The following is a 124,652-nucleotide window of genomic DNA, read 5'->3' as shown; positions in this document are numbered from 1 at the left end:
GATGGCGCCGTCAGCTGCCTCCTTGGATGGAAGAGTTCAGCGCAGCACTTGTAGCCTGGCTGGTAGTTCATAACTTGAGTTGCTTTGTGGTAAGAGTCCCCGACTGCAAGCTGTTGGAGGATGGGGCACTGGTTTTCTGACAATGGTGTGCTATGTTCTTAGAGAGAGGATGCTTTACCTTCATTGCACAGTATAACCTGTCTTTTAAGAGCTGAGGGGAGATGGCTTGGGTTTTCTCTTGGAGACTGCTGCTCTTTATTACATTTGCCCACGTTTTCAAACTATCAGGCTGTACCGTGGCCCCGCTGAGCTTTACATAAGGCCAAATCTGCTGTCTAGTTAATTCTTATCCCGAGTTTGAGGTCCACCAGACCTTGAATCCAGACGTGCATGGACTTGCTTAATTTGTTACCCATTGGCTAGCAGGGATTAAGGGAGTCCTCGATGGTCACTCTTTATTCCTTTGTAAACTAATAATGGGATGGTTTGGACCATATAGGTGACATTGTATACTTGTCTGAGTTCATCTTCGTGGTTATCAAGCACAATTTAAAATATAATTGTGTATGATACTTGTTAAAGACTGTTCACTATGTTTTGGAGTCAGTTTGTACTGGTGAGGGATCTTGGGCAAAAGAGTGGCAATGAACTTGCCTGTCCAAATGCTGGGTTGGTTTTTTTTTTGCTTTTCCTTTGCATTCCTTTTCTGGTGCTTACTGTCAAAAAGGTGTTTGGCCTACACTGGATGCTAAGTATTTGATGAATGAACAGACAGCAGTAGTCAGCCTGTCCTGAAAGCGTAAGGGTTTTTCTGATGATGGGGAGAATATTCGAAGCTTGCTTCTGTCCTCCACTCTGATCACCTGATGTCCCACTGACAGCTGGTTTGTTTAGTTGACTCACTGCTCCTGAAATACACAAAGGTGGCTGACCTGTGAATTCAGGATATCTAAGAAACCCAATAGATGTGATGGACCCAGAGTCAAGCTACAGAGGCTAAGAATCCTCTTAGACATTATTTAGCATCTAATTGGCAGTTGTATTAATAATGGCTGGTAACTTTTATCCTTCTAAATTTATTTTTAAAGTATTTAAAGAACTAGTTATAACTACTTACATTTTCCCAAGGCTTTATCAGACTTACGGCTTTTGCAGGTTTCCCCAAATTTTCTTTACTCTTCTTGCTTTGGCACTCGGGCAGGTGTTTAGGCTCTCCAGATTCAACTTATATTACCCAATGACCAGAAATATTTTGGTAGTCTGTTTCTGCACTTGGTTGAAATTTCATAAGAACATTTTTTCCCACTCGGGGAGACAAAACAGTAACTACTTCATGTTTGCAGAACATAAAAATATTATTTCTTAGTAGGTTATCACTTATTATCGGAAAGGTGACACTTAGTTGAAAGTCCTTACTCCCTAAAATCTAAAAACCTAAAATCTGACCCTGAACCAAACCCCTTCTTTGTCTTATTTATACTTTAGTTGGCAGAGCCAACAAAACAAATACATATGTATGCACATACATACTATAATAATCTACAGTAAAGACTTTAGGTGTTTTGTCAATGTAAAGTCCAATTTGTGTCAGGAAACACTGTCTAAAGCACTTGACTTGATAACCATAGTGCCCAGGATAGCCTAGAAACGAATACAGTCATGTTTTAACAGAATAAAACCTCCACATTATTTCTCGCAGAAATTAAAATTTAAAGATAATTGGCTTTTATATTTATTAGGTTGAATCATGTGAAACTCCTGACCAGGAAAAATGGCTAGTTTTTGGGTGCCCTCTTTTATCATGGTCAATTAAGCAAGGAATAGCTTCACTGTTTTTAAAGATTTGATGTGGTTGTGGGAGGTTTTAACTATGGCATTTTGTCATGACTGGACTGAGGAGACCACCACCTCTGATGAGTTTCTTGCTTCTGAGTTTTTATGCAACGGGAGGGAGGGGTCTGTGGCTTTGCTGATCAATCAGCATCTCAGGATAGTTGGGGGAGGGGGGTCTTTAGGTACCTGGGAAAGTTATTTTGTCTTACTACAGAATTAGAATTCCAGGTCACTGAGGCAATGTAACTGGTGTTTTGGGTATTAATGAAGACTGGCCATTTTATATTTCTATTATACTAGGCTTAGGGACAGACTTGGCCACAATGAATCACTTCTATTTGCCTTCTAGTCATTAGGATGCAACTTTTTGTCTTCAAAATAATTTAGCACCAAGAAGTTACCCAGGAGACAGGCAGCAGACAAAGGTACATCTAGGTAAGGTAGGTGGACAAAAGTGGCACTCTAGAATCTGTGATTTATTGGATATAAATCTGTATCAAGGTAGGATTCCTCTTTGTACCTTAATACTTTCCAATGTTCCTGGCATTTATGTTCCTTCATACCAAGGTACTACATAGTATGGGGAAGAGAAGCAGTCCTTGTTAACTGCTGTGCTTCATTTGATAATTCTGGCCTATGAGGTCTGCCAAGTATTTTAGGAGATAACACTTTATCCTTGAACTTGTCAGGGTCTAATCCACATTAGAGGAGCAGATTTCAGAACATTAGCAAAACTGGGCTTTCTGAAATTATTTCTCTGCTGGTTGCCATGCTATTACTTGGAAGCTAGTAAAGAGGTAGAGTCACTTTTATAATGTGGACAACAGCATATATGTGTAAATATACACACTTTTTCCTTATATATATACCCCCCCACCAGCCCTGGTACACCAGACTAAACGTTTTTAATCACACTTTTTGTTTTTAATTTCGAGTCAATATAAACTGTGTTCAAAATTATATGAAAAAAATGTACAGTCTTTACTGCAGATTAAATTGTATTATGTGTGTATGTGTATGTGTGTGCATCAACCAAACCAATCATACTTTTAAAAGTAATTGAGTCAGACTTAGTCCAATGAGAAGGTAACTTCACAAGGTTGAGGGCCCCTGCCATCCACTGGCTTTTAATAATGCACGTTTCAAACATCTTCATGTGTTTGGAGTGATACATGTTCCTACAGACACACTAGACTTGATTGTTGAAACAGGGTCAGTAGAAACCATTGAAGTTTATTGGCGGTCACAATGCTTACACTGTATGCAGCAAACACCCTTACAAGTCTATCTGCAACCTGATCACGCAAGAAAGGATTCACCAAACAGTCGCCAGAGGAGAAGAAAAAATTAATAGGTTTGTTTCTGGGGGTAGAGGAGAGAAATAAAAATAAAACCTACTTGATGAGTGTCCCATGGGCAAGAGCTGAACTAGAGATGTGTACAACTAGCAGCAACAATTGTGGAAAAAGTACAAGGCAAATAGCTTTCTCCATTCATTTTCCTCTGTAGGTTAATTTTTTTAAATATTCAAAACATTTATTATGGTTTTCATTTTATAAAAATGTATATTTTTAAGGAAACGGGAGAATGTTAAATACTTCATGCTAGGCAGACCTTGTTATTAAGAACTCCTCCACTGTAGTAGCTTCCTCCAGTTCATACATTCACGAGTGCAGGGTACATATATAAATATCCACACGCACACATCCACACACACTGCCTCAAGGGCTGGGGAAGACTAAAAGTTATTGGCCACACGCAGATGGGCCATCTGGTGGACTCATCCAAATTGCTCCATAGCAAAGCAACTGGCTCAATCCCTTCTCTCAGGTCTCTGCCTTTACAGAGACCAAGAACCCCAAATCACAGACTCACATCTGACTTTTAAAAGCAAGAGGCCTCTGTCTGAGGATGAGGGTAGGCCAAGTGGGAAGAAGGGTGAAGCTAAGAACAGCAAACACTTTTAGCTGGAGGTGTATCACTGTAAGAGGCCGAGGGGCCCAGGGCAGCATCTACGGGTGAAGGGGGAGGGGTGCTCCGCATGGCTTAGAGTTCCTAATAACAAGGGTAACAGGAAGTGATAATTTGGGGGGCAAGGAAAGGGCAATAAGAAAAAATATACATTTGGAATTTTTACCTTTTTTGCCTCTACACTGTGTCACTAAATATATCTCTGCATGTTCACACATCCTCACCCAGTAAAGCTTCAGGCCACCAGAATACACATTTTTTCCTCACTCGCATACACAACCCCTCACATCAGCATTGGTGCACTAGACTCTGTAAAAATTTTTCAGTCACACTTTTTTTTTTAAACTTGAGTCAATATAAACCTTGTTCAAAATGTTATGAAAAAATGTACATGTTTTTACAAGGCAGGTTGTGGCAGGACACTGGGGGTTCTTCGCCTTTGGGTGGCCCCAGGAGAGGGGGCTGGAGTCTCACATATTTGTGTCTCTTTCTCCTCCCACCACCCTTCCCACCCCATCCCCCAAGAACCAGCAGCACCCTGCCCCCTAGTGAGTGCACTCACACCCCTATTCCCTGGGGAATCAGCTAGCTGATCTTTGCCATTTTCCCCACATCCCTGGAGGAGGGAGCCAGGATCAGCCAGGCCCTCTCCCATGTAACTGTTTGCCCCTCTGGGCCAGACCAAAAGGACGCTGCTCTGTATAGGGAGAGTCCAAGGAGATGTCAGCTCATCATATCATTGCTATTCACGCCGTAAGTGGAATTCTTCATCGAGTCGTTGACTTCTCGACGGAATGCTGACAGGTTCTGGGTGAACCTACGAGAGGATGCATGTAGGTTGGGGGAGTAAAGTGAAAGGGAAAGGTCTTCGCCTAAAACATTTCTAGCAGACAAGTGGCTACCGAGAGGCAAAACGTAGGAGTTGATTGATGGGCTCTGTTTCTAAGGTCGGTAAATACCAGTCTTAAGACTAAGGCACAGTTGGGCTAGTTTTGTGCCCCCTTCTACCTGCAACTTCATGGCAGGCCTCGGGAGCTGGTCATATGGGGGCTGAGGGCCACCTTGGGTTGACGGCAGCACAAAAGGAATCTCAGAGGCAGGAAGTGACCTTCACAAGGCAAGAGGAGGAGGCTATTTCCTTTCCTGGTGCCTGAGGCACCTATGGCACCGAGCTATGCTCTGCGGCAGGGCGGCCACTAGCCACATGTGGATGCTGTCTGAGTTATGCCCAGTGCAACTGAGGAACCGATTCAAATGAAATTAAAATGCTATATTTTAAATTAACTAAAGTAAAATTAAATTTAAATATTAATTTAGAAAAATCTCATTTAATTCGGTTACTGAAGAATTTCTAAGCGTGTCTGGAACAACTTCAGTATGGGAATCTACTTTGTCATCTGTAAATTTTATGAAATCTAAATACAAATCAAATATTTTTGATGAAAATTTAGCATCAGAATTGAGATGCCCAATAAGTACAAAATACACAGGATCTTGAAATTAGTACAATAGAAAGAATGTTAAAATACTCAATTTTAAAATACTGATTACACACTGACAACACTTTTGATACAATGGGTTAAATAAAATGTATTAAAAGAAATTTTGTTTCTTTGTATCCGTTTTCAAATGTGACTACTAGAAAATTTAAAACTACTCATGTGCCTTGCTTTTCTATTGGACAGTGCTGCTTAAATGGCCTCTGAAAGACGAGGGATCTCCCTTGTTTCAATAATGTGAAACATCACCTAGAAGTCGACTTCTTGGCAGGGCCTCCACACTCACCTGTCTCTGTTCTTCGTTAGAAGGTTTCGTTCTATGCCTTCCATCAGGTTTTCAAAACACAGATGCATTGCCTGCTGCTTTTCTGGAGGCTGGCTGTTCACGATACTGTTCCTTAGGTCAGAAAAATACTGGGGGCCAGGAGTGAGACAGCAAGGAGAGAAGGCAGGGAAAGGCAGATTAGCCCTCCATCATCTGCAAGGTCGAAAGGAGTGTACCTCTCCAACACAAATGGAGTATCTACTAAAATTGGGTGTCTTTTTTTTTTTTTTTAATTCAAGCAAGCACTTGCAGGATAATGTATTTTTATCTCACTTAAACATCAAGAATTTAAGCTTTGTAAACACTCTAAGTGTCCTATGATCCAGATTCTTTTTTTATGGGATTCTTGACTGGTGCTTTGATTTCCAAGTATATTCTCTCCCTGTAACACTTCCTCTTCCTTTACCTCTGTCTGACCTGCCACTCATGCTGACTTCAACCAGGTAAGTGATTATGTGTTGTTCAAAGTATGAGTATCATCGTGGGACATTTCTGTGTTTCTCAGTGTTCTGAACATGCACACCTACCCCCCTGCTTCTGGCTCTGGGCGTCAGTGAGCTGGCTCACTTACCTTTTCATTAAGTAGTATCAAGCCAAGTAGGGGTCTGGACATAGACCACTGGTTCCTACAATCTTCAAAGATAATGATGTTCAGCACTGTTGACAACATCTGGAAATGGAGAATCTGAGGCAGTGACCAAGTGGTGGCTACCCAAGATAATTACAGATTCCAAACAGAGTAGTATATTAGGGTGGAAGCCTTTTCTGTCTAGGGTAAACCAGACAAATATGCTATGCAGCTTCATTTTAATTTCCTATTACAAGGTAAGTTTTTCTTCTAAGACATTTTCTTTCTTGTTTTTTAAATTGGTTTGATAATTCACTTAAAAATGAGTCTTCCCAGGTCACCCTGATTTGTGGGAAATGGGATCAGTCAAGTAAATGATTATAGTGCAAAATCACTTCGCACTATAGCTCCTTGCACGTACCTCAGAGGAGACAGCTTTATAATACTTTGGGGATGTGATGGGAAAGTGAGTTATTTCACTGCTTCCTTAGAGAATAATGCAGACAAAGATGAGATATGGGAGTAACAAGCTCTATGACTGGATACTGCTAACTCATGCTCCATTTACAGCCACAGGGGAGCAAAGTCATTTCATGGAAGGACAATAGTGCTCATGGGATAAGCCGAAAGCACAGGGGTTGTTGTGACACTCAGAATTTCTATATACAATGATTACTCAGCACACTCAAAATCTAGCCCAACTTTAAGGTATAAACTTCATCTAGGCAGTATAGTCCGGTGAGATATCAGTTAGACTCATTATCTTGCTTGGTCTCCCTGCTCTCTCTCTTTTTTTAAATCCTCATCTAAGGATATCCTTTCCATTGCTTTTTCAGAGAGAGTGAAAAGGGGGAGAGAGAGAGAGAGAAAAAGAGAAACTGATGTGAGAGAGAGAGACATCGATTGGTTGCCTTCTGTGTACACCATGGGCTGGGGATCGAGCCTGCAACCGACGTATGTGCCCTTGACTGGAATCAAACCGGAGCCCCTTCAGTCTGACGGCCGACTCTCTAATCAGAGCCAAACTGGCTAGGGCGGCCTCCTCTCTCTTGAAGAGAGGTTCTTCCTCTGCAGGGCACCCCACACTGCCTGCTAACTCTCCTGTTCCTTACCTGCTGGATCATCTCTGGATGTTGCTGCATGATATGCAGGAAGCGGTCACTCTCCTGGTTCAGAGGTGTGGTCCTCTTCTTGGTGCTACGTGACAGCTGCTTGAAGAGGTATGTCACAATGTGGTCCAGGCAAGAGCAGCAGCCTGTGCATACCATGGTGTCTGAAGAAAGAAGGGTCCGGGTGGAATAGAGCAGGGATACTGAGCTGCTGATGGTGACTTGGGCAAACACGACTGACCTGAGCTAAGACCCAGAGGTACCAGTCAGACTGGGAACCATGACCAGTTCAGCCAAGGCCACTGTTCAGGATGCTTTCTGTTAACCTCTCACCCTTAACATAGGTCAAATTCTAAGTTTGAAAGTGAGTGTGTGATAATAGTATAAGTAAATATTATTGAAATTATTGACGCAATGTAGCGTGGATGTATGTCTTCTGCTTCATAAAAAATAAATGGCTCACATGTAGCAAGTACTTCTATGGTGCTAGATACTGTGCTAAGGACTTTAGATGTTGTCTCTAATTTACCCTCTCGAGAACTCCAGGAGGCAGGCATTCTGTTTTACAAACGAGTAAACTGAAGTTTGGAGATAACAATGCTAGTGATTAGAATCCAAGAAGTCTGAGTCGTGAGAGTGACTTGAGGATGGCACTAAACTCAGCTTAGTACAGTGTCTGCAGTTTGTCAGTGGGCTGCCATATCATGTTTGTCTCTGAAGCATCTCAGAGGACTGTGGTGGTGGGGGCTGAATTTCACAAAGATGACCCTGCAGCACAGCTTGTGGACAGAGCTCTGGCCTGGTGAGGCTCAGGCCAGAGGACTAAGGGATGAACCCTTAAAAGAGTAAACCATTCTGTTTCTGTTTGTGCAGAGGTCCCTCCATTTTTAAGAAGCTATAAAGCAGCCTTCAAAGCAGGGTCTGCTACCCAGCTGGACTGTCCTAGATATGGCTGTGCACCCAGCTGACAACCCAAAAGTCATTCTATGCTTTTGCAGTGTATCATGATTACTTTGCAGTTGATTTAATCTTCCTATTTATGTTTTGCTCAGCCTAATATAAAAATGTATTTTATTCTCTGAACACGTACTAAGATTGCTGAAAGGCATCCTGGAGACAAAGTGGTCGACAGGAACCAGCTGGAGCAGGATGGAAAAACTTATGGAGCTAGTTGTGTAAAGCTCTCTCATAGCTTCACTGCCTCAGGACAGAATCCAAATACTCTGATATGGCTGAAGAGCCCCCCTGTGATCTCGAAATGTGCCCCTGCCTGCCTCTCTCTCCAGCTTCATTCCTCTTCATTCTCTTGTGCATGGGTGTGCAGACATCTGGATTTCTGTTTCTTTCTTGCCACTAGGTGCTAGTACTTGTGGTTCCTGCTGCTAGGAAGCCTCCCCCGCTAACCTGGTAACACCTGTTCAGCTTTTAGGTTTACGCTTTCATACCAGTTCTTTCATCAGCTTTCCTTGACCCCATTTCTGAAATCCAGGAGTTTAGGGGTGCTTCCTGAGAGCTCCCATAGCACTCATACTTCCCACTACTGTCCTGGGTAAGTGAATACGCAGCTGTCTGTTTACGTGTGTTTCGTCCACAGATAAAAACCTCCTAATGGACAGGGAGTATGTGTTATTAATTATTGTATCCTCAGTGCCTAGCACGTGCCTGGTCCTTAGGAGGGGATCAGTAAGTATTTGCTGGATGAGAATGTGTCCATGGGTTATGTGCTCTGTTGATGGGCCAACTCCTTAAAGCAGTAATCCTTTGGATACTGGGGCAAGATTCTCTCTTTCTGTTAAGTGGTAAAAACAAACCTACCATCCCTGGTGCTTACCAAGTGCAGTAAGTCCTTCAGATATGGAAGAGAGAATGTACATGATGACATGAGGCTCCAGGCTTGCAATAAAGTTCATGTGGTCCTGCGTCAGGACTTCCAGTAGTGAATAGTAAGACTGGCTGAGCTTGGGGTAATCCTGTGGGAGAAAAGGAAAACGAAAGTCAGCTTAGGCATTGTGTACCTCAGCACGCAGGGAGCAAGATCTTACATAAAACAGCCCAGTCCCTTCAGATGGGAAAACAAAGACCTAGTTGGACTTGGCTTATAGTTCTCCAGAGAACTGTTCAATCATGGTCTCGGGCCAAGAGAAGACTGCCATGAGGGGTTGGGGCCTGCCCATGAAGCTTAAGGCTTACCAGGAGATCACTGTGGGGAATAGAGAGGAGCAGCTTGATGAAGGTCTGGAGAGCATTGTCCAGGGCATCGTCTCCATAGAGACGAAAGACTCCAAAGTTGACATAACTCCCGCTGAGAGCAGCTTTCAGCATGGAGAAGCAGATGGAGATGCCCTTGAGCTTCAGTGCATAGACCTGATCCTTTGGGACCTCTCCTAGTGTCAGGATGCGATTGCCTGAGTAGACATGTGATATAGATATGTTTATTTAACCATGTTACAATTGATAGTTTATATACCAACTCAATCCTCCTACTCCAAAGGCCCCTGATGCCAGCTGACAGTGTAATACAAACGTATGAGCGACACAGCATGCCTTGGCAGTGCTGTCCTGGCTACTGCCAGAGCTAGCCTGAGGCCACATGCATCGAGTTTGGGGATGGAGCTGGAATTCAATTCCAGGGCTATGCTCCTCTCAAGTACTTACCATACATTGTGATCATCTTGCTAGTTTCTCTGAAGAGTAAGATGCCATTGGGGGAAGACACATCAAACTGGAGTCGCTGGGATCTGAGCAGGGAACACAGGAGAGAAAGTCAGAGGATGCTGCTGAGGATGGGGTACTCTAGGCTCTCAGCTGAGTACCTTGGGTGATTCTTTGTGCACTAAGATGTGCAGATTTCCTAACCTAGTGTGAAATAAACAAGTTGACTGAAGATATTTAACCGGTGATACAGCTTTTATCTTGAAGACAAACATGCTAGATTCAAGTTCTGCTGCTCAAATTGGAAACATTTAAAGGAAACAAAAAAAAAAAATGAGGCAGTAGATAAAACTACTCTCTTAAAATTCAGTTTTGTTTGATGAAAGCAGAGCTTCAACCACTATCACTTCTTGGTGGGACTAATTCACAGCCTTTAGACATTAATCTACATTTACCTTTACAGCTTCGGTGGCAACTAAGGGAGGTGCCACTCATCGTTACTGCTTTATAAGGAGAGAAGATGGGAAGAGCCTGGGAATGCCCTAACACCAGTCAGGCAGGGAAGGCAAACATTTTAAAACCACCCGAGTTTTGAGTTCCTGACTGTTCCCTAGGCCAGAGCAACTCTTCTTTGGTTTGCTCTACAGTTTAATGAGCTTCACTGACTCTAGCTGTAAGGCCTCACGCCCAGGAGTCCTCCTTAGTTCTTCTCCCCCCCCCTCCCCCAATATGCTGATTCCATCAAGGTCTAGCTCTACAATACGCCCTGAATCCTTCCACTTTCTCTACGATCCTCTGCTGCCACTCTTGCCCCCCTACAGTCCTATTGTTCAAGTGTAGCTCAAACTGTACCTTTAAATAATGTAAATAAGATCACTTTAATTCCTTGCTTAAAATACTTCAGCAGCTTCCCACTGTAATGAGAATACACGTCCATTCTTCACTGCTGCAGTGCCAAGTCCTGTAGGATCTGGCCTCTGCCAGCCTGGCCTGCTTGACTCCACCTACCAGGGCCTCCCCCATTCACCATGCTCCCTCCAGTGGCATTTTTCTATCTCAAGGCCCAGCAAGCTCATCATTCTCAGGATTTCTGCAGTTGGTTTCTCTGTTTAGAATGCTCTTGCCATCTTTCTGCAGGGTATCCAGAATTTTTGTCATTGAGATCCTAGCTTAAATATCAACTTCTCTGATAGGCCTCCTCTGACCCCCCTCTGCTTCAATTAGACAATAATGTCTAAAGGCTGTGAATTAGTCCTTCAATTCCTTTTAGTGCCGTATTTTTTTCCTAGCCTTTTCCACTGTCTGAAATGACTGTCCATCCTTGTTTTACTGTCTGTCGTTCCCCCAGAGTGTAACATCTAAGGTCTGGCTGGCACAATAGTTTAGGAAATTGCCTGGCAAAAAGTAAATGCTCTCAAATATCTATTTTATAAGTGAATAACTCTTGACTATAAGCCCCATGGGAGGCAACATCCTCTCTGAATATCACCCACTCCCACACCAAGGTAGTTTTAAAAATTATTCTCTCAGGAGTGCCACAAGAGGCTGATAAAGATCTGGAATTCTAGTTAAGTCAGAGTGCTAGATTTTTCTTTTTCTCCATCCTGAAATTATTAGGCAAATCTAACAGTTTGGTATTTTGGAATTTGTCCTCTTTCTTTTAAAGTAAATCTTTACTGATCCAGCTGTAATTTGCCTAACAAATACCTTTCTTAAGAAAGGGTGTTCTAATGTGTCCCACATCACTCTCAGTTGTCTCCAGGAAACATGATGGGCACAGCATCATCAACAAATGTTAACGTGTATGTGTGGGCAGGGAAGTCAGAGTCCTGGCTGCCAAATTCACTTCTCATAAGAATGTATACCATGAAACTTTGTTTAAAACTCATTTCCTGCAAGTAGCCATGGCTTTGTGTGGCTGAAACACCTTTCTTTCAAACAAACAAAAATATATACACATAAACTTTTAGAGGTTTTCAAATTTTGATGGCAGCGAACCACATCATCTTCCACAATATGCCCGAAACACAAGATAAAGCAAATTCTCCTAAGGCTGTTCCAGATATAAGGGCAGTTGTGCCCTTTAAAAAATCTTCCTCCTCTTTACCTGTTATGGACTAATTCAGCCATCAGCTTGAGCACAGGTGTGGTACAGGCTGGATCATGGTACCATAGCTCAATTGCCCGCTGAAGAATTGGCATGTAGGATGGGTATCTGTAAATGAAAAGCTAAGGAAGAATTCTGAATCCAGAAAGGTACAGAATTTAAAATAATTTCTCAGCTCTGGCCAAGCACAAACTGTCAGATTACAGTTTTCTAACTTCCTGTCTCTTGCTGTGCTAATCTTGGAGTCTTTCTCACCAGAAGGTGCTAAAGTGATTGTGTGTCCTTTAACCCGATAATACATTGTCATTTACGTAATGCCTTTCTTCCTAAGAGCACAATGTATTTCGTATTGTTATTTATTCTCTTTCCACTTGTATGACAAGGAATCAGCTATTTCTGTTACATAACTTTGGAGAAATAGAGGCACTCAGATTGGAAATGATTTGTTCAAATTATGAAGTCAGTAAGGTTACACTTTATGATTCTTAGTAAAGCTGCCTTTTAAAAGTAGATTGAAATATCTCTCTTTCCTAAGTGTAGCAAAATTCATGTGCAAAAATTCCACAGTGGGATAGTTCCACAGGAATTTAAATCTGGGACTCAAAGAGAAACTGGGAAACCATGTCATTCATTTTCCAATCTCAATGGCCAGAGCAGACGGCATTATGTCATTACACCACTATGGAACGGCAGCCTGTAAGACATATATATGGGAGGTCTTCTTTGCCTCACCCCTCCCGCCCCGTCTCCTTCCCCGATGACCCCATCACTCATTCAAACTTCAGTTAAGGCTAGCTGTGATATATGCATTAGGATACATCCATTCAAACAGCATCATGAAGCTGGTCTTGGCATTGAAGGCAAAAGCTATCCCTCTCAGGTCTCTCACCAGGCCAACTAGAGTTCGCTGTAGTAGAAGGCAAAAATATGTTAAAAACAGAAGAAAAAGCAAACCTATAACCACCTAATGGGGACTTCACATATCTGTAATCAAATTCTTCCTCCTATCTTTCACCAAATACTCCTTCCCAGAAATCTTATCTTTGTGACAACATGAATGAACCTAGAGAGTATTATGTTAAGTGAAATAAGCCAGTCAGAGAAAGACAAATACCATGTGATTTCACTCATATGTGGAATCTAATGAACAAAATAGAAACAGAGGCATGGATACATGCAACAGACTGACAGCTATCAGAGGGGAGTGGGGAGTGGGACTGGATGAAAGAAGGTGAAGGGATTAACCAAAAAACAGACATACATAAAGAAAGGGGAGTGGGGACTAGGTGAGGGTGGTCGAGGGGAGGGAAACAGGGATGGAAAGAAATCTTGCTTGGGGTGGTGGGCACACGATGCAGTGTGCAGATATCTTGTTCAGTTGTACACTTGACACCTTGTGTCAAGTTTGATTTTGTGAACCAATGTCACCCCAATAAATTCAATTAAAACAAACAAACAAGCAAATATTTCTTCCCAAATATTCAGAATCAATCTCTTCCACACTAGAATGAAATATTTTCCCTTGGAAAAGTAGTTTTAGAACCTTGTTATACTATGAAAAAGGGATGGTCCCTAAAGATATTAATGTGATAAATCATGGGGGAAAAAAAGGAAAAAAAGAGATGGAAGAGCCATATATCCTGAAGGTCTGGTACCACACTTAGTGACACGATAATGCCAACAGCGCCACTGCCCCTCAAATGCAGACCCTACCAGAAGACAAAGGAGTCGACTTGGTTCCTGGACATAAGACTGATGTGTCGAATCTTGGAGCTGGAAAGTACTATAGCACACTTTTTCAGAAAAAGAGACTGAGGCCCAGAGAGGTCAAATAACTTGCCCACGTTCACACTGCTAGATGGCAAGAGGGCCAAGATTAGGACTCACAGCAACAAGACTCCAAATTCAATGCTTTCTTTTTCAATGGAACCTTTACTTGTGGTCCCTGAACAGCAATAAGACAGCTCTTAAAAGCTAAGAGAGTCATCAGTAGGCTCAAGGAGGTAACACATCTGTGTATCTTGACTCACTTGTTAAAAATGACTGTACTTCTGCTAACAGTCTGCTTTAAGCAAACAGTTCTATTCCTAAACTGAAAGCATGAGCTCAATTTTCAAGTGTAAGACACGGCCAATCTAAAAGACTTGTTACATTAGGCATAATGAAGATACGGAATAGTTGTAGTTCGTGGCCACGATGGTTCTTTTCATTACAGGCTTTGTACAGAACTAATGTGAAAGGGAAAAGGCTGATAGTCGTTGATATCCTTTAGTTATCCTTGATGCTGGCTGTCACTCCAGCCTACATTACTGAAATGTTACACACTAACTTAGCTTTGAATGATAGCCATTTCAGACCCTAAAACACTGACGTAAAGAGGAAAGACAGGTGAACCAGGTGGTGTTGCTCTCCGACTTCCCTGATGACTTGCAGATAGAAATGAAGAGGTTTTCTAAAGATGAAAAGGGAGAATTTTAGACTGTCATGTAAAACCTGGCATTTGGAGGGGCAATGCCCCTGGCCACTTGGTAGCTCTAGAATTCAGCCTCAGTGTCATTATGGATACTAAGAAACACCATACACATAGAAATAGCACAGTGTCTTCTGGTTTTGGTACAGAGATCTATCAGTAAGGAGAGCTGATGTACATGAAGTTAAAACACGAGAAAAGCAAAAATCTAAAATGACAATTCTGCCCTGGTTGGTGTGGCTCGGTTGGTTGGAGTGTCGTATCATACACCGAAAGGTCACGGGTTTGGTCCCTGGTTGGGGCCTGTACAAGAGGCAACTAATCTATGTTTCTCTTACATCAATGTTTCCCTCCCCCATTTCTTCTCTCTAAAAGTTAATGAACATATCCTGGGGTGAGAATTAAAAAAGAATAAATAAATCAAAATGTCAATTTTGAGAGCCAGGAATCAATAACTAAGGGTAACTTTAAAATTCAATATATATGGAAATTCATAAACCCTTCTAAATGACTCATGTATCAAAGAAATCTTAAAGGAAATGAGAAAATACAAAAAAACTTAATGATAATAAAAATGTTACAAAACTTGTGGATTTGGAGACCTGTTTCACAACAATGTGAACATACTTAATGTGAATAAACTATACATGTAAATTTTATATTATGTGTTTTTATACAACATAATATACCTAGAGTAAAATACCTATAGGGACATTTATAGTGTTAAATGGTTACATTAGAAAATAAGGGCTGAAAAGTTAAGTAGTTAGAACAGAATAACCCCAACAGAAATATATGAAAATAAAGATTAAAAGTAAAATGAATGAAATATAAAACACAGATAAAATAGAGCTAAAACAAAGTAAAAAAAATACAAAGACTCATGAAACTAAGCTATCTCTGGCAGGACTGATATAGAAAAAAGAGAGGAAGCACTCATAAGGAGTATTAAAAATGAAAAGGAGACATAAAGATACAATAGAGATTTATAAGGCAATACAAAAACGTAACTTTATGCTCACAGACTTAAAAACCTAGACAAAAAATCCTAGAGGCTGCTTAAGAACACACTTTAACGTAAATATAGAATTTATAAATCTATACTGGCTCTTCTATTTCAAAATCCCAGAAATCCAGATTAAATAAAAAGCTAACTTGGTGGAAAATTGATGGATCAGCGCTATTTTCTGTATTACTAGCTAACTGTGTCTCTATCATGGACTGCCCTCAACCAGAAGCTGACCAATCAGTGCTGAAGGACTCACCTTTGCCTCTTGCTCATTGAAACTATTGGTGCTAAACATCTGGGCCACAGCCTCAAATGCTGCTGTGAGTGGCAGCATGAACTGCTCATACTGATCTTCATCTTCTCCTGCAAGGGAAATAAGCAGGATGTGACCCCAGTATACACAACTCAAAGCTGTGTGTGCATGGAAAATACGACAGCATGGAAAATGAGCAGATCCGAGGGTAAATCAAAGGGCCCTTTATTACCCAAATTAGGAGTAATTTCAGAATAAAATGTATATACAGAAACAATTTTTAAACTAGAAAATGGCCGAAATCATCTTGTCCAAGAATGTTCAACATTTTTTCCACACCGAGTTATAATATCAGAGATTCATATGTATGTGAAGGTACTCTGGTATTTATTTATTTTTCCTTAAGTGAGAACTATAGTCAGCTGAGAAAGAACTGAAGCTAGTGTGTAAGCAACTAGATGAAACTCAAGGTTGAAACAGGTGCACGCAGAGGCTTTATTCACATTTTTCTTTTCCCAGTAACCTTTCACAAACCTAAAAAAAATCTTTAATGTCATTGTAGTAGAATTACATTTAAATAGCTCAAAATTATGATGATGCCATTCTGCTTCCATTATTAGTTGACCCCAAATTGCTAATATCACAGCTAGACTAGAAAGGTGCGTACACCCTCCAGGTTCATATGTGCTAATGAACTGGGAAGTAAAAGGTTTTGTTGACTGTCTTGGGTGAGTTGCACCCCTATGTGGGGTGGAGGGGTTATATGAGCAACAAGATTTATTTAGGAATCTCAGTTCCCAATTCCCTTATTTTACAGATGAAAAATAAGGATACTTTTAAAACCACTGCACATCAGCTGAAAACTTTAGGCACATACTGCTATTCTCTTCCAGTTACAGGGACCATGGTAGTGTGATATACTCTCGGTGAAATCAGACTGTTATTTCAGATAGTTTTGTTACTGTTGAAACAACAGAAAACTTCTCCCCCACACCTAGTTTTCTATCCTCAAGCAAAAATTTAGAACGACAGAAGCTTTTAGGATTTATTGCAGTACCTAAATCCACCATGAGGAGACGCCCAAGTGCTGTGTAGAAGGTAGTCCGACACCGCATGTCTGTCAGGTTGGACTGATTGTTAATACCCAAAAATGAAAAGTGCTCGCTCTATTGAAAAAGAGAAAACAAGTTAAAATGATAAAAACATGGATTAGAGGCAGAATGCAAGCCAGTAATTTTAGAACCACTGGGTTCTGTCAAGCTAATGGATACATCATCATTCCTTAAGGGTATGAGAGGGATTAAAAAAATAATTTTTTGATTTGTTATTGTTACCTACAACTTATTTATCTTAGTATGAATAACAGAAGAAGCCTTCACCATAACTCAGGCCATCTGGAGCCGAGCAGCTCTGATGACAGTTAAATGTAAGCCGGCAGTGAGGTGGGCGCCAGGACCAGTCTTTGGCTGGAGAGTAGAAGCAGAAGAGGGGCCACGATCACTCACCGTGTGATTGTTCAGCATGAACTGTACCGCACTCAGCTTCACTAGTTTCCTTACGCTACTGTATGTGAGGACAAAGGAAGAGGGTCAAGGAAAGTGTGATGCGAACCAAGAATCTTTACTGTGGAATGAAACTGTACTTTATCCTAAGTACAGCTTCTTTACTATGAATCCCATACCCAGATCATCTTATTTTTCTTAACCACTTGAGTATAACACTGTCAAGAGGGAAAAAATATATTCTCTTCTAAGCAGTATTTAACTGAGCAATGAACAGAATACCTGCACCCAACTCCACTCTGTAAGAACAATAATAAAACCCAGCAGTTTCCCCCAAGAATCATAAATACTTTAGAGCAGCTTTTCTCAATGAGGCTTCTAAGGAGAATTAAGCCCTACAGCCCTGCCTAAGTCATCCATTGTGTGTGGTGAATTAATTTTCTCTCCTATGCATTTAGGATGGTACTAGCTATAAGTAATCTTTGGGAGAACTGAGAAAAAAGTCACTCAATATTGTTACGGTTTACTTCTCTTGCAGACCCCTGGCTATGAAAGGCTGTCTTAGAGCAATTCTAACTTTACAGCAGACCCAGTCCAAGTCAGGAGGAAGCAGAGCCACTTCTATTGCAAAGCTTGTAACCAGGTTGCTTCTAGAGATAGCCAGGGATAAATCTGTAGTAAACTATTAGCTTGTGGGCTGGCTCATTTTTGGGGTGTGGAATTATTCCTGGATTCTGTGTGGGCATTGCTTTTGGCTCCTAGGAGAATGGAAGAGACTAAGTACACATAAAGCTAAATTAAAGTGGAAACAGCAGGTGGCCGTGATTTCTAGGAGGGCAGCACACGTGCACAGAAGCTGGCTTAGGAAAGGATATCCGATGGAGAGGTCATTGAGAAGCTGCAGTGTCTTGGAGGTGATTGGTTCACAGCGGCCCCAGTACTTGAGGTTGGTGATGCTGGAGGACAAAAAGAAAAAACAACACAGGAGACACTTTTGATTTGCCTGGTTTCCTTGAGGGTTGGGATTAGAAAATCACCCATCACAAATCATCACACATCTGCAGCACCAATTCACAGACATCACAACCACAAAAAATGGGTATAAAATCTCCGTACTTACATTTGGTTGACTAGAAAAATTATCCTTCAGATAATCTTCACTACTTGGTTCCAAAGCTACACTGGCCCATACCCAGGCCCTTGGAATTCTGGGGCACTCCAGGGCTGATTTCTGCAGCAAGGGTAAGAGATTTCTGCGGCAGTGATAACATGCAGACGTATGCAATTCTGCACCTGCACCATCCACTGTCAGCTGCAGAATTCTAGTAGCCCTTGCTTCTGGATTCTTGGCTGGCAGAGTCCTTTAGACCCCCTTTGCTTTTTTCATCTTAAATTATTAACCAGCTCATGGATATGAGTGTTTAGGATTGGGATGGTTGGAAGGAGGTAAAATGTCACTTTGCACACAGCCCTGGGTAATTTGGCTCCTAGTGTGTGCTTTGATAAATTGAGCTCCTAAAAAGGGAAAAATGTAAACAAAGGGGCACAACTTAAAAAAAAAACAAAAAAAGGGCCAATTAGGAGCTTCCTTCCTTCCAACTTTGAAGACAAGTCAAACAATAGCACTAGATTTTGGAGATTCAAGACTCAAAGGGTATGATGCTCCTTGAGAGGAATAAGCCTGTTTCAAAGTGGGGCTTTCCTCCCGGGGGGGCACGCCTAGTGAAAATCAGCACCAGAAGGTGAGTGCCCACTCTGGGCACCCCTGGCAGCAGGGTGATCAAGCGAGAGGCTGAGCACCAATCACTGGGAGGGAGGGCCGTTTTGCTAATGCCATGACAGGGTTTCACCTGTGATTCCAGAGGCTTTGGATGAGATTCCACATGAACAAAATTAAATCCTTGCCTGTACAAGCCTGGAATGCTCTGGGGCCGGGCCATATCTCTAAGCACAGCTTGTCACACACTCAAAATGCACAATTTTCTGACGCAAACGATCAATGCTGGAATACCAAGGCACTGGCAGCACAATGCCAAGATCACATTTTACAGTTGCAACAGGATTGCAAGGGACTCTTGCTGATGGCAAGCCAAAACACTTACATTTTCCCTATGAAGACGCTTAGGACCATGGTCTCATCATTCAAGCCCAGAACTTCTGAGAGTCGGCGGTATAGCTGGTGGTGTGTTTAGAGAAGAGAAAGTAACCGGAAAATATGGATTAGAAAAATCACATCCCTGTACTGTTTCTGTCCTCATTCAGGGGGTAAGATGTGGGAAGAAAACGGACAATGATGCTGAGAAAGTCTTTATGGAAGTGATAAGCTAGTCTCTAACTATTTACTACACACTAGACAGAGGTTGAACTATCTTACAGTCCCCCTCAACCCTGAATTTACAGAGAGATTGTCAAAACCTTCTGCTGCTCTGAACATCAATTCATGAACAGAGACTGGGTGATGACAATTCTGGGAACATCAACAGGTATTTTGATTGGCCACTTGTTAAGTACATGGAGCACTGGAGAAATGGGCCCACTCTTTTGACGAGTCTCCCCAAATTCTAGACTATGAAGAGACAGTTGGACTATTCTGATACGTAAAATCTGGAGAGTGTATCTGAACTGTTACTAGCAATTTCCCTTGAACAGCAATTCCACAAGCAGAAGGGAGAACCAATGGAGCCAACAGAGAGTCTGTTACCTTAGAGGATTTTTGCACCTGGTCCCCAATGTAGATCTTACGAAACTGTTCAAAAAAGCTCAGCATGGCCAGTTCTAGCTTCTCATTGCCCGCCTGAGCCAAGCGAGAATCTGTTAGGTTCATCAACTGGAGCACCCTAGAGGAAGAAGAGCAATGGTTCTCTCAACAGCAGGATATCCCAGTCATTCTAGAAATAGTCAGACATGTCTCCTCTCCTTCCCATCCTATCTGAAAGGCATTCTCTGCACACTGTAAGTGCTGTGCAGGGAACAAAGTCTCCATTTCTGCCCCACAGGAACCACAGCTAAGGAATAAAGAGGAATGACTAGTTAGATGTTTAAAACTTCCAGTCCACTGAGACTGTAGAATGAGGCAGAGCTTTTAATCAGCTTAAAGACAGTGGGGGGAAAAACACACCTGGTACTACAGTAACTGTCTTCCCTGAAACTTCTGTGAGAACTTGAGTAAAGCAATTTACTTTCTGAGTCCCTGTTCCTCATCTATAAAATGAGGATTGGATGAAATCAGTGGTTCTCAATCTTTTTTCTCACAAAGCCATGAAAGAAATGAAGACACATGAAGGACGATGGTCACAGGTGGTGACACTTCCAGGGACCAAGAGCACATATGCTACCCGTGACTGCATCCCTTTCCCTGCACCCCCCCAAAAGAAAGCATACTGGAATGCAAGTGTGTGCATGCTGAATGCATAAGAATAATGTTATTACAAGTGAGTCATCTGACATTTTGATATTGTGAGAACAGGTAAACTATGTGTGACATGTCATGAGTGAATTGTACTCAGCTATTGTGCTGTAACCCTCAACTTAAGAACTGGTATAGAAGACACTGTCTAAACTCAGTTTACATTGTGACACACACAGTGTCACACCAGGCTGCAAATTCAAAGAAGCATTAGATGTCATCTTTAGCAAATCTTTGTTCAACTCTCCAAAAAATGCCAGTGTGACATGCTGTGAAGACTTCTGTCAGGATTAAGGAAACTAAGGTGCAGTGGGCATCTGACAAACAAAATGGAGGCAGAAAGAGACAAATGAGGATTTTCAGAATATGAGTAAGGATTATGCATTAAAATATTTGGCGACGAATAAATTCTAAGGCACCCTGCTATAGTGTGTTTATCTCTCTGAGAGCATCAGAAAGTTTAGAACCCTTCAGGGTAGCAGTTCTCTGAAAGGCCACAAAACCATTTTCATAAAAATGCTAAAACATTATTTGCCCTTTCACTGACTTCTCACATGAGGGTGCAATGTGGTTTCCTCGAGGCTACAAGATGCATGCTATCACAACAGACTGAATGAAGAAGCAGGTCTGAGAATCCAGCTGGCTTCTCTGCCAGACATTAGAACAAAGCCACTTCTCATTAGTTTTTTTAAAAAATAGTTATTAAAAATATTTTTTATGTTGAGATGTAATTGGGCTTACTGTTATTTTAAAACGAATCATAAAAAAATTTCTCAGTTTTATTTCTAATACAATAAACATTGACAAATGTATCTCACATTAAATGAAGGCTCTTTGAAGTCCTCGAGGTTTGAGAACCTTTGCTGTAGGGTATTAAAATAGTCTATCTTTTTATTTCTAGGTTTGGTAAATGTTTATAAATTACTAAATGCTTATTTATAGGTTTTAATAATACAAGAATCGCACAGATACAAAATAACTTGAAACCCTGTAGGTGGAAAATTATATGGTCAAGAGATCTGAAAGGTTGTAGAAACTGTAATTCTGTCTTTGGGGGTGTTGGAAGAACCACAGCTTCCTATTAGACTTACTCTGGTATGGCAAAAGCAGTCCATATTTTATTAGGTGTGAGGTATTGTCCTTAAACAGAACTAAAAGCTACCCCTCAGTCCAGTTTTCCTAATTCTGCATCCATCAATTCTTTGCTGGATTATTACAGGTTTTTTTAAAGTAAGGATGGTAGGCAGAGTTCTTGTACGTATAAAAGATTTGAGTTGGACCTGTAACAGTCTTTCATCCTCATGGGCAATCAGCTTCATGAGATATATTCTATAAATGGGGAGAAAAGCATTAACAGAAGCATGTCAAGTTCCTGTGGTCTCAGAATCCAGGAGGGGGTGTGGGTGAGGGCGGGGTCACAGCAGTGAAACTGGAAGTCCCTGCGGGAGCACTTACCGACAGACAAGCTCGCCATCCATAGCATCTTGCTCATCGGTGCTGGCAAAAGAGACCCGACCACCAATCACTGCACCAATGATGTAAACAAGCCATGTCAGCCTTCCTGTAACAGGAAGAAGATCCATTAGTGTCACCTCCAGTGATAATTTCATGAAGAAATCCCTCACTGTAAGGATCATTTCTTATTAGGAGCTTCCTTTAACTTAACAACACTATGGAGAAGCCATAAAGTCTTACTTTTTTTAGAGTATAGCTACTACTCTGCTCTGGTAAGGGTGATGCCAAGGGGAAAATGTATCAGATAACCACGGTTCCCCTATCAGATAAGGCCATGATTTTTAGAGTACAGTATCTTCTTAAAGGTAAACACAACCACTGCAGATGATTTCAGTTACTCTTCCTAGTCCCCTGTGGCATTTAACAAATACTCCTTTATGTATACAGAGGTAACTGATGATGGAAGAATCCTTTTGAGGGGAAGGTAGGATAGAGGTGGCAATGAGTGAAAGGGTACTGAGATTATCTCCTTAAAGGCCCAGTCCACTGTCCACTCACCCTCCTGCACTGCAATGTCCATTGGGCTTGCGCTGGCACTCTGCAGAAGCTCCTGATAGGACTGGGCCGACTGGTCAAACAACTGCACAAGGAGCGCACACGTCTTCTCATATTCACAACGCCCGATTGTAGATAGCTGATCCAACTGCTGCTGGACCAGACCCGTATCCTCCAGAGGATCTTCCAGTCCATCTCTACTCCCAAGGGAAGAAATATGCCTATTGATTTCCCTATCTGAGCAGTTCTTTCTTTTTTATTTTACCCACTGTTTCCAACAGTACAGGCCCATATCTCAATACTACTTCTAACCAAGGAAGGAATATAAAAAAAATTGGAAGGCAGACATCTTCAACCTAAGCACCAGTTTCCCTTAGGAATATTTTGCTTGTTGGTGTCCAATCTTTCAATCTGAATTTCCAGTCCTTAACATTTGTTGGCCTTGATCCCCTCATTCCTATGTTTCTCCACCCCAGAGCTCTGGCTTCTTAGCCTCTCACTTGTTCTCGACCATAGTAAACTTTGGGATGACATGTATCCTGTCTCCTAAGTGAGGTCATTGTGACCACACTCAGAAATCTTCAGGTTTTAAGGAGGCAATATGGTGCTTCAGCTATGTGATATGAACCCTAAATGGGCTGAGTGGTATGTCAAATAAAATATTCCCATAGCAAAATGTATAAATATTATGAATAGTCATACCAAGTTGAATTTAAAAAGACTACCAAGAGTCTCATATCAGTGCATATCAAGTTTTGATGCCAAACGAATTTTGGTGCCAAACTTAGGAGAAAATTTAGTTGTTACATCTTGGATTTCAGAATTACAGATGGGGTCCTATGGGTTTATACCAGGTCTTGCCTTATCTAATGGTTTGTAAATTTGAAAATCTTGTCATATTACAAGCTCTCTGTCTACTGTTACATCCCAGTATGATAATCCAGCAGCAGCACTAGCACCACCACAACTAGCAGTTCATAGTTGCGTGTCTACTGTGGTCCACACAGTGGGCCAGGACATAGTAATATCCTTGCCCAAGAGTATACAGCTATTAACTAGCTTTCTGGGCCCAGAGCCAACAAATGTAACCACTCCCCAACATGGTCTCACTGAAACCAGCTGACTCCTCAGAAACAGAAACTATGCAGCTAATAAAACAATGCCTCCCAGTGGACTTCAGAAATACTCAAATTTTGAAATGATTCAAGTCATAAACAGCTGAGACAATGAACTGTTATGACAATTAAATGCACTCTAAGCAAATTAAAAATCCAACTTAAAAAACAACCCCGATCTTCAGAGTCCAAGTAAATTCTCCTGAGAAATAGCTGAATGTAAAAATATACAAGAGTAGTCTTAAAAGTTCTCACTACAAGAAAAAAAAAAGTAACTATGTATAGTGATGGATGTTAACCGGACTTATTATGATCATCTTGCAATATGTACAAATACTGAATCACTATGTTGTACATTTGAAAGTAACAGAATGCTATGTCAATTATACCTTGATCAAAAAAAAGGTTAAATGAGGTCTTAAGGGTGGGGGCTCTAATCCAATAGGACTGGAGTTCTTAGAAGAAGAAACAACACAGATATATCTGTGTGCACACATAGAGAAAAGGCCATGTAGAAGGTGGCCATCTGCAAGCCAAGAAGAAAGGCCTCACCAGAAACCAGCCCTGTTGGCACCTTGATTTCAGACTTCTAGCCTCCAAAACTGTGTGAAAAATAAATGTTTGCTGTTTAAGCCTCCCCACCTCCAAAAACAACCCCCCCAAAAACCCAAACAAGAAAGGTACCTAAAACAAAGAATAACTTAACTTCACATAGGTCATTTTTGAAAGGGTCTGACGTTTCTTTAACTATAGGTTTCTGGTACAGTTAACAGTTAGGGTAGACAGAAAATTGTGTTAATGTAATGCAATCAGTGATCAGTTGCCTTTGGTGACTTCAGGCAGGTATCTTCTAGTACACTCTGAATTGTGTAATCCCTTTTGTCTACTTAATATTTTAGTAGTTCACATTAAGGACCTATAACTTACACGTTATAATTCTTATCATCTATAGTCTATAAATGTTTCTCTCTTGTTTAAGGAAAATCAGTTGCAAGGACAAACATCGTACTTTGTATTCAAAGATACTGCTACCGATGGCAATAGGACATGAATAGGATGTTAAAGACTGTTCTTTCAGATTTTATGCTATTCTGCTGACATAAAAAATGACTATTAACAGTATTAGCTCCAATAAGACTCATATCAAATACATTTTTAACATATCTTAACACCAGGCTACTGGGAGAAGGCTGTCCCAATGCTCTTACCTCAGTATGATGTGCACAGATTCCAAACGGGATGTGATGTAGGCTTTGGTGACTTCAGGTGTGTAAGTTTCCAGCATGTGGGGCTCTGTAGCTTTCACATATGGCACAGAGGCTGCCAGCCGCTGCCATAGGCTCAGGAGATAGTGCACACTATTTGGGGCAAATTCCCAGTGCTAAGGAAAATCAAAAGAACAGGAGGCATATTTCTTGTTTTTGTACACAATACACTAGTCCCATGTCACTTGACACAAAGGATAAAGACTTTTTCTGTGTATGGCAACTAGTCTAATGTGTTTATTTGTATTTCAGAGATTAAGCATCTAATAAGAGCTGTTCTATGTTAGATGAGTAAACCTTACCACAAGGAAAACCTTGCATAAGTGGTTCTCAAACATTGTATGCATGAGACTCACTTAGAGAACATGTTAGAAATAGAGATGCCAGGGCTCCACCCTGAACCTAGTGAACCAGAAATTATGGAGGTAATAACCAAGCACTGGTCTTTTTCATCAAGCTCCCTAGGTGATTTTGATGCAAGCCATAAAGTTTGAGAACCAGTGCCCTATATTACATGACTAAGAAAGAGAGGGCGCTGACTCTCTCTTTACTCTTCTGTCTGGCTCCCTGTTCCAATCTTTTGCGGGGAGGTGGGGGGGGGGGGGGGGTTTGATTCTGAGGGGATTCTCTCTGCCTTGCATCTAAGTATTATCCTGGTAATTCCCACATGTTCTTCTCCCAATATTCCTTGCACTTTTGTAATACACATGAGTAGACTATAATAGTAACTGCTCTGCAAGGTTACCCTACATGTACTTATATTCGCTTTTGCCAAGAAAAAAAAAATCTTAGAAGGGTAAAACCAGTGAGCAAGAGAAGAGGTTCCAATGTTTAGGAAGAAAGAGCCAAGCTATCAAAGACAAACCTGTAGGCTGGTCACTGTGAAGTTAGCTATCAATCGGATGACCTCAGGGTAGTTTTCCACCTTTACTAATTCTCCCAGTTGATAGTTACTCTTCAGTCGGGCCAGTAGTCTGCAAAACTCATGGTAATTGTTTGGGTCTGATAAACTCTGGTGATGGCACAGGAGGAAAATAAAATGTAAAATGTGATTCACTATACTTCCGAATGACATTTGGAATGGCAATGAGGGGAGAGGGGAATCGACTTTAATTTCTGAGATGCAAGTCATCATTCAGAAGGACACAACTGTATGTTTAAAAACAGTTTTTTAAAAAGCATGGTCACATCGCTTATCTCATGTGTTCATAATAATCACCTTGTGGCATTAGCCTGAACTGAAAGAGCCTGAAATGGAAGCCCAGAAGGCTCACACTATAGGCCTAGGGTTGTAAAGCTGATAAATGAATGGCACATAAGGTGCACAATCTAAGATGTAACTGGTCTGTTTGCTTCCATCAATTAAAGGAAAGATAATGAAATTTTCATCTTCACATCTGTCAAATTTATCAGGTATATAATTAAACCATAGCAGCAAAGTTATATAAATATTTTATATATTTTGTATCATCATGGCTATAATAAATTTAGCTATTCCTATATTTATATATTTTATTAAATTCTTATGTCAAATGTTTGATTTGTTTGCATGTTCTACCAGCACATTTGTTTCCTTATATATGTCTTCCGCTATTAGCATGAGAGGGCAGACTTTGTTTTATGCACCACCGTATCCCTGGCACACAGTAGGTATTTCGTAAAATTTGTTGAATGAATGGATTACGAACTGATTTTATGATATTTCTTAGTGTAGAGAAGTGATACTTTTAAAAAAGTAGGTGTTTACAACATCTTTGGGACAGAAAAAGACAAAAAGGACAACTGAGTTATGGAATGAATATTTGAATGAGAAATCTCTCCTTTCCCACCTAAAAGCAGTTCTATACACTTAAATAAACAATGTACATTCAAAAAAATGGAAACAAACAAAAACAAATTTAAAATTTTAATTTCTTGGGGAAAAATAACTATAGCTTTATCCTTATTTTCCTGTACAAAGTGATCCTTTCCATGACTTGTGCATTACTGAAGCTAGAGGATACAAGCTCCTCTTTTAGGCAAACCTTCTCAAGAATTTTCTACAAATACAGATTCACTTAAATCTTTTGAACAGACTGAGCTGTTTTCTGGGATTTCCTCTAGGTGTGGCCTCTAGATGCTTTTCCTTCTGACTCATAACAGGTGCATGGTGCATGCGCACACACACACTCATATATATATCATATATATTCAAGTAAAAACAAATCCTCAAATCTTACCTGTGGATTTTCCAGTATTCGTTTAACACCATCGACAAGATGAGAGAGGAACTTGGCCCTCTCTGCATTGTTAAACAGAGATCTTCTAACTGAGGCAATCTGTACTAAGCAGGATAATACCTAAAAACAGGGGACAACCAAAACACAACTGATTTTTAAAAGACTGTACAGCTATGTTCATGATCCTTTCTGCTCCTATAATATTCTTCTTTACATATGCATCTAATTCTGTTCTTTCAACCCTTGCTACAATTATAATAATACAGAAAGATCAAGGAGGATATGACTTAGGATATCTGAAACAACTTTATTAAAAATAAAAAAGCATTACATCCAATTTGATCATAACAACTACTTAAATTCACACTTTGGAAACTCCTAACTTAGGCATTATTCTTTTACCACCCCAACGGCTTCCTTGATTTTTGTTAAGATATATATTTAAGGCTTGAAAATACCAAGCAATTCATAGTTTAAATAAAGCTTTAGATTTAGTTTTTTTTTCTGATTTATTAAGACCTTTCGGCTAATCAGGCTTTGTGACGAAGTGCTACAATGAAACAACCAAGTCATATCTGGGCCATGAAAAAACCAGCTTTTACGCTGAAAACATTTTACCCTTTTCCTACTGTGCTAGATATTTATACTCTCTGCCCTACCAGATCTATTTTCTACCCTTCTCCACCTTGCTCTGTTCCCTGGGAGGCTGACCTCTGTGACTAACAGCCAAGCTCGCTTGCCTTCTTGCTTCTAGTTGGTTTCACCCATTGGAAAGTACCAGCAAGGAGATCAGGGCAGGGGGAAAGAAGTGCCACCCCCCAGCTGGGAGCATCTCTCTACCTCTATTGTACAGCGTTCCCCTAGGCCACAGCTTCAGCTTTCTCTAGAGCTCCCTACCTTGCCCCTTGAAACTTCCCACAATTGCTTGCCCCAGGGGGTACAGTCATCAACTCTAGCTGGATTCCCTTCATTTTGTCCACATCTTTATAGTCTTTTCATTAATTATCCTTCTTGAGTACATTACCTTTTTCTACAAGTAAACTTGATACAAACAACACTGAATTCATGTTTCACTAAAGCAAAGATCTACATTAATTTGGAAAAGTACTACAATGACTGGGAAAGTAGACCACTGTAGAAACACTATGCAAAACACACATTACTTTACTGTGTTTTCTTTGTATGTTTTTCACAACAGTTATTTTACTCCAACAATTTGAAATATCAGACCAACATCTTTAAGGACTTGAATGAATTCTGTGATTGAGGAGTTCATTGCTTTAAAGAAGAAATGCATCATTCCCAAGAGCTTTCAAGTGTTATTTAGAAATAAGTATGCAAATCTGCTTTCCTATTACAGCTTCCATTTATCACTTATGTCTGAGAGATTTTCAAAACTTTTTTCATTTAGGACAACCTTCAGCTCAACAATTTGAGGTTTAAAGTCAAGATGAGACCCAAAGGGCTTGACATCTGCAGCAGTTTGTCATTAGATAGGAATAACTTTAAAAGAATTAAGCCTTTATTGCAAGAACTTTTAAGCTATAAGCTTCACCTTGGCTAGATAACCAATTCTAGTATTTCCATGCTTTAGCTCTATGTTTTTGGTGTTTTTTCCCCACTTTATTAAATTTATTGGGGTGACAATGGTTAATATGAACATATAGGCTTCAGGTGTGGGTTTCTGTTACAAGATCTGTATATTGCTCTGTGTACCCACTAGCCAGTCATACCTTCTCCCATCACCATATATTTTAGTTCTATGATTTTGTACAACAAAATGAACATAAGGCTCATTCACCATTGCCACTTTCCAAAAATAGGTTTGCTTTAGAAACTGACTCACCAGAGGTGAAAATGAAGGAGGGATGGAATGATACAGGTCAAAAAACAGCTGCAGAGTTGAAGAATCTAAGAATGCTGAAAGAAAAACACAAAAGCACTTTACTGAGCATGGCTGCACATTGCTACTGGCAGACTGCTGGAGCTGTATGTTAGGGAACATATCTTTCCTCTTTCTTATCTTGTACAGTTGCTTATGTCCTTTGACAGTGATAAGTTAATAGGGGCTTTTTGTTTTCCTTTTTAAAGCATTAGTTTTTAGCTCTTCTGAGAAACAGATTCATTCTTCTGCTTCTCGGAGAACTTAAGACAATCAGGGCTCTGTTCATAGCAAGAACTTTTATCCTGAGGAACACACAAACATAAGCACATGCTCTTCTGCTGGATTTTGTTTTTAAAGCTAGAAATTACCTCAAATGAATAACTAACAGAAGTCTCTAGGTGGTTAACGTAAGAAGGTCAAAGTCACATCAGTCAGTAAAGAGTTCTTCCAGGCTGGGGGATCTATAAGGTCCCCAAGAACCTCTCCCTCACTTTTATAAAGACAGATGCTGAAATTCTAAATGTTCTTGTACAGCAAGCAAGGGACTGCCAGGAGTTCTTTAGATCATCCTGCAGACACTACACAGAGCTGAGAAGCAGCTTGTTTCAGGCGGTGCGATGCTCTTACCTGATCTCCAGCTGGTGGGAATCTGTACTGTGCACAGGTCATCTGAGGACTCATCAGTAGACGTGCCGATGAAATCAAAGTTTAGGCAGTTATGAGTGAGTTTGAGCAGTTGCATGAGCAAACCATGCTGACTTTCATCATTCAAGTTTAGATTCTTTCCAGAAGCCTGTAAAAATCACCACATAATGAGCCCTAAACAACCACTCCTTTCTTCCAAGCTTGCAACGAGACTCACAAGCAGGCTGTTGAGCCAGAAAAGGAGGGCTATATTTCAACACAGAAAAGTGATGTTTCCCCTTCCACAAGACGCAGCACTTCTATTACCTTAATGTCACTATGAGAACCCTAGCTCCTTACTTATTATTATAACACATTTACCATAACACATGAAGCCGGTATTTAAAGAAACCCTCTTTTGACACTGATTCTTTCCATGTAGACATTGGTCACAGGGAATCTGAAGCAATATGTGTGGTTACTTCATTTGCATGTGTAATTCTAGCTATTTCTAGGCAGGGCTAGCATTAAATTCTGGGAGGGAGTACTAGTAAGTTTTATACCCTGTCCTACCTTCCTTCTTCTTTTTAATATTACCATCACCAAACCTAAAACAAAATCACCACTTAATTTTACTTATTCACTGGCAGTTTACCTGCCTATAGCTCAATACTGGTCCATAGCTACTGGGACTCTCATATTCAAAGTTCATACCAGCTATGAACTCGGTGACTGGCTGGCTGTTTTTGATAGTACCAGTGAGGAAGATTCAAATCTTAGTTTTCTCAAAAGCTTTTCCCCTCTAGGGGGTACAACCCTTTTTCAGAGGTAGCTTGCCCAACCTGAGGACTGTCTGGGAATTCTGAGGTAAGTGGGTAATTGAGGGAAAAGATGGACATGGTTAAGTGGAAACAAAGAATCCAAACTTGTTTCTAAAACTAAAACTGGGACATACTGGAAAATGAGAATAAGAACAAAAAACCCCCAAATCCCCCAAAAGAACAAAGAGCCAGAGGCTAATCCCATTTAGCTTTCTATAGGGAAAAAGCAGCCAAACGTTGTTATAAATGTGCAGAACACGTAAGATAACATTTCTTAGTTCAGCTCTATCAATAAATGAACCAAAACACCAACTATTCTATTTTAAAACAGGTAATTTCCTTATGTGATACTGTTTACCCCTTCAGGTTACAAAATCTAAATGGATGTTGAAATTTCAAAATCTGCTTCTCCTTACAGATGTTGCTTGTTTATTTGCTGCTTTTAGCTCAGCAGGGAATGGGGACTCAGATGAGTTTTAATGTGCTAACAATGTCATCTGAGCCTGCTTTCAGAGCACTAAAGTTAACATGCCTTTACTCAGTACAGGAAGACTTTATGTGGGTATAAAAAGAGCAAACAACAGAATCTCAAACTTTATGGTAAAGAAGATTCCTTTAAGATAGGAGCATAATAGGTAATATTCCCTCAGTGCTCTTACGCAGGAAAGTAGGTCTGAAATAGGGAAATCACAATCCTTTCTCCAGCACCTGTGGTTAGCCTGGCACATTTCTTCAGCATCTTGGAGACAGGTATTATGTGAGAGATGATGACAATGATGATAATTAAAGAGATGCATAAATGCCATGGGATCCATTAAGAACTGATATCTACCAAGTGTCCACTCATTGTCGTCCTTTCAAAATGAACTGGGAAGCAGTCTCACCTGTTTTAGTAAATTGCAGGAAAGTGTGAAGATATCAAATAACGATGAATCTCGGAAAGAAGAGGCTATTTTTCTGTGCTTGGTTAAAGGATGGGTGGTGTCTGCCTGTGGAGAAAAATAAACCAATGCAAGTTTTAGAATTAACTGCAAAGAAAAATTTTTTTCATGCAGACTTCAAATAAAGTAGAAAGATTTCCAATAAAAGCAACATAAATACAAAATACCTATTTAACACTTAAATTACTATTAAATCATATAAGTGAGAGGATGCAAAGGACAATAAGCTGCTAATAGCTAGGAAATCATGTCTCCAGGGCTTACAGAGGGAAGATAGAAGAAGAAATGAGTATCTCCACTGCAAAGTTTTAATTTCCTCTGCACTCAGGTAAAATTTAACAAAGTTTTGGTAGATACTGCTAACATTTACTATTATGCTGCACTGTGGTTTAGTTTCAAAAAACAGACAGTAGCATGGCTTGGGTTTTGGTAAACAATCCACTGGGCTGAAGTTACCGCACAATTTCCAAAACATTCATTAACCAACAGCCATGAACTTAAGATAAATGACAATAGCCTGTAAATACCCTCCTCCTCCTCTAACCTATTTATTCCTACATGGAGTTCAGGCAGAGGAGTGAACATTTTAATCAAATGACTGTATTGGTCACTTATCCTTCTTTCTCATCTTTTCAGCCACATTTTAAGGGTTTTTGTGGTTAAGGACTAACTCTTTTACTTCTTTAGTATGTCCTCTATTCCTGCCACATAGTAGGTGCTCAATAAGTGGGATAAAAAGAGTCAAAGTTGTCAAGGATATTTTTTCCAACCGAATGCTTAAATCTCTTCCATATACTGACCAGTTCATCCAAGAGGAAGCTCATTCTGCTTCTGGCACATTAAAGAATAGCGAGGCAAGATTTCTGACAGACAACCGAGTCATGGGCCTCCTGACCTTATTTCGAGGCTCAAACAGGAATGGTAACAGAAATACACTTTCTGATTTGAATCTGACAACCCCTTAAAACCCCCCACAGAAAATTAAGTTATACAGAGGTTCAAAATATTCCTCAATTCTAGCTTCAGTGCCACTGTGTTATCATAAATGTCCTAGATAAATAAGCTACTGCTAGATTGTGCTTTATATACCACATATAATCTATTATGCTAATCATAACACTGAGAATAATTACATGTTAAGTATGCCGCACACATTTCTATTGTTCTCTTAAGAAGGACAAGTAAAATTTTGAAATTTTTTTTATACCAACACTGCTGTATTTTGTGAGGCCAAGCTTCACAGGAGAGAACATGAATCCCACAACCTCTGTACTAAGCTAATGCATGCTCTCTGACTACAAAGCTAACAGCAGTTAAATAAGAAGTTAGTTATTAAAAGCATAGGCTCTGGAATAAGACTATGTGGATTTGAATTCAGATACTGCTACCTGCTAACTGTCACACCTTAGACAAATTATTTAGCCTTTATGTACCTCAGTTTCCTTCTCTAGAAAATGGGATTAACCACAGTACCTACCTGGGACTACTGTGAGAATGAAATTAGTTAATATAAGTGTTTAGAACAGCGCTTGCTACAGAGTAATCACTCAAACGTCTAAGCTACTATTATTTTGATAATTACCAACAACAATGGGGATTGCATGTGAGAGAGAACACATACGGGCTCCAGATTTTAATAGGCTAAGCAAGTGTATTTAAAATAGTATCAATTTAGTTAAAATTTCTCAAGGGTTAATAAAAATGTCTGCATAAATATGAGCAACAGCAACAGTGATACCAATGTGATTATTAGCTGACAACTGAAGGGTGAGATATTACAACTAATATTAATACTGGCCTGTTCAATAATTATAAATTTTAGCTGGATACCAAAGTAAATAACTGAAAAAATAACAGCCAGAGCAAAAGAAAGCCACTGGTGTTTCCTCTGTAGTGATCTGTATCATCAATGACTATTTAAAACATTACTTTGCATTTAGTAGAATGTTTTATGCATCTGAAAGGATCACCAACAAAATCTTTAATATTAGGACATGGTAATTAATTTTTAAATGATTATAAACATGTATTAATGTATGCAGCAGAAGGGGCACACAAATGATGCTGGTTCCACTTTTGTCATTCCTTTTTCAGGACTCATTCTTTCTCAATAGCAAAGAAATTATTTCATTAAGGTTTTGACTTAAGGCCATTGCTTGCATCTCTAATAATGAACATTAACAACGAAGAAAGCTGAAATGGGGATAAAATATTCTGGAGACAGAAGGAGACCAGGACAAAAAGAGTGAGGTAGGTTGTACTTACAGAGGAAAACCCAATGCAATTATTTTGTTTCAAAAGGGCATTAATCACTTACCGCGAAAGCACACAACTGCCAAAAACGATCATCCCACACAGAGCAGAAAAGACCAATACTAAGAAAAATATGGCACTTACTTCAATGAGGAAGGCTGTAGCACTTACTTGATTAATTTCATTGGTTAGCTGAGATAAAATCGTAACGCCAATGATGCAGTATTCAACACTATCCTGGTAAAAAAAAAAAAAAAAAGTAAGGCAGAAAGAGGTGGTGTGTGCAGCTTGATTTCAGCATTGGAAATGTAGTCATACTTCAGAAATGACAGAATCATGTGTTGCTATTAAACTGCCTAGACAAGGTAGCAGGGAATTGTAGTTCAAAACTGCTGCTTTGCAGGACATAAAAGCTAACTGCCATAAAGGAAGACTGCTGAATCTGACTTCATCAAAATGGAAACCTTTCATATTTTAAAAATAACCATAAGCATTATACCATGCACATTATAAAAAGAGAAAGTGGCAAAAACACACTTAAGATAAATTACAAATGAATGTGTAACAATTTACAAAGAAACTGCATACAAAAAGAAAAAAGTAAAGAAACCGATTAAAAATATACATAAGATATAAATAGGAAGTTCATAGAAAAACAAAAATTAAGTAGTAAATTAACATGAAAAATTGTTCCGTCCCATTCATATCTCAAATGCTGAGATACCCATTCTTTTTACCTATTAAACTGGAAAAATAAAAAAGTTGAGCTCCCAGGGTGGAGGCACAGGGAAATAGGTACATACCTTCTAATTGTTGGAGGAAGCAACTTTTTTTGAGGGTGATTTGGAAATATCTTTAAAAGCCAAAAATACACATATCCTTTTGTTTGAATAATTCCAATAATCTCTATACTTATTCAAAGTATGACAAGATAGATATATATGTAGATCTATCTATCTAGTCGCTGAAATAGTTATTTAACAGTCAAAATATAGAAACAAACTAAAAGCCTACCCATAAGAGATTAGTTAATTAAATTACAGCATTTTATTTTATTTTTTAAAATATATCTTTATTGATTTCAGAGAGAGGAAGGGAGAGGGAGAGAGAGAGATAGAAACATCAATGATGGGAGTGTCGTCATTGATAGGCTCCTTCCTGCATGCCCCCCACTGGGGATAGAGCCCGAAACCTGGGGATAGAGCCCGCAACCTGGGCATGTGCCCTGACCAGGAATCGAACCTCCATCTCCTGGATCCTAGGTCGATGCTCAACTGCTGAGCCAGGCCTGGCCAGGCAAATTATGGTATTTTAGATCAGAATAGTATACAGCCATTAGAAAGAATGAAGGAGGGTTTGTTTGTGCTGACATGTAAACATACAAAGCCAAGGCACATTAGGGTAAAAAAGACACAGAAGAGAATGTATCAAGTAATTCTATTTTGTGTACTTTTTAGAGGGTAGAACAGTATATAAGTAAGTATATGCATGTTGCCTCTCCCATTCTTATTACATTAAATATATGCATCATACCTGTAAAAACCTTGTGACGTCTGTGATTGCATTTCTGAAGACATAGTCGTCCTTCTGACAGTCAAACCAGCCCAGCTTTGTGATTCTGGCATATAACTGAATAAGTGCTTGTGTCACAAAAGTAGCCAACTTTGGCCGAGTGGCAAGGTAGTTAAGCACATAGTTTCCTATAAAACAAAAACAATCCACATGATATAAAGCTCTGCCAGCGAAGGGCATACATCTTTAAATGTACTAAATGTCCAAGAAATGGTAAATTTTATACTGTTGACTCCAAACTCCCTTAATTCTTCATGCTACTGAGAAATGTGACTTTGAATTTAAGATTAGTAGGCTTTCCAACTGAGAACGTTCTACTTGTCACAATGAAGAATCTGAAGTATGGCAGCCCTGAATCTATCCCTAGATGGTTAAATAACATGGTCTGCACAGAATTAAAAATCCTTAACAATGTTTTTCTTAGTTATTAGTGGCAGTAAAGACTGAATTAAAGAAACCTTCTGACAACAAAAGGGGTTACTTAGGCTTCATCTAGAAGTAATTATTCTGGGCACTCTTCACTTTGATAAGCTCAAAATTCTCCAGGGGGAAACCTGGATTCCAGATATTCTGTATGCTTAGCAATTTCAGAACATTACCAAACAAGCAACAATAATTTATTCCAGCACATCACTAAGCAAACTAATTTCTTTAAGAGAGAATTCTCTACTTACGAATATCTATTCGTTGTTCCAATGGTAGAGGGTTGTTTGTGCGTGATACAAGCTTTGTAAGGCATGTAGCTGCCAGTAACTGGGAGTAAGATGACTGTGAAAAGAGGGAGGAAAAGACTTAGAATTCAATTTTATCGAGTGAGTCAGTTATAGTTTTTTTATTTGGAGATCTGTGCTCACATTCAAGAAAAAATAGTTTTGCTATATTCAATCTTCCAGATTTTAGAGGGCCTATCATTCTAAGAAAAAGAGGCCTATCTAGTATGTGTGCTCAATTTAGCTGGTTTCAATCGTGAACAAGGGGCAGAAGCAAGTGAACGGCTTGACTGAACTGAATCCAATATCTTCATCACTCCAAGGGGACAGAAGGTAGAGGGGATCTTTTCAGAAAGATATTAAGAGTTTTAGAAGACAAATCTCTTCTTTCATTTAGAACAAGAAATTTTCTCCCATCAATAATAGCCCTGTTAAAGTGATCTTTCAAAAAGTTTCATCTCAAAAATATTCCCAAAGTCACCTCAAAATATTCCTTTAGTATTGTAGAAAGAAAGAGAGAAAGAAAGAAAAAAAGAAAGAAATATAAGTATTAGAGGGAAGCACCACATTATGCTGTACAGTTAATCCCCAAATTATGTTTTTTCACCAGCACAGCTATCAATCAGCTATAGTTTTGGAGAATATATATGCTAGTTTTAAAATAACTTCATAACAAACACATATGAGAAAGAAAAATTATGGCCACAGCAATGGAGTAGCATTATCATATTCTCAGGTGTGGATTTAATGAATTTTAACCTTATGAAGTATCAGAATTATCTATCTGATCATAATGTGCAAGAAGGAGCCATGTGCCAATTTCTCCATGCAGCTATAGTACATAAAGTCCTAGAACAGAATCAGACTCAGAACCATTAAAAAAATTTAATCAAGGGTCAAGGATAATTGTCTATGAAACAACAAGACCTTAAGACAGTAGGCTATCCACAGGCATTACATAATACCACCAGTTGTAAAAAAAATTTAAGCTTAAGAAAAAAATCTATAAAAGTGATTTTGACATGTGACTTTCATTCAACACACCCCTGAACATGGTTTAAACTGATTAGAACGGGTGTGTCAAATCACTGATAATGTAAGAAAGGATACTAGAACTACATAATATGGTGTATAGTAATTATACACTATAAAACATGCAAATGGTCTTTACACATAATTCCAATAAATCTGGTAAGTCATTAAGAAGTCAGTAGAGGTTGAAAGGAAGAATCCACTATAATGAAGTGTTTTTATTACTGCACAGATCCTATTTTATTCCAGCCTGCTCACTGTCAGCAGGAGGATCTCCAGTTAACATAGTGTCAGATGATACTATGGGCTCCAGTGGGAGTCAACTGGAAAAGTTAGTTGTGCATCTTCCACATTACAAATCTAAGTGGGTCAATCCTAAGATGGAGTGATTGAAAGGAAATGTATAAAATACTACATGTGAAAACAGAACAGAGCACCATACAATCTCTGACCATGACTCTGTAACCTTCAGATACTTGGAAAAAGAGTTAGTTTCTCCACCTACTAAAGGATAATTTTTAGACAACTGTAATTTGTTCTATTAACTGCATAATACTTAACACTACTACTGAAAATTAAAAAATGGAGTCGCCTAGAATTCTACCCTCTCAACAAATTAGTTGCTTTGGTTCTTTTCACATTTTCTTCCAGTCTTAAATACTAGCTGCCAGTATGGATGGGATTCTGACTCTCTCAATGCCCTTTCATATGCTGGTTGGATTCGTACCCTTCCTAAAACCCCCATCTTGCCAAAAATATTAATCAAACTATGTCTCATTAAAGAAAGGCATTACTTTGAGCCCTGGCTGGTATGGCTCAGTTGGTTGAATGTTGTCCCATGCACCAAAAGGTTGCTGGTTCAATTCCTGGTCAGGGCACATGCCTGGGTTTCAGGCTCTATCCTCAGTAGGGGGCATGCAGGAGGCAGCTGATCCATGTTTCTCTCTCACATCAATATTTCTCTCTCTCTTAAATCAGTAAAAACATATTTTTACAAAAAAGCATTATTTTGCTCACTGCACTGCTATTTTTAGCTGGAAGATGCTCTAATTCATTTTAAAAACTGCAACTTCCAGTAATTTTCATTGTCAAGGCCATTTTCCCCCTATACTTCTACGGCAGTAAGCGGCAGCTATAGTACAGAGGAGGAAAACTAGAGAAGACTGGGGAGCTTCTAAGGTGACATGGACTTTGTTGATAAGAAAAGTCCTTTATACACAGTCCTTTCTTCTTTGCAAAGAGGTAGTACTTAAGAGTAAACAGAAGATGAGTCCCAGAAATTAGACTCAAGATGAAAAATGACAGGACAAAATACATGTCCAATATGTTCAATGACATTTTACTGATGAGACTATATGGCCTTCTTTTTGCTAACCTGGCAGGTATGATGCTTTTTAAAAGTGAAATTAAGAAGGCGGAGGCACCTAGAAGAATCGAACAGTAGAAGCTATCCCAATCCACCCCTGAGCCAGAGTATATTTTCTTAAATCTGTTATCCTTTGGGATTTTTCAAATCTTACGTACACTTCCTCTTTCAAGGAGTAGCTGGCACTTGCTCAGGCAATCCGGGCTGTTGGTAAATTCAACCAAGGCTTTCTCTGCCTGGAGTCGAGTGGTTGTATCTGTGGTTTCATACAGCTGTTTGCACAGATTCTCTAACTGGGCCAGGCTCTGGAAAAGATCAGTCAAGAAAGAAATCAGTACAGCCTACTATATAAGCAAGGCACTGTGCTCAAAATTACTGAACAAAGATAAATAATAATCAATGAAGAGAGACTTGCTTCTCAACTCTGAGGAGAAGCCGGGTGACCTTTATCTATCTAATAATATCCATTTAGAGCTTTCTTTATTTGATGCTTTAGAAGACAAAATGATTGATTAGGCATTCTATCTATAAATTTTTTCAGTCACTCCCTTAAAGATCAATCACGAATTATATCTTTTTTCCTTGAAAACACCCATTCCCCTAAGCTTTTCCAGAAAGTTTTCAAATAAAAATTCAGAATGTACTTGTTTGCCAAAATTATGAATACCAGAGGCACTGCTGTAAAATTAAGCACATAAACACATACTACAGGTGTCATATATATCTTTACATAGTTTTAAATATTTTCCCTTTGCCAAATAGTTATTAGCTTACAATATGTGTATGCATACAGATGGCCAACCTCCCTGAGAAAGCTTCAGAATGTATGTACGCACCTTCCTCCCTGGGTCCCTCATGGCTAAAGTCCGCAAACTCTCTTCTGCTGTACTTTAAACTCTTGCTTTGGTTCCAAATTTAAAATGGCTGGGTCAAAATAAATTCAACCCTAGCATATGCTCACACAGAGATAAGACAACGGAACCGCCCCCAAACAAACCCTTCTCTCAAAATCTTGAACCAGTTCCAAATAGGCAGGAAGGGGATGGGTGTGTGCTTTGGTCAAACCCCAGAGGGACACAAATCTACTTCAGCTTACTGCAGTGTTTAAAAGCAAAGAGGAAAGAACTAATAAGAGTTGACTTAACATCACCTTTCCCTAACTGGAGAGGAGGGAAAACATCTGTTAGTGTTTAAAGAAATGGTTTGGACTTTAAGAAGGAATCTGTGCCTATTTCCTACAGTAGCATGATGTGGTTTAAATAGTTCAAAGAATCCTACTATTAGAAACGACAATTCTGTTAAAAGTAATAATAATAATAATAATTAAACAAACCAACCTGGGCGAATAGCCTAAAATATATTACATAGCCAGTCTGCCCAAGGCTTTTATCACTTTATTTCACTAGGCTGTTACTATAAATCACAGCTTTCCCACTAAGCAGGAAAGCCCTTAGGGCAGGATACCTATTTTACTCAACATGAATAATAAATTTAAAACATTAACCTAAAGGAAACAAGAAAGACAAATACTGACCCTCTAAGATCATCAGTCTCACTTCAGAGGCCCCCCCCAAACACAGAAACCCTTACTCTACAAAACAAACAAACAAACAAACAAACCTTCACATCATCTCGGACTCTGATTAGGCTTGTGTTTAATTGGTTCCTCAATTAAACACAAGCCTTCTTCAATTCAACAGCACAGAGAAAACCACTTGCAAAGACGATCTCAAGGAATAAAGCTCTATAAGCAGGGCCTGGATTTTTTCATAGCTTATAAACACAAGGAATTAATTACATATATTCCATAAAATACATGTGAAAGTCAGTGATCTGCTTGTCAATACTGGCCCAAGACCCTACTGACAAATAAATCAGTTTAATTATAAATTCCCACATCTAAGCAAGGGATTAAATCTCCCTCACAAGGTTTTTGTTCCAACCTAGCAGGAAAGTTTCTTCCCCTCCATCTATAAAATGGTTCACATAAAAGAAAGGGAAAAATTATTTTAAAGATAGGTAACACAGAAGACATCAAAAGAAAGACACCCCAACTAAATGGAAAAATAGCTATAAAATCTGGTATTGGGTCTTAGGGAACAGCAATAGCCTCATAACCTCCACAGCCACCACACACTCTGAACTTTCCAACACCCTGAGCAGATTCCCTAAACAGTCAAGCTGCTTAAGGTATAATATCTCCTTAAAGTCTGATCAATCAGTTCCTGGTAGCACCTCCAGTGCAACTCTTGTTTACGTTTATTACAACCAAGTTGTTCACATGACAATGGCTAAGCATCTGTCACCAGTAGTTTCTTACAGCTAAAAACAGACATGCAGGTTATGGTGGGCATTTTGTTGTTGTTTTGTTTTGCTTTAATTTAGCAGAGAAAAACACACTGCAGGGTAAGGCTGGTAATGAGTTTTCAGCTCAGAAAACAAGACTGTTTAAAAAAAAAACAGTAATTTGACCATTTACACAAACAGTTTGAAGAACGAGAGCTCTTATTTGTTTCCAGAAGAACAAATAGAAAACAATTTTGTTTTCCCAAACAATTAGTAGAAACATCTAAAATCCACAGGGTTAGGAGTCATTATATTTGCCCATACTCCCCATGGAAGGAGAGGGGTTGAGACATTTACATTATTTTGTTTTGGATCCTCATGTTCCCAACGCAAATCTAATAGTAAGATTATTCTGAATCGCCTTTTTCTGGATCCAGAATAAAATAATTTATCCTATTTGATTAGCTATTAAGACTAGTACTTTACATTTAGGGTAGCAACAGCACACCCCAGCATCTTCCCCCTTTGCTTGGTCACACCTGTATGAAACCTCCCACTCACCAGTTCCTATTAAGGATGGCTATCACATGATGTCAGTTCAGTTACACAGAACCCCCCAGAGAAAAATGTCTATTTTCTATTCCTGAGACTACCAAATCTATAATCCACAGAGAAGCTTCCAATTGGTCCCACAGCAACAGAAAAGCCCGTTTGAGTGAAATACTTCACAGAATTGGAAGGAGATCTTCAACGACAACACACTGCTCTAGTGAAAACCTCAAGGCCATCAAACCCCCCCAGCCTAGACCACAATGCTTTCACCAGCAACAGTTACAGGAAGGTATTAAAAGAATGCATCTTCTTCAATGTTTAGCAATATTATTTTATATAGTCTTTTAAACCTGGATAGAGAAAATGTAGCTCAATTATTCTCTTTTCAATATAAGGTGCTACCAGGTGAGACTATGAACCTCAGAATATAATGATTTATCTGAAGAGTTGCCTCTAGATTAGAAGAAAATGAAAATTTTGTTTGTATATTAGATGCTATACTATTCCACAAAGTAGAATACCTTGGAACTTATTTTTATTAATTTGTAAAATATGCTTTTAAAAAAGCCTAACAGTATATGTTTTTAAATTAGTCTCACTGCCTTTTTTTTTTTTTTTTTAAATATGTCTTTATTGACTTCAGAGAGAGCAAAGGCGAGGGAGAGAGAGAGATAGAAACATCAATGATGAGAGAGTCATTGATCGAGCCCACAACCCGGGCATATGCCCTGACCAGGAATCCAATCCTGATTGCCTGGATCCTGGGTCAATGCTCAACCGCTGAGCCATGCCCGGCCGGGCAGTCTCACTGCTTTAAAAAAAAAAAAGTTCACTTAGAGTTTCACAATCAGAGACTAGGATACTCTCTTTGAAGAAGGATTTGATGACATTCCCAGTAACACCAACTACTGAACTAGACAACAATCATAACCCTTGGATGGCTAGTGAGATCTGCAGGTGCTCTATTCTAACAGCTTCCTGAATCACCTGAAATGATCAAAAGCCACCATCCTATTACAAAGTATAAAGGCAGGCTCAACCCAGAGAAGTTCCCATGAAGAGTATAGAGTAGAATTACCAATTTAATAGCTAAATTTTCATGATTAGGATGCTTTATATATAAAAAGAATTGCTAGGGGGAAAAAAAAAATCAAGCCATTTTCAACCTGTTTATAAACTCCATCAATTTAGATCTTCCTTAGTTGGACTTTTTCTGCGTACTAGAACATTGTGTTAAGTAAATTAAAAGATGCATACTGAACCTGCCAGAAAACGAACCATTTTAAAGACCTTTAAGTAAGGTTTAAAAGGTGATATATTAATTACATTTTATTTTTATCTATTCAGTAAGGCATTCTTATTGTCAATGAGTAACCAATTAACATAGATAATATTTTTAAAACTTCTAAAATTCAGTAAGAATAATTTTTGAGAGGTTAAAAAAAAAAAACAAGTGGCAAAACAGTATGTAGAGTATAATACCATGTGTGATATATGTCAGCAAATTCATAGAAGAAAATCTGGATGAATATAAACCAAACAATTATCTCTGGAGGTAAGATTATGGGAGTTTCAATTTCTATATTATATGTATTTCCTTAACTTTTGAATTTTTGACCACAACCACATACTACTTGTAAGCAGGAAACCCCCCCCCCCAACTATATATAGATAAGGTAAATTTAAGCTACACTCTTTTTCTAAATTAATTCTTCTAATTAGTAACATATTACTAATTAACAGCTGATTGTTTCTAATCAGAATAAAACAAATTCATAAAACCAAAAAGACAAAAGGCTAAATTTTTAAAAAGTATGTCTGTGTTTATTGCCACTTTTGTTCTTTCTTACCATTAATAAATGTTGATGGTTTAAATGGCCTGAAAAGAACAATCCATGCAAGGTTTCCTCTTGTTTATAAAGTAATATAGAAGGCAATCTTGTAGGCCAAAGCTATTTTGGTTTTACATATATATTAGCAGATCTCTAGGATGTTACTTACTGCAGTGGGGTCAATGGGGGGAAAGTAGATGCTCTCTGAGAGAATGTTTACATATGCAAACTATTTATTTTTAAAAGTTAAAGAAAATAGTTTACAAAGCCAGTGCACAAAACTTGAATCTATACAAGAGGACATCCAAATGGCCAATAACAAATGAAAAGTACTTCAGCTCAACAATCATCAGGAAATGGAAACTCAAACCACAGTGAGATATCCATTAGAAGGGCTAAAATGAAAATGCCAAGATCAAGTGTTGGTTAGGACATGAAACAACTGGAACTCATACACTATTAGTGGAGTATGAATTGGTTCAAACACATTGGAAAACTGGCAGTATCTATGAAAGCTAAACATATGGACACCCTATGACCCAGCCATTCCACTCCTACTTATACACGTGGCAGATATGTGTGCCAAATGCACCAAAAAACATGTACAAGAATGTTCATGGCAGCACTAAATGTAATAGTTCCCAAACAGAAAGCCATAATAGTAGCATGAATAAATGTTTCATTTCTTAATCTGTGTGCTGGTTTCACAGGCAAGCTCATTTTGAGAAAATTCACTGAATTGCACATTTATAATTAGTGTATTTTTCTGTATGTTATACTTCAATAAGAAGCTTTAAAAATGGATGGATGAATGAATGCCAGTTTTCTCCAAATTCTCCAGGTATTTACTCTCATCTATTTCTTTCTGGTACTACAGAAAAGAAGTACATCAATAACCAACAACTGCACTTCAGATTTAGAAAGTTTTAATTTTACATCAATTCATCCTTTTAGGATGACAACTCCCATTATTTTCAGTAAATAAGGTAAGACTTTTGGATGCACTTAGGGACATTCTATTTCTGAGAGTACTAAGAGGGTGAGTAAACCTTTTTGGTTGCAGATGCTGTGTAATATGAATTGCTGTAAAACAAGATAAAACACATATTTTTGGCAAGTGATAACGTTATGCCAGAGCCTTGCATGCATTAGATAAGGATGGCAAGTCTGCTAACATATGAGACTGCAAAATTCTACACTTCAAAATACTAATCAATTCTAACTTCTAATAAACACATGATTTTACACTGTGGGTAACAGGCAACCAAAACACATGTAAACAAATATTTCATGACATAAACAGCCAGACTAACTATGCCTGGCCACTTAATGGTTTACTGACTTACAAATTTAACTCAACAGTTTCACTTAACATGTCCCTAGAAACTGGTTTTGGTTCCTTCTCATAGTCACTAATGGTGTAGAGAAATGAAAGCTGCAGTATAAGCTGAATTTTCTGAAGTACTGGTTTCAAACTGGTGGCCTCAAACTGGACCATGTGTTTGTTTTTCATCTGGTTTAAAACTTTGGTTTTAAAGTTTGACATAGTTACCAATATTTCATAGTACTTGTTTTTCTAGCTTCCCATTAAAAATGAGAAGAACTGATAGTGTTGGACCTGCATTTTCAAGTGTCACTAATCAGACGACACTAAGAAGGCAGTGTTCTGGGTAGGCTGTCTCTAGGTCACCACAGTCCCTAAGCACTGGGCCTTGTAGGCATCTGAGTTTCCTCCCCTCACTCTAATGTAATTTTGTCTCATGCCAGTGGTTCACTACTTCAGGATGTCAAAGTTAAATAGTGACATATGGTAGTACAACAGGCTCTGGCTTAAGTTTGGGTACTTTTTGCCAAATGTGAACTTTTGAGTGTAAGGGGCTACATAAACTTTAGGCAGAGGAAAGAATTAGATTGGGAGTTAAGCAATTTGGATACTGGTCTTAGTAATTAACTGGGCGACTTTGGGCAAGTCAATTTCCTTGAACTTGTTTTCTCATGTGTAACATAAAGGGTTTTTATTTTATTTTATTGTTTGTAAAAGACACTCCCAATTCTAAAATGCTGATTGTAATATACTGTTCTTCCTATTTTAATTATATAAGTAAATCAGATTTAAAAGTAAACAAATATTAAAATGAACATGATCATGAAAATAATAGGGCAAATTTTTAAAGAGAGAATTACACTTAAACAATAAATCAGGTAATACTACCACACATTCCCTCTCACTGTAGCCTAGGGGCTTTCTCACAACTTAAGTGACCTAGCAGCAGGAACAGGATCCTTCTGGAGTGGAGGGTCAGTATAGTATAAGAGTTAAGAGCTCAGATGTCAGACAAATCTCTACTCCTCTATTTACTAGCTATGAGAATATGATTAATTCACTCAAATCTTTCAAACTAGCATTCGTTTCTTTTAAATAGAAATAACACCTCCTTCACAAGGTTGTAAAAGTCAGTGGGGTAATGGATGTCAAGTGTTAATTACTGACTGTTATCGATTACACTGGTTACTAAAACTCCGGAGAACAGCAGCTTTAGTAAGTGCATGCATAAATGTGTACAAATCACACTGTTTCTCCCTGTAGGGCTAGAGAGTTGGGGATGCAATACACAATTCATCCTTATTCTTCGTGGATTCCATATCTGTAAATTTACCTACTTGCTAAAATTTATTTGTAACCCCAAAATCAGTAGAGCAATTTTGTGGTCACTTGTGGACATACACGGAATGGCAAAAAATGTAAGGAGCCTGACACACATTCCCAGCTGTGGTACAAGGCACAGCTTTGCCTTCTTGTTTTTGCTCTCACACCATAAACTAGTGTAAGTGTCCTTCTGTGTTTTATTTAGTGCCGTGTTTTTTACTGTTTTGCGCTTTTTGTTGCCAATTTCGCTGTTTAAAATGGCCTCCAAGCAAAGTGCTGTCTAGTGTTCCTAAGAGCAAGAAGGCTGTGTGAAAGTACATTAGATGAGCTTCATTCAGGCATATTAAATAAGGTGTCTTTATACAGAAACACAAATAAAACAAAGTTGTAGTTTGGGTGATGAACATGTGACCAGAGGGCAGCAGGAACCCAACCCCATACATCCCTGGGCAACGGTTCAGTATTTGCTAATTCAGTGTTCCTTGGCAACTTTCCAGAACACAATACCATGAATAATGAGGATCAATTGTATTTCTGGCATCACTGGGGGGTAGTCAGTACATTTTCCCCACAGAAATTCATTATATTGCCACTGTTATAGGCATTTGTTCAAACAGAGTTCTAACTTTCATATAAATGTCCATGATACTCAAATTCTTTTTTCTTTTTTTCCAGTTAAGCTTCGCTGAGGATATTTTTTCCATTGATTTTTTTTTTTCAAGAGAGAGAGAGTGGGGGGGGATGGGGAGACAGAAACATCGATGTGAGAGAGACATCAATTAGTTGCCTCCCACACGTACCCCGACTGGGACTGTGCATCGAACCTGCAACCCTTCGGTGCACTGAGCCACACCAGCCAAAGCTAGAATACTCGAATTCCTGCACAACTGACTCAAATGTCTGTTTAAATTGTAATTTATGTTAATAATGCATTGTGATTTTAGTTAATGAGCACTAATGCACACATACTTGTAAAGGACAAAAGTGTGCCTAGGTATCTGGCACACAGGAAGAGCTGCATAAAGATGTTCTGCAAAAATAGGTAAGTCTAACTCTTAAGCTTCTAAAGGGACTTTGCATTAAAATGACACACTGACCACACATCTAATTTTGTTCCCTCCCAAACCCAACTGAAACAACATTAAAGGATTTTTTAAAAAAGTCATAAACCTACAAGGTTTATGACAAGAGAGGGGTCGATAGCAATGAAATTTTAGAATCCAGAAAAATCAGTAGAAACTGACTTAACTGACTCAAGGAAGCCAAATCCCTTGCCAGTGGTGAGGATAGCCAACCTGACTTACACCCCATGTTCGTGTTAAGGTGAAATGGGGTGGCCAAAGGAAAGGGGTGAAAGTATTTTTGAGAAGTCAGATTCCCAGATATCTTACCTTACTCCATGCCTCTGAATGACTACCCCACTTTCCTCTGGACTGGGATTCACCACGGCAGCCAAAAGCACACTTGACGATGTGGGCATCATATAAGCTAACAGGTTGATTAAGCGACCATATGCACATCAAATGCTGCTGAGTCTCCCCTTACTCAGTTCCTTCTACCCAGAAATGCCAGTGTCCAGACTATACTATCTAGGGAGGAGTTTGGAATATTTTCCCCTGAAAATCTTATTAGTCATAAAGGAAATACCTAAAGATACGCTGATATAGGGGTTACCCAATAAATGACACAATCTGATTATCCTGTTGTGATGCCTCAAGCAGATAAGCTTCACCCCCACTTAGAGCTTCTAATCAGCTTCGTAGTCCCTTAATCTTGATTTTAAGCAAATAATCAAGGATTACCAGAAATCTGAAGAAAGCCTTTAATCTGGAAGATAGCATTAAAAACAACAGACCCAAAATGAAGTTGCTTATGCCAAGCCCCATGTCACCAAACTGAGACAATTAGAGTTTCAGCTCTCCCAGAAATGGAATCCTAAACCAGTCAACCAGGAAAGTAACTTTGCACTAACCAACCTGCCTTTTTGCCTAGTATGACTTCCTTGTTCCTGCTCTCTTCTGCCTGCAAGTCTCATTTTATACAGCTCCGTAGAGCTTCTTTCTATCTGCTAGAATGGATGCTGCCCAACTGAAATAGATATTTGCTCAAATAAACTTTAAAAAGTTTTAATACATTTCAGTTTATCTTTCAACAATTTGAATATAAACAAACACTAAAAGCAACCTACTGGGAACAAAGAAAAATTGCAGGGAGAAGGAAACTTGAAAAAATGAAAAAATAAAGGTGTGGGGGGAAAATATTAACCTCACAAAAGATACGAAAACACTGCAAATGTGGAGTAACAAGAAGCTATTTAAAAAACATAAAAGAGATCTTAGAAATTAAAAATACAATAGCAGAGACAAAATATTCTATCAGAGGGTTGGAAAAGAAAGTTCAAGTTTCTCAGAAAGTAGAGAAAAAGGACAGAGATGAAAAATAAGGAAGCAAAGATAAAATCAGAGCCTGGTTCCACAGGTCCAACATCCAATTAACAGGAGTTCCAGACAGAGAGAACAGAGAACAGTGGAGAGGAAATTATCAACAAAATAATCCAAGAAAACTTCTTAGAACTGAAGACTTCAGTTACCAAAATGAAAGGGTCTACTGCAATGCCTAGCACAACAGATTAAAATCAAGTCATACCCAAGGCTCTTACTGTGAAACCTCAGAAACCTGAGGGACAAAAAGAAGATTCTATAAGCTGTGCTGGGGGTTGGGACAAAAAACCCCAAGCCAGGTACACATAAATAATGAAGGATCAGATGGCTCTGAACAGCACAAAAGCAACACTAAAAATAAGCCAATAGAACAATGTCTGCAAGATTCTGAAGGAAAATGATCGACATAGAATGCTATATGAAGGCCAAGACCTATCAAGTGTGAGGGAAAAACCAAGCTATTTCAGGCACGGAAAGCCACAAGAATCTACCATCCGTGCTTCTATTAAAGAATGTGCTTCACACCAAAACAGGAGCAACCTCATAAAAAGGTAAGCATGGAATGCAGGAAAGGAACTACAATACAAGAGGGACATCAAGGGAGGGTGGGGAAGGGAGATCCTAGCATAACAACTGTGCACTACCCATCCAGAGCAACCAGGCCTTATCCAAGCAAAGCTGCTTGAGGGACAAGTTGTGTTCAGAAGGGCATCACCAAGATGCCTGCTGCCATCCAGGGCAGAATACCTGGGTGAGAGTTCTTATGTTAAGAAGTTTGCACCTTAATACAAGTTGAAGTTCACAGAAAAACTCTCAACCGACAATGTAACCACTCTCCATTAAACTTTGGAAAGTTTCTCTATAGATCTGTGTAATCATTTAAAACTAACATTCCAAGGAGAAAGGCAGTTGTGCAACATTCAAGGATGGCTTTGAAATACTGCATTTAAAGGCTGTAATGGGCTTTAGGTTTAGGCATAACATTTTTGTATCCTATGATTTATAAATGGAGTTCCAATTAGAAAAAAATAAAAGAACAATACACTTGGCTTTTGTCACCTTCACTTTCTTGGTAAAAAAGATTGTCTTTCCAATGCCTTTTATGAAACCAGATTCTGTAATGTTGACAGTATTAAAAGACCAAGACAAAATGGCTGAGTAAGAGAGTAGATCATGTAGGCCAAGCAGATTACCTTAGGAAAGGAAGCCAACACCCAGACATTTGGGAACACAAATTTGCAGTTTGAAACAATCACGTGTAAATAAACTTTTCTGCTATATTACTATTTCCCTAAAACCTTGTTTTTAAAAGCAGATCTATACAGGAAGAACAATCCTATAATCGTTCAATACTCCTGTTAAAAGTGTTAAACTACATCCCTAACAATTTAAATTGGAATATATTGTCTACTGTTATTATCAGATTATTTCCTTACAAATTTAATAATGATTTCTACCACAGAGGAAGCATGATCAAACAACTGACTTCTAAAGGTCAGAAAGTGATAGCCTATTGGTTAAGTATTAAAGGAGCCAAAATGTGAGAGTTGTATAAACTTTCACCTCATTTAGAACCAGTTTCCAAGAACCATTTGCTTTTGAGTTCTTTATTATTTGTTACACTGCAGAGAGATACTGTTGGGCTAGTGTGCATTTATCACCTTAATTTTATGTTCTTAATATCAGTTTGGTACAAGATTCAAAATTTAGAGTATGGAGGATATTCTGGGCAGAATCATATTAAAATATTAAAAGTGCCACTTGAACACTGACATGTATATAAGAAAGCCAAGGAAGCTATCCAACACACGATCACCAGTTATCTGAGGCCACCAACCATTATACAAGTTTCATATTATGTTTTAAAATGATTAAATAAAGCATTTATACTTAACTTAGTTTTAGTAATAGGCTAGCCAAATAAATGCAACTGGCCTGGTAAATATTCAAGGAACATTAGGAATCTTAGGGTTCCCCCCCTTCTTCATATGTTACTAGTTCTTACAATTTCCACTGCTGACAGAAATTGCATGTACAAACAGAAACTAGTTTTTTTAAGAGAATGAAAGGACCAGCCACAGACTGGGAGAAAAGTTTATAAAACATGTATCTGAGAAAACACTGGTATCCAGAATATACAAAGAACCCATAAAACTTGACAACAATCCAATAAAAAATTTGGCAAAAGCTCTGAACAGAAACCTCACCAAAGAAGATATACAGATGGGGAGAAGCATAAGAAAAGATGCCTAATAATGTATATTATCAGAGAAATGCAAAACAATAGTAAGATATTACTATACACTTATCAGAATGGCTAAAATCCAAAACATCGAAAACACCAAATGTTGGTGTGGATGTGGAGCAACAGGAACTCTCAATCATTGCTGATGGGAATGCAAAACCGTACAGCATGTCCCCTGAACGGGAATCGAACCCAAGACTTTCCTGGGCATGGGAGGACGCTCCAACCCAGGCACACAGGCCAGGACAAGTTCTAATTCTTGACAAGCCTGGGAAAACGTCATTGTGTGCCAATTCCTTAAAAACATAAGAAATTATTTTCCTATCTTTCTCAAAAAGTAACCAAGTTGAGTGCTGAATATAACAGCCCGTAAGACTCCCCAAAGTTCAAAGTATGGCCCATGGACCCCTCGGTGTTACTAAGACTCTTTCAGAAGGTCTATAAAATCCAAGCTATGTTCATAATAATACTAAGACATTATTTACCTTTTTCACTGTATGGACATTTGCACAAATGGTACACCAACGGCATCAAGAGTATAATAGCAGTCATTGAATTTTTCACTGCCACACACTCATTTAAAAAAAATCAAAAGAAAATAAAAAGCCAGTTTCATTTAAGAATGTCTTTGATGAAGGTAATGAAAAACTACACACACACACACACACACACACACACACACACACACACACACACATATTTGTAATCCTCACCTCACCCAAGGATATTTTTTCCATTGCTTTTCAGAAAGTGTGTGTGTGCGGGGGAAGAGATAGAAAGAAACATCAATGTGAAAGAGACACATCAATTGGTTGCCTTTACAAGCAGGGCGCCCCAACCAGGGATTGAGCCTGTAACCTAGGTGCATGCTCTTGACCGGAATCAAACCCGAGACCCTTTAGTCCATGGGCCGACACTCTAACTACTGAGCAAACCGGCTAGGGCTGAAAAACTATTATTGTTAAACCTCAACCTTGAGGACACTTTTTTTTCCCCCTCAATTTATCTTTATTGTTGAAAGTATTACAGATGTCCCTGACACATCTTTTTAATATTCTATGTGACACATGGGAAGTATGCATAAAACGCTTCTGCTGCATACCAATGGGTTTTCATTTAGCAGAATAAAAAAAGTTCAGATGTGGTTTCAGATTCCATATTGCAACTAATCATGAAACTACTACTTGCCAAAGAAGTATTGAAGAATATCCACAATTATCTGAAAAGGCTATTAAAATATTCCTCCGTTTTCCAATTACATATCTGTGTGAGGATGAATTTTATTCATACATTTCAACCAAAATAATATATGGTAATGGATTGAATATAGAAGTACAGTGTGTCCCCCAGATCCTCAGGTTTTGAATTAGCAGATTCCATCAACTGTGGACTGAAAATATTCAGAAAAAAATGCTATGTTGTTACTGACATGTACTATGCAGTTAGGTCTACAATGGCTGCCTCTATACTGATCATATACAGACTTTTTTCTTGTCATTATTCCCTAAACAATACAGTATAACAATTAACTATAATACTTAACTATAATACTTAACTATTATTAAGTATTTGCATTGTATTAGGTTTCATAAGTAATCTAGAGATCATTTAAAGTACACAGGTTATATGCAAATACTATGCCATTTTATATAAGGGACTTTAGCATTCCCTGATACCATCCTCTGAAAGTGACCAATCATTCTTCTTATTTTTAAAATATTATTGAGTTAATTAATTTAAACATAGCTGATTAACCTCTCTGCCCAATTTTAAAACAGCAGAAAACTACTGTTAGATTTAGCTGTGTAACAATCAGTTATACACCTTTAAAGGTAACATCTCCATAAGTAAAGACATTTTTAGTTACGGAAAAGGTGGGTAACTAATTAGTTCTTAAATATATGACAAAATATTAAAAATATGATTTTCTTAACACCTATGTTAAGACAAATTCACATATTTTTAAAAGTTGTCTGTTTTGGTGATGCTGTTTTTCTGATACAATATTAAAAAATTATCCATAAAAATCTAAGGACAGTTCATATTATAATTTTTTTAAAGAATCTGATTCAATTAACTTTGGCTTTAAAAAAAAAAAACCATGACTCACCCTGGCCGGTGTGGCTCAGTTGGTTGAGCGTCATCCCATGCATGGAGAAGTCGCAGTTTTGATTTCTGGTCAGGGCACATGTCCTGGTTGTGGGCTAGGTGCCCAGTAGGGGGCCTGCAGGAGGCAGCCATTCAATATTTTTCTCTCATCGATGTTTCTCTCTCTCTCCCCCTTCCTCTCTCTCTAAAACCAATAAAAACATTTTTTTTTTTAAAAAAAGCATCACTCAACTGTTGAAACTAACTAAAGTAACTTTAAAAATCCAAAAAAAGTTACTGCTTGAAAATCAGGGGCACATTCTATAGGCAATGCGTACATTCATCTATTTTTAAGTTATAAAGAATATATAAGAAAACAAAAATAAAAGGGCTAAAAATAAAATTATTTCATTTTATTATCTTCAAGTTTCCAAAACAAAAGTATTTTCATGTTTCCAGTCACAAAAATTATGTAGATAAAAATTTTGTTTTTACTGAAATGAGGTAGGAATGAGACTTTCCCAAAAGATATTTTCCATACCGCAGGGCAATTATTCTAAAAAATTTTAAGTATAACAAGAGATTTAAATGCCCATACTTCTCATTCTCAATAAATACACACAAGACCTCAATAATTACAGATAACAATGTTTTGAATATGGGATCCTTCTTTGTAGATTACTCCAAGACCTTTGAAGATTCTCATTTACTCACATTTCTACTTGTAAAAACTGAATACCACTTTGAACATAGTAGCTGCTCAACAGATCTAGTCTCAGAGTTCCATGAGTTCTCTATATGAATTTTATAATGATGTTTCCATATTTATGAATTTAAAAAATAATACAAACATACTTTGGATTATCTGGCTAATCATCTTAATATCAAGTACTGCCTCATGGTTTTGGTGCTCACATACGTGTTTAGGGACATATTAGTAGCAAGCATGCTTTAATAATTGAGGTCTAATAAAAAAAGAGCAGAGGTGGATTTAGTTTCCTAGTCTTGCAGAAAAATGGTGGGAGAATTGGGTCATTGCATGGCACACACAGCAGCACTAGCATGCTGAACTCAAAAAAGAATTTACAGAAACATTTTAATGGGTGTGGGGATTCTTACTGCGGTGATGAAAGCCCCTGAATTATATACTTTAAAATGCTAAATTTTATGTTATGTGAATTTTAATAGAAAAGAAAGAACTTGGAGCACAGCAGTCACTATTGTAGATATCATTATCTAGCATATTAAATATATGTTGCCAATATGAATGTTATTAGTTTTGTGGTTTAAATTTGTAGCTTTGTTTATAGTTACATAAGAATGACAACCCTGTGGAAATTATGCCTAGTTTTATGTTTGTTAATATCTGTTCCATTAAAACCAAAACAATTCAAATAAATACTGGGGGGATCTGTGAGACACCATTTTCAACTTTAAAATGGGTTATTTATTAAGAAAATTTGAGAAAAACTGATATGAAAGACTCAAAAATACTCTCCACATCTTATTTCTCTGAAGCTACATAGTAATAAAAATGGGAACTTAATAGAAATTTTCTATCTTCTTTATAAATTACTCCAAGACCTTTGAAGATTTTCATTTACTCATATAATATTTCTACTTGTAAAAACTGAATACCAATTTGAACACAGTATCTGCTCAACAAATATATATTGCTTTGAAAGGTACCAAGAATCAGGCACTGAGAAATAGAAATGCAGGTTCCGTATTGGTCCCAGGATACTTCAGCTTCTGCTTGATCCTCTACAATTAACGTTACCAGTCAATAACTGCGAGTGGTTCTAGTGAGCCTTTTAGCAATTAACAAACTCAAACAAGGAATACCCTTCTTGATATGACAACAGGTAAGCTGTTATAGATAGGGACACTGCAGAGACAGAACAGGCAACAGGAAGGAAATAGCTAAGAGCTACTTCAGAACCCTAAGGAACTAGACAAGCATAGTCTGAAAAGTATACTAAGCTCAGCTCTTGTGGAGTCAGCCAGCAAAACATTAGTTGCAAGTCTTCCCTACTATATTTCAGTACTAAGAGGTTTAACCTTTAAAAGATGGCATTTAAAAGACAGCATCATAGAAACTCCATATATTTTTCAGGATCAACTGTACAAATAACGGTTTCTTTCCTTTTGCCTGTAAAAAAGAACGTATATGCTTAGGTTTCTGAGTATTCAACCTTTAAAAGACGGCATTTAATTCCGTCAGCATTTAAATTCGGCCAGTGGGACCCACTCCTTGCCGGGAGCTAAAGTTCCCTTTCATCGGATAAAGGTTAATCTTTTTGGTAGTAGAGAAATCAAGTGTTTCTGTCTGAAACATATAAAAATGTTTTAAAAAGCAAATAAATCTACAAATTAAAAATAAGCAAATAGTTTTATGACTGAACTCAACTATGTTTTTAAATACATTTAATAAAACCAAATAAGATTCATTCATTCTAACAATACAAATTTGTATACACTTTATGGTGGTGATTTATAATCTGCCAATGATGTAAATTACAGATGTTACTATAATATTTTTCTAGCCATGTTGAAAATTTCAGAGGAAAGGCAAGTTTGAAAATTTTTGAGTTCTTATTATGCTAGGCATTTAAAAATACAGTACAACTTTTGCCCAGCCGGGTGTGGCTCGGCGGTTGAGTGTTGACCTAGGATCCAGGAGATCGGGGTTCGATTCCCGGTCAGGGCACATGCCCAGGTTGCGGGCTGCAGCCGATCAATGACTCTCTCATCATTGATGTTTCTATCTCTCTCTTCCTCTCCCTTCCTCTCTCTGAAATCAATAAAGATATATTTAAAAATAAATAAATAAATAAAAATACAGTACAATTTTGGAACTCATAGGTCTGATTAGTCAAAGTGTGAGTCTATCAAGAGTGACTCAAAGGTTGATGACAGAGTAAGTTATTATTTTGCTGAGGCTGTTATGTAGTAACAAGGCACTTATGTAGGTAGTGAGTAGCCTAGTTAAGCACTCAACATTTATCTCAACTCCCATTTCATCCTCAAAACCACCCAATGTGAAGTAGATGCTATTCCCCATTTTTAGATGAAAAAAACCAGAAAATTCTATCTATAGAGCAGCGAATGTTTCCCGTCAACTACTAATAGAATTACATGAATAAAAGAAATGCCAGTTTGGAATGCCAAATTAAACAAAGCAAAAATCATTTTTAAACTAAAGAACTTCTAAGAGTCCTTCAGTATGCTAATGTACACATGAATTTCTGACAGAGATACAATATGTAGTTTCCCAACTTCTAAGACCAAACAATCCTTTTTTGCGTGTGGAACAGGTGACAGACCAATGAGCCATGAAATATTTAAGAAATGCTGCCATTGTAGTCTCACAAAATTTGAAGATTCATAAAAGTTTGGGGATTAATCTTTGAGACTATCACAGAATGTGTATGATTTAATCATTACATCATTGGTTAGGATAGGCCTCATACACAATCATTCTTTACAGGGCAGAAATCTAGTGACTTGGATGTTATAGAGGATTGTAGATTCTAGATTCAAACAGCCTTTATGAAACAAAAGGGCAAAACTATTCTGTTGATTATATCTTCTGGACATAAAGAGAGGTCAGGGCGAAAGAAATAATTACCAACGATCCCTAAATGACTGCTCATCAGAATCACTTGGAGGTGCTCTTAAAAAAATAAAATCGCCACAATCAAGATTCTGATTCAGTAGGTTGAGGTGGGGTCCCCAGTGATTCTAATACAGGTAGGGTTAGAAGACAGAGGGAAGAGACTAGACAGCTTGGCTTTCAAGAGGGAAAACAGAAAGGCATATGCCTCCAGCTGCCATCTCAGAATGGAGTCAAGAAACAATAAGTCATGGACCACAACCATGAGAATTTGGTAATTTTTGGATCTTTAGTGTATATTGCACGATTGTATGATTGGAATAGATCAGATTTAGGTTTAAATTCCTACTTCATAACTTACTACCTGTGTGAAATTGGGCAAGTTATTTAACCTCTCTGGGCCTTAGTTTCCTCATCTATAATAGGAAGACTTAGCAAAGTCTGAAATGTGATAAGAGCTCAATATATACTGTCATTATTGTTATTCCTGGTCAGTCTTTCAGTAGTGATTAGGAGTAAAACTGTGAGGAAGGGGGAAAAAGCCTATGACATTATTTCAGGGGGAAATAGTACATAAAAATGTTGGGGAAAAGAAAACCTCAGGGTATAGAAAGAGGTCGGGGCAAGTAACAAAAATGAGGAAAAAAGACTGAGCCCCTGGGATATGCAGAAATTGGACAGAGAAAGAAATACCCTGCCTATAATACTCCCTACAGGGACTCTGCATGGGGCAGATGGAAGCTATGATTTAATTAGAAGGAAGTTCCAATACCCCAGACAACATTTTGCATATAAGAAAACTAAAGTTCTTTTTAAGAAATTTTTATTTATTTATTTATTTTTAAAAATATATCTTTATTGATTTCAGAGTGAGGAAAGGGGAGGGGGAGAGAGAGAGAGAAACATCAATGATGAGAGAGTCACTGATCAGCTACCTCCTGCACGTCCCCCAAATGGGGATCGAGCCCGCAACCCGGGCATGTGCCCTGACCCAGAATCAAACCCCAATCACCTGGATCCTAGGTCGATGCTCAACCGCCAAGCCATGCCCGGCCAGGCGAAAACTAAAGTTCTGATGGTTAAAGTTATTTGCCCAAGGTTACACTGCTATAAATGAAATGAAATTTAGATATTGCTTCAAATTCAATGCACCTTCCACTGAATCATATTGTCTGAGAAAATTAAATTCTTCCTTAAGTCCTATCTTTGAGAACGAAGAAGCCAAGTTATTTGGTGAAACTAAATACATACCAACAAATACACAGTTAGGTCTATTTAGTGGAAAAGAGAGAGTACTGGCAAGACTAGAGTTTTAGGCCTGGCTCACACTGATTGTGTGACTTTGGGCAAAAAACTTAACTTCCAACTAGTTTGCTCACCTGAAAGAAGCTTGCACCCGGAAATAAAAATCAAAATAATGTATTTGAAAATAATGCATTTTGAACCTATTTATAAACTAGGTTAAGACTTCTGGTTCCAGCAATATGGCAAAGTAGTTAGTTTCAAAAATCCCTGACACAAACATCTAATTATTCCAGAGAAGAAGGAAGGGAGGGAGGGAGGGAGGGAGGGAGGGAGGGAGGGAGGGAGGGAGGGAGGGAGGAAGGAAGGAAGGAAGGAAGGAAGGAAGGAAGGAAGGAAGGAAAGGGAAGGAAAGGGGGGGGGGGGGGAAGCTCCTTACCTGAGTCTGAGACTAGTATAATCTTATACCAAAAACAGACAAGAACACAGAATGACACAGAATATTACAGGCCAATTTTTATGAATAGTTAAAAAAAATCCCAAATAAAATATTAGCAATCCAAGCCCAAAAAAATAAATTTGACAAGCTGATCCTAATATTCATATGGAAGAGAAAAAGGGCCAAGGATAATGACCATTCTGAAGAACAAGTTTGGGAGCACTTTCAACTTACAAGAGACCAAAACTGATTCTAAAGCTACATTAATTAAGACAGGATGATATAGGTGTAGAGACAGAGAAATAGGCCAATGGAACAGACAGAGCACCCAAAAGGAAGCTTCTTACATCACAGATATGGCAATACCGATCAGTGGAGAAAGGCTGAGTGGACAATAAACATGGTTGGGAAAATGTAGAAAATGTGAAATTAAATCTCTACCCAAAAATGAATTTCAGTAGGTAACATTGAAAGTATGATAAAAATGTAAGTTTTTACTTTTTCCCATAAATAGCAATACATTCAGAATAGAATGATTTAACCAAAGGACATTAAATGTTCTTCCAGAAAACGATTTGATTTTCTATAATACTAGAATAAGTGTTCCAGCTAGTTGGAACTAAAATTACAAGGTTATATATTAAATACAATAAGAATGTATACACACACACGTATGCATATGTACCAAACACAAGTTAAATGTATATAAAAATAGAATAGTCCTTACAGATAACAAATTACCATGGGAAAAAGGGTATTTTTATTAATGCAAATGTCCTTATTTTAGTCATATCATTTTTCATGACGTAATTCCAACACAGAGCCAAAGTGAAATACAGGAAGAAATAAAAAATATAGATGACCATGATCTACTTTGTGGTACATTTCCACCCTTTTGCTATCACACCTCTGCCCTTGCAACTGAAAATTAGAATCAAGATACTACACACAGTTTCCTGTTTTTTTCCCATTTAATTTGTGGGATGGTAATTTTAATATATCATTCAAATCTCTGAAAATCTGTTTTGCACGCCTGCCTAGTACATGCGAATCTCTTAGCCTCATCTCCTCCCTTGGCTCACAAACTTCAGCCAGGATAGTATCTTCCAGTTCTGTGAGAAGTCTTCCTCACCACAGGGTCACTAAACAAGCCATTTCCTTTTGTCTGGCACACTGTCCCTTCCTTTCCTCTACACCCCTACCTAATAATAAAAATAAGAAATCAGCCCTCTGAAAATATTATAATATACCCCTTTTCTTCATATCACTTAACAATTTGTAAATATATATTTATTGGTAAAATTTGTTAAGTATCCGTAAGCAAGGACCATGCCTGTTTTGTTCTCTGCCTTCTCTTTCATATTTAAGCACAGAGTCTGTTCCATAGAAGTGAGATATACAATTAAAAAAACCACTTTCTTGTCTAAATCTTTTCTTGTCTAAACCTTCCTTAAGCATGTTTACTTGTATTTTTTCTTTAATTGTGGAAATTGCATAATAAAAATTAAGATTTTAATAGTGTGAAAAGTTAAAATTCTTGCATTATCTCTAAAACACCAATAATATACAGCTGGTTATCCTCCAAAACAAGGATATATTTTAAAGTGTATCATTACACTCTAAAATTCTTACTATCTTAAAAAATTATGTGATTCTATTCCCATTTCATTAACCTGAAAACAGTATTATTTTTATTACCATGGACATGTAATACAATTACTGCATTAATAAAGAAAACATTCTAAATATTCAGTTGTGGGTAAACAAAAACAGTGCATTTGGTGGAGAATTGTTAACTGGCTTTAAAATGCTTTCTTGCCCGGCCGGGTGTGGCTCAGCAGTTGAGCGTCGACCTGGGATCCAGGCGATCAGGGTTCGATTCCTGATCAGGGCACACGCCCAGGTTGTGGGCTCGATCAATGACTCTCTCATCATCGATGTTTCTATCTCTCTTTCTCCCTCTCCTTTCCTCTCTCTGAAATCAATAAAGATATATTTTTAAAAAGTGCTTTCTTAATACACTCACATAAATAAAATGTAATATTAAACAGGAAGTTACTGTTGTACAGTATTAGAATAGTTGTCTGCTTAAAAGCAGGGGTCAGGACAGTATTCCAATTTTAAACAAACCTACATATGTGATTAAAAAATAATGATTTATATACCCCAAAGCCTTGAATTAGAGGAATTTGCAGACCATAGCACATCACTACTAAATAAAGTCACAATGATAACATCATAAAATCCAGCAAAAGGATATTTCAATAATTTTCTAAAACACCAGAATGTGAAGTGCACCTATAATCCTGGCAGTAAAGTACTTCAGTATATACTACAGGCCAATTAATACTTTCTTGCCCTAATGCAATGCTTCCTTGATTCTCTAAGTCAAGGTATATATTAAATACACATTACAGTCAACTTTCTCTGAATGACCCCATTTTGTATGTTATTTCTTTATACTTGTATATACCTGTATATCACAGATATCAAAAATGAACAGCCTATAGTTTCTGAGTCTAGTTTAGACTTAATATTCTGAGATATTAAGTGAGCATATCCTCTTGGCCTTATAGTCGAACTATTAATAATAAATGTTTAAAAGTTTGTTAGTAAGAATGAAAGAATTCTTAAGAAATAAAGGCATAAAGAGGAAAGTGAGTTTTTGCTGACCTAATAATTTATTTATTTTTTTAAAAACTGATTTTTAGGGACAGAGAGGAAGGTAGAGGGAGAAAAACATGATCGATGTTTCAATCAGCTGCTTCCTGCATGCCCCCTACTGGGGACTGAGCCTGAAAGCCTGGGCATGTGCCCTAAACCAGGAATTGAACATGCAACCTTTTTGGTGCATCACATGATGCACAACCAACTAAGCCACGCAGGCCATGACAAGCCTAAAAACTTAGAAGAAAGCTTCTCAGCTCCCTTATCTCTTTTCTCATGAGAAAATCCCCAAATACTGTATGTACTCCTTTAGAAGACTCAACAAAAAAGAAATATAAGAAACTCAAAACAGAACATTAAAAGAAAAAACATAAAAGCAATCACAAATACTTAATCTTGAAACCTTGAACTTTGATTCAGAGAAGCAAAGAATTCAGAGTTCCATATTTACCCTCTGAAAAGAATATTAAGTAAATGTTTCTTAAGAAGTTTTGGGATATATGTCTCACGCAGGCCAGTTTTCTGATTCTCTGGAATTCTAAATATTTTTTCCCTTAACAGTTTTGTAAAATATCAATTTGTCTTTCAAATTTATACTACTATATGATTTATGAAAAATGTTTTCCAGGAATTCATCAAGTCAGCAAATAAGGAGGGTGAGGCAAGTTGTGAAAGACAAGATTCAGAAGAATCTTCTAATAGAAGAAATGGGTGGTTTAAAAAAAGAAGGCTTTTCTGGATACCCTTCAAACACTACCTATGATGGAACAAAGAAAAACTAATCTGGTTTTCCAAAAGTTAAAGATGGGATGGGGAGACAAAATAGACCAAGTACAAATTAAGTAGATTTAATTTGAATTGCCTTAACAATAAAGAAAAAAAGCATTTTTCTCCTGTTGCTAACAGAATCTAACGCTGTTCCAGCAAACAGGCTAGAATAAAATATCGGATTTTCTCTCAAGTTTTGCAGTTGCTGTTAAGACTTAATAATAAATAATGTAGGTGTATATAAGCAGCTAACATTTTATATATTTACATCTGATGGCTATTGAAATGGGCTTTCACTATGAAAATGTGAGTTCTAACCTAGGTTGGTAACAGGTAAACAGTTGCCTACCAGACATCTGTACTCAAATGTATACAAGCACCTCAAAAATCTGTCTGAGACTGACTTTACTACCTTCTTTTTTTCAACATTCTAATCATTCATTCACTCTCCACTTAGCTGCCCAGCAATGTGAGAGCCTGCCTTCTCACTTTATACATTCACCTGTCAACCAAATCCCACCAAGTGTAACTTTTAACAGCCATGTCCTGTTCTCCATCCTCACAGCTATTACCTTGGCTCAAGTCCCAATTAATTCTTGTCTGGACTGTTGCTTCATCTCCTACTTTGTCCACATTGAATCAATTTTCTATACCATTGCCACAATGATGTGATTATTCTGTCACTCTACTTCAAAACCTTCAACTACATGTATCTACAATACAAATTCTTTAACAAGATATAAATGCCTCCCCTAAGCGGCCTGACTGGATATTGAACCTGCAACCTAGGTTTTTGCCCTGACAGGGAATTGAACCCACAACCTTTTGGTGTATGGGATGACGCTGCAACCAACTGAGCTACCCGGCCAGGGCATACAGCAATGCTATTTAATTGCTTTCACTTTTCTGGAATGTTCCACAAACACATACAGTTTTGTTTATGGTGCTCTCTGCCGGTATACTATTTATTATCAACCTGGAAAACATTACCACATATGTGAAGATCTGGATTAGTCATTCAGCACTTTAAGAAGTCCCTCCTGGCTCTCCAAAGGAGGACTGACATTTGTGTCTCATTATGTTCTATGCATACATGTGTCATATCACCTATACCATTCTATATCCCTTATCGATGTATATTTCTAGCTACTGAAGTCCTTGAGTATAACTGCTGTGCCTATTCACCTTTATATGTCCAATGCCCAGCAATCTGGCACACAGTACACAATGAAAAACTATCAGCCAGATGAAGAAATGTTTACTGACAGGTATATTTAGTTGTCAGTTCTCCTACCTCACCAAATCACTAAGAGGATGATACTGTTATAAACAATGCTATTGTGTCAAAAGAGCAAATAGTTGACACATTTAGGCTAAATATGAGACATATCAGGTCAGTTAGAGTATGTGACAAACATTATGTTTAAAACCAGAAATAATTTTGTTTAAAAATGTACCTTTCTGGCCCTGGCCAGTGTGGCTCAGTTGGTTGGAGTGTCGTCCTGTACACAAAAGGTGGTAGGTTCGATTCCCAGACAGGGCACATGGAGGAGGCAACAGACAGATGTTTCTGACATCGATATTTCTCTCTCTCTCTAACAAAATAATTTTAAAAAATCAGTAAAGTTAAAAAGTACCTTTCTAGAAGTCTCTGAAATACCCACTGATTATACATTTCCTTATAGCTATATACAAGATCAATGGAAGACCACTTTCTGTGTTAGCTGGTGCATTTTAAAAAATATTTTTATTTATTGTTGACAGTATTACAGATGCCCACCATTTCCCCCTCCTTTGTCCCCCTTGACCCAGCTCCTGACCCACTATTGTCTGTGTCCATGGGCTATGCCTATATGCATATGTTCTCTGATTAACCCCCCCATCTGTCATTATGTTCCATGTACCCATGTCTCTGGACCTGTTTTGTTCATTAGTTTATTTTGTTCATTAGATTCCACATATAAGTGAGATCATGTAATATTTGTCTTTCTCTAACTGGCTTATTTTGCTTAGCAAAATAATCTCCAGGTCCATCCATGCTGTTGCAAAGGGTAAGAGCTCCTTTTTTACAGTTGTACAGTATTCCACTGTGTAAATGTCCCACAGCTTTTTTATCCACTCATCTACTGATGGGCACTTGGGCTGTTTCCAGATCTTAACTATTAGAAATGGCACTGCTATGAACATAGGGATGCATATGTTCTTTCTGATTAGTGTTTTGAGAGTCTTAGGATACATTCCCAGAAACGGGAGTCACTGGGTAAAATGGCAGTTCTATTTTTAATTTTTTGAAGAGACTTCACTCTTTTCCACAGTGGCTACACCAGTCTGCATTCCCACCAGCAGTGTACTAGGGCTCCCTTTTCTCCAAATCCTCACCAGTGCTTGTTGTTTGTTGATGGTAGCCATTCTGAGAGGAGGTGATACTTCATTGTGGTTTTAATTTACATCTCTCTGATGATTAGTGTCATGAAGCATTTTTTCATGTTTATTGGCCATCTTTATGTCCTCTTTGGCGAAGTGTCTATTCAGGTCCTTTGCCCATTTTTAAATTGGACTGTTTTGTCTCCCTAGTGTTGAGTTGAATGAGTTCTTTGTATAATTTGGAAATTAACCCTTTATCAGATGTATCATTGGCGAATATGTTCTTCCATACAGTGAGTACCCTTTTCATTTTGTTGATTTCTTTTGCTGTGCACTTTTTTTAGTTTGATGTAGTCCCATTTGTTTATTTTTTTCCTTTGTTTCTCTTGCCCTAGTAAATGTACTGGTGAAAATATTGGTACATGATGTCTGAGATTTTACTGCCTATGTTTTCTTCTAGGATTTTTATGGTCTCATGACTTACATTCAAGCCTTTTATCCTTTTTGAGTTTATTCTTGTCTATGGTGTAAGCTGGTGGGTCCAGTTTCTTTTTCTTTCTTTTTTTTTTTTTTGCATGTACCTATCCAATTTACCCAACCAACCCAAATTATTTTTTTAAAAAATTTTTTGATTTATTTTATTTTTATTTATTTTTAATACATTTTTATTGACTTCAGAGAGGAAGGGAGAGGGAGAAATAGAAACATCAATGATGAGAGAGAATCATCAATTGGCTGCCTCCTGCATGCCCCCTACTGGGGATTGAGCCTGAAACCCGAGCATGTGCCCTGACCGGGAACTGAACCATGATCTCCTGGCTCATGGGTCCATGCTCAACCACTAAGCCACAGTGCCTGGGCTTAAATTTTTTTTTTTTAGAGAGAGAGGAAGGGAGAGGGTGAGAGAAACATTGATGTGAGAGGGAAACATCAATCAGCTGTCTCCTGCATGCACCCTACTGGGGATTGGCTGCAACCAGGGCATGTGCAACTTTCAGTACATGGGATGATGTCCAACCAAGCTATAATGGCCAGGGTCCAACACCATTTACTGAAGAGACTATCTTTTTTTTTTTTTTTAATATATCTTTATTGATTTCAGAGAGAGGAAAGGAGAGGGAGAGAGAGAAACATCAATGATGAGAGACTCATGGATTGGCTGCCTCCTGCACGCCCCCAACTGGGAATCGAGCCCGCAACCCAGGCATGTGCCCTGACCGGGAATTGAACTACGATCACCTGGATCCTAGGTCGACACTCAACTGCTGAGCCACACCTGGCCGGGCAAGACTATTTTTACTCCATTGTATGCTCTTGCCTCTTTTGTCAAATATTGATCATATTGGTGTGGGTCAATTTCTGGGGTCTCTGTTCTGTTCCATTGGTCTATATACCTGTTCTTGTGCCAATAACTGTTTTAATTACAATGGGTTTGTAGTCTAGTTTGATACCTGGTATTGTGATACCTCCAACTTTGCTCTTCTTTCTCAAGAATGCTGAGGCTATTTGGGGTCTTTTTTGGTTCCATATAAATTTTTGGAATATTTGTTCTAGATCTGTGAAATACGCCATTGGGATCTTAATAGAGATTGTATCACATCTGTAAATTTGCTTTGAATTAAATGATGTTAATTCTTCCAATCCACGGACATAGTATATGCTTCCACTTGTATCTTCCTCTATTTTCTTTTTCAATGTCCTATAGTTTTCCGAGTACATGTCTTTTACCTCCTTGGTTGAGTTTATAATAATAAGTATCTTTTTTTTTTTTGCAATGGTATATAGGAATTTTTTTTTTTTTTTTTTTAGTTTCTCTTTTTGAGAGTTCATTATTGGTGTGTAAAAATGCCATTGCTTTCTGGATGTTAATAGCCGGTACATTTAGATTCTTATTTCAGCAAAACATTTATTTCTAGCATGGATTATATTGGCAGGGCTAATCAATCTCCAAAACTTATAAACATCTCTATTTATGTAAAGAACAAGATGATTCATGAGTTCTAATAACCACATTTTATTTTACTTTTTTTGCCAAAGAAGACAACTACTTGATAATATATTTATTGACCTTCACTTCACTACAGTCTGAGAAATGGGTTGTTAGGCGATTTCGCTGTGGAAACTTCAGAGTGCATTTACACAAACCTAGATGGTATAGCCTACTACACATCTAGGCTGTACGGCATAGCCAATTGCTCTTGGGCTAGAAACCTGTACAACATGTTACTGTGCTGAATACTGTAGGCAATTTAACACAACAGTAAGTATCTGTGTATCTAAACACAGAAAAGGTGCAGTAAAAATATAGTATAAATGATAAAAAATGGTTTATCCATATAGGCCACTTACCACAAATGTAACCTGCAGTACTAGTAGTTGCTCTGGCTGAGTGAGTGCTGAGTGAATGTGAAGGCCTAGGACATTACTGTGCACTACTGTAGACTTTATAGACACTGTACCCTTAGGCTACACTAAATTTATTAAAAATATTTTTTCTTCAGTAACATATTACCTTAGCTTACTGTAACTTTTTTACTTTATAAACTTTATAATTTTTAAACCTTTTGACTTTTGTAGTAACCCTTGGCTTAAAACACAAACACGTTGTACAGCTGCAGAAAAATATTCTTAATTTATATCCTTATTGTATAAGCATTATTTACTTTTTAAATTAAAAAAAATTTTTACCTTTAAAACAAACACACACTTTAGCTTACGCATAAACAGGGTCACGATCATCAATATCACTCTTTTCTACCTCCACATCTTGTCCCACTGGAGGGTGTTCAGGGGCAACACACATGGAGCTGTCCTCTCCTCTGATAACAATGCCTTCTTCTGGAATACCTCCTGAAGGACTGCCTGAGGTTCTTCTTGAGGAGGTGTCACTCTTTTCAGAAATATGCCCATGGAAGTTTGCTTGGTTTCTTTTTATCATCATAGATTTGCTTGTAAGCAGATAATGTACCCTGAGCATTCCTCTTTATTAATGAAACCTTTTCATGTTAGCTTCCATTTTCAACCTTTTTAAGGAGCTTGTTGAGGTCTGCAAAAGCTTCTGCTAAACCCTTCACTGTGCATTTTCATGGGGCGGGGGCGTCTTCTTTTTCTTCTCCTACAGTTTTTTCTGTTGTCTCTTCTTCAGCTACGCATTCCTGTTCCAATTCCAATGACTCATTAGTCAATTTCCCAGGGACCACCTCCAGAAGCTCCTAAATGTATGTCATCCTTAGATTAAAGTTGTTTGCCATCTCAACCACAGTCTATTGTTGATTATTGCAGCCTCCACATCCTTGGAAAATCCTTTGAAGTCATGGATGAACCTCTTGAGTGTCTTCTTCCAGATGCCATTCATACACTCCTTAGTGACATCACCCCAAGCCCATGCAAGGTTCTTGATGCAGTCATAGATCTGTAATTGTTTTAGAACCGCATTAGTGTCTTCTCAGTGTCTTCCTCAGCTGCAGCAACAGCCTGGGCAAAGGTCCTCTCCAAAGGCCTTAGAAGTTGCTATAACTCCTTGACCCATTAGTTGATCAAAAAGGTAGTATTTGGAAGGAGAAACACCACTTCGATGTTGGGATGAAGATCACCAATAAAAGGAGGATGTCCAGGAGCATTATCAACAATAAGCAAAATCTTGAAAGGTATGCTATTCTCCAGACAGTATTTCTCCATATCATTGGCATGGCAATTCAGGAGAGCATGTTGGAAGAGGAGCTGAGTCATCCATGACTTCTTATTGCTCCTGTAGTAGACTGGCTGCATGTGCTTACTGATAAGCTTAAAGGCCTTGGTGTTCTCATTGTGCTAGATTACAATGGGTTTCCATGTGTAGCCTGCAACCCTGCCCCTAAGCAAGACTATTATTTTGTCCTTAAAACTTTGAAACCTGTCACTGAATTGGCCTCCTTATGGATAAGAGTCCTTTCAGGCATCCATTCCCAAAATAAAGAAGTTTCATCTACATTAAATATTTGCTCTGGCAAGTAATTTTCCTCCACAATAAGCTTATCCAGTTTCCAAAAATTCTTTACCTGCCTTCACCTCAGCACTCAAAGACTCACCACTTACTTTCATATCATGTAATGAATAACAAGTCTTGAATCGTTTAAACCACCCAGACTAGAGGTAAATTCAATATCGTAGTAGGGTACAGCCTTTTTCTTACAACACTGCAGAAAAACATTTTGCTTTGGCTATGATCATGGTGTTGAGGGACATGCTTCTGGGTCTGGTCTTCAATCCAGGTCATTATAAGTTTCTCCATGTCTTACATAGGCCCTTCTCCAATTTTTGTTAGTCTAACGCCTTCAATGAAGCTGATCCTTTAACAGCTCTGTCACTTTGTTCTTATTCTTCAAGATCGTAGCTGTGGTGGAACTGGACATGCCTGAGTGGTGAGCAGTAACTACCACTGATTTTTCACCTTCATAGTCCTTTATCACCATGTATGGCCTCTTACTGGTAACATTAGCAGTGGATTTTATACTTAGGGGCCATGATAAACAAAACAACATGAGATTAAATCAAGTACAAGAGAAAATGATGCAATCAAGAGATGCAGCAAACATGGGACGTATGAAGCTGCTACCAGTGTAACATGGCATACTGTTTTACAGCAAACCTTTTTTTTTAAATAAGTAGAAATAGTACACTCTAACATTATGATAAATGGTGTAGTAAATACATAAACCAGCAATGTAGATGTTTATTGTATTATGTGCTATACATAATTGTGTATGCTATACTTTTACAGGACTGGCAGTGCAGGTTTGTTTATATCAGAGCATCACCACAAACAAGTGAATAATGCACTGTGCTATGAGGTACAATGGCTATGATGTCACCAGGCAACAGGAATTTTTCAGCTCCATTTATAATCTTATGGGATATAATCTCAGCGTCGTATATGCGGTCTGTTGTTAACTGAAATGTCATCATGCGGTACATGACTGTATTTAGAAACAGTTATGTCTGTCCCTAAGAGTAGAATCACACAAAACAGCTTTCAGTGATGTTAAGGAAAGTCTTTAAATTCAACCTTAAAATAGGTCATCTTAATCATCCTAACTTAGAATATTTCTGGGTTATTTTCAAAACTAATGCTATCATTATGAAAAACTTTAAGAGCAATAATATTTTAAATTTAGTAGCTGAAGGGAACCAGGCTTGCTAGTATATAAAGACTTACCACCTTAAGTGATTTTTGTGGTTTTAATACCTTCCCCCAATAGCCCAATCTTATCTGTAAAATGGTTACAAATACATGAGAATTTTATAAGAGTTGTTTTTGTAAAATGCTTTGGGGAAAAATATATTTAGGGCATTTTTTAAACTCCTTAAAACCCTACTTCCTATCAGTAAAATTCTGAATTTATCAGTTGCCTGCTTACTCTCACTCAACTTGGCCAAGAGGACAGAACATACCATAGGCTCATAGTGTAAACAATAAGTAATCTTAAAACCTTTAATACAGTCATTTGCATTCACCTCTGTCTGGGAGGAGGAGGATCTAGCTTATTTTATTGGCACACAGGAGAGCAATTCTACAGCCTAAGTTCCACTTTTGCTTCCAATCCCTTCGGTTCAATGGCAAGATTTTCCTTCTTTTTTTTTAATCCTCACCAGAGCATATTCTTTTCCATTGACTTTTTTTTTTTTTTTTTTAAGAGAGAGTAGAAGGGAGGGAGACGGATACATTGATTGGTTGCCTCCCGTACATGCCCCAACTAGGGCCAGGGATCGAACCTACAACCCAAGTACGTGCCCTTGATTGGGAATCAAATCTTTGACCATTTGGTGCACAGGCCGACACTCTAACCACTGAGCCACACTGGCCAGGGCCAGTGGCATGTTTTTCTTATTCTAGAGTAGCACTGTCCAATAGAAATTTCCATGATAATGGAAATATTTTATATTTGCACTGTGCAATATGGTAGTCACTAGCCACATGGTGCTATTGAGCACCTGAAATGTGGTCGGCGTGACTGAAGAACTTAACTTTTAACTTAATCTAAATTAAATTTAAATAGCAGCATGTGGCTAGTTGTTACCATTTCGTGGTTTCATGACTTACATGTAAGTCTTTTATCCATTTTGAGTTTATTCTTGTGTATGGTGTAAGTTGGTGGTCTAGTTTCATTTTTTTGCATATACCTCTCCAATTTTCCCAGCACCATTTATTGAAGAGACTGTCATTATTCCTTTGTATGCTGTTGCCTCCTTTGTCAAATATTGAGTGTAATGGCTTGGGTCAATTTTGGGGTTCTCTGTTCTGTTCCATTGATCTATATGCTTGTTCTTGTGCCAGTACCAGGCTCTTTTAGTGGTTACCATTTTGAATAGTGCAACAGAGATCCCAGAATGCCACAGTCAACAAAATATATCAAGTCTTATCTGGTTCCTGTCAAACTGGGCTTGAGTTAGAACCATACTTGGCTAGCCCTTTCCCCACCCAAAAGCCAGGCAATATATATGAAGGGACACAGAGCCAGGAATATGCAAACTTTTTCTGTAAAGGGTCAGATAGTAAATATTTTAGGCTTTGTGGGCCAATAAGCCAAAAGGTTCCAGTTGCAACTATTCAATCCTGCTGGTGTAGCACATAAGTAGCCACAGACAATCTGTAAAGGAACTTGTGTAGCTGTGTTCCAATAAAACTTTTATTTATGAACACTGAAATTAGAATTTCATATAATTACCATGTGTCATAAAATATTACTCCCTTTTAGACTTTTTTCAACCATTTAAAAATGTAAAAACTATTTTTAGTTCTCAGGCCATACAAAAACAGACAGTGGGGGCAAACCATCAGCCTGGTTTGCAAACTTCTGAAATACATGAAAGGTCAGAGAGCACAGGAAGATACTCAACACTATTAGTCATCAAGCAAGTACAAACTAAAACCACAATTAGATCCCATAAGAATGGCAATATCAAAAGTTGGTGAAGATATGGAGCACCTGGAACTCTCATACAGTGCTAGTTAGAAAGTAAAATGGTACAATCACTTTGGAAAATGGACAGTTTCTTTAAAAAGTTAAACATACCATAGAACCCAGCCATTCTACTTCTAGATACTTAACTCAAGAGAAGTTAAAATTTATGTCCAAAGACTTGCATATGGATATTTACAGTTGCTTTACTCGGTGACTAAAAACTAGAAACAACTCAAATATCCCTAAAGGGTGAATGGATATATAAAATGTGGTACATCCATACAACGGACTACTACTACTCGGCAATAAAAAAATAACCAACTACTGATACTATGCAACAACCTGAATGATTTCCAAAATCACTGCATTGAGTAAAAGAAGTAAAAAATAAGAGCACATGGTAAATCCATTTTATAAAATTCCAGGAAATGCAGACTAATTTACAGTGACATAAAGCATACTGGGGTTGCTTGGGGCTGAGAGAGGGATAGATTGCAGAGTTAGGAGAAAGTGTTCTGTATTTTTATAGTTGTGAAGGAGTCACAGGTGTATATTTGTCCAATTGTATGCTTTAAATGGATGCAGTTTACTGTACACACAAAGATGATTCTGCTGGCATCAGTTATCCATAACAATCCCTATGAATTTACTTTTATAAGTGCTATTTAAATTTGAGGAGCTGGGTAAGGGGGAATAAACAAGAAGTTGGTCTGAAGTCTCACACTATCACTGCTGATGGGAAGTGTGCCTCTGGGACCTCTAGCGCACAGTGAGAGTAACCAAATCAAAGAGCTTGGAATAGACAGGTTGCAGGAGTTCTGTGGATTGAAACCTTTCTTGTTCAAAACATTGTGATCTCCCTATTTGGAATGTAGATTTTTAAGTTAGACTACAATGTAGAATTCCAAGAACTAGGAAATAATCCTTTACATTATAGCAAGTTTTCATTTGTAACACCTTTTATTTTATTTTATATTATTTTTTAAATTCTCACCCGAGGATATTTTTGCCATTGCTTCTCAGAGAGAGTGGAAGGGAGAGAGGGAGAGAGACACACACACACACATTGACTGGTTGCCTCCCACTCGAGCCCCGACCGGAATCGAGCCTACAACCAAGGTACGTGCTCTTGGCCGGAATCGGACCTGGGACCCTTCCTTCAGTCCGCAGGCTGACGCTTTAACCACTAAGCCAAACCAGCCAGGGCATAATGTCCTTATTTTAAATACAACCTGTTGCTCAAGTTCAATTTAAAGTTTTTTGTTATAGGTCTTATGAAGGCTTGAAGAAACTTGCTCAGCTCTGGAACAATAGGTTAAAATATTAACAGTAGGGAAAACAAGGTTCCATTTTCCAGTAGGTTTTAATTATTCTTCTAAATTCTTGGGTATGCACTAGACTAGTTTTTGATAAAACTGTATAGGATTCCTCAGGATCAATGACAAGCTGACCAAAAAAAAAATCATCTACTAACACAAAACAAATAATATTCTAAAGAATCTGTGGCTATACATTGGATAAAACAAAGATGAATTTATTTTTCACCAAGAAGAGATATGTGAAATACAGGTCTGGCTTCCCAGATTCTTTTTTAAATCCTTACCCGAGGATATGTTTATTGATTGAGATAGAGATAGAGAGAGAGACATCAATGTGAGAAACATTGATCAGTCACCTCCCATATGTTCCCCGTCCAGGGATCAAAGCCAGGATAGAAGCCGTAACCTAGGTATGGGTTCTAGAAACCCTGACAAGAAATAGAACCCACAACCTTTTTGGTATACTGGGAGGATGATCCAACTAACTGAGCCACCCAGCCAGGGCCCTAGATTCTTTTCAGAGCAAACTGTTACAGGTTCCCAGTCAAATATCATGCTTGACTTCATTTTATTTTTAAATATGTCTTCATTGATTTCAGAGAAAGGAAGGGAGAAGGAGAGAGAGAGAAACATCAATGATGAGAGTAATTGATCAGCTGCCTCCTGCACGCCCCCTACTGGGGGTCAAGCCCGCAACCTGGGCATGTGCTCTGACTGGGAATCAAACTGTGATCTCCAGGATCATAGGTCAATGCTCAACCACTGAGCCACGCCCGCTGGGCTCATGCTTGACTTTAGGCAATGTCTTTTTGGAAGACAGAAAGAAAACACCAAAATTCAGGAGTCAGTAGAAGTGAACAAGGTTAAAAAAACTGAGCTTTGAAATGATTTTTGCCAAATTTATGATGCATGCTTTTAAAACTCTGCAAGCAATTCTAAATAGAATTAGAAAAAAAATCCTAAAAAACAAACAAACAAAAAACCCCTGCTTTTCTTTTTCTAGTCTTTAATATACCTCTTTTAACTATGCAGTTGACTTAAACTTTAGGGCAAATGTCTAGCATAATTTAATTCTTTCCGAGACCACACACTTTAAATATAATTTATCATACAATTACAGATGAATCAGCATTTGTGTCCAACACAAATGTGAACACTTAAAAAATTAGAAGGCCACCACAGCTATAAGATCATAGCTTCCAGAAGGAGTACAAGGGATATTTCATTAATTTAGTTGTCTTCAGAGATATTTAAAGAAATCAATTTTGATTGTTTTCCAGGGACTCTTTGAGAATCATTTTTCAGTATATACTAGCATCAGTATCTTACTAACATCAATTTCTTACCCAAAAGAAATCTTTCACTGCTTATATGTGGGGCAGAGGAAGGCATATTTAAGAGATGAAATAGAAATATTAGTATGAGCGTAAATACTTCAGAAAAATTTACGAAAATGTACATATGAATAGAGAACACTGGTTTATCTGGGAGAGGGGTAAGGATAACAACTGGAAATCCCAACCAGAATGTTGGAAACATTAAGGGACCTACCAGGCCACCTTATCCAGGCTCAAAGACTAAATGAACCACCCAATTAAATGGCATAACACATTTAAAGGGTTTAGCGTGGTGCCTGGCTAACAGGTGCTCAATAAATGTTGGTTATCTCCCTTTCTCCTACCCCCAATCAATTCCCAAGGCAGTAAGTTTTACAATAATCACCACCACAATCATCACCTAAATCTCCCAACAGTTCTCCAGTCTTCCAGAGACACAAGGTCCTTTTATCCATCTACTTCAAGGAAAATCTCATTACTATTATCTCAACAATACCAACCTTCTAGAGTTGTTATGAGCATTAAATGAGATCATGTAAAGCAGCAAGCAGCTAAAAGGTCAATAAATGCTAGCATGAAGTTTCCAATTCTGCCTTCTGTCAAACACATCCTTTCTATTTAAGGTGTGTGTGTGTGTGAAAGAGAGAGAGAAAGAGAGAGAGAGCGCGCATGCGCGCGTGTACATGCATGAAGGTGTATGAAGGGTGAAGAGCCAGGTATGCAAATATCAGACATAGGACTCAGTTTCTGATAATTGCCCTCCTTTCCTCAAGATTTTGATATGCTCCTTGGGTACCAATCTCATTCCACTGAGAATTCCCTGCTATAGTGAATCACTACAAATGAGGCATGAACTGAGATGTATTGGAATGGGGGGAAAAGGTAATGGGAGTACTAGTCCCCTCATTAGCAAACATGTTGACAAAACCATAATCTCATTATAAATCCACAACTCAATAACCCAGGCTTGTTATTAAATCCCCAATTAAAAGGCAAAGCTCCTGAAAACAGGACATCACATCTTGTACTTCCTCCAATGTGTTGGCATAACACTAAGAACAGGACATTAGTAGATGCTTAATAGTCACTATTTATTATCCCCAATAATTCAATTTTTAAAAATTCAATCTACATGTAATTGTCCAGAAACACATATTGTGACCCTCAACTAGCGTTTCATATAGGTCAAAGGAGGAACACTTGTAAATCAGTTTCTGAATAAAGTGTAGTGAGCATTTTCATCTAAAAACGAATATATCTTTAAACTCCAGTTCTGAAGTCCACGAATGGCCTGAAATTGTAGACAGATTATTTAGTAGGTATGCTTTTCCTCCCTGGAGAGCACATAGCTTCTATCATATTCTAAAAAAACAAACACCCAACCAAATTTCCCTAATAAAGGTAGCTAAAGAATCACTGCCCTATACTGCCTCTTCCCTGGCTTTGAAGTTTGAGCTCTCATGTTCAAGTTCAAGCCTTACTCAACTTGACTTCTAGCATATTAAAAATCAAATGACAGGATAGTAGTTACCCTTAGGAAGGTGTACAATTAGTTGTTGAGAGGGGGACTTGTGAGGCACTGATAATATTGTGGATTTGGATGTGGTTACAAAAGAGTGTTCACTTTGGAAAATTCATCAAGCTGAACACTTAAGATTTTTGTATTTGAAGGTATATTTCAATAAAAGATTTAAAAAAAGTAACAAAGACAGGTCACCATACAAAGCAGACTTCAATGTGTAATGTAAGAGAGTCCTTAAAAATTAAAAGCCCACGTGGTGAAGACCTGAAACATCTGGGCAACGTGAGGCACTAAGGCCCTTAGTCCAAGAGCCTGCAAGTAACTGAGGCCTGCCAATGACCACACAAGCAAGTGTGAAAGCAGATTCTCTAGTCTCAGTGAAGCCTTGAGGTTGATTGCAGCGCCAGCTGAGAGCCTAACTACAAATGAAAGACCATGAACTAGAACCCTCAAGATAAGCCACTCTCAGATTCCTGACAGAAAATATGTGAGATAATATATGCTTTGTGTTTTTAAAAAAAGATGAAATTTCTAAACATTATCTTCCTTAACATATATTGAAGTAGCCTCAATAGTTGTACCTATAAAGACATTAGCTTATTGGTTGAAATTGGCAACTCTCCCTTCTTGAAAGGCTGTAGTGCAATGTTGCTTTCAAAACCCAACAGAGAAAAAAGAAAATATAGCTGGTGATTATGAACATTAATTTCTGGATCAAATGGAAGCTAATTTATCTGTAAGATACAGAACAGGGAGTTTCTCAATGCTTCTTTCTCCTACCTCCATCTACATTAGAGATTCTATTAGAATAATATGCTTTGTGTTTTATTGCACAAGTGTTTGAATGATACCACATGCAATATACGTCCCTTAACTTTTCCAGAGGCTTTTCTCACAGGAGAAAATAAAGTCAGAGTTATCAAGTAAATGTAAACATATTTTTGTATAAATCCACAGAAGAGGTAATGGGTGCAGTGAGGGAATGCAGTTATTCCAGTGTCATCCAACACAAATGTAGCATGTTTTGAAATATTAGTTCTTGTATCTGTTTGTACTTCTGAAGCCTGCTCAAAGACAGCATCAAAATCTGACACTTCAGCAGTCTGGCTCCAGTGTCTTTTCTCAGCTCTGAATCCTCTGCAGTGCCCAGCACAGCAAAGGGCCTTGCACACATTAAGCATTATGGTATTAGTTTAACTGGGCGGGGGGGGGGGGGGGTCACAGAAATTACTGTATTTTCGATTTAAAATTCTCAAAAGTTGTACAGAACCCCCTTCTCAAAATGGACCACCCATAGCTGTTATTTTCTTGCATATTTTTAAAAGCTAGAAAAGACGACTACCAATTTTGCTGTAATCAGGCTAAATTTTTGCACTGTTAAATTTTAACCTGCCAGTTGTAATGATTCTTCATGGTTCCCTAGAGTTACACTGCTGGTCAATGTTTAATTATTTCACATTAAATTTAAAACAAAGTATGATTATTTGAAAATAGTATTTTCTGTTATTACATAGTCATAATGCAGAGCCCAGTAATAATACTTTAAGATTCTGTGGAAGGCCCGGGATAACAACAAAATAAACCCAACAAAACCCCAGGATTATCATTCATTTATATTATAATTAGTACATATTTAATGTTATAAGTTAAATAATGTGCTTGTATATAATTATAATACATACATCCCTCCTTTTCTCAAGATCCTGGTCACCAGCTAGCACGACTAAAGGTAACATTTGGTCTTTCCTCATCTCTTCCATTACCACTGTATTCTAAGAGCTGTCTTCATCTTTTTGCAATAACTAGCCAGCAAGCAAAGACACTGAATCCTCATCATCTTCATCTAACTTTAGATATACATTAAAAAAAAAAAAAGGAGGAGCATTTGTTTTATGAAGATAAATACAAGTGAGGTTTTATTTATTTATATGTCAGTGCTCTGTAACCTCTGCTTCATTATTGGGTGTTAGATATAAGCCAAGGCCAGGAATAAATAACTATGCCCTGGCCGGTGTGGACCAGTGGTTAGAGCGTCCGACTGCATAAGGAAGGGTCCCAGGTTCAATCCCCGGTCAAGGGCATGTACCTGGGTTGCAGGTTTGGTCAGGCCTGTGGGGGAGGCAAACAATAGATGGGTCTCTCTCACATGGATGTTTCTTTCTCTCCACCTTCCCCCTCCCTCCCTTCCACTCTCTAAAAATCAATGGAAAAAATATCCTTGGGTGAGGATCAACACCACCACAAAGGATAAAAAACCCCATCACAATAAGAAGTTGCTTACAGCCACTCCTCTAAAGAAGCTTGATTACGACACCGACAAAGCTAAAAAACAAGTCATATATCATTACTTTTTCATTACTGTTTTGTGACACTTAAATCTTCCATAAAACACATACCCAAAGAGATGCTCAGGACTTCAGCCTGAGAATCATATGAAACTTTCTTTGTGTCAATTAAAAAATAAAACCAAAACCCCCAAAACTGCTCACCCTGGTGGTTCAGAAAAGGACTCAACTACTTAGTACTACATATGAAACTTTCAACTAATCACTGTCTTGAATTTGTAACAGACTCCTTTTTATTACTGTTTGAAGTGTTTTGAGAAAAGGATTCCCTTCAATGCATTTCATATTTGTCTCTAGTTCTTTCATTTATTTAGTCATTTCATACAGGGAAAGTGTTTCTTGAGGTTTTCTGCTACACTGTTTAAATACCATGTGTAAGTCTGTGAGTATACAATACTAAAAATAATTTAGTGGTCTAACAAAGAAAAGCAATATGCCTGATTTTCTTTAAAGAGAAAAAAATTCTCTCACAAACTTATCCTACTGCTATAAAGATCACTCATTTAGGCAGTAACATACTACAGCTCTTAAAAGTAAAATAAAACAGACTGGCACACTCCCCTTTGTTTTGAAAGTTAGTAAGTTCTTACTTTGGTAGATTTTTATTTTGGGGTGAGTGGAAGAAAAATATCATCTTACTAAAAATAATGTAGACCCTCCTTTGAGACAAAAATTCTAGGAAGATTGCACCCTGGCCGGTGTGGCTCCACTGGTTGGAGCATCCTCCCATACTGAAAGGTGGTGGGTACGATTCCAGGTCAGGGCACATACCCAGGTTGCTGGCTCGATCCCGTTGGGGCAAGCGTGGGAGGCAACAGATCAACGTTTCTCTCTCACATGGATGTTTCTCTCTCTCTCCCCCTTCCTCTCTCTAAACATAAATTAAAAAAAATATAATGCTAGGAAGATTGCTTTGATGCACCTTGACTTTCCTCTGGTGAGGAACGACAACCTTTTTGGTTCAAAATGTGGGATAGATCACATTAAGAGATACTTCTTTACAGGAGATAGAACAGATGTATAGTCATAAAAGTACACAGACTTCCTCTGAATTACCCTTTGAAAAGATACCCTCAACCAGAAAGGCTATCTATTCAAAGCATGTTCTGAAACACTCATGGACACTATTCCCCTGCCCCCTACCACCAGCAGATAAGAGCACCAGTACCAAAGTCAAAGGCTTTTGGTCCACTTAGTCTTACCTTAAGTAAATCAGTTCAGTGCTTTGGTTTGTTCCTTTAGAATGACAGAAGTAATTCGTGCCTACCTACTCTTTCAAGATGGAAGAATTTTTAAAAATCACATAAAATCTTTCACACTTCTTAAGAAATGGCTGCTATAAAAACTCAAGATGCTTCACATTATTATCATCATCACTTTGTATCAAGTTCTTAATTAAGCCATGATACTGGCTTTAAAACACAAATCTTGAGGTCTTCCATCTGTACAATTTTTGATGTAATTCTGTTCTAATAACTAGTCCTTCACACTCCAAAGACTTACTCTACTCATCCCTGGCCTGAAAATTTATTCAGTTCCTCTCTCCCAATCAAAGAAACTGGTAGAAGTCATACCACTCCTGTTTCCTGTAGACATCACATTAGGTGTAAAATTATTCCTTTTTACTCGAGGAATACTATATATAATATGCACAATAAAGCAATATTTGTTATGCTCTCCACTTTCCACAACACAAAACCTGCGCAGTTACCTAGAAAATCCGAAGGTTTCTGATAATAGATGTGTGTCAATAACTGTCATAAAAATACCAGATCTAAGGCACGGAAGAAAAACTTTATGGAGTTTGCAAGAAATAACGCTGAACTCCAGGTTTGGTACGGGATGTCCCTTCCGAGGGCCTGTGCCCCGTCTGTGAGGGAAAGTGGCCTGGGCCCCACGCACGCCCCTGGCAGCTCTCGAACGGAATCAAGACCCTCCAGAGCTACGTCTGCACCCAACATAGCACCTCTCATGACAGACACACCCCCCTCCACCCCGCGTTTCATAGGAGGTGTGGGCACTCAACGACTTCACTGTGGATAGGGGCACCGGAGGGAGGGCGGGCCCAGGCCTGAGCACCCATTTTGGAGGATTGGGGAGCTCGGCCTTGTAGGCTGTGCGATGAGAAGTGTGGGAGTGAAGGGCGCATCCACGAGAGGGGAGGCCGGAAAGGGGTCTCTTGTATTCGGGGGCATGAGAAGGAAGGCGGCGGAAAGACTCCGCAGAGCGAGGCTTAACAGTGCGAGGTTCTCTTTTTGTTATTGGTTCAGGGCTGGCGGGTGTAATGGGGAAGTCACCTCAGGACCGAGACGGCACGGGGGTCTCCCTCCGTCCCGCGTCGCGGGGGCACCGAGGACTCGCGGGAGGCCTCCCTCGGGCGGGAAGACAGTGACTGCGGAGCGCGATCGGCCGTGCGCGCCAGGGCGCCGATTCCCAAACCCCCAGCCCGGAGCCAGAGGCGTGGGACCGGGTGGGAGGGGATGGAGGAGGCCCCCGGCCCCGGGAGGCGGGAAAGGCCCCGGAGCTCCGGGACGGGCGGCGGCTCGGGCCCGGAGCGGCGACGGCACGGGCCCAGTGAGCCCCGAGCCGGCTGAGCTCCAGGGGCCGCGCGAGCCCCACTCCCCACTCTGCGCGGCCGCCCCCTCCCCCGCCGCTCCTCTCACCTGCACATGATCCGCCATTTTGCTCCATTCATGCTCCTCTCCGGCCCCCTCCCCCCCAGCGCGCACCTCGGCCGGGCCGCCGCCGCTGCCGCCGCCGTCGCCGCTGCGCCTGCGCGCTGGGGGCCCGTCGCTACGCTGGTGGCGTAGTGCGGCCCGGCTGCGCAGGCTCCGGCGGCCGGCCGGTGGTTGGAGAATGCGCAGCGCCGCTGGGACGCCGTAAAGGCGCGGGCAACGTCAGCCTCCGGAGCCGTCGGGGGCGGGGGTTTGGGGGGGCGGTGCGGGCCCGGGAGCGCGGAGGGAGGGGGCCGGGAACAAAGCTTTGTTTACATGGGTTTAAAGGGGCCGTGTGCTCGCGCCGGCGGGCGCTGGAGCTGGAGCTGGCGCTCCCTGAGCGCGGTGAGGACTCCCGGAGAGACCCGGACCTGACCCCGCCCAGAACCCCTCACCTGGCGGACTCCTCGCTTCAGAGCGTCCCCGTCTTATCTTGGCCCTGGACGCCCCTCGTCCCCGCCGCCGGCCGCGGCTGTGACACCCCACCCCCGAGGGGCCTGCAGCTGCGCCCACCGCCCACAGCCCCACTTAGGATGCTGTGTTCTTGACTTTACAAGCCGGCTGCAGAGTTTATGCCTGCGTCTTCCTAGCTCTCTGCTCCAGTCGGAAAGCCATTGCTCTCTGATCCTGGGTTTTACCAGCAACCCGTATAGTGATCTTGTTTTCATCTCTGCCCTTTTCTCCTCTTTCATAAACACTCATGGAAATAGCCGCCATAAAGTGGCGATAATAGATACATGCAGCAGGCACAGTTTCAATCTTCCCAAATAGATGGTACTCCTAATCAGTCCTCTAGGCTGCCTCCCGAGAGGGGTCAGATGCTGGGAAGTGGGGTTGGAGGGAGACCAAGAGGTTTTTAGGACCTCTGGGCTCAGTCTGAGTGGGAAAGCCCTCCTTCTGGGTCAAATCAGGTCAGTCCCTGCCTGCTGAGGCCAATTCCAATCTTTCCCCCTAGGAATTATCCGGTTAGATAATGTCAGATAATGCCGGTTCCTGTTTTCCATTGGATTCCTCTCTGGCTTCCAGTCAGGGCCCCCAGATTAGATTTTAGCTGCATTCTGAGAGTATTGGTTGGTTGGAGTTTGCCCTGACTAGGAGCTACCACGTGCGAAGGAAACGGTGACGGGAGTGAGTATCGCTTTCTATTTTGGATGGAGTGGACTGGTGCTAAGCGTGCATTTCAATCTCGGTCGTCCTCCTGGCGGGTCTTCCTGGTTTGCGGAGGTAGGACGCCTGTGAACTACATTACCCAGACTCACTTGCAGCCAGGGCTCTGTATGCAAGATAGGCTCTGCCAATTAGATTCAGTCAGATAAGATTATGCAGGCAGAGCTTTTGTTGCCCCTGAGATGTAGTGGGGTTTTTGTTTGTTTGTTTTCCAACAACTTTACAGTGTTGGAAGCTCCCTGAGTGTAGAGAGCAGGAGTGGTGGGACAGATAGCTTCCTGACCTTGGCATCACAGCTATTCTTGGAGTCACAATTTCAATGGCAGTCTTCCAGTACCTGTCTGTCTGATTGGGTAGAAGTAGCAGCTCCCTGCGGACCAGGCCCAAATCCGTCTCCCACCACACCCTACCTGCACAGTTGTTTCTCCTATCTTTCCCATCTTAGTAAATAGTACAACCATCCACCCCGTTGCTTAAACTAAAAACCGAGCAGTTAGCTTGATTGTTAGTGTCTCAACAGTCCCCATACTTGAAAGTCCTGTTGAATCTTTATCTAGTACATACTCAAATGTGACTACTTCTCTCATCTCCACTGCTAACCCCCTGTCTAGGTCACCATCACGTTTCTCCTGGACTCTGGTAATAGATTCCTAACTAGTTTCTGTTTCCTATCTTGCCTCTGGATAATCCGTTTTCCATATAGCTACAGAACATTCTTTTAAAATAATAAATGAGATCATTTACGCTCCTGCTTAAGAATCCGTAAGTGGCCTCCCAGTGCATTTAGAATACATTCCACATCTTGCCCAAGATGCCATATGATCGGACCTCATCTCTACTGCGCTACCTCTTGTTCACAGTGCTCTGGTCATTCTGGCCTTCTTAAGGCTCCTCACATACACGTGTTCCTGCTTCAGTGCCTTTGCACTTGAGGTAACTTCTGCCTGAAGTATTTTTTCCTCAGATCTTTAATGGCTGCTTCCCTCATGCCATTGGCTTTTTTTTTTTTTTCAAAAGAAAATAACCAAATTTAATGCATACATATGTATTGGACCCCCACATAGTCAGAGACTCCACATTCAGGAGAATTTCAGAGATAGAAAGGGATTGTGGGGCCCTGGCCAGTGTTGTTAAGTGGTTAGAGCATCGGCCTGTGCTCCGAAGGGTCGCAGGTTCGATTCCCGGTCAAGGGCATGTACATGGGTTGCAGGTTTGGTCCTTTGTCCCTGTCAGGGCGCGTGCAAAAGGCGACCAATCAATGTTTCTCTCTCACATAGATATTTCTCTGTCTCTGTCTCTCTCCCCCCACCCCTTCCACCCTCTCTAAAAATCAATGGAGAAAATACCCTCAGAGAGGCTTGTCTCATCACTCTATTGAAAATTGTCCCCTGACCCCATCACTATCATACTTATAGCATTGATCACTGTGTCCAAAACTATTTACTTACTTATATTTCATTGTCAGGGTCTCCAACTAAAAAGTAACTACAGTAAAAACAAAGATTCTATTTGTCCTGTTTATGCTGTATCCTCAGTACATCTGTACAGAGTTGATGCTTAAATAGATTTTGAGTTCATTAACTTTTTTATAGCTTAGCCTCATTCTAGGGGAGTTTGGGGCTCATAGGAGAACATAAAGCATTTGAAGTGTTATGTCAATATTAAGTAATATAATTATTATGTTATATTATAAGCCCTTCCTATCAGAGTTTCCAGAACTGTTCTCTCTCTCTCTCTCTCTCAACTGGGTTCTCTTTTTACTTTGTACTGAGTAAAGTGATATATTTAATGGAGAAAGGCTGAATGACTATGAATGACTCGAGACTGGTATTGTCCTCCCTTCCCCACAGTCAGGAACCACTGGGATGGGGAGGTAAGGGATGTCCCTAGACAATGAAGCAAAAAGAGAAGCTAAGGGGCACCCCACACCTCACCTGTGCCTCCGGGTAAACACTGGGACCCTTTCCTTTACAGTGGTTTCTCTTTTTATCACTGGTGCCTGGGTAACCTAAGGGCCTCTAATTTTCTGCTCTCTGCTGTGTCTTGGAGCTATGTCTTCTGGGGCACTGATCACAGGGTTCACATGTGGCCAGGCAGAAGGTATTGGGGTTAGTACTTCTACTGCATGGTCAATCCTGCCAAGGAAAGTGGGAAGTGCCTTAAGGGGTGTTGCTCTTAGGACACTCCTACTGCCCTATCTTCTGCAGAAAACAGCCACAGGAGGTGAATTTCTCCAGCCACCTAGGCAAGGTAGGGCATGGGGATGTCTTTGGAATACCTGGGGCTCAGGCCTCCAGGTTTAAACAGCTTCTCAGTCATCTCGTAAACTCGGGTGCCCCCCTGTGGTTCCAAGTGGAAAGTGTCGGGTTTACCTTAGGGGCAAGGAGATCAGAGGGGTGAGGGGAACATTTATTGTCTTGATACTCAAATCGAGGTCTGGCCACTCATCAACAGCATCAGCATCTCAGGTCTCACTCCACACCTACTGTATCAGAATCTGCACTTTTAACAAGATCTGCACGTTTAAGTTTGAAAGGCACTGCTCTGTCAGCCCCCAGGATAGCCCTAAAAGCCCTTCTCTCTCTATAAGGAGGTGTTGATGTTGGCCAAAGACCACACAGCTCCCAGGTAATGTCTTTCCTTAGGGACTGGAGAGATGGAATAGGCTGTATACCACTTCCATACTCCTAACCACGCCCCAAGGAGCTTTCCCCAAGCCAGAGTCCTTGGTTCTCCCATGGTCTCTTGATCAGCCTGTTCAAGCCCAGGCAGCAGGGCTGATTGCCATGAGCATTACGTGACTTAACCCTCTCCTCCAAGAGCTCATAACAGTAATCTTTTACAGCTGTTTTGATAAAGCACATCGCATGTACAGCAGAAGGCCTGAGTTGTGCACTGCTCTTCTCAAGGCAATTGAACCCCAGGTGGTAGAGGAAATGGCCCAGTTACATAAGCCCCCATTATGGAGTCACCTCAAGAATGCTGGTCTAATTCTCCCATCCCCCCAACATTTCTGCACCAGGCCTCCTTCAGATTGCTTTTCGAAACCATCTGGCTCTAAGTTAAATATTCTCTGGGAAGTTTAGATTTCCCCAAACAATGTACCTTCTTGCATGGAGTCTGATGCCACTTAGGGGGGCAGCAGTAAAAGGAGTGTTGAATTAAAGACTGAAAGCCCCAAGCCCTTGCCAGTTTTGCTCAGTGGTTAGAGCATCGCCCTGTGGACTGAAGGGTCCTGGGTTTGATTCCAGCCAAGGTCACGTATTTTGGTTGCAGGCTCAATCCCCGGTCCCTGTTGGGGCACCTGTGGGAGGCAACCAATCGATGTGTCTCTTTCACATCGATGTTTCTCTCTCTCTTTCTCTCCCTTCCACTCTGTCTGAAAAGCAATGGAAAAGATATCCTCAGGTGAGGATTAAAAAAAGATCAGAAGCCCCAGAACTTCTTCCTCTGCCCCCGCAGCCCTGTGACCTCAGGAGGAGAGTTGCAAACAGGTGAGTTCAGACTTGCCCTTCTTCCGTGGCTAGGTAGTGGGACAGGTAACAGTGGGTGCCTGGGAGCTTTGGCAACTATGAAGCACTTTTCTTTTGGCAACTGTGAAGTAATTTTTTTAAATATAAGAGATTGCCCTTGTGATTTTGAAAGATAATCTCTAGATGAAACTCACAGGTCTTTATAATGCTCACAGAGTCTGGAAAGATGGTGAATTCTACCAGTTTAGATGTGTCTGGGAGGAGCATGTTTGGGGACGTTCATATGTCTGGAACCTCAAGGAGGCGGTGTATGTGTGTGCTGGCCTAGGGGCAGGCAGTGCTCGCCTGGAGAAAAATAGCCATGTGTGAAAGTGGTTAGCTCTCCTGTGTCCGGTGGGCTGGTGGTGCGCGTAGCTCGGCTCTTACTGAGTTGAGAGGCTGGGTTCCTGTTTGGTGGCCTTGAACATGTTCCTCAGGCCTTCCTGAACCTGTCTCCTCATTTTTAAATTAGGGGTTGGGCTGGTTGATTTCTAAGTTTTCTTCCAGCCTGTCACGCTGAGCACCCAGCTTGAGTGTGGGGCCTTTTGCTGTTGGCTTTACTGTCAGAGTTGGTTTCTGGGTCTCTTTGTTCCCATGGGTCAGCCACTCTCCGTTGGTGACTCCCCACACCAGCTTTTGGACCGGAGTTGTTGCTCATGAAAGAGCTGGAAGTGGGCTGTTTGGAAATTATCTTTCACTGACTGAAAATGCAGGAAGCTTGAGCGTGAAACTCACTCATCAAGAAGAGAAAACACACACGCAGAGCAAGAAACCACAGGGCTTATCAGCCTTTCGTCATCAAGCAGACTAGAATAGTGCAGAAAACTCTGGGCAGAGAGGAAATGAACTTGAGAGAAGGGGGAGCACACACAGGGCAGAGAGGACAGAAGGAGGGCGGGAGTGGAAGGAGCGGGCGGCAGGGCAGGGCACCGCGATGGTGGCAGGATGGAAGACCTGGCGGTGAAGCAGGGCTTCCTGTACCTTCAGCAGCAGCAGACTTTTGGAAAGGTAGGAGGGGCGAGGCTGCTGGGGCTGGGCCGAGGGCTGGGGGCTGCTGAAAATTCCTGGGGAGGAGAGGGGTGTGCCGAATGTCCCCAAACCCTTACGGGATGGTGGGGACTGTGCCATCCACCACGTTAGACCCAGAGTTTAACTTGGCAGGGCTCCTTCCTTAGCAGCTGCTTGCCTCCCCAAGCAGGCCCCAAACTGTGCTCTTTGCTGACGCTGCTCCCCCGGGGGAGGGGGTAAAGGAAGGCTCTAACTCCCTCCTTGCCTCTCTTGCTCTCTGGTGACTTCTTCTCATGGGGACACTTTGGAAGGGAATGGAAGGAACAGTGGAGAGGGTAATTCAGGATTGCAGTGGCGGTTCCTTCCTTTTCTCCTGCCGCACTGGGGTAGGTTTGGCGGGTGTTAAGCTTAAGCAGAACCCCAGTGTGTCCAACCTCCTTCTCTGTCTTGGCCTCCTTAAATGAGGAAGTCCTCCTTCCCTCGGATGAGCCACACCAGGACACCACTCTCTATCTCCCCTGCCCTCCCCTCCCCTGCCCTCCCCTCCCCTGTCCTCCTCTCCCCTCCTTTCTCCTCTCCTCTTCCTCCTCTCTCCCTCCCTCCCTTTCTGCCCACCCTGCCAAGAGATGAGGTGGGAAGATTCAGGAGGCCAGACTGAAGTTCCTGGAGATAAGGCCTTCTATGGAGTGAGATACTGGTCTGCGTCTGGGCCCTGGCCCTGCACTCCTGACCCTGTGGGCATCAGCAACTCAAAACTCTCTGCTTTTCCCTGTGGATCTCCTGGGTTGGGCTGCCTGGCCACCTCACACCTTCACTGTGCTTTTTCTGCCTTTGGCGTTCTCTCTGCTGTCACCTCAGGCCTCTTCTTGGTTGCTTGTGGTGGATCTCCAATTCCAATGCTTTCTAATTCCTTAGGCCCCGGCTTGCTTCCTTGGGTCTCCTGGGACCTTTACTGCTCTCCCCAAGTTGCTCACCCAGTCCCTTCCCATGGGGATCCTCCACTTCCCTTTGGTCACCACCTCTCCGTCTCTGGTTGACTCCCTCTTGGCACCTCCCCGCCGTGCATCTGGGTTCAGAAATGGCGCAGGTTTGCGGCTGTGCTGTATGGACAGTCGGGCTGTGCCTTGGCCCGGCTGGAGCTCCAGGAGGGCACGGAGAAGCCGCGCCGTGGAGAGGCTGCCCGGAGGGTGATCCGCCTCAGTGACTGTCTGCGGGTGACCGAGGCCAGTGGGGAGGCCAGCAGCCCCAAGGACACCAGCGCCTTCCTCTTGGAGACCAAGGAGCGCCTGTACCTGCTGGCGGCCCCCACTGCCGAGCGTAGCAACTGGATGCAGGCCATCTGCCTTCTAGCCTTCCCTGTGAGTTGTCCAGGGGTGCAGAAAGGGCAAGGGGCTATGCAGGAGGGGGAAGTCGATACTTCTATGCCCAGGTGTTATAAGAGCCAAGGCCAGGAGGTTGGGTTCAGTTCCTTGGTGGGGGTGACCCCGACCCAGAATGTAGACAGGGGCAGCAGGCTGAGTGTGCCCTGAAGGAAAGCCGAGGCCGAAGGCGGGGCTTGGTGACAAGTGGTGAGACTCTGGCCTCTTCCCCAGGGCCAGAGGAAGGAGCCGGGACCCGAGGGGAAGGGCAGCAGGCCCTGCATGGAGGAGAATGAACTGTACAGCAGCACCATCACAGGTGAGGGGGCTCTGCTCTCCTCAGGGCGTGGTGGGGAGGAGGTGTGGGCCAGCCAACAGGCTGCGTCTTCCTGCCTTGTGGTTGTCCCCAGCCCCGGCCAGCCCCCTTATCAGCCTCTCTGCATCACTTCCGGGTGTGGCCCAAGGTGGAGGAGCCTGGCCTGCCCCGATTGTCAGCCCTTCAACCTGGGTTCGCTCCCTCTCGCCCAGGCCCTGCAGGTGGGAGAGGGCAGGGCTGAGGGTCCACTGAAGGTGCTGCTCTCGAACCCTCTGTAATTAGGACCTGAGCAACTTCTGAAAATAAAGGGCTTTCTTTCTGTGGGTTGAAGGTGCCCTGCGGCAAGGCAGGTTTCTGCTGACAAGGCAGCCCCCCCCCTTGCTATCTGTCTAGTCCTGTGGGTGGGTGGGTGTGGGGAGGAAGAGGAAGATACAGGGACATCCAGTCTCCACCCCGCAGAGGGCATGGCTGGCATCAGCGGTGGGTGAGGAGGTTGAGAGCTGGGAGGGAAGGATCAGGTGCACCTGCAGCTAAGACAGTAGGGGTTGGGGGCGGGGGGCAGCTGGGTTGGGGAGAGAGATGAGACGGAAAAGACAAGGCTGTGGCTCTGACAACAGGATAGGAAGGATGTGGGCACGAGGTTGGGGTGCATGTGGCTTAGGGCATGATGCCTGCTAGGGTCGGGAGGAGGTACCTGGCATTTGGAGGGGGTGTGACCTGGCACAGAGCAGGTCATGGGAACGCAAATTATGCTTTTTCTAGTGACCTCAGCTTGCTCATTGAGAGCAGGGCAGAGGCGAGGCAGGTCAGCTGTTTCTCTTTAACTGCCTTCTCTCCTCTCTCCTCCCCAGCGGCCCCCTGCAAGGAGTTTGCTGTGACCATGAGACCCACGGAAGCCAGTGAGAGGTGCCGGCTCCGGGGGTCCTATACCCTCCGGACTGGAAAGAATGCTCTGGAGCTGTGGGGTGGCCCTGAGCTGCGATCCCCTTTGTACATCTGGCCCTACAGGTTCCTGCGGCGCTTTGGGCGAGACAAGGTGAGCAGGGGCTGCAGGGGGTGGGTGGAGAGAAAGGGTGAGCGGTGGGAGAAAAGAGAAAGATTACCAGGGAGGGCCCAAGGGCCCCGAGAGGAAGGGGGCACGCAGGGAGGGAGGAAAGGAGATAAAGGCCTGAAGGAGGAGATGGGAGGGGAACCAGAGGAGAGGGAGTGAAAGCAAAGAAGAGGCACGGACACGAGAAGGGGCGAGAGAGGAGGCAGCGGATGGGGAGAAGGGAGGCGGAAAGGTGGAGAAGTCAGAGGGTCAGGAGTGGCCTGCGTCGCTGAGGATACAGCGTGTGCCCAGCTCCACAAGCGGGTAGACAGGAGGGAAGGTGAAGGGAGAGGAGAGGTAAGAGAGGGCGTTGCTTGTAAGGAAAGTGTGGAGGGAGGGAGGAGAAGCAGTTTGGGGAGCAGGCTCGCAGGTCCCGGTGGGGCCAAGCGTAGGGGTGATGGATCTGCGTTTCAGAATGTGGTTCAGGAGAAGCAGCCCTGCCCTGTGTCCTGGCCCTTAACCGCCTTTCCCCCTCGACCAGGTTACCTTTTCCTTTGAGGCAGGACGGCGGTGCGTCTCTGGAGAGGGAAACTTTGAGTTCGAAACCCGGCAAGGCAATGAGATCTTTTTGGCCCTGGAAGAGGCCATCTCTGCCCAGAAGAGTGTAGCCCCTCCTGGGCCACAAACCCAACCAGCCACAGTCCCAGCAGTGCTGCCCCGGCCGGAGAGCCCGTACTCCCGGCCGCACGACTCACTGCCACCACCTTCACCCAGTACCCCTGTGCCCACCTCCCGGCCACGGGGCCCGGAGGGGGAATATGCAGTGCCCTTTGATGCGGTGGCCCGTAACCTGGGGAAGAGCTTGAGGGGCATCCTGGTGGTCCCTCCCCAGCCCTCAGTTGACCCTCTGTATGACAGCATTGTGGAGCACCGGCCTTCAAGACCTGACCACATATACGATGAGCCCGAGGGTGTGGCAGTCCTGTCCCTGTATGACAGCCCACAGGAACCTCAGGGTGAGGCCTGGAGGAGGCAGGCCACAGCTGATGGAGACCCCAGTGACCTCCAGCACATCTACTCAGTGGGGAAGGACTTCTCTGCCTCTGGCTGGCCACAGGGAACTGAGTATGACAATGTCATACTTAAGAAAAGCCCAAAGTGATGGGCAGAGAGTTGTGCGTCCTATTGAATACCAGCACCCAGGAGGGTCTGTGCACACCAGGAAGGGCTTAGAGGCTGGAGAGAAGGAGCCGGAGGGGGAAGGTAGGCCTCCCCTTTAGCTTCTGCTGATGACTCCTCCTGCCCACTGCATCCCAGGAACCTCCCTCTGCTCCTTCTACAAACCCTAGGCTCGGCCCGCCCTAGTCTGGTCCGAGGAATTGTTCCTCCCTGTTTGCTGCGTGAGTCAGGATCCCAAAGCAGGAAGAGTGCCCTGAAGAGACCCGCCCTCCTCCTACTCCTTTCCCACTTCCTCTTGTTTCTTTCCCGGGTCTAACAGAACTTCAGGCATTTAGGGTAAAAGACAAAAGGATGTCAGCAAATCGCTTGCTCCCTAGGCTTGTGCAGGCCTCCTGCCTGCTCATGTCCCCTTTGGGGGACAGCCCTGGCTCCAGGCACTCAGGAGGGTGGCTTTCTGCAGGTTTGGGACTTCTCTGTGGCATTAAACATTTCTAGAATGTTTTTGTGTGGCATGAGTGCTGTGGGGTGGGGATGGGACAGCCACAGCCTCGTGGGGAATGAACACTTCAATTGGCGATGAGTACCCCCTCTCCCAGCAGCAGTGTGCTCTCTGGGCCTAGGCTGGGTCCCAAGCATCTCAGTCCAGGATCTGGAGAAGCCAGGGTACCCCAGGAAAGATGTTCAGGCATCTCTAACCCTTTGCTGGTGTAGAGTCAACATCAGAAAAAGTGGGGAAGTGGTGTGTGTGTGTGTGAAGAGCCAGACTGGAGGACAGGAAAGAGTTGGCAGTTTTGAGTCTCTCCTGCACTAGAAAGGGGATGGATCCCATTCAACTCCTTGCCCTCGTTGAGACTTGCTGTTTGTAAAATGAGGGGGTTCTACCACATGGGCTCTGAGAACCCTTCCTGCCCTGTAATTCTCCACAGGCCCCATGTCCCATTTGCCCACAGGCCAGGGCCTGTGCACTCTCTTCATCAAAACCTGCTTTCCTGGAAAGGTAGGTCAGTACATTTCTGCTGCCAGCCTGTCAGCCAGTATTATGGAGCACCGTTGTAGGCCCCAGACTGTCCTGGCCTTGATATGCTTACAGCCCAGAGGGGGCTCAGACAAGGGCACAGATGTCTATCATGAGAGGGGAACTTAAGTACTGTAGGGTGACTCAGGGCCTTGGGGTCAGAGAAGATACTTCTGGGTTCATTGGGGGACCAAGAAAGGCTTCATATGGAAGGTTGCATTTAAGGTCGACCCTCGGGGGTGGGGGGGTGGGGGTGGGGGGGTGGGATTTGATGAAGATTAAACGGATGTGAAGAGAGCATCCTGGGTAGAAACACCAGCTTGAGTAAGGTCAGGGAAGGTGCGGGTGTACTCAGGAAAGAGCTCTACATTCAGAGTGGAGGGAACACGGCAGACTCCAGCCATGTTGTGGAGGAATTTGCATGTAATTAGAGGGAAGGAATGACAAGGCTTCTGAGTGGATTTCCATAAGAGCTGCACTTTAGGGCAATAACCCCATGGAAATAGGGTAGGTGCAGGGTGGGCTAGGGCTGAAGTGTGAGGGAAATTCAGAAAAGACTGGATTCAAAAGATGCTGTAGAGACAGGGCCTACAGATCTTGGATGTTGAACACAGAGACATAGGGTTTCTAGAGAGATTCAGGTTTGGGGAAGGAGAGCTTAGTTTCTGATGGGTTCAGGTTAAGATGGCTTTACTCTCTTCAGCCAGAGGAGTGCTAAAAGCAGGTGGGAAGGGGCTCTCAGGCGGGAGGGAGACGAGATAGAGACCTAAGGAGTGCTCGCTGCCTCCCAGGTGTGCTGCATTAAAGCAGACTGGAGACAGGGAGAGGCCCTGGCTCTTTTGCCTGTGCCAAAGGGCTGTTCCTGCTGCCACCATCCAAGCCTAGCCCCAGAATACACTGTCCTTAAGGGTTTCAGCCGTTCCCCATGCCAGGCCAGGGGTGGGACTTGGCAGGGCTCTTAGGTAAGAGTGCCTGGATTCTTAATTCTGTTAGTAGCGCTTGAGGTGGATGTTCCAGCTGAATCCAGCAGGGGGCAGTGTTAGCCTGTGGAAAAGGCTGCGGGGGGGGGGGGCGGTTCTTATCTGCTGCCTGGCGTTCTGGCTTGACCCTGAAGGAGGGGACTTAAATATTTATTTATGGCCCATAGAATGGAGGATAACTTGAGGAATCTGCATTTCAGAGCCTGTTCCTTCAGACCATCAGAATCCTACTTGGAGACTTGTGGATTCTGCCTCCCAGAGATGGGAGACCCTAAGTTGAAAACTGCCCTCTTCCTCTCTCCTCCACCTCAGGATCCTGGGACTTCTGAATTCTTTGTTCTGATGCATGCTTTGCTTCGAAGGGGAAGTGGTAGGTTGGCACTGTAGGAAAGGTGGGTGGGGGCTGCTGGGATAAGGGAAGTGGAGCATTTGGGGAACTTGGGAAGGGTAATGAAAGTCGTTGAGACAGTTGTTGAGGATGCTGACCACACTGTCAGGAGCCATCTCAGAAGAGACGACTGGGTGGGTGGGTCATCCTGCAGAAAATTGTGTCAGCACCAGTGCAGCCACCCTTGACCACACCATTGCTTGTGACACATGCATTATTTCTTAGTTTATTCCTCCTACGAGCTGGCCCACCCAGAGCTGAGGAGCAGGCGTGGGGGGCGAGGATGACCGGTCCCCACCCACATTGAGGCCACATGCAGAGGGGTCTGCAGAGAGGTTTGCTGGATAGATTCTTGAAAGGCATGAACCTTAGTGATCCATCTCCTCAAACAGAAGCCCAGAGGAAAAGCCCTCCTTACAATGTTTCTACCCCACCATGGCTGTTGAAGGGCAAATTCATAGGTAAGAAGACAAACAGGTTTCAAAGAGGATGGGGCAAAGTAAGACCAAGGATTAAAAAAGGGTCCTCAGCTCCAGGGTCTGTCTGTTACCCGGCAGCTGTTGATAGCAGGAGAAGCTTTGTTGCGACCAGGACAGTTTTTATTTGCTAATTATTATGCAGAGGTGGCATCAGGGCAGGCAAGAGCTGCCCGGTGACTGGTGCCCACCATAGAGCTATGTACACAGATTCGTCTAACTGCGATGTGCACCCAGAAGCATACGTGATCATTCTTCCTGTTTCTTTTCTTCTCTCTCTTGCCTTCTCTTGTATTTTCTCTTTCCAGAGCATATGAATTGTGTGTGTGTGTGTGTGTGTGTGTGTGTGTGTGTGTGTGTTGGCCTGTGGTCCACCCATAAGCCTGCTCCTGGGCCAGGGCCCCCCTGGTGAGTCCCCACCTTGGAGCTTCAGAATATACCAAGGTCCAGATTGCCTGGGCCTCTCTGCTCCCTCAGACTCCTCCCTGATGGCTGCACTCAAGCTGTTGCTGCCACCACCTTTCAGCTGTGATGCTAACCAGCCTCCCGCCTCCTGCCTCATGGGCGCTGATTCAATTAGCCAAGGTGCCCACCTCCTGCCAGGGCCATTTATAAAATCAGCTGGGGCAGCTGGAGACGTCAGGGAGGGCAGGGCTGGGAAGCAGGGGGGAGGTCGGTGAGCTGGGTGTGGGAGATAGAAGAACAGGGGGTCTGGCAGGGGAACCTGATTCGATTAGCTATCAGGCTGGCTTCCCTGAGCAGGCGGCTGTACATCATTGCCCTGCTCTGATCCTCAGCTCCTAGGCCGACCTGATGCTGGCCAGCACAGAGCAGGGTCCACCCGTCTCCGGCCTCTCTTTCTTGCTTCCCTCCCACCTCTGCAGCCTTCTTGACACCATCAGCTCCTGGATTCCTGGGCCAGAGGTGGCTGGTGTATTTGGGAGGAGTGGAGAAGGAAGCAGGGGGTTCTGAGGGATTTGTGGGGAAGCTGGAGTCCCAGGGTTGGGTTAAGTAATTCTGGGACCTGCACCCCAGGGCAGAGTCAGCCCTGTGCTTTCAGGATTCTGATCAGAGAGGGCTAGCTGGGGGGTGGACTGAAGGTATGTTCTTGAGTTCCTACAGCATTTTCTCCTGTACAGACTGCTCTGGGGGCAGTTTAGTGTAGTCCGCCAGGCACGTAGACTGTAGCCTGACTACCTGTGTTCAAGTTCTGGCTCTGTTGCTTGTTGTGTGTCTCTGTGCATCTGTGTCCACATCTGTAAAGTGGAAATAACATGTTTTTCAGAGGCTTGCTGTAAAGACAAGTGAGCAAATGAAAGCCCTCCTCTAGAATGGTGCCTGGCACATGCAGAGCCCCAGGGTTATCCACCATCTCACCTCACTTTCCAGTGGCTCCACAAGGCCAGCAGGGCAAGATGTCCCTGTTTTACAAGCAAGGGAATGGAGACCTAGACAAGCAGAGTGAACTTAGGGGGTGCATTTAGGCTTTGTGGAAGTGGGAGACCTGGTTGGCAAGGAGAGGTAGGATTTTGATAGGAAGAAAGAAAAGTGGAAAAGCATTCCAGGAGACATGAGGGGACTAACATCAAAGGCCTCTCAGCTGCAAAATGGATGGCTCTTGACTGGGAGTCTACGCACACCTGGGCAGAGCAGGCTCGCCCACCCTGTTATGCCCCAAAATGGGAGAGCTTGGAAGGAAAGCTGCTTTCTAGACTGTAAGGCCTTTGGCTGGAAGCAAGGCTAGAGAACAGAAGCCACAGGGCAGATTTCTCCCTTTCATCTGAGCTGCTGCATCCACTCAGGGCCCCGCGGCCGGTGCGCCAGGGCATGAGGCAGGCTCCTTGCTGGGCAGGACTCTTGGTGGTCCAGTTGGCATGACCCACTGACTGCTGTGATCAATGCACAGCCTGGGGTGATTGCTCTGCACCCAGGGAGACCACCTGTCTCCCTGTGCCATCTCTAAACCAGAACAGAGCAGAGAGCACTCTGAAGGAGGTTTGCCTTCTTTCCCACTAGACTGCAGACGTCCTCTGGGCGGGGTTCATTCTTTACCTAATTTATCATTGTAGCCCCAGCACCTAATGAAATGCCTGGCACCAGGTAGGTACAGATAACTCTTTCTGGAAGGAAAGAATAAATGAAGCCCACTTTACTTGGAATGGGGGGACACAGGTGCTTCCCAGCACGTAATGATTTATGGAGCCCTAGGACTCCCCATCTAGAAACATCTTTCCCACTGACTCCAGGAATCTGGTCCTTAGCTTTCGGAGCCTACCCTTCCTCCCCCGGCAGGGCTCTTTTAAAATATAAATACCCCAGGCAGGGCCTCCCAGGAGCTACTAATAATTCTTGGGAGACAACTAGTGTGAAAGGAGCAGGCCAGGCCTTGCTGGAGCAGGAGGTCCCTGTGGTGGCAGGAAGGAGGATGGCCCTGACCTGGGTCTAGAGTAAGGAGGTTGGCTGGTGCTGCACCTCTGATGCATCCTAAGACCTGGCAGCCAGGCCTGCAGGTGCAGGAGGCACACACAGGGCCCTTGGCTCAGGGCACACTTCTTAGCAGGCTGAATGCTGAACAGAACTGAGAATTGGTAAGTTTCCCCTGTTGATGCCCACCTGTCTCCTGTGCCCATATCCAAACCTCAGCCCCACTCCTGCACGGGCCAGGGCCCTCTGGGTGCCCCAGAGGCTGAGAAACCTCTCTCCCCTGACATTTCAAGGAGCAGAAAGTCTGAGCCAGAAGGGGCCTTAGCAACCCTTTTGCCTGGGTCTTTATCTTTCACTTAAGGAAACTGAAGCCGAGTTAATTTTTAATCCCTCTCAGATGTATTTATATTTTATTAGAATTTGTTTATAGTTGTACTTAACGCAAAGGAACAAATCACTAATGTTGAGCCTTTCGATATCCACAGGGGGATAATTTTTGACCCTATATGTGTATAGGGGAGGGACAAAGGGGAGGATTCTACCATGTCTAAGCAAGGCTTTCTTCATTTCCCCCAATGCCATGTGGGAGCTAAAAAATATTAATACCTTCATTCCCACCTTCTAAGTTTCTCTGGGCTGGGCTAATAACCAAATTAACAGAGACAGATTAACAGGAGAAAAATCAAAGTTTAATACATGTGCATGGGGAATTCACATAGACATGCTAAATCCATGAGAATTCCAACACTGGGTATATAAGACATTTTGGACAAAGAAGAAAAGGAAGGAAACGGGGTATTAGAATTCAGAAGTGGCGATTTACAGGTAATTGAGGAAGAGTAGGGAACACATGGCAGGAAAATCCTTGCTAGGTGACTCAGAAACAATGGGACACAGGTGTTATCTAGCTGACAGGCACCTGCCGATAAAACCCTCTTTTTTTACCGTACTTTATTAGGCTAAGGCAGCATCCTAAGATCGCCTTCCCGAAGCAGATTTCTCTGTCTGAATCTCTTGGGCAGGAAAGGGCAGGGGGAGGGTCAAAGGTTCTTTCTGAGTCTTTTGTTTCTTAATAAACAACTTAAAATCAATATCCGAAAAAGCAGCTTCAGGGGGGCGGAATTTTGGTTCCTTCAATCACTGTGCAAGTCCCGGAGCCAATGCCCAGGGACTCGAGCCGGAGGCCCAGGTTAATGAAGGGCAGCTGACACCGAGCCGTTCCTTTCCTGCTGGTCGCTCACTGATCCGTGCGGGCGAACGCCGCGCGGTCCTATTCCCTGCTCACTGTCCCCCAGAAACTGCCCCCACCCAGCCCCTTGCCCATTTTATCCTTGACCCTGGGGCAGCTGTCCTCAGCAGGCAACTCCAAGGCAGGGTGCCGGCCAGACCTGGCTCCAGGGTCCTGCTTCCACCTCCAGACAAGCACAACTCAGTCCACGTGTGCAGGAGGCGAGGGCAGGGAGGGGCTGGCCAGTGGGATGGACCCGGCTGAGCAGGAGGGACAAGCAGATGGACGGACAAACAGATGGTGACAGGGTGAGGAGCCAGAGGTTCCAGTGGGGGGAGGGTAGTGATCCAGGGAGCTGGGGCGGCAGGGTGGAGGCAGCTGGGATGAGACCCCCTGCCTGGTCACAGAGGAAGGAGATGCCTCAAGGGGCTGTGGCCTGAGAGAAGCAAAAGCCAGGACCCAGAGCTGCCAGGGGGTCTGGGAGGCGGGTTTGTCTCAACCCCGGGGTTATGCTTGCGAACCCGTGAGAAAAATCCTGCTTTTCTCCAGGACAGCTGGCTGAGAGGGAGGGGGAACCTGGCTGGGGGTGGGGGTGAGAGGGGCTGCTGGCCGAGCAGTTGAGGGGCTGGGGAAACATGGCCAGTCTGGGTGTGGAGCCCGGGCATAGAACACGGGCATGGAGCACTGGGCAGGCTTCTGTGCTCAGAGCCAAGCATCTAGTGCTTCCCACTATAATCATCTTCTGGAAGGGACCTTTGTGGTTTGGTTCGAACCTTGGTTGCAGATATGGAAAGCCTGTCCTGAAGGTGGGGGTTCTGGCCTGAAGGCACAGTCGATAGCTCAGGAGCCACAAGCCTGGTCTCAAGCCTCCTGGTCCCTGGTTCTTCCTCCCGCCACATCCGAATCTCAGCTCTGTTCCAGGTTCAGTAGGGTGGATTCAGGCAGACAAGAGAAAAAAAGCAGGATGGAGTTTGGCTTTGCCACGTACCAGCCTATGGCCTTGCGCCAGTGCCTTAGATGCCTCAAGCCTTAGCTTCATCCTTTTAAAATGCTCATCTTATTAATACTTGCCTTCTGCATCTCATGGGGTGTTGTGAAGACCAAAGGAGATAAATGGCTAGCGAAGTACATCCAAGGGAGGGAAATACCAATAGCTCTTAAATGTGTATGATCATGTTCAATCTCATTCAAAATAAGAGAAATGTAAATTAAAATTACACCGATAAATAATTTTTTCACCTATCAGATTGGCAAGATTCCAGAGTTTGATAACACACTCTGATGGTGAAGTTGTGAGGACACAGGCACTCTTATATTTCTCATTGGAAAATAAATGTGTGTAACCTCCATGGAGGGCAACTTGGCAACAGCTGTCAAGGTTATAAATACCCATAGCTTCTGACCCAGCAATTCCACTTCTGGGAATTTATCCCTACACATATGTTTGCATATGTGCAAAGGGTTTATGTCCATGGCTATTTGTTGCAGTGTTGTTTGAGATGGGAAAATATTTGAAACAATGTGAGTGTCCACCAAGAGGGGTCTTTAGGAGACTATGGCTCACCCATACGATGGAGGATTATGCAGCTGTAAAGAGGAAAGAGAAAGAAAGCTTTGTACTGATGTATAAGACATATTGTCAAGTGAAGAAAAGCAAGGTACAGAATGTTATGTACAGTATGTACATTTTGTGTTTAAAAAAGGAGGAAATGGGAATATTGGCCATGCTTACGCATTGAAACTCCAGAAGGATCTCTGACCGTGGTTAGCTGTGGGGGATGAGGCTGGGATCTTGAAGGTTAAGAGATGAAAGTAACAGGGAGAGTTGCCAGGGTTTGTCTTTTAATATACATGTTTTATTTTTATTATTATTATTTTTAATAGATTTAATCTTTATTGTTGAAAGTATTACAGATGTCCCCCCCCCAATATGCCCCCTCCGCCCTGCTCCCACCTTCTCCCCAAGCCTTCCCCACACTATCGTTTGTCTGTGGGCTGTGCATTAATATACATATTTTACTTTTTGAACCATGTGAGTGTATTAACAATTCAAAGGTATAAATTAAAAATGGCTTTGTATACTGTAAAGCACCCTGGAGATGCTAGTTACCTGCACTATTACTAATATAAAAATGAGCTAAATTGCATGACTAAGACCAGGGCCTGCAGGATGGGGGCCAAAAGGAGAATGCTTGGGACTCTGGACAGGGCAGAGGTAGTTGAAGTGGGGGGGTCTTGGAGGAAAAGTGTTCTCTCTGTTTTATTGGAAAGTGGCTGGTCAGTGGGACGCGGAGGGTTGGGTTTTTAGTGGGAACCGATGTTCTTGCCCAGATCTACAGATTGGTTTGTGGTTGTCTCTTGTTTGGGTAATGGCACCAAGGCTCCCCAGTTTGCTCAGGAGTGCTGGCTCCCAAGCTCTCAGGAGTGCTGGAGAGGTGTGCTGGGTTAGAGAAGGGCTCTTGCTTGTTGAGTTCTTACCTGTGCTAGGTGTGAGCGTGAGTGCTCTACCTGTAACCGCCCATTTAATCTTCTCACAGGGTTTCCAGGTAGGCATGCGATTGTCTCCATTTTACAGATGATGTAACTCAGGCCTAGAAAGATCAAGCACTTTATTCAAGGTGCAGCAGGGGGGGAGTTGGGCTATGATTCCAGTCAGCCTGGCTCTGGGGTGGTCCTCCCAACCATCACAGCACCCTGCCTCTTGGTGGAAAGCCTTTGGCTTCCTTGTTTCTCCCCTGGTGCTGTCCCTCCAGCTCTCTGTGTCTTCCACTATTTCTGGGTCAGAAAGTAGCCCCTGACTTTCTGTTAGGTGGGGATAAGCATCACTTGTTGGGAGACCCCTTTCTCTCTCTTCAATGTCTTATGGGCAAGCACAGTGGGGGCACCATCCAGGTGACTGCTCAGCCCATGTTCTGCTGCTTCTACACCTCCTCTCGGAGGGGCATTAGTGTGGGGCTGGAGGCATTAGAGCACCATCACCATCCCTCCTTCCCCAAACCCCCCACCTCTCCCCTTGCATCTCTGACATCCCAGAAACCAATCCTAACATACAGAGGCCTTTTGTCAATTAGAAGAGGGCAAGGTTCTCGCTATCTATGAAGGGATCTGGGGGGAGGTGGGGCTGCCTAGCCAAGTGCGAGCATCATGTCTCCAATTAAAGTTGTGAGGATTCATCTTCTAACTCAGCCCCCCTCAGAAGTTGACATTTATTAGGTTGTCAAAACCAATTTTTCTTCCTGGCCTTTTTCTGCCCCCAAATCAGTGTGTGTGTGTGTGTGTGTGTGTGTGTGTGTGTGTGTGTGTGTGTGTGTGTATGTGTGTGTGTGTGTGTATATGAACATGCATGTACATAAATACCTATATTTTGCTTTTTAAAAATTAAAGATGTGACATTCACTCTTGTCAGAGATTTGGCTTCTTGATTCCTGATAAAGCAGAAGGCAGTGACCTGGGGATGGAGGCCTCAGGCGATGGTCACCTGTCCTCTGGGGATGAAGCCAGCCTCACGCAGAGACAGGGGTTGCTTACTGTGTAGTTTTAGAAGTGCCCCACCCCCCACTCTGAAAATATTTCTCCTCCATGTGCCACTGAACCTGGAATATCTTGACTGGGGACTCATTCCTATGCATTTATTCATCTTTTTCCTGGGGTCTCTTTTAAAGTGAAATATGAGTTCCTAAGAGGGAAATGCATTAAATCACTAACATCCCAGAAGCATAGATTTCAGAGCTCGAAGAGATCCTGAAGATAGTCTTATCTTCTCTTGTAGAGAGGAAGCTGAAGTCTGGGGAGACTAAGGGATTTGCCCAGGGTCATTCATCACATCAGTGACAGTGATGTGGCTGTCACCCAGATCCTCTGACTCCAAGCTCAGTGGGATCTAGTTATCACATCAGTTTTCTTCAGTGACAAGAGGGAGCTGGGTCATATGTAGGCCCTGGCCCCCAAATGAGGGAAGGCCAACAAGGGGGTGGGGATGGGGAGGGATGGAGAAAACGTGTAGAAAAGCAAGACTGATGTGAAGACAATTTTGCCTGTGTCCTGTTTTATCTAATTGTATGTGTTGCCATTTTCATTTTACCTATTTTGCATTTGATTCAAGACACCAAAGACAGCTCTGTACTGGCTGGCTGGTCTTGGCTTTTCTTTAGACGATGTATGCAAAATTTCAGTCACCATCTCTACCTTTGCTATTTTTGCCATATTTTATGCCACTTTTATTTATTTATTTATTTTTAAAATATATCTTTATTGATTTCAGAGAGAGGGAGAGGGGGAGAGAGAGAGAGAGAGAGAGAAACATCAGTGATGAAAGAGTCATCGTTGATTGGCTGCCTCCTGCACTCCTTTGACTGGGGATCGAGCCCGCAACCCAGGCCTGTGCCCTGACCAGGAATTGAACCCTATCTCCTGGATCCTAGGTGAATGCTCAACCACTGAGCCACGCGCAACCAGGTGCCAGTTTTATTAATATGACATAATATTTTTCATTAATTTTTAAACTTAATTTATTTAAAAATGAAACTTTGTTTTACAATTGTGCAAGGAAAACCAGTTATCACTTGCCAGAAATAGAAGGTAATCATAAAATAATTATTATAAAATCAAAACATGGTTATTAAAATATTGTTAGATGCCTTTCCTGCCAAAGCTTTTAGCCTGAAGTCTGTTTCTTCTTTGTAAAATGGAAAATTAGCACGTGTTGGCAAGGCATTAAAAATTTGCTGGGCACTGAATGAGAATTTCCTGGAACTGTTCGTTTCCTAGGGATGCCACAAACTGGGGGGCTGAAAACAACAGAAATGTGTCGTCTCACAGTTCTAGAGGCCAAAAGTCAGAAATCAAGGTGTCAGCAGGGCCATCCTCTCTCTGAAAACTGTACAGGAGAACCCTTCCTTCTTTTAAAAAATGTTTTATTTTTCAATTACAGCTGACATTTAATATTATATTAGTTTCAGGTACACAGCATAGTGGCTAGACATTTATATAAATTATGAATTGATCCACCGGTAATTCTAGCCCCCATCTGGCACCATACATAGTCATTACAATATCATTGACTATATTCCCTATGCTGTGCTTTACATTCATTCCCGTGGCTCTTCTGTAACTACTGATGTGTGCTTCTTAATCCCTTCACCTTTTCACCCAATCCCCCAATCCCCCTCCCGTCTCGCAACCATCAGTTTGTTCTCTGTATCTATAAATCTGATTGTTTTGCTTGTTTGTTTATTTTGTTCTTTAGATTCCACATATAAGTGAATCATATGGTGTTTGTCTTTTTCTGTCTGACTTATTTCATTTAGCACAATACCCTCTAGTCCCATCTGTATTGTTGCAAGTGGTAATATTTCATTCATTTTTATGGCCGAGTAATATTTCATTGTATATATGCACCACTTCTTCTTTATCCACCCATCTATTGATGGACACTGAGGTTGCTTCCATATCTTAGCTATTGTAAATAATGCTGCAGTGAACATAGGGGTGCATATAGCTTTTCAAATTAGTGTTTTGGATTTCTTCCGATAAATACCCAGAAATGGAATTGATCTGTCATAAGGTAGTTTTTTTTTAAATTTTCTGCGAACTCTCCATAATGTTTTCCATGGTGGATGTACCAATCTGCATTCCCACCAAAAGTACATGAGGGTTTGCTTTTCTCACACCCTCGCCAACACTTGTTTATTGCTTTATTGATGACAGTCATTCCGACATGTGTGAGGTGGTATCTCATTGTGGTTTTCCTTGCCTCTTACAGCTTCTGGTGGTTGGCTGGCAATCCTTGTTCCTTGTGTTACCAGAGAAAATATATCCTTCAGCAGTGGCCCAAGGAAAAGAATTTTGGGGACACTCACATAAGAGGGGTTTTAAGCAACAGTGGCAGGATTTATTAGAGCAAAAGCCACAGTACACTCTTGGTGAGGCAGAGGGCGGGCAGGCTACAGGGCAGCCACTGCCTGGACTCAGGAAAGGAAGTTACAGAGGCAAGAGAGAGTCCTCTGCCGCTGCTCGCTGCTCCCCTGGTTGCAAGTCTCCTGGGGACTAGAGTTTAGGAGAAAAGGTGGCAAAAAGCCCCTGCCTGAGAGAAGGAAGGGCATGGGCATACTCCAGGGGGGGCTCAAGCTGGGTTCTTCGTCTAGCTCTCATATATTTCCTTGGGTTCAGGAAAGAGCACGCTTTCTTCCAAACTACCTGATCTCTTTCCTGGCTTTTCCCGGGCTTGTGTTTGTGCCCTCCCCCTATCCAATCTCCTTCCTGGATCCCCCAATTCAATCTTTTTCCCAGACTTTCCCAGGCCAGTGCCCTCCCCTTTGTATCGTCACCATTTTGGCTCCTAATGCTCACTTGCTTAGTAAAAGGGGTTCCCTCTAGGGATTTTCTCCCTTCCCCACTAATCCTTTGAACCCAGCCCCCCCCCCCCCCCCCCCCGGGCTGTAAAGCTATCTTTCCTGCCTAGTTGACTGACTAGGTAAGATGTTTTGCTCCATTTAGCAGAAAGATGCTGGTTACTCCCCAGGGTGATTGTTCAGGTAGCTCCGCCCCCTTTTTTGGTTAATTTCTAACTAACTGCCTACTCTAACACTTGGTTTATGGCTGCAGTCACTCTAATCTCTGCCTTCGTTGTCACATGCCTTCTCCTGGTGTCTTGTCTCACATGGCATCTTCTTATGAGGACAACAGTCCTGTTGGATCAGGGGCCCGCCCTACTCCAGTGTGATCTCATCTTAACTAACTACATCTACAACAGCTCTACAGTTTTTCCAAATAAGGTCACATTCTGAGGTGTTAAGAGTTAGGACTTCAACATATCTTTTATGGGGGAGGGGGTAAAAATTTTTCCATAACAAGGTCTTTGAAAGGGAATTAAAAGGGAGAGTTTTTTCACTGTTTGGTCAATGCTATTGAATGCCTGTCCAAGGTCCAGCAGCAGGACTTAGGTGGACTTTGGGGGGTGGGAAGGCTGTGAGGTTCCCCCGCCTCTCCTTGTGGGCAGAGGAGCATAGAGATCCTCACAGCTCTCAGGAGCAGGTGGTGTTCTTGAAGCCTGAGTGGGCCTTTGGTAGGTCAGCTCTGGGGCCAGTAGACACCCCCAGGATCAGGGCAGGTGTAGTCATCAAGGACACTCAGCCCCGCTTGGACTATGAAATCAGCATCTTAGAGACCTGGTTGCAAGCAGCCAGCCTTTCTTGAGATCTTCTCCGGTGCAAAGCACTGTAGTCCCTGGATGTTGCTCCCGAGTGTCTGGTCTCATGGGCACACGACAGCAGAGCCAGGCAGGACAAGTGGAAAGGGCCAGAAGGTGGAAGAGGTGGGCAGAGGGTGGGGAGGAGTGGGGATGCTGTGGCTTTTAGGACAGGGGGCAGCTCTAGGAGAGGTTTCTTAGGCATGGGCAGGAAGACTTTATTGAGCGCTGCTGGGAACAGAAGTGGAGAAAGCCCCTGATCTCCTGAAGCTCGGCTGGGGTGGGGGAGCGGGAGGGAGGCAGAGAGTGGATATGCCAGGTGGTGAGGGGACTAAGGAGGAAAGTAAAGCAGGCCAAGAGGACAGGGAAGAAGATTCCTGGCAGAGGGAGCAGCAAGTGTAAAGGCGGGAGCAGGACAGTGGTGGGGCTGGAGCAGAGTGAGTGGGAAGAGACGGGGGCAGGAGGTAGAGAGGCAGTGGGGTGCCAGGCCTTGGGTGGGCCTGGGTAAGGGTGTATTTTATTTAAGTGCCAATGCAGGATTCTGAGCAGAGACCTCAGGAGTGTGACTTGCTTTTAAACAGATCACCCTACTGTTGAGAATAGACTCTGAGAGGCAAGAGTACAGGCAGAGAGAGGCCCTTGCAGCAGTGAGGATGAAGCGATGGTGGCTGAGACCAGGGTGACAGAGGTGGTGAGAAATGACCGGGTTCTAGATATTCTTTGAAAGTAGGTCCAGTGAGATTTTTCCGATTGGATGAGCTGTGAGAGGGAGAGGTTAAGGCGGCGAGGTGCTTTGAGCAGCTGGAAGGACGGAGTTGCCATTTGTTGAGATGATGAAGGCTGCAGGAGGTGCAGGTCCCCAGGGAAGATCAAAGGCGCCCCGGGGTGTAGGTTAAGGTTAAGATGTGACTTTCAAGTGACGGTGGGTGGGCAGTTACACACACGAGCCGGGTACTTAGGGGAGAGCATGGGTTAGAGATAGAACTTGGTGGGATTAGTTTTAGAGTTTCGATGGTATATGAAAGCCACTAGACAGAAAGAGCTCACTTTGAAAGCGAGTGTTTGTGAAAAAAAAAAAAAAAAGATAAGAAATCAAAGGATTGATCCCTGGGGCACTGCAATCAGTAAGGCTGGGAGGACAGATCGGCACAGACAACCGGAGGCAGCTGGGGAAGTGGGGGCAGCACCCGGAGACAGTGGCTGTCCCAGAAGCAGGAAGCCGCTGGAAGACAGTGTTTTGAGGCGTGGGGATGGTGACCCGCCCTGTTAATGAAATGTTCCTGGTAGGTCACTGTCATAGGAGGGAGGCAGAGAGGCAGAAGGATGGACCCAGTGGTGGGAGCCTGTGGTCTCCTCCGGTTGCTTCTTTCCTCAGTGATGCAAGAATCACAGGCTGAGGGGGAGGGTGGGGTGGAGGTGTTGGAAGCTTGAAGAGAGGAGAAAAGGGGACTCAGGAAATGTGGCGATAGCTGAGCAGCACTTAGGGCCCACTTGACTAGTGGCAACTCCAGGATCTCTGTATTTGAAGGACTTAGAGATGTAGATCTGGTCCGAAGGGGAGCTTGACAATGAACCTGCAAAACACCCACACAAGACTGAACTTCAGTCATTCATATTAAAGAGAAGAGGAGCTGAGAGGGAAGAAAAATAAGATCATCCCCTTAAGACAACCTCTCCCCCCCCTTCCAGGGTAGGTCTTGCAGAAGGAGGGCAGAGGGAGGGAGAGCCTTTTAGGTGAGATAAGCCATACAGCTGAGAACCAAGCTATCCCCTCTGTCACTAGCTGTGTGCAGTCACCAGAAATGCAGCCAGTGGAATGAGAAGGAAGGTGCAGGACTAGAGGGGAGAACACCAGGTAAAATAGTGGCCATGCCCCCTCATCCGTCAGGAAAGGACACTCCTGTGACACCTCTCCTTGCTCCCTCCCCCTCTCAAAGTACCAGCTGAGACATTTAGGCAGAGCTTTCCAAGCGTATATAGGCTGCATCTCTATAGGACCTGGGCTAATTAAACACACACACACACACACACACACACACACACACACACACACGTTCAAATATTGAAGTTGTCATCTTGCGCCATGAAGTTATTGCGAAGATGTTGCCATGGCGCAAAATACTCCTGGAACTCCTTTTTGGGAAACCCAACTGAGCATGTGACACACGCAGCCCTTTCTTTGTGGGGTCACCCTTTGTATTTCAAGGGTAGATTTGATTTCTGGAAACAGCCCAAAGTCATTTAGAGCCAAGTGTAATGACCAAAATTGGGGATTAAGAGTGTTTGTGGCCACTGATGAGCTTTGATACAGATAATATAAAACTAGCTTTGTCTTGTCAAAAAGGGGACAATACTTCTTTTACAGGATTTAATAAGATATAATATGTAAAGTGCCTGGTGTCGTTTTTGATCCACAGCAGGCAGTTCATAATTGGTCATGATTAATATTCCTAAAACAGAGATCCTGAAATGAATGGGAGCATCCTTGACATAGTGATTTGTCCCCCAGGGTGACAGCTTTGAAGGGACAGACTTTATCTAGACTGATACATTTTGCTAAGTCTGTTAGAAAAGCAGATTCATAACTTTATAATTTTATCTGTTAATCTCTTTATCAACCTTGCAAATAGGAAGATTGAAGGCTCCATATCAGAGAAAAGCTGGAGGAGATTATGGAGAGAAGAAAATGGCAAGGCATCGGTCCCCACTAGGACCACCAATGTCTAGTGGTACCTGGTTGCCCAGCGCTAGACACAGTGGGTCGCCAGGTGCCATGGAGGCCAAATGTGTTCTCCCCTCCCCCACTGCTGCCCTCAGTGCTGCTTCTTTGCTGACGTCAGGGAGAAACTCCAGGACAAGAAATTCTTGTTTTAGGCTTAAATTTTCAGTCCTTCAGTACAAGAGCAAATAACCAGGAAGAAAGCAGGAGAGTAACTTACAGCTCTGTATGGAGACACTTGCTAACTCATTCCCTGAGACCAGGTCTGGGTAGTGGGAGAACAGAGACAGCAGAAGGGCCACGGGTGTTTTTGCAAAAGGGGGAGGGAAGGGAGTGGCATCCCTGGAAGCTAGAGGGGCCAAGGCAATTATCCTGTGCTCCGTTCTGTGCAGAGCCAGCCTGCTCTGTGCTTCCCGCCCAGGAGCACACGAGGGAGCATCCAGCCCAGGGCTGTGCATGGCGAAGGTTCCCGGTGCCATCTTGCTGCCCTGAGGAGCCCCAGAGAGACCTGGTCCTGGGCTCTGGACTCCCTGTAGCCAGGCTGGCAATTTTGGTCACTCCCTCTCTGTGCCTCAGTTTCCCATGAAAGAAAATGGTGGCAGAGGCTGTATCCGTGTTTCCTAGACTTTTTGTTTTTTAACCTTGATCTGCAGTAAGAAAAACATTTTGACATTGAGACCCAGTATATGCATTCATATCACATATGTGTATGTGGATGGATATATATACTGTGGTGTTAATTTTATGTGTCAACTTGGCTGGCCATGGGGTGCTCAGATTAACGTTATTTCTGGGTGTGTCTGTGAGGGTGTTTCTGGGTGAGATTAGCATTTGAATCAGTGGACTCAGTACAGTAGACTGCCCTCCCCAGTGCGGGCACTTTCCGATCCACCGAGGGCCTGAATAAGTAGGACAGAAGGCACAAGAAAGGGGAACTCCCCCCCCCCCCCGCCCCAGTTTGAGCCGGGACATCTCATCTCATTTTCTCCTGATCTCAGACTGTCATTTACGCCATTGGCCATTGGCCCCTGGTTCTCAGGCTTTTAGACTAGAGCTGAACTACACCACCAGCGCTGCTGGCCTCTAGCACGCAGACAGCAGATCTTGGGACTTCTCATCCTTCATTATTGTGTGAGCCGATTCCTCAGTCTCTGTCTCTGTGTCTCTCAGTTCCTCCCTGTCTGTCTGTCTTTCTATAAATACATACACACACACACTCACACACAGGGCGGGGCAAAAATAAGTAGGTTTACAGTTTGTACGGAAAATAATACAATAATTAATAAATAATAATCCAAGAATAAAACTGTGTTTTGCATACTCACAACTGTAAACCTACTTTTGCCCCCCCGTGTGTGTGTGTGTGTGTGTGTGTGTGTGTGTATCCTATTGTTCTGTTTCTCTGGAGAACCCTGACTAATACACACATATTTGTGCGCATATTTATCTCTGTTATTTATCTATCATCTATCATCTATCTATCTAACTGGGCAAAATTGCAAGACTTGCAGTTTGAAAAGCATCGAGAGGAGGTGGTCGATAATGCCCTTTCCAATTCTGCTATTTTAAGCTTGTTTCTAAGCCTGTCACTGGCTGACTGGTTGAAGGTACAGGTACAGGTGACAGGGATACGTCCATGAGGAGCCCTCAGCACAGGACACAGCTGGTCGCGAGTGTCCTCTGATGGCCAGTTGCTACTTTTTCTCTTGTTGCCGGAAGTGGCCTCAGCACCTTGGCGCCCGCTTCACTTCTCCCCTCTGGCTTTCGCTTCAGGTACTTCTCATTTCCTGTCCTGTAATTTTTTTACTGAGAGATTATTCCCCACCAGCTTTATTGAGGTATAATTTACAAGGAGAATTGTAATTTTTTGAAGTGTACAACATGATAATCTAATGTACATGTACATGCTGAAATGATTCCTATAATCAGGTTAATTAATGCACCCATCACCTCACACAGTGTGTGTGTGTGTGTGTGTGTGTGTGTGTGTGTGTGTGAGAGAGAGACAGAGAGAGAGAGCATGCTTAAGACCTACTCTCTTAGCAAATTTCCAGCATAGAATGCACAATTAACTCTTGTCACCATGCTGTACATAGGCTTCTCAGGTTCTTATTCACCTTATAACTGAAAGTTTGTACTTTTACCAATCTCTCCCCATTTCTTCACCCCACCGCCCCCACCCCAAAACCACCATTCTGCACCGTTTCTATGAGTTCAATCTTTTTTAAAAATTCCATGTATAGATGAGACCATGCAGTATTTATCTTTCTCCGTCTGACTTTTTTCACTTAGCATAATGTCCTCTAGGTTCATCCATGTTGTTGCAAATGGCAGGATTTCCTTATTTTTTTATGGCTGAATAATATCCCATTGTATAGACATCCAGCGTTTTCTCTATCCACTCATCTGAGACTTAGGGTATTTCTATGCCTTGGCTATTGTAACTAATGCTGCACTGAGCATGGGGGTGCATATATCTGAGATTATTTCTTTAGTGCTTTATCTGTGGGAATTCTTTGATGTCTAGGTTTGAATTATGTTCCTCCAGAGAGGGTCTACGTATTTCCTTTTTTCAAGCAAAACCATTTTAAAATAATTTTTTGTTGTGGTGCCTCATACCTGGTATGTTTCAGCCTCAGATCTGCATGAGGGCCATTGTTTGATTAGGAATTATCAAGGGAGATGCCACTCAGAGCAGAGAAAGACAGGTATCCCCACCACCTCCAGGTGTGGGTGGGTTTATTTAGAGTGTAGAGCTGTCCCAGCTTTGTGATGGGTTTCTCATTGGCCACCACCTCTTCTTGAGCCCAGGTTTTTTCTCCAAAGCTCCTTCCCTTCATATTGATCCATTAAAACCCAAGCTCAAGGTCAACAGATATCATTTGATGACACCTCCCCTCTCCCTGGGGTTTAGTAGATACTCACCTCTTGATATTGGGCTTTCTGATGCTTTTTAGCCTTTGAGGATTACCCCCTCCCCCAACCAAGCTATGCATTTATGAAATTATTTTACTTTTATTCATCATATTTTTGATGTTCTTTATTTTGAGAATTTTCTGGACATCTAGACTGTTGATTACTGGAAATGAGAGGTATACCAGCACTTCTCAACAGAGAAATCCCACACCACAGAAGCCACTTCTCTTACAACAGGGAAAGAAGAATGCAGATTTGAGATTTGTGAAGCCCAACCTCCACCAGATGGCTGGGTGCTGAAGGTCATCCTTTGGGGGTACAGTGGGGAGGGGTACATTGAGCACCTTGAAGCAGCACCTTGATTAAGGCAGTGACTGCCTGAATTCCATGTCTCAGCTCTGACACTTACTCACTGTGCCACTTTGGGCTGATAGCTTAACCTCTGGAGCCCTATCTGTAGAGTGGGAATAGTATTTGTGTCACCCAATAGGGCTTTTGGAAGATTACACACTGTCGGGTACTTAGCATGGTCCTCGGCACATAGCAAGTATTGAATAAGTGTTGGCTGTTACTCTTTTACTTCTTGTCTTCCTAGGGTGCCTGTGACCATGGTTTTCCTATCATCTGAAAAGGCTGCCATCTCAGCACTGAGTGCCTGGGGACCCGGGTCACTGCCTAGCTGTGCGAATTGGGACATGCCACTCCATTTCACTACTCTCTCACATGTAAACATTTCCTCATCTGTGAAATGAGAGGGTGGACTAAGTGATTTCTAAAGATCTTCTCACCCTCACAGCCTGTGATCCTCATAAGATTGGTGTGAAAAGCAAAATATCATCGTCAAAACACAGTATTTTTCCAGGCAGCCCTCAGCATGTGAACAGACTGAGCGTCCCAGAGCTGATGTGTAAAAGTTGGATCTTTGGAGTTTGGCACATATTTTCCCATAAGAGTAGTTTTAGTGGTGGTTAGCTTCCAGGGCCAGCTCACAAAACGCAGCTGATTAATCCACAAAGAAGCAAAGACACTGCCCATTTGCATTGAAAGTGGCGGAAAACAATACTGGCACAACGCTGGTAATTAAACAAAACCGAAAAACAATTGCATTGAATAAGACTCATTTTTTATTTATCTAGGATCCTGGTGCTCAAGGGACGCAGGTTAATTTAGAAGACAGGAGAACTATGCAAATATGTCGGGGAGTCCGCTCTGGCTCCTCTGGGCTCTCAGGGGATTCCAACTGAGGCTGACAGCACAAGTTCTTTAAATGTCTGATTTTGGTTAAAAATTCAAGGATTTCTCCGTATCACTTTATCTCTTCCTTGAGATAGCATTGACCTAAGTCCTCTCACACCCAACAGACATTGTAACCTTTTGGACTTAGCAATGAAAAGGGAGAGGGAGAGAAAAGAAAGGGAAACAGGAGACAAGGCAATAATTATCCCGGCATCACCCACAGGCACGTGTTGTTGGGCCTGCGTCATGCTGGCCAACAGAACAACTATTTTTATACTTAAACATTTTAATTTAATTTTTCCATTTTTATTGAGGTATTTGTCAATAAAAATTGTGTATATTTCAGGCGTATGGCTTGATGTTTTGATATAGTATATATTGTAAAATAATCACTACTCTCAAACGAATGAAGATGAATATATCCCTCACCTTGAATAGCTGCCTTTTTCTTTTGTGGTCAAAACACTTAAGATCTATCCTCTTAGGAAATTTCAAGTGTACAATACAGTATCCACACAGCATTTTAAAGCTTTACAAAATTATCTTCCAGGATATTAAAATGTCATTAAAAATATTCTAATTTCTGGCTATGGGAAGCCCTAGGGACTTGGGCCTATGGGACTAAACTTTCACAGGTGTCAAAAGGTTGGTGCTTACCTGATTATGTCCTTTTCATTTAATAAAAATATTTTCTGGTTGGCCTCTGTAGGCATTTAAGCTTGGAAACCTCAGATTATGTAATTTAATAAGGGGATTAAAAAGAATGTGAGTGTGATTGCATGAAAAAGATTCTGAGAGAGAATCAACTAAAAGGATAAAAGATAAAAAGAAAAGGGAGGTTAGTTGTGTTATCATCACTGAAAGAAAACGGAGTCAGGTCAGACAGTTCCTTCTGTGGCCACCAGGTGGCCTCTCAGCCCCAGCGCAGCTTCAGTGCTGCTCGAGGAGACTTCTAGATGGCTGGGAGAGGCAATGTGAAAATGTTCAGTGTACTTCTTCTATGTACATGAGATTTCCAAGTTAAAAATCAGGATTCTCTGAGCCAAATCCTGGGGTTCCCCCCCAAAAGGGTGTGCCTATATATCAGATATAAGAGCAATCTGGCTGTGGCATTAGTGCTCTCTTGATCACCAGGGTGGACTTGGTAACCTGGGTGAATGTGTGGATCCTCTGTTCCATGTGAGACTGTCTATAAGCTCCATGCTGGTTACAGGTGGGGGACTGCTTCCTCCAACCCATATCACCATTACATGCTGTCTCTCCCTGTCCCTGTGTTGCTTGGTAGTTTATGAGCAGTTACAGCAGACCAGACTCCTCTGGGTCATCATTTTCAAGTTTTGGAGTGCACTCATTGCACTTGAGGAGCTTAGTAACATGCTGAGGTCCATCTCAGACATTATGAAACAGACCCTCGAGCAGTGGGGCTTAGGAATCTGCCTAAAACAAGCAGCCCATAGGTGCTCTGATGTGAGGGTCCTCAGCCTGCTACTCTGGAGACTGGCTGGAAGAAGTTGGGATTATGGGTTCATGAAAACCAGTAGCACATAGTATGGGGACCAGTTATAGCTTGAGCAAGTCTCTTTCCTTGGTTCCCCTCTCTGCAAAATGAGGGATTTGTATGGACTGGGCTTTAGATTCTCTTCTCATTCTGCAGGCTGGAATTCCACAGCTCTGCCTCTGTTTAGCTGATTTCCCAGTTGTGGATATCCACTTCTCCTCTGCTCGGGCCCACTTCTCAGAAGGCTGTTCAACTGTAGCTGGTCACCTATGGGCTCAGGGGGTACTGCCTGCTGCTCCCAGACTACACATTCCTCCAGCCCAGTTTCCAGATGCTGGGGAAAGGTCAAGAGACAAGGCTACTGGCTACCAGGGAGAGTCTGCATTTTAGCCTTCCTGCATTCTGACAGACTTCCTCCTCTAGTATCATGTGCTACCTGCTTCTGGTGCAGAAGGAAGCTGTGTTCAGATGTGCAGTAACCAAGGCCCTGCAGGGATGCTCCTGGGTGAACTTGACATGCAACTCTTTATGTGTTTCTATGTTCCTATGCCCAGAGATTGTCTCTAGCCCATGGCATGGAGGTGTTGTGGACTTATTGTGTCTCCCCCAAGTTTATATGGAAGCCCTAACCTCTAGTGGGACTGTATTTGGAGAGAGGGCTCTTAAAGAGGTAATTAAGGTTAAATAAGGTCATGAGGGTGGGGCCCTAATCTGATAGAACTGGTGTCCTTAAAGGAAGAGGAAGAGACACCAGAGCTCTCTTTCTCTGCATGAGCACAGAGGAAAGGCCAGGTGAGGACACAGTGAGAAGGTGGTGGTCTTCAAGCCCTGGAGAGAGCTTTCAGCAGAAACCAACCCTGCTGACACCTTGATCTCAGACTTCTAGCCTCCAGCCCCATGAGAAAATAAATGTGTGTTTAATCCATCCAGTCTCTGGTATTTTGCTATAACAGCCTGATCAGACCAATACATGAGGAAACATTAATTAATTAATTGATTAATTAATTAATTCATTCATTCAAGCAGGCAGTACATTTATACATAATGAATTACCTGTAAGAAACCTTCAAATTAGTCTGGGCTTTGGGAGGTCACTGTGGGTCAAGTTTTTCCCATCTTGGTCCAAACTCACATCCCGCCCAGCATTTCAGGGCACAGGATGCAGTACCACAAACCCATTTTGGCTCTTTAACTGCTCCCCTACAAATTCCTACTCTTGGTGTTACAGGTGGCAGGAACAGCACTGGGTGTTAGTCCGACGGGGTCAGACTGGATTTGGGTTCCACACTTGGGTTCTGACTAGGAAAGAATTCAGAGCCAAGACCCAAACTTTGGTAAGTCACAGAGGTAGAAGAAATAATTCCTAGAAGAAATGGGCATAGGGAACAAGTTACAGAGGAAAAGGAAGGGCGCTTGGAGCTTGGGAGTGAGGAGGATACTACTAATGCTAATGGTAACTCGCTTCTGGGGGGAGGGGAAAGAGAAGGGGAAGGGGAAGGCAAGGGCATGCTCCCAGACAGGAGGGTCCTGGATCCTCCCTCCTAATGGTTCTAAGGGTGGAGGTTTTAGGGGAGGCCCCAGGGGAAGATTCAATAGAATTTTCAGCAGCTTTCCAGGGGTGTCCTTTCAGGGTTGTGGTCTCCACTAATTGATTGGTTGGCGTCTGGGCAGGGGTCATTACCCAATGCAGCTGGTCCTGAGGTCAGCTGTGGCTGGTTTTGCTGCTTTTCTGGGCCTGGAGCTGAAATCCAACTGAGACCTAGATGTTACTTCTAGGGAGGAAAGGTCAGGGGGTCGAAACCACCTGACCAGTAATATGCTAGGGGAGGAAAGGCCACCATGGGGGTGAGGACCCACCCTACCATTGTCCGTTGCTGGGCACGTGGGGCTTTCCGCCCTGGTGACCTTCTGTACCTGGCCCATCGTCCTTGCTCTGCTCACGTCTGCCTAACTGCCTACCACATTGGCATCAAAAGATAACAGCCCAAGAGGTAAGGTGCCATTCTGGGGTGCTGCTTGGGTGTGCACATGTTCTGGGCTTGTGTGTGGGGACACAGTGTTCATGTAAATATAGAGATCACATGTGGATCAGCTAAATGAGGCTGAGGGTAAACCCAGGAGGTTGAGTACCACACACATTTGTTTACATGGAAAAGACTAGATTTGGAGTCTAAAACCCTGGGTTAAAATAAGCTTTTGCTTATCAGTTATGCTATCTTAGGCAAGATACTTAATTTCTTAGCATCTCAGTGTCCTCCTCTGTGAAACCAAGAGAATGGAAATGTTTTTTCAGAGGACTACAGGGGAGGGAGAGTAGAAACCCCTATTTGCACAGCTGCCCACACGTGTGTGGGGGCCAGAGCTCCTCTCCCGTGAGGCTGTGGGGCCTGCTCCTGCTCTCTGGCAGTCCTCTCCCCATGGCTTATTGATTCTGGCCCCCAGGAAGGAGGCAGGACCACAGGCTGGGTGACCTCCCCAGGCTGCCACTCCCAGAAATGTTGGTTTCCGTTTTCTCCTCTTTGCCCATGTGCCTGACCCTGGCCCACACTGGATATTTAAGAATTATTTTTGAACACATAAATGAATGAATGGCATATTGTAGATACTCAATACCCAAGTACTGAATGGAAGGAGGTGTCTTGTGGGACCCGTTTAAGCATTCTACCTGGGTTCTTATCAGCTGGAGCAGATAAAGATAAAACTAACATTTCTCCAGTAGCTATCTGCTAGAATAATGCTAATCTACCCCTGTTGTTTGGGGAGCAGAGGAAGGGAAAGGAAGCTCTCTGAGGATGTATGAGAGCCTGCTGGTGTCCCCAGTGCAGTTATCTCTCTGCTACATGGTCCTTAATGACTTCTGTTTATTGAACAACTATTATGTGCCAGGCACCATGCTGAGTGCTGGGGGTAAAAGCATGACTCAAACAGACCATTAGTTATCTCACAAGACAGCATTATCTCATTTAATCTTTAGAACAGCTGTGCTAGGACCAGATGAAATATTGCACAGGAAAAGTTTATAAACTGTAGAGTGCTATAAAATGTCAGGGGTTGTTATAAAGATGATTGGTACCCCCTTCCCCCCACCTCTGCAGCTTGCCCAGCAGCCTCCCGGTGCAGCGTTAGCACCTACCTTGCTTGTCTCCTTCCTGGCTAATTGGGGAGGCTCTCCAGGCCTGATTTATATGGACATTCACACACGCTCCCACTGAACATTATTCTAATCAGACACCTCATTATTGGAAGCCTGCCTCCTCGGGCTGGCTGGCCAGGGTTATTACAGGATATTATACAGACCATTTGCATGGCCACCTTCAGGTCATTTCCATCACTTTAAGCTACTTACAGGCCCATTTTCTTCCCCATAATATTTGCCTAATTCGATTACTCCACGGCCTCAGCTGGTTCAAAATGGAATCAGAATTTACACCTGGGAGCAAAGTCAACTGGATCCTGACACACCCTCAGTCCTTTGGGGCCTACCTGGTCCCAGGGGACTGCTGTCACAACCACACTTCCAGACCCAAGGGAGACTTCTGAGCCTGGAGAGGAGAGGGCTGGGTGGGGAGAGAGGGACCTGTTGGATGGGTGGGTGTTTTATAGTTTGAGACGATACGAAGGAGCCTTTTCTAGCCCTCCAGTTCATGTTTTGTAAATTCATGCAGAGCCCTCTGTACTTTCCATCATAACCCTTAACATGCTTCATTTTAATCAATAGTGTAATATCTGTTTTCCTGCTAGGAGCAAGCTGTGTGGGGGCAAGGACTCTGCTTATCTTCTTGTTCTTCGTGTCCCCAACATGTAGCACAGCACCCAGTGTACAGTAACTGGTCAACATATACATATTTGTTGATTGATTGAATGAACGGGTCCTTGATTACTTGTAACCATCTCTGCTAGGAATGTGTGTATCTGTGACTGCTCAGAGGTTAGTCCCGACTTGAGGTCAAAGCCCCCATTCCTATTATATTGTTTGCACCCCCACCCCAGTGTCTGGTTCTAAAGGGCCCAGTCTGGTACTTCTGCTCAGTGACTGAGACCAAACTCCAGAGCAGGGCTCCCAGGGGGCTTTCAGCAATTCCTGGGGACCTTTTTGGTTGTCACGGCTGGGGGGATACCATAGGCATCCCTTGGCAGGTCAGGGATGCTGCCTGCCACCCTCCAGTGCCCAGAATAGCTCCAGGACAAAGATGATCCCATCCCAAATCTCGATAGTGCCAAGGCCAAGAAACCTTGCCGAGGGTTAGTCCGACACAGTTAATAGAAGGGGGACATCCGGTTTCCAGGTCAGCTGGACTCTTGTGACATCCGAGGGGATCTTTATTGGATACCTTCTCTTCCCTGTGCAAGCTCTGAGCCATGAATCAGGCAGAGGGGGGGTCAAAATGCCCTGTATTCCTGAGAAGAGGCTGGAGAAGAGGGCATTGGTCTGCAGCTGAGGAGACTGCTAATGTTACATGTCTGCTTGAACCTGCTCAGCTCCCTAAACCTCGGGGCTCTGTATAGAGCCTGGCACAGCGGGGGGGGGGGGCTCTCCCTGCTTTGAGCCACGCATGCCTGGTGTCTGTCCCCCCTCTAATGAACCCTTCTTTGCCTAAAATGGCAGCCAGCACAGCCCAGGCCCAGATGAGGTGAAAATGGGGCCCTGTCCAAAGCCGAGGATTCAGTCTCCTGCGCGGGGTCAGGCCCGAGTGACACCTGTGGCTACGCCGTGAGGACCTGCAGTCAGGTGGACGTGGTCTGCAGTCAGTCTTTGAACTTTGCTTTCCTAATCTGTAAAATAAGAAAGATAACAGATATTGTTCAGTTTTCTTGTAAAAATCAAAAGAATCATGATTTTCTTTTTAAAAAATATATCTTTATTGATCTCAGAGAGAGGAAAGGAGAGGGGGAGAGAGACAGAAGCATCAATGATGAGAAGAGTCATTCATCGAGCCCGCAACCCGGGCATGTGCCCTGACTGGGAATCGAACCCTGATCGCTTGGATCTTAGGTCGATGCTCAACCGCTGAGCCACACCCGGCTGGGCAAGAATTGTGATTTTAAAAGTGCTGAACTGTAATATGGGGCAGGGCCACGCCAAGCTCCACAGTGACCACAGAGGTGGGCAGGGCACCATCTGAGGGCCTCAGGGAGGTGCTGGCATGCCGTCTAGCAATACCACGCGTGTAACTAACGACAGCCCAAGACAGAGGGCGCATGGCCAGGTCTGCTGCCACGGGCCCTCCGAGTGGGAAAGGCTCAGACGTTCAGCTGCGGGGGAGCAACCTGTGGGGGAAGTGGCTTTGGATTTGGGCCCAGAAGAATGGTAGAGCTTTTAAAAGTGATTAACTTACTCTTTTTATAATGCAAAAGCAAATACATGTTCATTTTAGAAAACTGAAGAAATGCAGGTAAATCAAACAAAAAAGTACAACCTCTTTATAATCCCAGAGATAATCACCAATAACATTTTCCAGTTTGGGGGTCAGAATATGATCACATCTACCTTCCCCGTGTTATTAAACCCAGCGCCTCTACCCTTGGCCTCCCCCTCCCCCGGGCCCTAGGGGTTTACTCAGACTCAAGGGGTCAGCCAACCTGATCCAAAAGCCAAGTGAAATCGAATTGGAAGGCCACCCCACAGGCTACAGGGATGTCCCTTGCCTGTGCTCCTGGGCTGCAGCTCTTAGCTCAGACATTCACTAGCCCACTCAGGCTGCTATAACAAAACACCACACACTGGGCTTAAACATCAGACATTTATTGTCTCACAGTTCTGGAGGCTGGCAGTCCAAGACCCAGGCGGTGGCAGCGCTGGTTTCTCCTGAGGCCTCTCTCCTTGGCTTGCAGATCGTTGCCTTCTAGCTGTGTTCTCACGTGGCTTTTTCTCTGTGCACACACATCCCTGGTGTTTCTTCCTCTTCTTGTTAGGACACTAGTCCTATTGGATCAAGGCCCATCCATATGACCTCATTTAACCTTAATTACTTCTTTAAAAGCTCTCTTTCCAAATACAGTCCCACTAGGGGTTAGGGCTTCAATATGTGTATTTTGGGGGAACACAATTCAGTCCATAACAGCTGTGTTCCCCCAAACTTAACAGAACATCAGGGTTGGTATCCAAAGGAGTTTATATCCCCATCTCATGCTGTTTTGGAAGCTGATGATGTGGCAGGGGTGGGGGACACTCAACCCTGGAGGCAGCTTCCTGCAGTGGGGTTGGGATGGCAGGTCACTGTGGGTCCCAGAGGCCTGTAGATTCACACATGGCCTTGGGAGTGGATGGAGCTCTGATTGGGTCGCTTCTGGATTCCAGGAGACAGAGCTAAGCCATGTGGCCTTGGGAGCCCTTTCTAAGCCTGGCATGGAGGGCATGGAGCCTCAATTCTTCCAACCTGCCCCTGCACTTGTCCCCCAGTCTGCTCCATTGCTTGGGTGGGTGAGGGGTCTTTTTCCTTAGGAGGAGTAGGGTCTTTCCCCTCATTTCTGTCTGTAGCACATCATGTTAATTGCATCCTTACCATGTCTCATCTCCACCTCCGCTTTTGCAGTCTTCTCTCCCCTCTCTAGGCTGCTTTGAGGGGCAGTTTTCTGGAACCTAGCGCAGTGGATGGTTCAGCACATCAGCATGTGGAAGTGTATCTCCAGGCTGGAAGATAAACATATAGTCACAGATGCTGAGCAGAGCCTCTAATTTCAGGGATGCATACATTGTGGCATAATTAAGAGGGAAGGCTCGTCTTTGGAGAAGATTTGCAAAAAGGGTTTATAATTGCAAGGACATAGAATTAGTTTTAAGGCTTCTTGACTTTTGTGATAATCTCCAGGGCTTCTTTATCAATTTGTGCCCGGATGATGTTGCTCTCAAGGCATAAGCAATTGGCTTATCAGTTCCCTCTGGCCTCTCGGGGCTTAGCACAGCCTGGGTGGGGATAGGTGAAGTGTCACTGGTCAGAAATGGTGGATTATGTTTATTAAAACGCTCTGATTCAGACTTAGAGGTCAATAACTGCTTGACATTCCTGGAAGTGTCCTCAGGATGGTGAGTCCAATACTATGGGACATTTTCCTAGTGAGAGTTAAGTTACTTTCGCAGTTCTTGATTTTCAAGGAAGAAATCATAGAAATGAAGTTGCCTCACGAAGGCTGGAAGCTATTGTTTCATTTTGAGAATAAATACATCACAGATCATGTGGACCCTGCCTCGTGGTGGGAGATGTAGCAGTGAAGTCCCATTTCACATTTCTCTTCTTTCATTGAGGACACCTGATGTGTGCAGAAGGCTTGAGAGTTCATGAAAATTTCTTACGAGTTTATCTTCTGTTGAAATCAGGGCACTATCAAAATATGATTCTCCGCCTGGACTTCTTAATGCACAGGGCAGTTCTAGGGGCAGCCCATGGCCTACATTGCTGAGGTGCTTAACTTCAGATGTTCCTCAATGAGTGACAATTATTTGGGGGTCCCCAGCAGTATTTCTGTGGATTCCCTCTTGGTGGGCTTGTGTGTAGGAGTTTGCCAGGCTGCTGTGTACATGTCCTACTAGAGTAAATACCTTGATCGCAGGGCACTGTGGTCTCCACAGTCTTATCAAGCCAGTAGGCATTAGCAGCAACAATATTCACTGAGTTCATGAAATGTTTCCAGATCACCTGATGTAACCATACCCCATACTTGTTGTCTTTTCAAAGGCAGTTTAACATGGTGTATTCTTAAGATATTTACTTACTCATCAGACAAGGCGGTAGGTGCTGGGGATACAGCAAACAACAAGCCAGCCACGGTCCCTCTGTCCTAGAGCTTACAGCCGAGTGGGGGAGACAGACAGGCAATGATTACCATGACGAGGCTGTGAAAAGGAAGGAACGGTAAGCGATGGGTGCCTGTTGCAAAGTAGCCTTGGCCCTGACTTTCCTCACACAACCCTCCTCCCCCTTCTGAGGCTATTTGAAGAAATCTGTTAGCACTGGCCTCTGGTTGGGTTGTTCTAATGCAAACCTAGGCCTCCGATTCCTTTTCAAGAAGCTTGACCAGCCTGCTTGGCTTCTCCCAGAGGTGATTATGCTGCGGCCTCTGAGGTTGCTGCGGCCTCTGAGGTTGCTGCGGCAGTGGACGCACCTCCGTCACTGCAGTTTGGAATGAGCACCCTGGCCCTCAATGGCTGTGCCAAAGGGCAGTGGGGAGAGCGGGGGAGGGCATGCTCACTGATTCTTGAGGGGCCCTGAGCCCAGCTGATGGCCGCCTGAGAGCCACACTGCTGATAAGCACAACTGGAGATTCTGCAAAGGCTTTGCACGTGTACAGCTCTTGGCTCCTGGACAAGTGAAAATAAAGACCTCTGGGTGCCAGGTGATGGGGACGGTGCCCACAAGCCCTGAACTTCCTCAATGGGGCCTGAGCAGTGCATGCTCTTGGAGTGGTCTTTCCTCTGGAGGACTCTGCTCTCTGAGCCCCTGAAGCTACTGGGAGAGTGCTGGGGGTGCAGACATCTGGAGTGGCCACCCCCGAATCCTGCTGCCGTGCTCGCAGACACTATCTGCCCCATGTTGCAGGTATGATTTTTATAGTGGAGGCCACTCCTGGAATGTCTGCGAGATGGGGCTGTCTACGAAGAAAGCACTTTTGTTGAGGACTTTTTATGTGCTGGGCACTGTGCCAGAGCTTTATATACGTCATGTCATCTAATCCTGAAGTCCTTTGATATAGGTACCTCTAGTTCCTTCCATTTTATAGAGGAGAGCCTTGAGACACAGAGGATAAGTTGCTTGCTGTAGGCAAAACAACGCATACACGACTGAGCTGGGACCTGAGCTGGGACCACACACAGGCTCGGGGAGCCCAAAGCCCTGCTCTCTCTGCCGCCTGCGTTATGCCGCATCCTGCAGTCTCCTAGACTGGAGGCTTTCCTCGGACCCCATAAATGTCAAGCTTGATTTAGTTAAGAAGTGACACTGGAGGACTTTACTGTGAATTCCACATGCAAGGGGGATGGGCAATTTATTAACCAGGAAACCTCCCAGACCCCGATGTGAGACAAACAGCGTGACTCAGGCTCTTCCCTTACCGCAGGACCCAGCCGCTCAGTCAGGGGTAGCCAAGGACATTAATGGCCCCTCCACTGCCAGCAAGTGTGTCCTAGGTGAGTCCCTGGTGTTTCCAGGTGCCCATGAGCTCTGGCCTTCCTCCTAGCTCCTCAGGGCATAGCTGGTCCTGCAGCCTGGCCACGGCAGTTCAGCTCCTCTGTTGGATGGAGTCCGTCTGAATCCTAGTCTTGCTGGTTGGAGCTCTGTCTCTCTGGCTAACTTTTGCCAGTTTTTGCAGAAGCCAAGATGTTTTCTGTACTTCCATGCACTAGCTAGGGTTCTATTTAAACCCAGACAGACATCTCTGAACTCAATGAGGACTCCTGCTGGGAGAACACATCCACATGGGCATCAGTAGTAGCTTGATTGGACTCAAATTGGGCTCTGTGATTGGGGCCAGGAGAGTGGTGGGGCCAGCTCTACCTCTGAGCCCCTTTCCTCAGGTCCTAGATTGTCTTCCTCCCTTGCTGGTCCACTGATAAGATGCTAACATGTCTTGCATTTGAAGTTCGTGGATTCTACCAGTTGATTTCATCATGAGGCCCAAACTTCTAGGCAGTTAGTGATGGTACCCAGGATAGGCATAATTTTAATCATGTCTCAAAAATGTATTAAATGTCTTGAGCTTAGATAAGATGGGTATGGGAGGGTTATGGGAGAGAAAACCTGCAATAGCAAATGTCTGGGCCTTTCTAGTGGTCAGGAGTGCAGCTCACTTGTTTTCTGGACACTGCCGTCTCTGAGACTTTAAGGCAGTGGTTCCTAGCTGAGTGAGATTTTGCTTCCTGGGGAGATTTGGTAACGTCCAGAGGCATTTCTGGTATCACAGGAGGGGACTTGCTATTGGCATCTAGTGGGTAGAGAATAGGGATGCTGCTAAATATCCTACAGTGCACAGGACAGCACCCTACAACTAAGAACTATCCTACCCAAAATGTCAATAGTGTGAGGTGACAAAATACTTCTTAAAATGATGGTGGATCATCCATGTTTGAGGCCAGGAGCCAGCATGCATTCCAGTCACTTGTGTGCAGAGGTGCCCCTCTTGCTCTGGTTTGTGGACTCTTGTTTTCAACTAGCTTTGTCTGTCATTCGCTCACCCCCCCACCCCCTCAGCACCTGCCCCGGAACATGACTTGCGCTCCCAGTCCGGGTGTGCAGGGACCATGTCTCATTCGCCTCTGTGACTTAACCTGGAGTAAATATGTTTGTTGGGCAGTCGAACAGAACTTAGTAGAGGCGTGTCCTTTGGGAGAGTGATAGTCTACTTTGTGCGCATAAAGATAAAATGAAAGCTTATCAACTCCACAAGGCTGAATGATGCCCTACCCCACCCCAGCCCAGTTTCATGTCTACCTAGAACTTGTGATTGTGGCCTTAGTTGGAAATAGGTCTTTGCAGATGTAATCAAGTTAAGAAGAGGTCATACTGTATGAGGGGGGACCCTAACTCCAATGACTGGCGTCCTTATACAAAGAGGGAAATTCGTATATGAAGACACCCACACAAAGGGAAGGTAGCCATGTGAAGATGGAGGGAGATATTGGAGTGAGGAGCCTGGCCAGTGTGGCTCAGTGGTTGAGCCGACCCATGAACCAAGAGGTCCCCGGTTTGATTCCCCGTCAGGGCACATGCCTGGGTTGTGGACTTGATCCCCAGTCGGGGGTGTGCAGGAGGCAGCCACTCAATGTCTCTCTCTCTCATTGATGTTTCTATCTCTCTGTCCCTCTCCCTTCCTTTCTCTCTAAAATCAATATAAACATATTAAAAAAAAAAGCAATTGGAGTGATGAGCCTACAAGCTAAAAAATGCCAAGGATTGGCAGAAGTCACCAGAGGCTAGGAAGAGGCCAGGAAAGATTCTTTTCATGTTACAGCAGCTCCAGGAAATGGATGCTCAGACTCATGAATCCCAGGAAATGGGCAAGCAGACATAAAACCTTCATGCCTCAATGCCATCATTTTAGGCAGAGGGCCTTTTCAGTTTCCTGGGTGAAGGTCACTGGTACCAGGGTGGACTTACCTGGTCTGTTGTCATCTGGCCTTTGAAAAGCACCTACATTTGTTTCCCGATCATGTTGAACCAGGATTGTGGTAACCAGGCAAAGTTCATTTCAAACCTTTGTTGGAACAAGGTAAAGGGATACAAATGAAAGTGTACAGAGAGGTGTCGGGCCCCTGTCTCCAGATCAAGGAGCCCTAATATGTCTTGGTCTGGCCCTAACTTCAGGTTAGGGAGCCTTCCTTTTCCTGGCCTCCTGGCTTCCAGTGGCCCCCAGAGCTTGTGAATACGCAGTGTGTCCCTGAGCAGCAACCAGAAACTTCCTGGGTGAGGTGTGTGGTTACAGGCCAGACACGCGCCTGCTGTCCCGGGGCTGCAGCTGTGCTGTGCTCTCTGCTCCCGCTCACACCAGGGTGCTTGCACGACAGTTCTTGGGGGCTGGCAGACTCAGCATTTTCTGGGCCATAGGCCTGTTCTGGAGCCCTTTCGGGGATGGGACCCGCAGTCCAAACCCATGGCCACAGCCCCTTCTCCCAGTTCCTACCCTCATTTCCTCTGCACCGCCTGCCCACCTTCCTTTAGGCCCATCCTGCAAGTGTCTGCATCCTCCAGTTTTCTCCCATGATAGGCTGTGAGAGCAGACAGGAAGGGCTCTGTCCTCAGGTCATTGAGAAAGACCTACTGACCCACTCTCCAGGCCAGGAGAGGCCCGCTTCTGAGAAACAGAAAGGCCCATCCTTTCCTCTTTGAGGGAGAAATGAAAACACTTTCTATCCCTCCATGTGATGCTGAGAAGAGTTTCCTGCTAAAGAAGCAAAAGTGAAAACCAAACACAAATTGGGTTCTCATGGGTCACCCGTCAGCCAAAGGGTCAGCCAAAGGGTCAGCAGGATTCTCTGCTGCTCTGCACTAAAAGCAGGCTCTGTGCTATGCCCCAGAGGCCATCCGGTTCAGAGACTTCATTCTGCACATGGGGAAACTCAGGCTGAGAGAGGATGTGACTCGCCCAAAGCCACTGGGGTGACTGGTGCCAGGGGCCAGGCCAGAAGCCATGTCTCCTGATCCCGAGGTCACTTGGGGCTAACCCAGGGATGTGGGGGCTCAAGAGGTAGGGATTATTAGGAAGGTCTCCCAGCACCACCCAGCACACCTATTGCTTCCAGTGGTGAGGACAGCACTTGCCTTGTGGCCCCAACTCCCTGGCTGACTACTCGTCCAGGAATTATGATGCTAGCTCCCATTTGCACAGCACTTTATAAAACCTTCTCACACCCATTATCTCATGTGATCCTTGGTTACTCTGTGAAGGAGGCAGGGCTGGGAGCACTGCTTCCCACTTTACAGATAATAAAACCAAAGTTCGAGAGGTTAAGTGACTTACACAAGGTCACACATCTATTGCAGAAGGGGAATTAGAACGTAGGTCTTCCCCTTCAAAATTCCTGGGGACCCTGACCTGCAAGTGAGCCAGTTGGCAGCTGCTTCTCTCCCCTCTTCTGCTCTTGCTCCCCTGGGAAAGCCAGGAAGCCGCTGCTCTAGGCCCCTTCTTCTTACGCCTGACTTCTTCCTCTCCACATTCATGACAATGTTATTCCCTCCCCCACCTTCTCCCTGGTGCCTCTTCCTGGTCATTTACCCTTCAGGGCCATACTCCTGTGCCCGATGCAGGCCTGGCTCCTTAGGTGCTGCGTCATTTGCACATATGAATCTGTACACTGGGGCTTAGGCTGCAAGCAGATTCCTGGGGTAGGGTGGGGGAGGGGCTCTAGATGCCCCCTGAGTTTATGCACTTAGTTGCTTTTCCACTGCCCACTTGGACACTCTCCATGGGTGGGTCTCAGTTTTCCCTTTTGCAGAATGGAGAGAGCTGCTCCCTGCCCCCTTAGTTTGGGGGCTAATTCTGCCAAAAAGGAGTTAAAAAATATAGCTGAGCTTAATCCAGATAGAGGCCTGGTCTGCTCATTTGCATATAAGCATCTTCTCCGCCCCCAGCCTGGCAATTTGCATCTCATTATCCAGGTGTATCCTTGGTGATTTCCCCCCAGACTGGTCCTGCCCTGGTTCAGCT

General features: G+C 42.6%; 2 protein-coding genes across 3 annotated transcripts; one reads left to right on the top strand and one right to left on the bottom strand.

The window, feature by feature from the left end:
• Positions 1-3,046: 3,046 nt before the first annotated feature.
• XPO7 (exportin 7) lies at positions 3,047-79,938 on the bottom strand. Of its 2 annotated transcripts, none has more exons than XM_081136884.1 (28): positions 79,832-79,938; positions 38,676-38,822; positions 36,084-36,177; positions 35,371-35,537; positions 34,009-34,074; positions 31,528-31,632; positions 29,826-29,991; positions 29,160-29,233; positions 27,314-27,433; positions 25,960-26,106; positions 25,038-25,210; positions 22,718-22,911; positions 22,160-22,265; positions 20,000-20,135; positions 19,401-19,474; positions 18,174-18,254; positions 17,302-17,365; positions 16,854-16,962; positions 15,800-15,906; positions 12,883-12,971; positions 12,065-12,172; positions 9,961-10,043; positions 9,496-9,710; positions 9,137-9,275; positions 7,309-7,469; positions 6,200-6,298; positions 5,590-5,717; positions 3,047-4,621 (listed from the first exon to the last, which is right to left on the bottom strand). In XM_081136884.1, exons 1-28 carry the CDS (start codon positions 79,847-79,849, stop codon positions 4,528-4,530), a joined length of 3,264 nt encoding a protein of 1,087 aa, XP_080993010.1. In that variant the 5' UTR covers positions 79,850-79,938; the 3' UTR covers positions 3,047-4,527. The 2 variants fall into 2 exon arrangements, with proteins under 2 accessions (XP_080993010.1, XP_080993009.1); XM_081136883.1 differs by lacking the exon at positions 79,832-79,938 and adding an exon at positions 39,354-39,428.
• A 5,364-nt stretch (positions 79,939-85,302) lies between these two features.
• DOK2 (docking protein 2) lies at positions 85,303-89,953 on the top strand. Its single transcript, XM_081136882.1, has 5 exons — positions 85,303-85,569; positions 86,646-86,927; positions 87,162-87,246; positions 88,095-88,279; positions 88,815-89,953. The coding sequence occupies exons 1-5, from the start codon at positions 85,507-85,509 to the stop codon at positions 89,433-89,435; spliced, it is 1,236 nt and encodes a 411-aa protein (XP_080993008.1). The 5' UTR covers positions 85,303-85,506; the 3' UTR covers positions 89,436-89,953.
• The last annotated feature ends 34,699 nt before the right edge of the window (positions 89,954-124,652 follow it).

This window comes from Miniopterus schreibersii (assembly GCF_964146895.1).
Source record: "Miniopterus schreibersii genome assembly, chromosome: 4".
Taxonomy (NCBI): Eukaryota; Metazoa; Chordata; class Mammalia; order Chiroptera; family Miniopteridae; genus Miniopterus; species Miniopterus schreibersii.
Note: the sequence above shows the minus strand (reverse complement) of the source record. Positions and strands in the feature narration are given on the sequence as shown.

What these genes read in the sequence shown, in the direction of transcription:
- XPO7 (XM_081136883.1), bottom strand. Translation starts at nt 39,374, where the DNA reads ATGAGGGACCCAGGGAGGAAG. An exon ending in TCAATGAGCAAGAGGCAAAG is followed by an intron (nt 12,972 to 15,799) that starts GTGAGTCCTTCA and finishes CTTCTACTACAG; the next exon opens with CGAACTCTAGTTGGCCTGGT. An exon ending in TGAAGGACTTACTGCACTTG is followed by an intron (nt 7,470 to 9,136) that starts GTAAGCACCAGG and finishes TTCTTTCTTCAG; the next exon opens with ACACCATGGTATGCACAGGC.
- DOK2 (XM_081136882.1), top strand. Translation starts at nt 85,507, where the DNA reads ATGGAAGACCTGGCGGTGAAGCAGGGCTTCCTGTACCTTCAGCAGCAG. An exon ending in AGCAGCAGACTTTTGGAAAG is followed by an intron (nt 85,570 to 86,645) that starts GTAGGAGGGGCG and finishes ATCTGGGTTCAG; the next exon opens with AAATGGCGCAGGTTTGCGGC. An exon ending in TCTGCCTTCTAGCCTTCCCT is followed by an intron (nt 86,928 to 87,161) that starts GTGAGTTGTCCA and finishes CCTCTTCCCCAG; the next exon opens with GGCCAGAGGAAGGAGCCGGG.